Source organism: Giraffa tippelskirchi, chromosome 4, assembly GCF_054371585.1.
Source record: "Giraffa tippelskirchi isolate mGirTip1 chromosome 4, T2T-mGirTip1v1.2.pri, whole genome shotgun sequence".
Lineage (NCBI taxonomy): Eukaryota > Metazoa > Chordata > Mammalia > Artiodactyla > Giraffidae > Giraffa > Giraffa tippelskirchi.
This window is the reverse complement of record NC_137278.1, coordinates 91689204-91804622: the sequence shown is the minus strand read 5'-3', so window position 1 is coordinate 91804622 and position 115419 is coordinate 91689204. Positions and strand designations below refer to the sequence as shown.

Below are 115419 nucleotides of genomic sequence, written 5' to 3'. Positions count from 1 at the left end.
AACCCTCAGAGGACCCTGTGGGCACAAATCTTGGGGTTCCTCAAGGCAACATGTCAACCCTACATGTGGAGTAGAGGTTCAGAGAGTGACCCCAGGGGCAGAAAACAAGGATTGGGCTCACACATGTCACTGTCTAAAGACCGGGGCTGTCATCTGTGCCCAACCTCTGGGTCTACCATGACTAAATGAGTCCTACTGGAAAGAGATCAGATAACCCCATTTATATATTTTCAACTTGTACTGTTGACTAAGCTTCTCTCCAGGGATCCTTATTTTTGTACTAGACTTGATGTTACGTGTGTTCACTTTAAGGACAAGATACAAAATTCCTCATTGCCAAGAATTAATTTTTATAGTCTTTGGAGATACCCAACAATTCATCAGGAAGTTTGTTTTTCCAAAGATGAAGTTGAATCACAGAATTTCCAATCTAGAAGGGATTTGAGATGTTCATAAAATCATAGACATCGAGATATGAAAAAGCTTTAAGGTCGTTTAGATCAGTTCTTTATTTCTGAATTCCCTCTTTCTAAACCTCCTCTCTTGGATTCTGTGACACCCAATACCCTAGTTTCCCACCTTCTCTTTCTAGTCACTCTCTCTCAGTCTCCTTTCTAGGTTGCTTTTCCCAGGGCTAAACCTTCATACTATTTTTCTCACTCTAAGTCCCTAAATGAGCTCATCCAGGCCCATGGCTTTAAATACCATCTATAGGCTAAGGAGTCCCAAATTTATATTTCCAGCCCCACACTCTCCACTGTGTTTCAAGCTTGTGTATCCAGCTATCATTGTTCCTTGCCACTAGTATATCCCTCAGATGTCTCAAACTTGAAATGCTTAAAAATAGACTCTAGATTTTACCTTTCACACATACCAGTGAGTTCCCCCCTCCTAGCATTTCAAACAAATTGTTTTGCTATCCATACTGATGCCAGAGCCTTAAACCCAAGAATCCTTTTTCTTACCTACCTTCTTTTCCTTCAGCCTCACGTTCACTCTGTTAATAAATTCTCTCTATTTTTCTCACCTTTTTTCAAATGCCTCTACTTCTTTTCATCTCCAATGCCAACATTCTTACCCAAATCATCATCATCTCTTCTCTGGACCATTCCAATAGTGTCCTAACTGGTTTTCCCTATTCTAACGTCGGCTCAATCTATGCTCTGTTTAGCAACTGGAGGATTATTCCAAGGTATGAATTTGAATCTTAAATCATTCAATGGCTCCCCTGTAACCAGAATAAATTTCAAACTCATATAATTGCTTCATATGGCTTGGTCACCTCTGATGTCATCTCACATATGCCCTCTTGCTCACCATGCTCCAGCATTGCTGTTCTTTCGTTGCCTTGAACACACCAAGGTTTTCCCACCCTCAGGGCGTTCACATACCAAGACCTTTTCCAGGAATGCTCTCCTACTGATTTCTTCTTTAGGTGATGGTTTTAAACACATCTGCAAATTCTTAGACTTTAATCTCTTAAAAAGTGGAATCTCATTTTCCTTCCTCTTGCTTCCAATGAATAAAATGCTGCAGAAGTAACTCTGTATAACTTGCTACAACTAGCTCAAAAAAGGTGATAAAACTTCCAGCTTCATTCTCCTTCTTGGGAGGCTTATCCTTGGAATCCAGCCATCATTTAGGCAGCCTCGTGGAGAGGCTACAGGAAGGCATTTTTGCTGACTGCCCCAGTTCCGGTCCCTGGCAACAGCCAACATCAATCACTAGACACGTAAATAAGGAAGACTTCAGATAAGTCCAGTCCCCATCCTCCAAGCTGCTCCAGTTGATGCTTAGGTAGAGCAGAGACATGCTTTACCAACCCCCACCTAAATGACAGATATGTAAGCAAAACAACTGCTACCATTGTTTTAAGCCACTAAGTTTTGGGGTGGTTTGTTGCATAGCAGTAGATGTCTGGAATACACTGAAATGTCCCCTTCTCAGAAACGCCTTTCCTGACCATCTTATTTAAGTGTCTACTGGTTCCATCCAGCACTAATACATGATTAATCATTATTATTAATGCCCAGCCTAGTGCTTGATACATAGGAGGTGCTCAGTGAATATTTCTGGAATGATCAATTAGATGAGTGAATCCTCTTGTCACATTTGAAGTTATCAGTCATTAATAAGATAGAAGCTTATTTAATTATTTGCAGTGTGGTGACATCAAACATCCATTCAGATAGAGGAAAGGGGCTTTACAGAGTTGCTCTTCTGGTGCTGCTGCATGAGGAGGATGGGGAGACTTGATGGCCACCTCTCAGGGGCCTAGATAACTGGAAGTCAGTGGGGCCTGGGAAAGTGGAGAGGGAGTCCCAAAGACACTAGCCCTGTTGTCAATGCAGCAGACTGTCTGCCTCATCTGTTATTGAGGAAGAAAGTGACTCCATTTGTTATCTCATGCTTACCAGCACATCTTTCACAGAGGTGGGCATATTCCCAACTTGGGAAACAGAAGTCAGGTGGATTGAGGCAGGAGAATTTCAGGGAATCATTCTTGCAAGAGATGCTGCACTTTGGCCTAGTTGATCATGACAAACGTGCCAGATGATTGAGTTTCAGGCTGGTTCCTGGGGGCCCTGTTTTCACTCTGACTTGTGGTTTCCTTGGTGACAGGACAGCTGCTGGGCAGATGGCAGTTTGGGGGCCACCTGACTAGCTTCGAAGCTAACTGACTCTGGCAGTTTTGATTGAAATGAAAAGACTTAGGGCTCCTACTGGCTTTCTTAAATTAACCTTCCCTCCTGGAGTGAGTTTGTTTATAAATGTTGAATTAGATTAGGGGGTTTTCTGGTGACAAGAGAGTTTCTTTACCAGCGAGGTTGACTTGTTGGTGTTGCTGGCAGAGTTTCTGCAGTTGGGCTTCTCAAAGCAGCCCAGCAAGGCAAGGCTACACCTTCAATCTGTTCCCCAAGTGATGTTTCTCAGGAGTGTCTACATGCCTATCAAGTCTCAATAGGAAAACAGAAACCACACCAGTCATTCTGACAGAAATAATTTAACCTAGGCAGGTACTAGAAGGTGAAAAGACAAACAAGGAATGTCAGGATAAACACAGAGGCAGTAAATGCAGCAGGCAGCTGGGACTGGAGAGCAAAAGAAAGAAACTGGGGTCCTAATCAATTAGAAGTTTGGCAGAGGGGCCCTGCAGAGCTGGAACCCAGACCTCCAACGAGAGGTAACTAACTGCCTTGTATCTCTGAGGCTGATGCTGGGAGTGTAGACAGAAAGACACTGCTTTTCGAAAGAGCTGTCATTGTTGCAGTTATGCTCAGTGAGGAAGGGGAAAGTCCCTGCTCCTTCCTACAGCCTTGCTGACAGAGCCTAACCTGGAGTTAGTTGGCCACAGAGAATTATAGTTTGCAGAGTCGTAGCCCCAGTGCCACAGAGTAGAGTATAAAAGGGTGGGTGTAAGCTGAGAGACGTTGGTTTCATAACCAGCACAGGGGTCTGAACGAAAGGATCAGGGTAGATGACAAGATAGAATAACCAGGCCACAAGTATCCACATCTTCTCTTTCGCTGGTGGATGTCACCCACGTTTACTTAGTTCTTTGCACATCACAGAGACCTTCTTACATTGTCTTATTTAAAGGCAGATGATGATGGTAACACGGAGAAGCTGCCTATGTATTCTGGCCCTGAGGAGAGTGGGAGACTGTCCTGGGCCCAGCATTGGTCTACTTTGCCCCCACTTTGTCCCTGAGCTCCTGTCCTCAGGGCCTAGAACAGCCTGGTGCAGCTTGATCTGTGCTTCTCTCATCTAGCATATTTCTCTAGATCTGGAAGTTTCCAACTTGTTCCTCAGGAGCAGGTGGGGGGGTCACCAAGCAGGACAGTCACCCTGCTCTCCAACCCTGTTTCAGCCAGAATAGCTCCACAGCATTTATTTATCACATTTGGTTTCCAAGTCACTTTACTTTTGAAGAGGAGGTTATACAGGGAATAATAGGTGGTAGACCCTTACCCTAGAGGGAAAGCCTTTCAACTGCCAGCACCAAGATGCCAACAAGGCTGACTTCCAATGATCTTCCCCTCTGAGATGTCCTCTCTCCCTATCAGTCTTAGGCAGTTTATCCCCTTCAGAGGCTAACCCTTCCCCAAACCTCTTAAGGGTGTCCCTTCAAAGGCATGTCGGTGGGTGGTCCATTAAATGGTCAACGTCTGGGTGCGTGGATTGCACTCATTTGCAATGTAGGTATAATCTGAGGTCTTGTTTTTTGTTCATATGTTGGTTGATGTATTTTTCTGCAAGAAGTCTTTTAATCCACCCTAGAGGAAGAGAAAGGGTGGGAAGGAGTGACTCAATACGAAGGAAGGAATAGTATTTTTCCTTTCCCAAAGGGACCCTGGACTCATACCTGCCACTAACTTTGAAAGTATAAACATGGAGACAGTTGGCCCACACTCCCACCTTCTCTTGCCACTCCCAACCCCACCCCGCAGGCACTGAAGCGTACCTCAACCCGCAAGTCTAAATCCTATTCAAAAGCCCTCTGCCTTTGGCTACCCCTAAGACATAGGTGAGCTCACCATAGGCAAGACAGATAGGGGATGAGGCTCATGCAGCTCTGGAAGAGGCTGGAGCATTTAAGCAAGAAATTTTGAGTCCCATGTACCCAAATATGGTCTAAATGGAGGGACTGACCTTGTTTGGCTATATAGGAGTTTTTGCAAAAAGACCAGGTAGTTGGAACATCAAAATATTACTGTTACTTAAAATCAGACCTCTCAGGTTAGGAAATTTAGCACTTTTCTATGTATGGAAAGATGCAAAAGTCTGGGCTCACTGAAATCATTTATTTTTAGATTCCACATATAAGGGATGTCATATGATACTTCTTCTCTGTCTGACTTACTTCACTCAGTATGACACTCTGTAGGTCTATCCAATTGCTGCAAATGGCATAATTTCATTCTTTTTAATGGCTGAGTTAAAAAGGTCAGGTTGTTTGAGATTTTTCTTGTTTCTTGAGGGAAGATTGTATTGCTATAAACTTCCCTCTTAGAACGGCTTCTGCTGCATCTCATAAGTTTTGGACTATTGTGCTTCCATTTTCATTTGTCTCTGTTGTTGTTCAGTCACCAATATATTAATCTTTATATTCGCAGAGATAAAATTTTCATATCTTAGATGGTATTTGGGATATTTATATGATGTATAGTGAAAGTGTCTACACTTATTGACAAGCTTAAATGGTAAAATGTCCTGATTTTAATAATCTTTTAAAAAATAGTCTCACAGCAAAAGAGACACAGATGTATAGAACAGTATTTTGGACTCTATGGGAGAGAGCAAGTGTGGGATGATATAGGAGAATGGCATTGAAGCACATAAATTATCATATGTGAAACAAATCGCCAGTCCAGGTTCGATGCATGATACAGGGCGCTCGGGGCTGGTGCACCAGGATGACCTGGAGGGATGGGATGGGGAGGGAGGTGGGAGCGGGGTTCTGGAAGGGGAACACATGTACACCCATGGCGGATTCATGTCTATGTATGGCAAAACCAATACGATATTGTAAAGTTAAAAAATAGATAAATAAATAAATTTTGAAAAAGGTCTCAACGTCAAAATTTATGCTCTTGTTTTTTATGCTCTTCTTTCCTTAAATAGTACAAATTAATAATAATCTCATTTTCTAATTCTTTTATAATTTTCATTATTTATTTCACTTTTTCTGCCCTAATTTAGTATAAGGATAAATTCAGAATTTTTGTAGTGAGCTACATGAAAGTGGAGCTGCTTGCCCCCTCTTTTCCCTCCAGTGTCTTAGACTCGTTTTGCTTTCGTGTCCATGTGCCTGGGTTTTTTACTTTTATCACCGTTCTATTTACTATTGGGCTGTTATCTATCCTTCATTCTTTCTTGTATCTATTTATATAGTTTTAAAACCATTCCCAAAAAAATAATGCTGAGAGACTTGTGATGATCCTCAGACACAGCATCTCTCTATACCAAAGCTCAACTTGGGCAAATCACTTCTGCTATTATTTGTGGGGGCGAAGTGGAGGCATTGTGGTTGACAAGAATAAATGAAATGGCATATGATAGAAAAGTACCAAACTTCTAGTGATATTCAATTGCTTTTGTATTAATTACCCAAAGGCTCCCCTTATCAGTAACAAACTATCCTCCAGATAATTGAAATTTGCCAAATATTTTTAAAAATCACTGTATTTTGATTTTATATACCAAGAATGATACATCTGAAGAGTCTCACAGCCCCTTACTCAAGGCAAGGAGTAATGCCTGTTGTGTGTGTTTATTTACTCCAGAAAAAAGAGGCAGGGGCTAGAAAGATGATTTCATGAGCTGTTAAATATTATCACAACTACCACAAAACCCATTGTTGTTGTTCAGTGGGTCAGTCATGTGTAAATCTTTGTGACTTCATGGACTGCAGCGCGCCACATTTCCCTGTCCTTCACTATCTCTCAGAGTTTGTTCAAACTCATGCCCATGGAGTTGATGATGCCATCCAACCATCTCATCCACTGTTGCCCGTTCTCCTCCTGCCCTCAAACTTTCCCAGCATCAGGGTCTTTCCAATGAATCAGCTATTCACATCAGGTGACCAAAGTATTGGCGCTTCAACTTTAGCATCAGTCTTTCCCATGAATATTCAGGACTGATTTCCTTTAGGATTGACTGGTTTGATCTCCTTGCTCTCCAAGGGACTCTCAAGAGTCTTCTCCAATATCACAATTCAAAAGCATCAAGTCTTCAGCACTCAGCCTTCTTTATGGTCCAACTCTCACATACGTACATGGCTACCAAAAAAACATAGCTTTGACTAAATGGACCTTTGTTGGAAGAGTGATGTCTCTGCTTTTTAATATGCTGTCTAGTTTTGTCAAAGCTTTTCTTCTAAGGAGCAAGCATCTTTTAATTTTGTGGCTGCAGTCACTGTCCGCAGTGATTTTGGAGCCCAAGAAAATAAAGTGTCACTGTTTCCATCGCTTCCCCATCTGTTTGCCATGAAGTGATGGGACCAGATGCCATGATCTTAGTTTTTCGAATTTTGAGTTTTAAGCTAGATTTTGCACTCTGCTCTTTCACCTTCATCAAGAGGCTCTTTAGTTCCTCTTCACTTTCTGCCATTAGGGTGGTATCATCTGCATATCTGAGGTTATTGATATTTCCCCCAGCAATCTTGATTTCAGCTTGTGCTTCATCCAGCCTGGCATTTCACACAATGTGCTCTGCATAAAAGTTAGACGAGCAGGGTGACAATGTACAGCCTTGATGTACTCCTTTCCCGATTTTGATCCAGTCCATTGTTCCATGTCTGATTCTAAGTGTTCCTTCTTGACTTGCATACAGGTTTCTTAGGAGGCAGGTAAAGTGGTCTGATATTCCCATCTCTTGAAGAATTTTTCACAGTTTGTTGTGATCCACAGAGTCAAAGGCTTTAGCACAGTCAATGAAGCAGAAGTAGATGTTTTTCTGGAATTCTCTTGCTTTTTCTGTGATCCACCGGATGTTGGCAATTTGATTTCTGATTCCTCTGCCTTTTCTAAATTCAGCTTGTATATCTGAAAGTTCTCAGTTCACATACTGTTGAACCCTAGCTTGAAGGATTTTGAGTATTACCTTGCTAGCATGTGAAATGAGCACAATCGTGCAGTAGTTTGAATATTCTTTGGCATTGCCTTTCTTTGGGATTAGAATGAAAACTAACCTTTTCCAGTCCTGTGGCCACTGCTGAGTTTTCTAAATTTGCGGGCATATTGAGAGAAGCACTTAAACAGCATCATCTTTTAGGATTTGAAATAGCTCAACTGGCATTCCATCACCTCTACTAGCTTTGTTCATAGTAATGCTTCCTAAGACCCATTTGACTTTGCACTCCAGGATGTCTGGCTCTAGGTGAGTGATCACACCATCATGATTATCTGGGTCATGAAGATCTTTTTTGTACAGTTCTTCTGTGTATTCTTGCCACCTCTTCTTAATATCTTCTGCTTCTGTTAGGCCCATACTGTTTCTGCCCTTTATTTTATCCATTTTTACATGAAATGTTCCCTTGGTATCTCTAATTTTCTTGAAGAGATCTCTAGTCTTTCCCATTCTATTGTTTTCCTCTATTTCTTTGCATTGTTAGCTTAGGAAGGTTTTTCTTATCTCACCTTGCTCTTCTTTGGAACTCTGCATTCAGATGAGTATATCTTTCCTTTTCTCCTTTGCCATTCACTTCTCTTCTTTTCTCCCCTAATTGTGAGGCTTCCTCAGACAACCACTTGGCCTTTTTGTATTTCTTTTTCTTGGGGACGGTTTTGATCACTGCCTCCTGTAGAATGTTATGAACCTCCAACCATAGATCTTCAGGAACTCTATCAGATCTAATCTCTTGAATCTATTTGCCTCACAAGTAGGGTCAATGGGAGACAATGCAGAAAATTAGAAAGAAGTCAGGTATTTCTTATCACCTCCTACCCCAGCTCTACGGTTCTAGCTTCTGACCCAAGCATTAGGATAGAAGTGGGGTTGTTTGATGTTGCTAATCTCTGGTTGCTCCTCTACACTGTGGAACTTCTTAGCTCTACTATTACCTCTGTAACCAAATCCCTGTGTTAAAATCTGTTTGAATTAATTGTAGTAGATTGTCTTCCTGACCAGATCGTGGTACGAGTTAGGCAGACCCCTATTTTGTTATTTTAAGTCATTCTATCACAAATACCCTTAAAGATAAATCTTGGTCTCCAACTATGTGTATTTCCTCTCACAAATTTCTAGAAAAGTATACAGAACATTGTTTTTTTTTTAATGGATATTGCCTATTCCTCTCTTAAATGACTGTACCTTGCACTTCTACCAATAGTATATAAGTATGCTCCTATAAGCTCACCATGGAGAAGGCGATGGCACCCCACTCCAGTACTCTTGCCTGGAAAATCCCATGGATGGAGGAGCCTGGTAGGCTGCAGCCCATGGGGTCGCTAAGAGTCGGATACGACTGAGCAACTTCACTTTCAATTTTCCCTTTCATGCGCCAGAGAAGGAAACGGCAACCCACTCCAGTGTTCTTGCCTGGAAAATCCCAGGGACGGGGGAGCCTGGTGGGCCGCCGTCTATGAGGTCGCACAGAGTCGGACACGACTGAAGCAACTTAGCAGCAGCAGCAGCATAAGCTCACCAACTTGAAGTCTGAAAAATAGGGTCTAATTTTAATTTTTTTTCCTTCACCACTAGCAAGTTTGAATTTTGTATTCTGCCTATCTCTATCATTCTGTTAGCCTTTATCTGCTCCTCCTTCAGTTATTGTCAAGCAGGGCCACGTCAATATCAATATCAGTGGGTATCACCAAGAACTTGTAAGAAGTTTATTTACCATATTTGTATTTTGCTTATTAAGGAAAGGGTTTTAAAAGATGGTAAGGAGAGGATAGAGGCAAGTGCTTTTTAGATTTCATATAAGTAAGGGCTTTATATATATATATATGCAGATGACATCACCCTTACGGCAGAAAGTGAAGAAGAACTAAAGAGCCTCTTGATGAAAGTGAAAGAGGAGACTGAAAGAGTTGGCTTAAAGCTCAACGTTCAGAAAACTAAGATCATGGCATCTGGTCCCATCACTTCATGGGAAATAGATGGGCAAACAGTGGAAACAGTGTCGGACTTTATTTTTTGGGCTCCAAAATCACTGGTGATGGTGATTGCAGCCATGAAATTATAAGACGCTTACTCCTTGGAAGGAAGGTTATGGCCAACCTAGATAGCATATTTAAAAGCAGAGACATTACTTTGCCAACAAAAAGTTCGTCTAGTCAAGGCTATGGTTTTTCCAGTGGTCGTGTATGGACGTGAGAGTTGGATGGTGAAGAAAGCTAAGCGCCGCAGAATTGATGCTTTTGAACTGTGGTGTTGGAGAAGACTCTTGGGAGTCCCTTGGACTGCAAGGAGATCCAATCAATCCATCCTAAAGGAGATCATCCTGGGTATTCATTGGAAGGACTGATGTTGAAGCTGAAACTCCAATACTTTGGCCACCTCGTGCAAAGAGCTGACTCATTGGAAAAGACCCTAATGCTGGATAGGATTGGGGGCAGGAGGAGAAGGGGACGACAGAGGATGAGATGGTTGGATGTCATCACCGACTCGATGGACATGGGTTTGGGTAGACTCCGCGAGTTGGCGATGGACAGAGAGGCCTGGGGTGCTGCAATTCACGGGGTCGCAAAGAGTCGGACACAACTGAGCAACTGAACTGAACTGAACTGAAGGGCTTTATATCTTGAATGTGAATCATATATACCTACAGAGTTAGCCAGAGTCCCTGAGGGTTCTGCTTCCTCTCAGCCAAACTGCTTAAACAGTAGACTGCTGCACAAGCCATGGTTTCAGCAGTGCTTGAAATCCAGGGGCTCAAACACAGCCTAGGAAAAATCATCTAGCTTCCCATTCCATTGGCACTGTGTTTCTGGAGTGAAAAATATCTGGGGTCAAGGCCAAGTGTTGGCCACATGCCTGTCAAGCACGTATAGTCAAAATCAAAACACTCAGCAATTACCCAGATGGGTTAGGAAATACTAATATGCTTGAAAGATGACTGCACTCTTGAAAAGTCTCAAGAATCACACATGGAATATTTGAAAAATGTTAAAATTTATTAATAATAGTTAACATCACACAGTTAATCCACCTAATTTTTTATTGTACATGACAACATCTTCACTAGACTGAGTGCTCAAGAGTTTGAGATGATCTGCTGAGATGATTGAGCACATTGCAGTCATAGATTGAGAGTCAATATATTTACACAGGCAAAGCAGCATCAGCAAGGAACTATCACTTAACTGTGGGAACACAACCATTCAAAACACATTTTCCAGCGTTCCGTTTTAGAAGCCACACACACAGCTCTACCTTTTAAAAATGTGCAATTTCATAGATGGTGCCTAATTTTTCAAGTTTAAAAGTTAAAGTTCACTTCTATTTCTTGGGCATCCCTTAGTGATACACAAATCTAGATACTGCTCTCACTACAAGTTTGATAAACGTGCAAAACGTGGGTGCTTTGAGTTGTGTCGTTCCATTTTTGTTTTGATCCTTGTATCCTACTCAACATTGTTAAAAGGCCTTCCCCTCTGTATTACGAAGTATTTGGGTTTAATAAAAATATTAAAATGATTTAATATTTTAGGGCAGAAGTGGGCTCTCAGATTCAGGATTAACTGCACTCTAAAAAGTAGGATAAGGAAGGTTTTAAGTCCCTTCCCCTCTCCACCCAAGCAGTTTGAAATAAATACTTCTTGTAAAAACAGCTCAGCCTAGGAAGTCTGTGGACAATACCTCTTATAGAACATTTACAAAACAAACCCAAGGTGAAATTTGCTAGAAGGGTACAAACCCACCAAACGTGTTGTCCCTGAAGTTTTGCATGTTATGCCAATAGTTTTGTTTTGGTTTGCTATCAACAATTAGACCATTTTGCAAATATTTTTGGTGGTTTCCTTTATCTTGTTAGAGAGGTTTAAAATACTATTAGCTGCCCTAAGAATGAAGATTGCTAAGCAGTTTATGTGAAATGATTTCTGTTTCCTTTGTTAACATCTCATGTAATATTGTGCCAGACAAGTTTCTAGACTGAGCAACCAGTTGCTGTGGTTTCTTCAGGCCATAGTCCCAATTTCCTTCACGCTATCCCCAGACACCTTCCAAGTTTCTGAGTCTGCAGGGAAAGGAGGAGCTGCTTGACCATTTGCTCACTTTAATGATGTTTTCCTTCTCTTCCTGCAGATGAATGAGGTATTTCTAGTAATTGATCAGTATCTTCATCTCCCATCCTTTAACTACATTGATCTATTGAGACCCTGTGTATTTATAGACATAGCAAATTAACATATAAATACATTACATACAAAGGATCATACAGTGTCAAGATGAAGGAGCAGATGTACTTCATGAACTAAATACATTTCAAATATAAATTAAAATGAAAATACAGTGTTTCCACTTCTGCAGGAAAAAATTTTAAAACAGATCAAAAAGTCTTCCCGCTCCCAAAGGTCCACTGCTTATTGACGACCTGTGAACCCACTCCCAGGACTCTAGGCTTTGGTTTTGCTTGATCAGACTCAGGATGCTTTGATTCCAGGAACAGCATCCATTGGAACCCATTAGGCAAATGCTTAATAGATGAGGTTGAAGAGGGGCTGCCACATGGCTATCCATGGATTTCCTCTCCATTGCTGCCCCTCCTCCCTGCCTATGGGAGAATCAGGCTCAAGTCAGCGGAGACCTCTCAGCTCTCTGAGAGGAGAAATAGCACCAACTTTCAGGCTGGGGGACGTCTTGCACCTAGAAATGTCATGTTCAGGCTTCAAGGTGAAGCAAACATATTTTTTATTATTGTCCCCATCCTGTAGGATTATACAGGGACATGGAATTTGGACAGGGGGATTACTAAAGATTAAATCTTTTTGTCAAGTTTTAAGAAAATCAGTGGTAACGGTTGTGACAAGTGTGAACAAATCCTTACTTCAAATTGTATTTATCTCAGGAGGGCCAAGGCTTGGGTACCAAACTCTACAATAAGTAGACAGAGACAAAACCTAGTCCAATGAGGTCCTCTCTGCCAAGGAAAAGCCAAGGGGTCTGTTTCTGACACAAGGGAATGGGCGCTTATAATTTAAAGCAGGAAAGAAGGGAAACCAGAGGAAGTCCTTCCAATTGCGGGGCTCTACCGTTGTCCAGCCTCTCGGATGCGGCAGGCCACAGCAGTGATGAGAGCTGCCCCCTTCCCACTGCCATCTTCTGACTCCAAGAAGGATACATCACATTTTGGAGCCAAGTCCTTCACCGTCTCATGCATGACTTTGGCAAAGCTGAAAAAGTTGGGAGGATGACAGAATAAAATATCTTAGTCACGATAGATTTGTGTCCTCAAAGATAGGGCCCTAAGAAGTGATGCTGGAAACCTGGGAATAACTGAGATGGAGAAGAGGATGAGAGCTACCATGTATTAAACACTATGTATTGTGTTTCAGAAAACTGAGGTTTGGAAAGACTAGCAACATGCCTAAATTCTACGTCACAATGGGCAAGAGAAGCTAAGTGAGAAGCTAAGATTCAACTCTAGGACAAAAGCCTGAGATTATGGCCAGCTGCATTCTTAAAAGAGCAGTCATTTATGCATGCCTTGCAGAAGTGCCTGTTCATCAGCTCTAGAGGGGAGGACCAAGTCCCATACATGTGATATTCCATTTTCTAGAGATATTAACTCATATCAGACTCATGTCTAACCCAAAATTTCATTAAAGGCAAAAGGAGCAGACTTAGGAGGGTGTGGTTGGAGATGACAAGAATCAAAGATTCTTCCTGATATGGGACTAGAGAAAGAGACCATTTGTCATTATCTACCCACTAGAGCTGGGTCAAGTTGCTCCTCCCCATTGGCAGAGCTGAGAATAGAGGCTCCTAACATCCAGCCCCAGCGCTAGTGGCTGGACTTCTGTCCCACTCCCAACCCTCACTTGGGACTGAGGTTCCCATTTTCACAATGACACTGAACATCAATAAAAGAAATTTAGAACTTCTCAGGGTCCACTCTTTGCACTAACTGTAGTCTCTGGGCAAGCTTCTCAACTCCTTGAAACAATCATGGTGACATAGGTAACAATTCAATCAATGAGTCTCTCCATCCTACCTTCTGCTGAGCAAGGAGCACAGCTCTGTTCTTTTAAGTTTTAGTTGAAGAGCTTCTAAGGGAAAGGGACTGAGGTATATCCTGATTTTAAAACAATTTATTCAAAATATATGCAAGTGAGAGAAGAAAGGAGAAGAGAAATAGTGATGAGAGGACAAAAGGGGGAAGAGATGGACAAAGACTGGAAAAAGAGTAAAAAGAAAAGGGAATTCAATGTTTCCATACTAGAGATGAGGGTGGCAAACTGCTTCTATAGAGGGCTAGACAGTTGATACTTTGAGCTTTGTGGGTCATATAGTCTGCTGGCAATAGCTGAAAGCAGCCAAAGACAGCACATAAACAAGTGGGCATGGCTATGTTTCAATAAAAGTTAATTTACAAAAACAGTGTGGCTATAATCTGCCAACTCCTACCCGAGACTATAGGTAGAAATGCTCCAGGTTTCCAGCATACATTTACTAGAACATTGGCAGAAGCACTGTTTGTTATAGTCAAAATCTAGAAATAACCCAAATATTCATCATTAGGATAAATTATAGCTTACTCACTCAAAGGTTACAGCCCTGAAAATTAATGAACTATGATTGCAGACTTCAGTGTTGATGCATCTAAAAGCCATACATGAAGTGTGAGAAAAACCAGTCACAAAAGAAAAGATGCCGTATGATTCCCCTTATGGTAAATTCAAAATTGAGTAAAACTGGGACTTCCCTGGTGGTCCTGTGGCTAAGACTGCACTTCCAATGCAGGGGGCTCAGGTTCAATCCCTGGTCCAGGAACTAAGATCCCATATGCTGCTCAGTGCAGCCAAAAACAATTAATAAAAATAAACATTGTAGATGCATACATAAAATATGGGAGGAAAAAAGTGATAGACTTAATCACCTCAGCACTTACTCATGGTGGGGAAAATGAAGAGGAGCAACTGGGAGGAGCTCACAGGGGGCTTCCAAGCTGATGGTAAAACGCAGACCTACTTCTAGTTATTAATTTTTAAACTATAATACATGCATTATATAGACTCTTTAGAATGTCTGATAATTTGCCATAAAAGAAAGAGAGAGAGAGAGAAAGGAAAGCAGGAAAAGAATGAAGAGATGTGGGGAGAAAGATGGGCAGGCAGAGTGGAGATCAGGCACTCACTGAGGATGTAGCTTGTAGAGGGTCCCGTCCACACCCACTGTCACTTTGAGGGTGTCCAGCCCCCGGTTTTCTCGTATTTTGTCCACTACAGCGGCCATGCCTGCACCACAGAGCTGGGCTGCCCGTCGAGCCACCACGGTGCACACCTCCTTGACGATGATGCTGTCATCGCATGTGCTCTCGAGCCCTAAGTGGTGTAGGATGGCACGGACCTGCAGCAGGGCCAGGCAGTCACTGGGGCAAGAGGAGACAGCCAGGGGTCAGTGATGTACCAAGAAGGCCTGACGGCTTGCCACTCCAGGGCCTGGCTCCTTCATCAGAAGCACTTCTGGGGGACCTGGACTTCCAAGGGCTGGGGGTAAAAGCTACCGTCCGTGAGAGGTGGTTCCATTTGTAAACTCAATTCAGGAACTAGCGCTTATTACACTGGCCCACATGGACAGGAACACAAAGAAACAGCTCCTTATGCCAATTTACCCAGGCAAGGTGCACACTGCTGCTACAAAACTGATACTCAAAAGGAAATTCACTGGCCATGATTCCACTTATTTGGAAATAGCAAAGACAGTGATGATGCTAATACAGTTTTCAGTTGCAAAGCCCTTTCCTGTCCAATCTCTCATTGTTCACAGGCCAGCAGGACAAGCATCAACAACCAACATTAGATGCCTGTTCTACTTCTACTCCCCCACTCCAGGTGGTCTGAAATCTACTTGTGCTCTATTTATAGAAGAAGAAAACAGACATGTAAACTAGAACACTATTCTGTTTACTGGTGCAGATAACTTAGGGCCCCCTTTCTGTAGGCTGTCCAGTTCCTGTTTTTCAATATGCCTGAGAGTAATATTAATGACACAGCATTAAATTTCAGAAGGCTCTGAAACTCAGCATTCTAATTTAGAGCAGACTTCTTTTCTCCACCATTAAACTGGAGGAAGAAGGCCTTGCTTTAATGAGCCACCACAGGACACCACTTGATCCTGGTTGCCTTATTGCTGCAGCCAGCAGTTGAGAAGATCCTTCTTGCCAAGCACAGGTGCTTTAGTGAGTAATCTTCTGCCGTGCAGTCCCATCTACATTCTGTGAGCAGCTATCTTTCTTTCTACCTTTGAAATTGGTCTAGAACCAGCAATATTGCTTTGCACAGGCTTATCCAGCTTAGCATGATTTTTCACAAGAATATCATATATTTTCCCTTAAAATGCCAACTGTTCACAAAGTACCTTAAAACAATACTATATAGATATAAACATGTTAGCCACTAAACTGACCTTTATGTAAGCCACACCTTGATCTTACCTGAACTGTGAAAATCCCAGCTTGTCTGTCCATGAAAAGGATATATGGTCCATCCTACTCCAGGCCCTAAATTCTCACCTCTCAATCTGAGACAGGAACTTGGTTTCAAAGATTCCCCTTGTCTTGAGCCGCTCTGAGATGCGGCCACGGAAAAGCAGCCCACGCTTGGTGAAATCGATGAGGATGTTACGAACAATCTCGCCCAAGTACATGCCGCTGATCATCTTCTCAAATCTGCAATGCAGATAATGTTCATGGAGGTTAAAAAATGTAGGATGTGCTGAGACAGACCAGCCTCCAACGCATTAGAAGGTAGAGAGCATACAGATTCCCATTGGTGGAAAAGGAAATGCTATTTGACTCACTTAGGCAGGATTCCTGGCATCCACGCATATTGACTCACAGCGTTCAGTAAAATGTGTCCTGAGGCCCAAGGAGTTCCCTGAATTGACTCCATTTAATGGGTTCATTTTCCTTCCAAGGCTTATTCCTGACTTCTCAAGAAGAAACTCACACCAAACCCCACCCTACTTCCAGAAGAGCAGGATACTGAATCTTAATCCCTGATGTTGCTGAGAATGTAGCATGCTTTCTCTTCAACCTAATCATTTATTGCTTAAGTAACTAGTGCCAGCTGAGAACTAAACTGGCCAAGAGAACTAAATATGATTACTCAATAGCTTGAGGGTCTTCTGGCTCTTTAGTGCCTTTAAAAATATCAACATTCTCAATTTAAACCAAGACTCCATCATCATTTAATCTTGTCTTACTCCAGCCTGTTTTCTTTCATTAATGTTGTCTGGCTGGTTCCTGGAGGCACTTTAGTCTGTGACCTCTACTATAGACAAATGTTTTGCAAAGGATATTCTGCAGAAGTACGGTCCCTGGTTAATCAAATTAGGAAACACTACATTCCACCTCTTCCTGATGGGACCCCACCACACCAAGGGCTTGGTGATGCTGAGGCTGCCCCCTTGTCCAGTATGACAATAGAGGATGCTACACACTGGATGGATGGAGAAAGGCTTGCTCCTGTTCGCTTCCTGGTCTTACCTGCCTCGCCCCAGCAATGCTTCTTCACCCTGATGGCAACAAGTGGTTCAACTGTCTGTTTTTCCTCAAGTCCCACACCTAGGTTTTAACACTTTCTCTCACCTGTCCAGTCCTCACAGTAGGAGCTGCCTCCTACAAGTATACTAACTTCTGTGCTACTCAGCAACCCCCTTTTATCTTTTCATCCCTCTAAAACCTGTGTGACCAACTCCAATTCTCCTTGCAACATAACTGTTGTGACTTTGTTTTCCCAACTGGACTTCAAGACCATCACAGTTCAGCAGGGCAAAAAGGACTTAACCCAGAACTTCCCAGATGTATCTGACAAGAAGCCCTTTCCAAAGAGATCTCTTCTATTAACATCTCAAGAGAATGAGCATCCTGGGATTTGTTGTTGTGGGTGACTCATCACTGTTCAGTTCTGAGATAAACAAACTGGAGCCCACATGCAGCTGGGCACCTACCTCTGTCTGCCAGGGTTGAGGGAAAGTTCATCCACAGCTGCATCAAATTCTGTGCGGAAGTCATCAAGGCATCCGTTGTCCCCGAAGGCCCCCCACTCCATGTTGACACACATCCGCCCCTCTTCCCCTTCCACCAGCTCAACATTCCGCATCTCCTCCATGTAGCAGGCATTGCTGCCTGTGCCTGCCAATCAAGAGACGTCAGTCAGGGCCTCCCTCGGCACTGTCCCCCCGCCCACCCTAGGCTATGTGACCCCACAGGGGAAGGACGGCCCAAGTCCTCACCAACAATGAGGCCGACTTCACAGTGAGGGTCTTCATAGCCACAGGTCATCATAGTCCCAACTGTATCGTTCACCACAGCAACCACGTCCAGGTCAAACTCCTGAGAACAACAGCAGATCCCAGTCCCCAAATGAGCCACAATATTCCCCCTCAGACACTTGCAAGGGAGATTTAGAGGTGTATAAAGCTTATATAGCAGGGCTTATTTGCTCTGCTCAAATGTCACCTCCTCAGAGACCTTCCCTGGTTATACTATTTAAAAGAATGCGCTTCCCCAGCCCCACTCACTCTGTCCTCACCCAACTTCATTTTCCTTCAAAGCACAAGAGCACCGGACATTAGCTCACGGTTTGTTTATAGAACAAGAGCTTGTGGCCATTCCTGAATCCCCAGTTGCCAAGAACAAGGCTTGACATACCATGGACACTCACAAACTGCTGAAGGACTAGAATAATTATCCCTGTGACCAACACAATTGCACTTAACAGTTCTCCCCACTTTTGTACACACAGATCCCTTCAGGCCTCCTGCTATGCCTCACCTACCTCTCGCCGGTGGATGGCTTCCTTCAGCAGCATAACTACGTCCTCACCCTCACAGCCAGACGCCTTGAAGCCTTTAGTCCACTTCAGGAGGATGCTCTAAAAATCACACATGGGCAGGGAGGTGGATATCAGAGAAGGACTCTTGGCTCATTCTCTAGTTGTCAACCTCACAGGTTATCAGAGGCCCTTTGAAAACCAATCATCTCACCCACAAGTTACTCTAAACCTGTTTCACCTACTAGAAGGGCCTACTATGCACCAGGTATTGGGCTAAGCACAACACATGTGTTACACCATTTAATCCTCACAGCAACTGTGTGAATGCTTATCATTATCATGCCCATTTTACAGGTAACTCTGGCCCTGAAGTAAACTGCCCAAGGCCTGCAGCTTGGAAGAGGGGAGGCACTCACCCCCAGGCTCATCAACTCCAATGGACAGGCTCATAAGCACCACACAACTGCCTCTGCCAAGGAACTAACTATATACTCGTTTCCTTCACCAGGAAAAACAGTTTGCCCTGTACATCACACAGAGGGGTCGGTTTGTGTCTCTGAATTTTCAGACTCCACTATGAAGTGAACAAGTACCCTCTGCTGAGTTACAGGGCCTTTCAGGAGCAGATATATGATGGCTTTGAATATGGGGGACTGTTTCATATACTGTTCCCTGGTTCCCTCTGTGCTGCTTCAGCCCATCAGGGAATAGGCATCCAGGACCCCCAGACCACTCTTGAGAGGCCTGAACCCCAAAAAAGGGACATGTGCTCACTATCTACCCACTGGCATGGTTTCCCCAGGACTTGCTTGATTTCCCATGGCCCAGGAGTTTTGTATCACAAGTCCCATTGTGTTCAGAGCCCAGGAAACTCAGAAAAACAAAGTTCAATATCAGCAGTGACCTAGTTTACACACCTATATCCAAATCACTCTGATTTTCTTGTTTACAAATTAGCTTGACATCTCTGATGAAATTTTCTATTTGGCACTTTCAAGCATTCAGAATGTTGAGTAACATTACTGTAAGTGGTCCTTAAATAATACGGCATGCAGAGGCCCCAAGAGCTGGGGAGAACTGCCCGTGGCCACCAGCTAAGCCAGGCAGCTTGAGGCCTCTGGGCTTCAGAACCTGCTGATTTCTCCATCAACAGACTGATCTCAGCAGAGCAGAACCCAACTTACAGACAGGACAACAGACAGAACCCAGCTTCTGCTTCTCTTGTTCTTAACTTTCACAGTTCTAGACTGAATACCTGCTGCTTACAGAAACTTAGAACATACGGCATAAATTCAATATAATGACCTGGAATTTTACAATTCAGGCACTAACAGAAACAGTTGACATGTCTTGGGGGCCACCAGATAAATATATAAGCATATATATATATATATATATATATATATATATATATATATATATATATATATATAAGAATATATATATGTATATATGCATATAAGCATATATATATACACGCTATACTTGAAAAGTCTGTTAAAAATATTTCAGTACAGAAGTCTGGAAGCATATAAACTGGAATTTTTTTTATCTTCCTATTAATCACATTTTGTACATTTCTGTATTATAGAGATCACACTTTTCTTAAAAATATTACCACCAGTGTTTTCCCAAATCATTGAGATTCCTTCCAAAAAACTCGTCGCTAATATGAGGCAGTGAATGACTCATGACTTAACTATTTCCCTACTGTTGAATAACTTAGTTTGTTTCTAATGACTGTTATAATAAGCAGTGTTTCATTAAATATCACATAAATATTTATATACATGTTTGATAACTACTTTTGGTAAACTGATGCAAATGAGAAGGCTTTGAACACCAATGCATTAATACTGAAAAAAATAATATGTTGAGACAAAGACGCTGGAAAAACTAAAAGCAATCCTAGACTAGTTCACACTGGACAAATGTTAACAGATATTGGGAAACACTGGATTAGGCAGGGTTTTTACCAGGACTTCCTAACACCTGACCGGTGCTAGTAGTGCACGTGGTAAATTTAACTCTCAGAAGGGAGAACTAGGAGGTATTTACAGAACTCAACTGAGTGACATAAGGGCTGCTGTGAGAGCATCAGATCTTTATCCCCTGCTTCATTCATCCAAGGCAAGTTGACAGGGAATAAAAAGCAAAGGTGATACTAGGGAAATATCATGACATCCAAACAGGAGATGGAGTGAAATGTCCTGAGCCCAAAACAGGGGCTTCAGGAACAGCTGAGCATAACTGACAGCATGGACTCATGTGTCGGGAAACTGGAATGAAATCATGGCTTAGCCACCAGCAGGCTATATGACCTGTAAGATACTCGGCATCTTTGTAGACTTTGTTTTCCTTTCTGCAAAATGGGCACACAAACATCTACTTTATATGGTTGCTGTGAGGGTTAAATGAGGAAACCTAGTAGAGTACCTTGCATAAAATACTTTTAAAAAATACCAGTTGTTGATATTATTAGCATCGTCATCATTATCCCCAAGATTGTTACCTACTTGACTCTCACCAGCTCTGACTTGCTCATTCCCATCAACAAGCCCTTCCCCATGACTGATCACTAATGCCCTTCTTTTCTTCCTCTTGGGTCAGCTTTCTCCCTTGCTCAAAACTCTGGCTGGTTCAGAGTTAGTACAGCCCATAGGAGAGCCCTCTAGGAAAGCACTGTTACCTCGTCCAGGCTGTTCTGCTGGCAGGGGAAGGAGAAAGTGAAACCTAGAGGCAGGGACACACCCTTCATGCCCATGTACTCCAGGAAGTCCGCAATGCACTGGACGATGTGGTCAAAGAGCTGTAAGGAGAAGTTGGGCTCTGAGTTGGGTTGTGGATGGGGGTGGGAGGGTGGGTTGGCCAGGGCAGGCTGCACCCAGCAGGGCCTGAACACCGGCTCTGGGCCTCTACCCAAGAGAAATGCCAGCTCAGGCACATACTTAAGTAAAGGCCAGCCAGAGCCCTAGCCCACCTACTCCTCCCCAGGACCACGGGTGAAAGCAGAGAAAGCACTGTCCTCCTGGGTGAGAAGGGGGTGTCTCCTGGAGTCCCCTCCCAGAGGTGTCCCCGTCTTACCTCGTCCCCTGTGCCGTGCATGACCTCCTGCGGGATAGAGTAGATCTTGTTGTGCATCTCCACTCCGCGTCGCTTCCCGTTCCGTACACGCACCAGCAGGACCCGGAAATTGGTACCCCCAAGGTCCAAGGCCAGGAAGTCTCCTTTCTCTGGAAAACAAGCCCAGGAAGATAATTTACTGGGGCTAAAGAGAGTGACAGTCACCTTCCCCTAATGGGGAGCTCTCCCAGGAGGCCCTGGACAACCTCAGGATAATAGACAGTGATTTAGTCACTAAGTTGTGTCCGATTCTTGCAACCCCATGAACTGTAGCCTGCCAGGCTCCTCTGTCCATGAGATTTTCCAGGCAAGAATACTGGAGTGGGTTGCCATTTCCTTCTCCATGATAGACAGTAAGCTCCACCTAATGATAAAGAAAATAAGAACCCCAGGATTAGAGATTTCCTGGCTCCTTTGTGGTTCTCAAATGAATTCAAGTTGCGGGATCCCAGGAATTACAATGAGCTCCAGAATACAGGAAAGAAATGGTGATAAGGTACACTCCAAAATATCCAAACATGCCACCTGTACAAAATCAAAGGCCACCTTACATAAGGTTCCAGATTAGAGAAGAGAGAGGAACAACAGAGTCCAACTCTTTGAAGAAAACTGAAGGGAAATTTTTCTAAATGAGAAAATCCTCCTTTTTAGGACAGTCACAATGTACTACATGCCTCAATCACAGTTTCTATGCAACCCTCAGGCAGCTGCAAGAAGGAAGCACTGCATTCCCCTCTATAGAGGAGTGAGACCTAGCTGAACTAGTGTGCCACAATACAACCTGTCCCTGGTAGCACAAAGCAGCCATAAACAATATGTAAGGAAATGGGCATGGCTGTGTACTAATAAAACTTTATTTGTAAAAATAGGCAGTGGGCTAGATTTAGACCACGGATTTTAGTTTGCCAACCCCTGACCTTATAAGAGCTAATCCTGGAACCAAAATTCCTAGATTTGAATCCCAGCTCTACCATCTTCTAGCTGTGTGAAGCTGGGCAGGTTTCTTAATTTCCCTGTGCCTAGGTTTTGTGTAAAACATAATAGCTTGTTAACAAATAAAATTAACTACTAGTCTCTGTTAGCAGTTGAAGATTAAATGAATTAACACGTGTGGACTGCTTAGAGAAGCGTTTGACACATAGTAAGCATTCATTAAGTATTTACTACGATCACTGCTCAGTTTTAGCAAAGGAGTACCTTGGTTGAGCTCATGGAACAGCAGAATTTCCCAGTACTACAGCTGAAGAAACACATTCGACAATCTGACCTGAACACCTGTGCTAAGGCTGAGGGAGTCCTCTTGGAGGATGAGCCCTGTGGTGAACTGGGGGGCAGCCCTGCTGCGTACCTGTGCCATCAGGGGTGGCGCACACGTAGGTGGGCAGCATCTTGACAGGAGCAATGGCGTGAGTCTCCTTGCTCAGACCTCGCTCCATTTCCATCTTCATCCTCCTCTTGACCTCCAGCAGCTGCTCGCGGCTCAGCTTCAGAGACTCCAGGGTCTTCTGGCGGGCCCGGTGCTGATCGGCCAGCCGATAGGCCACCGCCGTCACCATGGCTGCCCCTTTGCCGCTGCCATCCTCAGAGCGGAGGAAGCGCACGTCACAGTCAGGCACCAGGCGCCGCACGGTCTTGTGAAGACGCTTGGCGAAACTGCAGTCACAGAGACGGGGTAAGAGCTGGGTGCCCACAGGTAGGGCCAGTGGTACAAATGTTTGGGGCAGTAGCTCACCACCTCAGCCCAAAATGACACCCTAAACACTCTTTCCCTACTCTTTCCCAGGTTAGGGGTCACTGTATAAAAGCTCAAAATATTTAACCGCAACCACCCTGTGAAGAGGAAAGGAGGCTTCTGGGAAGCCACCATCTCCTGCACACACTCACAGAAGACCCCCCTTCTCACAGGCCCCAGCTCCTCTGCCCAACTTATCAGCCTCAGGTGATTCTGACACCAACTACTATTCATGTTTCATCATTTCAGCAGATGCTGCCTAGGAAAGACCCAAAAACAGAAATGTCAAAATGCTCTTCTAGACTTCGGCCTCTCTTTGGCTGATTTCTGCCAAGAACCTCAGAGGTGTCTGAACAGCTAAGGATTTGTGTGGTGGCTGCTTGGAGCCACGGTCTCCAAGGCGTTACTACTCCAAGTGTGGCCTATGGGCCAGCAGCATCACTGGGTGCTATTAGAGACATAGGATCTCAGGCTGAATCCAGACCTTCTGAACCAGAATCTGCCTCTTAATTAGATCCTCTAGTAATCTGTGCACACTTTAAAGTTTCTGAAGCACTGGATGAGGAGCCTAGGGCATGGAAGGGCTGAGACCCTCCACATTCACCTTCAGTTAATGAAGGGCCATTGACCTGGCGTTTTTATTAGGTGAAAATGATAAGTGGGTACCATAGAAAAACATCTTTCAAGCCCCAACTAAAATTTGAATATTTGAGCACTTATGACCAAGGGATCAAACCATAGACGGCAGGGCAGGATTAATTCAATACCTAGGTGAGCCAGAGAAGCTGGAAGTAAGAAAGTACAGAAAAAGAGCCCCCAGAAGCCAGGAGAGCTCCGAGTAAAGCCTCCGCCCCTGCACACTTCCAGCCCCCACTCGTCCAGCGGGGAGCTTTCATTCCACAAAGAACCTGGACTCTGTGGTCCATCTCCACCACCCCCACAGTGCAACACAGAGCCCCTGCGGAGGCAAGCCTCTCAGCGGCCTCGCGTGCTGACTCACTGGGGGTGCTTCTTGTAAACTGAGCCATCGACCCCGACAGTGGAGCGCAGCCGATCCACGCCCTTGTTCTCCTTGATGCGCCGCAACACGGCTGCCAGCGTGGCAGCGCACAGGCTGGCTGAGCGTGTGGACACGATCTGGCAGACCCGGTGAGTGGCCACACAGTCCTCATGGGTCGGGTCCAGGCCCAGCCGCAACAGGATCTCATGGGCCTTCCGGATGCCATCCTTCTCCCTGGGGAACAGAAACACTGAGTGAGCAGGCGTCTACTCACCTGGCCAGTGGGATGGAGGATGTGTGCCGACAAAGAAAGCCCTCGGCCCCAGCAAATGCCATGTCCCAGTGAAGGCAGACATCCGCCTGACTGCTCTGCCCACCTATGGAGGAGTGGGGTGAACAAGGAGGGGAGGAAAGCACAAGCTGAGGTCTTCTTTCCCCCCACCCCCCACCCACACGCAGTACTTCAGGCGCCCCTGTTTCCCCAGTGAAAACAACCAAGTTTCCTTATGCACACACTATGGGAGGACGAGGCCTTGTTCCTGGGGCTTTACACACCAAGCTGTGTGTGTATGAGTTTGCTCATCTCAAGATGGTGGGACTATTGTCCCTGCCACCAACTATCTCTGACCACAGGAACCCAGCTGTGGAGCCCACCCTATTTTCTCTCTATAAAGCAGTCAGTCTGTTGCACTTCACAACGGAGTTGGCACTGCTTTAACTTGCATCTAAAGATGTTGATCCAGGGTTGATGCTTTGAGATTACCTCTCTTCTTAGGGGAACTGCTGCTAAGTCACTTCAGTCGTGTCCGACTCTGTGTGACCCCATAGACGGCAGCCTACCAGGCTCCTCCGTCCATGGGATTTTCCAGGCAAGAGTACTGGAGCGGGGTGGCATCGCCTTCTCCATTAACTGTCCACAAATATCGAGCACTGTCATTTCCTCCAAGTTTAACAAGGAGGTACAGTTCATTCAAGTATTCCACTAAAAACAAAGTCATTTGGACTGTCTCACTGCTCCTGTTAGCACCAAAATTATCTCCTCTCCACCATCTAGTGCCTGGAACAAGGCCTCCTCAAGTGACAAGTGGAAGTCTCAAGAAGAGGAAACCAGGGCTTCCCTGGTGGCTCAGAGGTAAAGAATCCACCTGCTGATGCAGGAGACACGGGTTCGATCCCTGGTCTGGGTAGATCCCACATGCCACAGAGACTCTAAGCCTGTGTGCCACTACTATTGAACCTGTACTCTAGAGCCCGGGAACTACAACCATTTTGCCCATGTGCTACTGAGGCCCATGAGTCCACGCTCCACAACAAGAGAAGCCACCACAATGAAAAGCCCATGCACAGGAATGAAAAGCAGCCCCTACTCACTAAAACTAGAGCAAAGTCTGCACAGCAATGAAGATACAGGACAGTCAGAAATAAATAAATAAAGCTGCAGTTTAAAAAAAAAACAACCAGGAAACCAAGTCCAACTTTTTGGATATTGTTGATTGAAAAACAAAAATCAGGCCATGCTCACTCCCACTCCCGCTGCTCTGTGAAAATGCAGGCCTCAACTCTAACTTTCGGAACTAATGCCGTCCAAGGACCTCTTTTTCTGTTATGAAGCAGGAGTCAGGATAGAGCCCTTTCTGAAAGTCGCCAGTAGGGAATGATTGTCTGAGGAGGTCTTACAACCTGACAAGTGAAAGACAAAGGAGAAAGGGAAAGATAAACCCAACTAAATCAGTTCCAGCGGATACCAACGAGAGAGAAGAAAGCCTTCTTAAGTGACCAATGCAAAGAAATAGAGAAAAACAATAGACTGGGAAAGACTAGAGATCTCCTCAAGATAACTGGAGATATCAAGGGAACATTCCATGCAAAGATGGGCTCAATAAAGAACAGAGATGGAAAGCACCTAAAAGAAGCAGCAGAGATTTAGAAAGATGGCAAGAATTCACTGAAGAATTTCACAAATGTCTCAATGATCCAGATAACCACGATGGTGTGGTCACTCACCTAGAGCCAGACATCCTAGAGGTGAAGTCAAGTAGGCCTTAGGAAGCATCACTACAAAGTTAGTGATGGTGATGGAATTCCAGCTGAGCTATTTCAAATCCTAAAAGATGATGCTGTGAAAGTGCTGGCCTCAATATGTCAGCAAACCTGGAAAACTCAGCAATGGCCACAGGACTGGAAAAGGTCAGTTTTCATTCCAATCCCAAAGAAGGACAATGCCAAAGAATGTTCAAACTATCACACAATTGTGTTCACTTCACATGCTCGCAAGATAATGCTCAAAATGCTTCAAAACAGGTTCAACAGTATGTGAGCCAAGAACTTCCAGATGTACAATCTGGATTTAGGAGAGACAGAGGAATCAGAGATCAAATTGCCAACATCCACTGAATCATAAAAAACTCAAGGAAATTCCAGAAAAATATGTACTTTTGCTTCATTGACTATGCTAACGCCTTTGTGTAGATCACAACAAACTGTGGAAATTCTTAAAGAGATGGGAATATCAGACCACCTACCTGCCTCCTGAGAAACCTGTATGCAGGTCAAGAAGCAACAGTTAGAACTGGACATAGAACAACAGACTGGTTCAAAACCGGGAAAAGAGTACGTCAAGACCGTATATTGTCACCCTGTTTATTTAACTTCTATGCAGAGTACATTATGTGAAATGCAGGGCTGGATGAATCACAAGCTGGAGTCAAGATTGCCAAGAGAAATATCAGTAACCTCAGATATGCAGATGGTCCCATCCTAATGGCAGAGAGCAAAGAGGAACTAAAGAGCCTCTTGATGAAGGTGATAGAGGAGAGTAGAAAAGCTGGCTTAAAACTCAACGTCCAAAATACAAAGATCATAACATCCGGTCCCATCATTTCATGGCAAATAGATGGGCAAAGAAATGAAAACAGTGGCAGATTTTATTTTCTTGGGCTCCAAAATCACTGCAGATGGTGACTGCAGCCATGAAATTAAAAGACACTTGCTTCTTGGTAGAAAAGCTATGACAAACCTAGACAGCATATTAAAAGCAGAGAGATCACTTTGTAGACAAAGGTCTGTATAATCAAACCTGTGGTTTTTCCAGTAGTCACATACAGATGTGAGAGTTGGATCATAAAGAAGGCTAAGTGCTGAAGAATTGATGCTTTCAAATTGTGGTGCTGGAGAAGACTCTTGAGAGTCCCTTGGATTGCAAGGAGATCAAACCAGTCAATCCTAAAGGAAATCAGTCCTGAATATTCATTGGAAGGACTGATGCTGAAGCTGAATCTCCAATACTTTGACCACCTGATATGAAGAGCCAATTTATTGGAAAAGTTCCTGATTCTGAGAAAGACTGAGGGCAGGAGAGGAAGGGGGCATCAGAGGATGAGATGGTTGGATGACATCACTGAATCAATGGACATGAGTTTGAGCAAACTCCAGGAGATAGTGAAGGACAGGGAAGTCTGCGTGCTGCAGTCCATGGAGTCGCAGAGGCCAGACACCACTTAGCAACTGAACAACAAAAGGGAATGAAATGCCAGGGCTTCAGGAAAAGAGAAGTAGATGAAAATGAATCATTAAAGGGTCCACAGGGAGCCTCTAGCATAAAGCTGAGATCCCTGTGCCGGGCAGGAACACGAGTGCAAAAGTGAAAGTCCTTGTATGGGGGCCAGTTGTCCCCAAGACCATGAGTCACTCTGGTAGTAGGCACGTTCAAAACAGACACAAGTGGAAAATATCTGGCAAGTGACATCAAGCCATAGGCCTGCCATGTGAGGCCAAGGCCTCACGCTGGGTGAGACCCTCCTGGACCCTCCTGCTGTCCATATCTGAAGGGTCAACAGCCTGTGCCTCTTCCTCATTCCCCAGCCATCTGTCCACCCTTCTGAGGTCCCAGTGAACAGAGAAGGACCCAAAGCTTACCCTTCAATATCTGAAACATCTTTGGTCTCAAAATGGCCTGTGGCAAGAAGTTCAGGGCTGAGCTTCCCCCCAAAAAGCAGCTCCTCCTTGGCCATCTTCACTAGGATAAGCCTCACCAGTTCCCCCATGTACATTCCACTGATCATCTTCTCAAATCTGCAGAGAGAGATACAGCAAAAATAATAAGTCTCTGCTGCCAGTAAACTTGACACGTCCTTGTGGAAGCAGTATGCACACATGGCGCCTATGCAGAACAAAGTGCAAACTTGTGTGGCACTGACTAGGCGTGAGATGTGTAGAGAAGTGACAGCTGGGCACAAATGGGGTTGGAGGCACTGGGAGCTTAGGCTGTCTCTGCAGGCAGGTGGGCCTTGACCTATGGAGAAGGAGGGTCCTTTAGCAGCCAAACCAAACATCCAGGGAGTGTGGGACACTCTACCAAAGCTTGAATTTGAGGTGAAGTGGGTTATGTGGTAGGGTAGCAATTTTTAATAAATTTTTTCTCTAGCAAGGAAATGCTCTTTTAAAATGAATTCTTATGCAAAACCTCAGTATTTATCTCAATCAGAAAAAAAAAAAACCAAACAGGTCATTCTAATTAAATTTGGGAGCACAGGGCTAGCAACCTGTCATCTCAAACTTCCTTCCCCTTTCAGGCCATTTGTGGCTTCCTGAGAAAACTGAGAACAATGTGGGATGGAAGGGGGATTGGGCAAGAATAGAAGGGCAGGTTGGGACAGATGAGAAAGAGCTCTAAGTGTCATGTGGTTTGGAGAATCTGGAAGTGAGACATATTGGGCATTTCTGAGCAGGAAAGTGACAAGATAGCTGAGAGGGAAGTTGGGTAATTTATTTTTTCAACACTAGGTGACACTGTTTTCTTTATAGGACAGTCTTTCTGGCTGAGATATATAACAGGAGAAACCAAGCCCTTACAATTCTTTCTAGCAAAAAAAAAAAGGCCCTTTCATGGTATCTTAGAAAGGATCTAGACCCTAGAGAGAAGAGGCAGACAGGGCCTTTGGGTACTAACTACACGGGCCTTCAGAGAAGGCCTAGAGCAGGGTGTGGAAGAAATTCCGAAGTCACCTGGTGCAAACTACAAGAGAGGAAGCCGGGCCCTCAGGAAGTGACTTGCCCAAGACCCAGAAACAGGTATGGCAGAACTAGAGCTAAGTGGAGAGTTGGTAAAACTGCTTGAGCAGGAGGTATGTTTAAAATGTTTAAGCGCCAGCACAGGCACGCTGCCTGAGAGGCAGCCCAGCTTCAGCAGTAAGGAACTCACGTGTCTACTTCTGTACCTTCTCCAAAATAGCTGGTTCTGTGAGAGATAACGGAGGGGGCCAGTGGGGCTCTGAAGTGTGAGTGGTAAAAGTTTTTATTTCAGGCTTTAAAAACACTTTGTTTCAGTCACTGTTTGGAACACATTTATTTAGAAATATAACGAGTGAGAAAAAAGTTCGTATTCAAGCCCAGCAATAACTTCAGGGACAGCTGATGCACTTGTAATATGTCCTCCCAGCCATTTTTGTTTGTTTGTTTGTCTTTTGAGCAGTTTTTTCAGTCCATGAATTTCTCACCAGCCGTGGCAGACACAGCCAGTATTCTATAAATTGACTCACTTTCAACATGTAAGAGAAGCTTGTGACTTAAATAAGCTGTGCTTTGAGGAAGCAAGAACACCCCCCTGTAAAGCAAAAGACTCTTATAAAGCTGGTTCATAAGGTTGGATTTTCCTCTCCAAGCAGGGATAAGTACTAGATTTCCTACAACAGTCACAGCACCAATAAGGCCATAGAGGACCTAGGAATTCCCTCGTGGTACAGTTGTTGGGACTCCGAGCTTTCAGGGCTGAGGGCCCTGGTTCAGTCCCTGGCCAGGGAACTAAGATCCTGCAAGGCTCAAAAAAAAGGCCAGAGAGGACTTGATTGCTCAAAATGTTTTGTAATTGCCTTTAGAGCTTGCGGCAATCCCTGTTTCAAGATCTCTAATAAGGACATTAGGCAAATGTTTGTGGGACTGAATTAATGTTTTGTAAGAGTCAGAAGTAACTAAAAACCTAAGTCTGACCAGGTTGGAGAATATAACATCCAGGGACCAAAAAAAAAGTTAGAGCCCCTCCTCCAGTCCACTCAAGGACCCTGGTTGGACCACAGGTCCAGAAAAGGCGGCCAAAGGGGCTCCTTAAGCAGCTTTTCTACAGGCTTTGGGTCTGCCTACAGCTATAGCAACAGGCCCTGGGACTCTGGCAACTCAGCCTAGCTCATAACAGGCAGCAATTAGGAGCCAACTCGCAGCCTCATGCCCTGGGTAGTGACAGAGGTGGGAGCTATGAAATGAGCTTTCAGATCCCTTATCTTTGCCATCTAAACATGACTTTTCTTATGTGGTGCACAAATTGTTTCTATGGACAACATACAGACTGAAGGCAGAGAGAAAGAGCAGGGCAACAGACTTAGAATACAATCTTCTAAAATGACCACTCTTGAGAGTCAAATTATTAGCCATAATATGGTTTGTCCACTTGCTCTATCTTTTGTAGACAGCTCTCAGCAACTGATAGTCACAATATATGTAATAAGCACATTTCCATAAGCAGTGGGTGCCTTGGCAACTTTAGGGGCCAAATATAAAGCTGTAAAATAAAGATAGGAACCACCCCCTAGCCCTGGCCAGCTCCTGAACCCAACCCTTGAGCCCACTGCACACAGGGGGCTGCTCACAGTTGCTTCCCGGGGTTCAGAGAGCCCATGTCGATCTCCTGATCAAACTCCGTCCGGATGTCATCAAGTGCTCCGTCATCGCCAAAGGCCCCCCACTCCATATTGATACACATTCGGCCCTCATCGCCCTCCACAGTGTCGATGTGGCGCATCTCTTCCATGTAGCAAGCGTTGCTGCCCGTGCCTGGACAAAACAAGAGACTGCTCAGCACCCACTCACACTGTCCTCCCCCAGCCCCCATCTCCCTCTAAAAACTCTCCTCAGACCGCTCAGTGTGACTGGGATTCCTCCCTGCAGACTCCTGGGGCATCTTGACATGGTTCCACCCACTACCACCCACAACTCCTCAAGTCCTGGCTCAGCCCTCAAAAGTGACCACACCATTATCTTCTAGCAGGAAGTACAAAGGAAGATCCAGGCCATGGACTCCTCCTCTCTTTGCAGCCCACGCGCTCAATCTGTTGGCCAGCACTGTGTTCACATACCCACAGTGCTCACATGCAGTGTTCACGTACCCACAATGCTCACACCTAGGGTTCACATACCCACAATGAGACCAATCTCACAGTTCTGGTCATCATAGCCACAGGTCATCATGGTCCCAACGGTATCATTCACCACAGCCACAATATCAATATCAAAGTCCTGCAGGGATAAAAGGGGGACCCTAACTTTCACTGTCACAGAAAGACTACAGATGTGAAGATGAACGGTAATAAGACACACAGCCCAAGTGCAGGGCTAGAGCTGGAAGTTGGGTCCAGATCCAGTCTAATGGCAGCATCTCACTTCCCACCCCACTGGTCTTCATCATAGACGACTTCCCTGGCAGCAGGCCTGCAGTCTAGTTCACAGCCATTACTACGCTAAGAAGAGCCTGTCTTCTGATCATCGTCTTCTCATTCTCTTTCTTCTTTTCTTTCTCTATCTCTCTCTCCCTCCCAGTAAGTCTTGCCCTTCTGTGACTAGACCTTTATCATGTCCTTTCTCTGCCCCATTCCACCCTCATACCAACATAAATCCCAAACTTCTCATTTGAAAATGAGGGTTTTTCTTTCACCAAGGCTAAGATTAGTTGTCCATCATGCTAATCTAAAGACCCCAAAGGCATCTGATCATATATAAGATCACTGGTGTGCTTATTGTCTCTCAATATAGAGGCGTGTCATTATGCAGCACACCTTATACTTTATTGAGAGCTAACTCTCAATAAAATTGGGGAAAAAAACAAAGATTTTTGGGTAACATAACAGAGAAGAAGAAAAGAAAACCTCTCCTTAAGACCCACAAAAAAATTCTCATGCCGATTTGAGGACCGACAAGGCAAGACTACAGAGTGGACTCAAAAGAATATAAAGGGCCTCCAGACCCCAAGCCCCTGCATCTCCCTCTGCTGCCCCTACTCACCCCTCTCTTCTGGATGGCCTTCCGGATCAGAGTAACCACATCTTTCCCTTCCACACCACTGGACTTGAACCCCTTGGTCCACGAGACCAGGAAACTCTGGAAAAGGACCAAGGGATATTGATTTCCCACAAAACTCAGTCCATACTCCTCATCATTAGGAGACCTCTGCCATGGGGCTAAACTAAAATCATGACTGAATTTATATAGGTCTTCCTTATTAGCCTACGAAGGAGAAACTATGTTAGAGACCAAGTAAGGAGGTTAAATGAATGATTTACTGTCCCCAAGAAGCAGGCTGTAGAACTGCCAAAATAAGATTCTTGTGTCCTAATATTGTAAACTTTCAAGGATGTTTATTATGACACTTTAGAACAAAGGGGTCCCTGACTAGTTTCTCACTCCTGTTTCCCTAAGAGGGATATGGATAATGTGCAATGTACATAGGCCTGCATTTAGTCATCTGAGGGGACAGTGATTAAGACTCCCCACTTCTCCAATACCTCTTTACCATCCCTCTCACATACACCTACACACACTCTCCTAGAAGGACAGATCTCCCATACTCAAACATTGTCCATGCAACCCATCAGAGCAAGCTCCATCACCATAGTAGCAAGTGGCTCAGAGTTCTTTCCAGTCCTCCCAGTCCAAAGAATGAAGCAACAAAAATGTCTGAAGGATTCATCTTACCTCATCTAGTTTTGTTTGGATGCAGGGGAATGAGAAGGTAAAACCCAAAGGGAGCTTCTTATCTTTGATTTGTAGCTTATCCATGAAGTTGGCCAGGCATTCAGCAATGTGATCAAACAGCTAAGGGCACACAATACAGGAAGATGAGCAGGGAGGCAGAAAGGCATAGAGACTAAGAGCATGGACTTTGGGCTCAGAAAGGAACTAGCTTGGCTGAGTACATGCAAGATATGTATCCCTTCTGAAGTTTTAATTTGTTTATCTATAAAATAGGGGTGATAACTGGACCCGCTCACAAGTTACCAAAAGGATTAAATGAGTCAACACATATAAGGACTTAACACTCATTAGTGATTATTAAATTCTGTCTTCCACTTAGACCATTTATCCAAACCACAATGCAGTTATCAAAATAACCACATTAGGCAGGGAAAAATCACAGCCAAAGCTAATCAGAAAGTCATCGCAAAACCTAGAAACAGAATACCCTTTAGTGGCTCTGTCAGAACCTCCCTGACATGGATGCACAGCTGATTATCTTACCAGAAAGGGCAACCCATCTGACTGCCAACAAGTATTTTAGCATCCCGGTCTCTTGTGACTGGGGGAGGGGATGGGACATTCTCTGTTGGCATTCTATAAATGAACTTAACAAAAGTAACTTTTAGATCTTTCCTCCATTCTAGAAAACCAATCTTCTGGGGGCAATTCCAAGAAGTTATCTTTGTTTTCTAACTTCAATATGAGAACCTAAGTGAGTCCACAAAGAGCACTGAAAAAGAAATAGGGTTTGTGGATGGGCAGCCTCACAACCTTAACTATTGTAAACAGGATCCGAAGCTCCTAAGAAAAATCCTAAGCCTAAGAAATCATCCACTTTCAATTTGTCCCAAAGCCCATAGCCTCTTAGTTTCCTTTTTCCCCAGTCAATATCCTCAAAGAGAAATTGGTGACCCCTTCAACACAGAGGTGGAGGCTAGGAACGTTCTGGTGCAAAAAGTAAGCAAAGGTCCAAAAGACTGAGAAGATTCAAAGAGCCAGGTTGACCAGATGGCAAAATCTAAAAGCCAAGACAAATGAAAGAAGATAATGTTCCTTTTCCTTTCCAGGCAGAAGCAAGGAAGATTCCACTAGTCCAGGGACCCCCAAAGTGTAGTCCACAGCATCATCATCATCATGTCCAAACCTAAACCTCCTGAATCAGAAGGTGGTAGTAGAGCCTTCAAAGTAACCCTGAAGCAGTGGTTTGAGAACCACTGCACTAAACCACCAAAAGTATTTGCATTTACAAAGGGACTGAGAGGCTTGGGGTGACAGGGTAGGTTAAGAGGTGCACTGGCCCCCCAGATGTCTGGGTTATGCTCAGTCAGTGGAAATAATCTAGGAAGACAAGGCCAGCCCCTTCTAGAAGGGGACTGGCTCTAACTGAACTTCCCAGTGGATCCTGTCTCTGTCTGATCATGTGTAAAATTAACCTCAGGTAATGCTGAAACACTCGATTTCCAAGCCAAAACTTTTTCAAGAGTACATGCTGGGTAATGACAGGGCTCTCTCACTAAGAGGATCCCCAATGCCTAAGTGCCAACTCCCTTGAGCAGAGATCAAGGATTTTAATGTGGAAATAGGGTTTCTGGAGAGATATTCAGCAAGTTCTGTTCTGTTGGCAAGCTGATCAGGGACACAATTTACAATAGGGTTAAACAAATTCCCAGCACCTTCTTCCTGGTACTCTAATCAAAATTATCTTTAGTGCAATAGTTTTACCCAAAAAAAGGAAGTTACAGAAGCTGTGCAAAGAGATAAGGGCAATCATCAGAGATAGGGGGAGGGTTTGAAGAAAGAAAAATGGTTTCCCCTCTCCCAGCCCTGATCATTGCTCTTTCCAATTGCACTACTAACAGGGGTAGGCAGGAAAAAAAGATAGGCAGTGAAGAGGCATTAGATAATGTGTTACACAATACAGTAGCCACTAGCCATCTGTAGCTATTTCAATTAATAAGAATTTTTAAAAATTAAAAAGTCACTTCCTCAGTCACACTAGTCATAAGCAAGTGCTTAATACTGCAAGTAGCTAGTGGTTGCCTCACAGTACAGGGCAGATACCGAACAGTTCTACCACTCTGAAAAGTGCTATTGGACAGTGTTGGGTTAGAAGAACCTGCAGCTCTTTAAAAGAGGGGAGGAGGAGACCATCTGCTTCCTTTAAAGGGAGATTATCTCCTTTTCTGTTAGCTGATGATCTAAGGATAAGATACTGGGAGAAAGGGCTAACACTTTCCTGCCATAAAAAGGCTCAAAGGGCATTATTTTATGAAGGGAGAAAGGCTTCCTTTCCCTTATTGGTCTGAGAATCTGCTCACTCCCCTTCTCACAGGAAACACTAAAAAATCTAAACTGGCTGCTATTACAATTTGCAATTCACTGTTCCCAAGTGGAAGTTCAGGGGCCATGAGACAGACTTTGTCCAGGACTCATACTACCCAGGTTCACAGATCTTCAAAAACCTTTGCAAGTTTTGAGTATGGTGATTTGGTCATGGTATCCAGGTGTACTGGCCCAGCCTCCTGACATCAGACTCCTCAATCACCAGTGCATGCAAGCAGAGCTCAGATGAGACAGAAAATCAAAATCCCTCCCACTAAAGCACATCCAGACCCTGGGGTCTCATGCATATGCTCTCTGGCCACATGTACTTCTCTTGATGGAGGCCCCCACCTAGTCTCCAGGCGTTGAGGGGCATCACCTGGCAAAGAGGGGAGTCAAGGTCTCCTCCCTCCAAGGCCACAGAGAAGGAGCATTATCTGCTTCTGTGGGGCCCAGAGCCCCAGTGGCCACCCCAAGAGAAGGGTCATACCTGGGTGCCACTGCCTCGCATGATGTCCTCGGGGATGGCATAGATTTGGTTCTCCATCTCAACCTTCTGGAGTCCATTGTCTGTTACTCTCACCCAAAGCACACGGAAGTTGGTCCCTCCAAGGTCCAGAGCCAAGAACTCTCCATGTTCTACAGAGAGAAGGGCCAGTATTAGTTCAGGAAAGACAAGGCCTAACTGTTTTACAGAGACCAAAACTTAAAACCCAAGAATCCTGCCATAAACACTGGTCACCTCTGGGTGATGAGATGTGGGTGAAAAAAGTGGGTTTTACTTTTTTCTACACACTTTTATATATTGCCTTATTCTTTTTCTTAATGCTAAGCACTTGTATATTACTTTTAGGATACACATGAAGAATCAGTTTCATATCCAATGACGGGGTGCCCACCCCCTCACAAAAGCTATTTCCCAAGAGCTTTCACCCAAGTCCCCATTGAGCTCACAGGGCCCATCAAGCCCTGCATCAAGAGACCAGGCCTTGGTTTTGTTCTTCATGTCCCCAAGACACCCAACATACTGCTACAAGCTTGTGGCCCCCCTGGGCCTTTTCCCAAATTGTGATCTCTAAACAAAACGTAGTCTTTAATGTTTGTACACAGTGACAGCAAAATCCCTCGCAGGAATGAGAGTCACACAAGGGAGTGGAATGGGATCCAGCTAACTATAAGTTAAGATGCCTTGTAAATAAGTCTAGCAGGTGCCCCCTGCCAAAAAAATTCCCAGGCTTACTCAAGTGTGAGAGAATGCTGACCTGAGTCTATGAGATAAGAGTCAGACCACTCAGACAAGCCACAGGGCAGGGGCAAGAGGGGAGAGAGGGAGACTCTACAGACACAGGTGGGTCAAGAGCTCTAGGAGTCACGGGAAGGCGCAGTCCAGTCCCTCCAGGAAGTAAGCAGAGCAGAACAGCAAACATCCAGACTCTAGACGATAACAGGGGCTGCGGGGACACACACCATTGTAGGGTGCAGAATGGAAGTGCTGAAGAGGCGCGGAGGCCAGAGCCGTGGCTGGGGCTCAGGGGGCAGGCCAGGACTGGGAACAAGGTGGACTTGTCCCCTGAGCAGTCTCCTCAACCAGTCCTGCTCCACCAGTCTTCCAGTGCCCTGCTACACGCCTTCTGAAAGGATACATGATTACTTCTGGGGGGTGGGGGGTGGCGATTCACTTATTGAAATGTTTGTCAATACTCAGCCCCTCTCCTGATGGGAGACTTGCCACTGAAGTAAGGGAGCACGGATCAGAGGGTCCGGGAACCACTCTAACTAAAAGAAACAAGGGTTTATTCTGACCCACATGCTCTCAGCAGCAAGGACTGTTTGGTCCTGAGAAAAGCCAACATCTGCCCAGCTCCTTGAGGGCACTTACCAACACAGCCCCTACCATTCAGAGGGGCAGCCTGAAGTGGACATCATCCCCCCGAGATTACATGGGGCCTTATCTCCACACAACCCTGGTCTACTGTAACAATACATAGAGAGACTGGCTCTGGCACCCGCATTATCCACACCAGAACTCCAGCCACTTTGGAGACATGGCAGATTCCTGAGCCTCTGAGCTTCAGCTGCCTCATCTCCAGAGCAGGAGCTTCCTACCTGACGTGGCTAAGGTGAGGAGAACCAAGTAACACGCCTCAAGTACCCAGCACAATACCAAGAACTCAGAACATACTCAATAAGGACTAGAAACTTTCCATCCAGGCTCTTGGCAAACACAGCCTGACACTCACACTTGAGTCTCCCAGGCCCAGTGTCAGGGCTGCCTCTCAGACTGAAAAAAAGTAAAAACAACCTTCTGAGGGGAGACTGAAAACATTTGTCTAAGAAAAGCCACCAGAATCTTTGCCAGTGACTTCAGCACTCCTCCTCAGGGAGTACTAATTTTCTGTCCCTTTCATGGCATCTAGCGGTCCCCCAGCTCTTTAGCCACCGTTGCTAGATAGCTAGGGCAACCTCAACCCCATCTAGAGAGACTGCTCCCCTTGTGGCCCTGAGTGACTTTTCCAGGCATACCAGTTCTGAGCCTCCCCTGGTAGTGGGATGTCAGCCAGTTTGTAGGGAAAACTATGTGAGGCTCTCATGGGGGATGAAAAGGAAAATCAAAGATGAATTGCCTGCATCAGCATTCTGCAGCCCAGGATACATGAATCTGCTGAATCGGCGACCGTGGGGGATTGAGGCGGCCGAGGCTGCCCCTGGTTGGTCACGATTCAAGGCTAGCCCAGCCGGATTCACTGGAGGGGACAGCTCCATCAAGAATGGTGGTTTTGCAGTATTTCCTGATGGACTGAAGGGAAATCAAAAATAATAAAGTACTGATGATAATTCCATTCCCAAGAAGGAATGTCATTCTTTTCAGACTCCGCCAGATCAGACATTCCTCTTCATCTCTCTTGCCTGATGCCCCTCCACAAACAGGCATAATCACAACTAACACAGCCGAAGACTTTAGTCCTTCCAGAGTCCAATATCTCTGAGACAGGCCCAGCATCATGACTCCTGGAGCTAAATTCTAAGGTGATCCCTTGAGACAGTGAATGGACCCCTTGCCTAGTGCCACCTCCCCACCATGCATGAGCGGTCCTCACACAGAGCAGCACCAGGCTTTGTTTTGAATTCCAGCTCAGCTGCTTCAGGATCTGTATGGGCTCTATGAGCATGTCTCGCCTGCAGAACAGGGCTCATAACGCTGACTTTCCCAGGGTTCATGAGCTTACATAAAATACAGAACACATTATAACTGAATATACAGATACACAGTAAGCCATCAATCAGTAGCTACTGCTGTCACTGTCATTGCTTCTTTGATTACGTAGCTCCTCTCCTAGTTCTCAGCCCTTCTAATTCTTGCCTACTCCTATCCTACTCCTGGCCCAAGTCCTACCACCACTGTTTACCAGGACATCCTAGAAGTCCAGAGCAGAGGGTATGTGACGTGGTATGAAAGCAGATGGTATCTGTGGGTCCAGGACAGTCAGACTGGATGGGCAGGAGCAAGGCTCTGGGGCAGGAGAACCTACAGGAGAAACCTATAGCTGGTTTCTTAAGTACACAGCCACAGGGCATAGGACCCAGTGAGGCCCAGCAAGATTATTCTGCTGAATGATTATATTTGGTGTATGAGGCAATGGATTAAGAAAACATCTTATATTTCACTTGCTCATTGATGGTTCACTTGTTAAACAAAATATTTAAGAAGATCCTAAGACCAGAGGTAAGATTTATTTTATTGTTAAGCAAGTTGTTATGTCTAGAAAATAATTTTAACATCTGGTTTTTAAAATGTTCAACCAGTACAAAAGTGGAAAAAAATGAAAAGCAGACATCTCTTTTCTTCTCCACATCCCCAAAGCAACCATTATTAATGTTTCCTGAGTGTCCTTGGGTGTGCTCAGTCGTTTCAGTCGTGTCTGACTCTTTGAGACCCTATGGACTGGAGCCCACTGGGCTCCTCTGTCCATGGGATTTTCCAGGCAAGAATACTGGAGTGGGGGAGCCCTCCTCCAGGGGATCTTTCCAAGGATTGAACCCGCGTCTCTTATGACTCCTGCATTGCAGGTGGATTCTTTACCCACTGAGTCACCTGGGAAGCCCTGAGTGTCCTTAGATATATTTATACTATAAAAACAGGGAAGACTAGGGACTTCCCTGGTGGTCCAGTGGCTAAGACTTCATGCTCCCAGTGCAGGGGGCCCAGGTTCCATCCTTGGTCAGGGAACTAGATCCCACATGTTGCAGCTAAAGATCTGGCATCCCACAACTGAAAAGATCCCATGTGCCACAGGTAAGAATCAACACAGCCAAATAAATACATAAATACTAAAAATAACAAACAACAACCAAAAAAGCAAACAGGGTTTCCCTGGTAGCTCAGTGGTAAAGAAGCTGACCAGCAATGCAGCAGACACAGGTTTGATCCCTGGTCCGGGAGGATCTCACATACCACGGAGCAACTAAGTCCCTGCACCACAACTACCGAGCCTGTGCCCTCAAGCCTGGGAGCCACACCTACTGAGCCTACACGTTGCAACTACTGAAGCCTTCGTGCCCTAGATCCCGGGTTCCACAACAAGAGAAGCCACCACAATGAGAAGCCCACACACCCCAACTAGAGAGTAGCCCTCGCTCGCAATAACTAGTGAAAAACTCTCGCAGCAACAAAGACCCAGCACAGTCAAAAATAAAGAAATAAATAAAATTATTAAAAAAAAAAACAGAGAAGACTGTTAGCTGACACATTTTATGAAAAGGATTTGAATTGCTGGTTGTAAGGATTTATGTTTTTAACTACCAAGTGTGTTAGTCACGCAGTCGTGTCCGACTCTTAATGACCCCCATGGACAGTAGCCCATTAGGCTCTTCTGTCCGTGGGATTTCCAAGGCATGAATAATAGCATGGGTAGCCATTTCCTTCTCCAGAGGATCTTCCCAACCCAGGGATTGAACCTGGGTCTCCTGAATTGCAGGCAGATTCTTTACCATCTGAGCCACCAGGAAAACCAAAGATATTACCAAATTATCTTCCTAAAAATTCTTTCCAGATAAACCAACAAATGGGTTTCATTGTCACCAGTGTCCTATGTCACATACAATTAATCTTTGCCAACCTCTTGGTCAGAGAAGCACCTCATTTTTTAAACTTCATTTCTTTCCTTTGTGTAGGTTAGACACTTTTAATTACTGACTGGCAGTGTAAATTCTTTTTTCCGTGAATTTTCTACTCACATGTCTTGCCTTTTAAACATACATATTCTTTATTTATTAATAACTTCAAAGAACTAAAAATAATAGTTTTATTGGTTGTATATCTGCAATTTTTTTTCCAGTTGGATGTTTGCATTCACTCTCCTTTATAAGTCTCTTTCTCCAGTTACTTCTAAATGGTGTCACCACTACTACAAAAACTCAAAGAAGGTTTTACTATAGGTTTATTCGAAAGTTCAAATTCATCTTATACTTTCTTATGTGACTTTTTCAAAAAACTGAAGCCCAGAACCTTGCCTTTACCTCTGGTCTCTGGGACACAGCTAAGACTTCCCTACTTGCATCTGAATTATTGTGGTAATAAAACAATGAAAAGACAGAGCCAGGTGTGGAGGAGATTCAGTTAATTTAAGGCCCAACATGTAGATATTTTTAATAGAAGAGAAATTTGTTAAACGATATTTATAAACATAATCTCATTAATCATCAATGACCCCCATTTCCAGATAAGAAAACCAAGGCTCAAGTCAAGTAAAACTAAAACCAAGATTTAAATTCAGGTCTAGTTTTCCAGCAAAATTTTCTACTGTAATGAGCAAGGAGGCTGCTCATGAGAAAATTATAAATTCTCAAATAAGGAATTATTCATTACTGGGGCTCCCCTGACAGCCCAGTAGTTAGGGCTCTGAGTTTTTGCTGCTGAGGGCCTGGGTTCAGTCCCTGGTTGGAGAACTAAGATCCCACCAGCTGCATGGCGTGGCCAAAAAAGCTGGGGGTGGGAAGGGGTGGGAGGGTGAGACTCTTCATTATCAATGCCAAGAGCACAAAACCCAGAGGTTGCCACAGGCTCTAAGCTGGTCTGGGTGGCAAAGGAAGTGAGAGTGTGGCTCAGAAGTTGAGTCACTTGGTTAAGATCGTTTAGGGGTAAAGGCCTGCTAGATGTGACCCCAAGTTCATCTGACCCCAACACCCATGCCTGTCCCTACGCACCTCACCCATATTTCTCATGTTGCTGTTTCCTTGAAGCTGAGGATTACCTGACGCAGAATCTAGGAAGGAAGCAAATAAGCCATGAAGTGTTGAAAAAGAAAGCAAAAACACCCTTATCTCTATCAGTAATGTGGCCCATCCCTCTAGGCCAAATGATCTCAAAATTGAGTGGGAGGTGGCAGACAGACATCCACTGGCAAGAGGTGACACACCCTTGTCCTCACAGGAACCCAGGACCTACTAAAGCTTTCTGAGGCAGGTGCGTTTGCTAGCCGCAAATTGGTGCTGTCTCATACAATTATACCAAACCCCCGTTCCCAACTTATTGGACACTCCCCAAGCCCTCTCCGATGAAGGACCTCCTACTTAAGAACATGCCCCTCCAAAAACAGACAAAAGAAGGGGTGACAACCCTCTATCAAAAGAAAATAACTCACAGTGAAGAGGAACGGGCCAGGCTTCCCTGATCCTGAACTCTGGTGCAGCGGTTAAGAATCTGTCCTGCAATGCAAGGGATGCAGATTCGATCCCTAGTCAGGGAACGAAGATCCCACATGCCATGGGGCAACTAAGCCTGCGCACTGGAGCTAGAGCACCGCAGCTGGGGAGCCTTCCTGCCACAATTACTGAAGACCAAGGGCCACAACTAGTGAGTCCATGAGCCACAGCAAAAGATCCTGCACGATGCAATTGAGACCTGATGCAGACAAATCAATAAAAAAAAAAAAAAGAGCTAGCAATAGAGTATTAGGTCTTGCCACCCTCCATCAAACTGCCCTTTCAAGTTGTTCCCTCTGGCAGAGTTTGTTTGCTGACTCATTTCCCATCCTGACTACCACTGTGCCCACTTTTAGTGAGTGTTAGTCACTCAGTCGTGTTCCACGCTTTGTGACCCCACAGACTATAGCCCGCTAGGCTCTTCTGTCCATTGGATTTCCTAGACAAGAATACTGGAGTGGGTTACCATTTCCTCCTGCAGGGGCTCTTCCTGACTCAGGGATCAAACCCAGGTCTTGTGCATTGCAGACGGATTCTTTACTATCTGAGCCACCAGGGAAGCCCCACTTTCAGTGAGGTTCTTATCAAATACCTAAGGTCAGCAAGATAAAGAGATTTCAATTACTCCTGGGAACTCACCCATCCCAGGGAAAGGCTGAAGAGGACTAAAACAGCATCTGAGTAACTAACGGCCTGAACGTGATACTCACCATCATCTTGGCTGATGGGATATCAGTAATGTGTGTGAGCAGGCCATAAATCCTGCATTGTTCAAGTCACCCACTCCCAATACCCAAGTAATTTGTGAGGGGTGAAAGCCAGGTGAATTTCCCAACAGTTTATTTTCAATCATTAGGTACTTGCCACTAATTAAAATAGATCACCACCTGCCCCTCCCATAGGGAGCTCAGAGCAGTGTGCCAACCCATGCATAAACAGTGACTTACAAATAGAACAGGTCTGGTTTTGTTCTGAATTTTTAAGTAGCAGTACCCTTTTGTCAAAGGCAACTGTGTTCAGAATTGGCAATGCCCTGCCTTGTTAAGGCTGAATACTGGGCCCACCTCCTGACCCTGGGGCTTCCTCAGATGACTAAATGGACTTCTTCAGAACCACAAGCTCCAGAAGCTTTCTTTAAATAAGTAGCTTCGATGCTCCCAGAGCTCTGAGGATCCTAGAAGATGGCATGGTGCCATGACAGACTGCTCTAAGAACGTATGGCATGGACTCCAATTGAGATGACAACTAAAAATCTCCAGGTCTTGGGTATGTAAGCCAGCAAAACTAACTTTGCCAGACAAACGTTTCAAGGCACATATTTCCTACATACTTGGAAACACCACAGTCATTACCACATCTGGCAGTCTCTTTATAAGTTCCAAGATTTCAGATACTTCATTATAGCACACCAACAGGATGCTGAATGCAAAAATGTACAAACAGAGAAACATAAACCTGCTCCAATTAAAGGGGCCTGGAGCACATAACACTTTTTAAGTGCCCCCCAGAACTCCCAAAACACCATCAGAAAGCACCACTCTGGTACTTTTATACTCAGGAAATGTTTCTTAAGAAACTCAGAGCTATTATACTAGTTCCACAGATGCGAAACCACTCTTCAAAGGATTAAAATATGATTGCTACAATACTGTGTAGGTATTGAGTGTGTAAAGGTTTTCAGGCAGGCCAACCTGGGTTCAAATCCCATTTTAACATTTAGCCATATTATTAGCCATATAATTGGGCAAATTATTAGAAATCTGACATTGAGATTTCATCATCTGTTAAAAAGGGATAGTAATAATATCCTATCTAGCCAGCACCTCCCCATCTCTCCCTAGGACACAGGCACAAAGACACACAGACACATATAGTTTTTGGTCAAGGATCAATGCAATGAAGGTGTAAGGTGTTTGGCACAATGCCTGGCACATATAAATGTTTAATAAACTCCAGTTATATGATTACATGACTATATGGAGGCTAATCAACACAATCTTCATTTTATATTGTAGGTACCATATAAATCCACTTATTAAGCTGCATGTATGAAAGCTATTGATCTATGTCTTCACTATGCAGCTGTTGATACAATGCTGAGCAACCAAGATAAGAGCTCCTTACAGGGTTCCATGCCAGCTTCCATGCACCCTATCACCAGTCTAGTCTCTCTTTATCACATCACGTGCTTGCATTATGTGACCCCATATCACTGAATAATCATTTCATCTGTTCAAGCCTTATGTCCCCAGGATAATTTTCACTCTTCAAAGATGGGACACAAGGTAGTTCAGCACACTGCTGCCCCATAGAGGACCAGACTCAGTGGGGACTCTATTAAATGAACTGAATAGCTAGGCCTAAGTTACTAACACAAGAATGAATGCATTGTGCTAGCAATGTTGGGGGTAGATAAGCACAAATGCAGCACTAGCGATATGCCTAACAGCCCAGGCGTTGAAACACAACTGGCTGGGTTCAAATCCCAATGCTTCAATTTGCTCACTATGCAACTTAGATTAGTTGCCTAATATAAGTCTAGTTTCTTCATCATCATCATCATTCTCTGCTCTGGAGGGAATTAAGTCTAGCTAGAGGATGGCTTAGACAGTAAAGAATCTGCCTGCCATGCAGGAGACCTGAGTTTGATCCCTGGGTCAGGAAGACCCCTTGGAAAAGGGAATGGCTATCCACTCCAGTATTCTTGAAGCTTCCCTGGTGGCTCAGACAGTAAAGAATCTGCCTGCAATGCGGGAGACCCAGGTTTGATCCCTGGGTTAGGAAGATCCCCTGGAGAAGGATTCTGTGGACAGAGGAATCTGGAAGGTTATAATCGATGGGTTCGCAAAGATTCAAATACAACTGAGTGACTAACACTTTCACTTTTTCAGAGAGTAGAGATATACTCATCTGTAATAAACAATTCACAATTCAGGTAAAAGGGGAACTATCAAAAGATCAATACAGCCTTCATCTATATTGATGAATCAAATACCTTCATCAATCAAAGGTACTTTCATCAATCAAACACTTTCATCAACCAAGATCAATCAAAACCTTCATCTTACTCTGCCTTGTTGTTGTTCAGTTGCTAAGTCACGTTCGACTCTGTAACTCCATGGATGGCAGCACCCCAGGCCTCCCTGCCCCCTCTATCTCCCAGAGTTTCCCCAAGTTCATGTCCATTGAGTCGGTGATGCTATCCAACCATCTCATCTACTCTGCCTTAAGACATGCTTGTATCTAAACAAACTTGCCAAGACAACAAGGGCAATAAAAACACACTACAAAGATTGCTTGTTTCTAAGTTGGAATGCTGGGGTAAAAAGAACTTGCTAAAAATGTAAATTATTTAACAAATAATTAATTGGAATGCTGGAATATTTGTAGATTTTTAGTTGGGTTCTACTTGAGCTTCTTATTATAACGGTACAAAGCAAATTCATGTTTATGGTCAATTTTAAAAGATAATAATTTGATTTGCTTTAGAAACTTCTGTTCAGCAAAATGAGCCAATGTAAACATGAATCTTATGGCCTTTGAGTCAAGACTACCTACGCTTAAAGTCCAATTCTGTCACTAACTGGACTCAGGTGACTTTGGCAATCTCTTTTAGCCTTAGCTGTCTTATTTTTAAATTGGGAATATCTCTCTTGTAGAGTTTGCATGGAGCATAAAATATATTGTTTACATAAACAGACATCATGGGTGATCATTAAATGGTATCAATTCTTGCATTTCCTCTCAAGATGAAACTGCCCCTGAAAGCCATATCCCTGTGATGCATGTAGTAGGTCCCAATCGGGCTGTATTTGGGGCTAGTACCGCAATCACATGCACAGCCAAACTTAGGTTAGGGCTGCCTACTGCAGCTCAAGATGGTGAGATTTCTGGCAGATACAAATAAACACTTTCTCTATTCAACTCTGCACTGCCAAAAGCAAAACAGGTAGGGGGAGTTACAGACAATAATTATTGGGGCAAGTGGAACTCTCATACAGCATTGGTGGGAGTATAGAATAGCTTAACCACTTTGGAAGAGAAGGCAATGGAACCCCACTCCAGTACTCTTGCCTGGAAAATCCCATGGACGGAGGAGCCGGGTAGGCTACAGCCCATGGGGTCGCTAAGAGTCGGACATGACTGAGCGACTTCACTTTCACTTTTCCCTTTCATGCACTGGAGAAGGAAATGGCAACCCACTCCAGTATTCTTGCCTGGAGAATCTCAGGGACGGCAGAGCCTGGTGGGCTGCTGTCTATGGGGTCGCACAGAGTCGGACACGACTGAAGCGACTTAGCAGCAGTACCACTTTGGAAACCAAAACTCAAACCATTTTGGTCCGGGAGGTTCTTATGAGTTAAACACATCCCAAACCCTATAACCCAGAAATTCCACTCTTAGTTGTTTACTCAAGAGAAGGAAGAAAATGGAAACATATTTCCACACAGAGGCTTGTGCAACAATGTTTATAGTAGCTTTCATCAGTTCAGTTCAGTTGCTCAGTCGTGTTGGATTTGCGACCCTATGAATTGCAGCACGCCAGGCCTCCCTGTCCATCACTAACTCCCTAAGTCCACCCAAACTCATGTCCATCGAGTCGGTGATGCCATCCAACCATCTCATCCTCTGTCATCCCCTTCTCCTCCTGCCCCCAATCCTTCCCAGCATCAGGGTCTTTTCCAATGAGTCAACTCTTCGCATGAGGTGGCCAAAGTATTGGAGTTTCAGCTTCAACATCAGTCCTTCCAATGAACACCCAGGACTGATCTCCTTTAGGATGGACTGGTTGGATCTCCTTGCAGTCCAAGGGACTCTCAAGAGTCTTCTTCAACACCACAGTTCAAAAGCATCAATTCTTCAGTGCTCAGCTTTCTTCACCATCCAACTCTCACATCCATACATGACTAGTGGAGCTTTCATCACCTTAGGGAAAAACTGGAAACAGCCCAGGTGTCCATAGAATTCATATCATACAGGATTCTAATCACACCAGAAAATCAGCAACCAAAAAGGAACTACTGATATACACAACATGGATAAAGCCTGCATTATGATGGGTAAATGAAGCCTTGTATAAAGAGTAACTACTGTATGATTGTATATAACGGAAGTTCTAAAACAAGAAAAACTAGTAATACATGTGGATTTAAAACAGGGGCTGCTTCTGGGGGTTGGGGACAGGAGCTGCCTGGGAAAGTGCACCAGGGAACTTCCGGGCTGATGGTAATGTTTTCTATCCTGATAGATGTTGTATTAAATAGGTGTATGTATTTGTCAGTTCATCAGATGATATTTAAGGTTTGCATCTCATATGAAATTTTACATCAAAAGATAAAAGAGTAACATTGAACTCTAGTTAATAATGAGCATGCTGAAGTTTTAGGGTTGAAATGAACTGATTTCTACAATTTACTTTGCAACGCCTCAAATAAAACAAGCTAGACTGAGAGACAAAAGGATAGAGGAATGTGATAAAACAGATTTGGTTAAAATATAAATGTAGACTCTAGGTAGTCTGTATATGGATGGTCATTATATTATTCTTTCAACTCCCTAAAACTGTCTTAGAGAAAAAAACAAATCAGGAGCATTTTTCATATACATACTCTGCTGACACCAAATTCAGTCACCAAGCAAGATATTTTTGTTATTGTTTAGTCGCTAAGTTGTGTCTGACTCTTTTGTGACCTCATGGACTGTAGCCCGACAGGCTCCTCTGTCCATGGGATTTCCCAGGCAAGAATACTGGAGTGTGTTGCCATTTCTTCCTCCAGGAGATCTTCCCAACCCAGGGATCAAACCCTAATCTCCTGCATTGGCAGACAGATTCTTTACTACTGAGTCACCAGGGGCAGACTACAATCCACAGGGTTCCAAAAGAGTCAGACACAACTTAGCAGCTAAAACAACAACAAAGATATCCTTGGATCATGTATAAATATTTCACTTTTATCTGTCCCAACTATGTTTCTTTGCACTGCATGGTCTACACAACCTATGAAGCACAGATATTTTCGAGTCAGCGGCCATGGGGATCTGGCTGTTGACATTCCCTTCCTTCTCACGGAGAACTCAAATCATAATTTGGAGATTCTTTTTTTCTTGTGTGTAATGGAGGCCTCCATCATAAATGAATGGCCTGAAATTTCCTGAAGTCTCTCCCACATTCTCTTACCAGATCTCTGATTACCATTAGATAGCTGAGACCTGATTTATGAAAGCTGGAACTTGGTCCATGCTCCAAAATGCAGGACCACCAATGATGGGGATGAACCCTCACACCTGCTCCCTGAGCAAGAAAAATCAGTGCTGGGTGTGCATCTTGCTGTCGTGGCTACACATGACTGGGTTCACAACACATTGAGAAAGTTACATAACTGACTCCCCCTTAATTCTGAGAGCCAACCCCCTGATGTTTCTTCTTTTTACAAACGAGAAAATGGAGGATTGGGGCATAAATGAATTACTCGAAAGCATATAACATGAATTCACACTCTTTTAAACCTAGAATTCTCATCTTTGCCCCTTACCACACACTGCCCTGAAACCACCTCTCACCTCTGGCAAGAAATAGCCAATTTTACAAAGGCTTGACCAGGACAAAACTGGGTGAGGAACATTTAAGATAGTGGCTTTCACACTGCAAGCTGAAAAAAATTAGTAAGTCCTGACTACAGACAGTTCTAAAGTATAGAAGATAATAGATCTGTGTCACATTTAAGAATAAACATTAATTCCTGAAACTCGTTTCAGCTGTCTATCAACATTCCTATGTATGAGTTCCTTGCTGTGAGTATGTAGTCCAGAAAAGTTAGAGAGCCACTGACTACATCCCTCTAGATCACAGCTTTAGATTTGAGGTTTAATTTCCCAGATTAGAAAAGTAACACTGGAAAGGGGTGATCAAGGTGCTGAAGAAGGCTAGCCTGGATCAGGCACCACTTGCGCAAGGCCTCTAGCCCTCTGCAGCAGAGAATCACAATCACCAACTGCAGCAACAGTGTCTGGATTGCAGCCTTGACCAGCGAGCGGGTGCACCAGCCAAGCCTCACAGGCTGTGTGACCACGTCCAGAGAAACGCAGCGGTCCTGCATACAATTCTCCCTCATTTCTTCTCTCAGCACTTCACTGGGATGCCAATAACAAAGGAGAATCTTCATTTTGGCAAGTTTTATTGACTGAAGAGTTAGCGGTCCTCACGGCCACGTTCCAGAACTCACAGCCCCCAATTAACAAAACATAAGACTCAAAGCCTTGATGTTGACCACTTTCAGTTATATTCCCTCATGTTCCCCTCCCCAGTTCAATTTTCTTTCTCTCCAGAAGCAACTCTATCATTTATCTGGTACACATTTTCCAGTTTATACCCTAACAATTTTAGGATGTGTACATGAGCAACATATAGCATTGCTTGGAGGGATTTTTTTTAAATTACATTCAACTACTGTGAGGTACATGTCCTGCTGTTTTCATTCATTTTTTTTCAGATGTATCCATATTTATACATTTTTTTTTGAATATGCTGTATAGTATCCCATCACACACCGTCTATAAACGGTTCCCAATACACTGTTATTATAAGCAGCACTGCCACGAACATTCTTAGACATGTCTCCTCGAGTTCATATGGAAATTTGTTTAAGGTATAGTTGGAAGTAGAATTGCTGAGTTGTCATATACACTTATATGTAGTCACTGCCAACTTTATATTCCAGGCAAACCCTACAATAACTTAATACATGTCCTTGAGACTTAACACACCTGTACACACACATATATATATATGATCTTAACATGAATTTAGATAAAACTATTTCATGGTTTATGCGGATTACAGAGGACTGTTTTCTGCATTAATTGACCAGTGCCCAACTGATGGACATTACGGGTTTTTCCTTCATTACAGTGACACACTAGTTCCAGGATGTGTAGAACAGACCAGAACTGCTGGATCTACCTCTTATTTTTACAAAGGAAAAAAGGCTGAGTCTCAGACAGCTGGGGTGAGGAGCTGACTCATGGACTCCTTAGGAAATGAGAAATGATGGGGCTGGGGACCCCATTTCCTACAATCTGGTCTCCAGTACTCTAGGGGGCACCTGTTCTGCTTAAGTGAATAAAACATTCCAATACACAGTTGGGGCTTCCCTTGTGGCTCAGACTGTAAAGAATCTGCCTACAATGCAGGAGATGCAGGTTCAAACCCTGGGTTGGGAAGATTCCCTGGAGTAGGGAATGGCAACCCACTCCAGTATTCTTGCCTGGAGAATTCCATGGTCAGAGGAGCCTGGCAAGTTACAGTCAACTGGGTCACAAAGAGTTGGACATGACTGAGCAACTAACATAACACACAGTATTCCTTTTACATGTTAGGTGCTGTCTCCATTAGCACTGTAGAATCTGTGACCACACAGTATAGCAATGTGTTCAAACTCTAAGAGGCAAGGGGAGATCTCCATGCTCCAATCTCAGGAAAGCAAGAACAGAAAAAGTTGGCCCCATACCTAGTTCTCCCCCATAAGCTTATTCACCTGCCTATAATCCAGGCCAGACATCCACCCCCAACTCCATTTCAAAAAATTTTAACTGAGCATGTGCTGTGTGCTCTGTTGCTGATGCGTGCACGTACACACATAATGCATCAAGCACAGCAGCCTTGATGCCTAGCCTTTGGCATTTATGAGTTTGAATCCTGACTCAGCTTCTCATTAGCTGTGTGACCGTAGACAAATTATCTGACCATTCAGGCTCCCAACTCCTCATCATAAAAAAATATATATATATATATATATATATGTATATATATATATAGGTAAAATTTGTACATATCTTATAGGGTTTTGTGAAAAGTAAATAAATTACTACATTAAGTGCTCAGAAAAATCCCTTAGCCCATAATATATATTTAGAAAATATTTAGGATACTTGCTTAGTGCTAGTGCCTGAAACAAAGACAAGGTCCCTTGACTAAAAGAGCTAGTAAATTTATCAGAAAGTCAAATAAAAACAATAAAAGCGGGTGTGGCTGCCAGTCAGAGGCAGTGGCAGGTAGAGTAAACGTGCCATTCCAGAGGGCACACAAGAGATGCAGGAGAACTGGAGGAGGCTCCTCAACTCAAGGAGCTTTCTGAAAGGCTGAGACATACTCACTCAGAACAATCCTGAACAAGCACACACCCTCAGCGCTGGGACACAAGGCTTTAGCAAACACATACTTCTTTTAGGTACTGTAGAAAGGTAAGCCTCGGGGACACAGACATGAGGGAAATACTGAAAGCACGTCGTGCATGAACAAGCCCAGTCCTGTGCCTTTCCCCACCCCTGGAGCTTCTCTGCAAATACGGATCTTCACCAAGCATCAGCTTCTTGGCCTTGTCTCCTCTCTCGGGTGGCTCAGGCTCTGACTTCCTAGTTCCTCCACTACCCTGGCAGCTGCCTCCAGGCTCTTTCTCTGACCCTCTATATGCAGGTAGCCATCACACATCCTTCACTCCTTATGGCCCCAGAGATACTTTATGTCTAAAATGGAGGGTTGTCATGAAGATTAAATGAAACAAACTGTGTGGCAAGTTTGTCTGCGGAAAGCACTGGCACAACTTAGTTCCATTCCCTTCTCTGAGGATGTTGCCACCCTGGGACAGGTGTGCTCCACACCCTGGTATGATCTTTGAATTCTCTCTGGTCTCTGCCCACTACATTCCACCAGGGCCATGCCCCGTGCTCTACTAACCACCCATCCATCACCCCACACGCACACACTCACTCTACATAAACTGCTGACAATGTGCGTTACCAAGACAGCTCTGCTCACATCTCTCAAAAACTTTCAGCTACTCCCCAATGCGTATTACTGAAGAAAGACTCAGTGTTTCAGGTATGCATGCAAGGTTTCTGAATCTAGCCCGAACCCACCTTCCAACTTCAGTCTCCCCATGACCTTTTTCTCCAGTTTAGTTAAATCACTTTTGGGGAGGTGCATCATGAAATACAGACTGTATCCAAATAAGGGGATAAAACAAAGCTTGACAAGTTCTAATTGCACCCTTTCAGAGATTTTCATACCTTAATATGTACCATGTCTCTTTTACATTATCCCAAGTTTATTTGGATTTCGAGTAGTCTTTATCCATGGAGTTCAAGAAACAATCTAGAACAATCTGTACCGCAATGATTCTCCAGCAAGCCTGTGGAGTGTACCAGTTAGGTGGGCTCAAGAGTGACTGCCATGGCATGTGGCTGTAAGCATCTTAGGCATATTTGCTGTTTATGACCCTCACTGTATGCAGTCTCTGTGAAGGGATGGAATCAAATGGCTAACAGCAGTACCCCAGCGGGAATGACAAAGATTTACTTCTCCATTGACTGCCAAGGCTGCCTCCTTTCCCAGTCTTCCCCTCTATCCCATGCCATAGACTTCCATTCAAATCCCTACATGCTTAAATTAGCCAGCGTTGGCTTCTGAGGCTTAAAACCAAAGAACCGTCATTGACATATATAGTTCTTTGGGTCCCTGAGCAAAGTCATCCAAGACTCCCCCAGGCAAGGGAGCTCCCAGACCCCTCCCCATGGGTACAGTACCTGTCCCGTCTGGTGTAGACCTCACAAAGGTAGGCAGCATCTTTACTGAAGCTGTGGGGTGAGTGGTGGCTCCAAGCCCTTTCTCCATCTCCTTGCGAAACCGCTTAGCAATCTCCAGAAGGGTTTCATCAGAAAGACGCATGTGGTAGAGATACTGGTCAACCTGAAAGATGGGAAAGTGAATAGTGACATATATGCTAAATGAATTATGGTATTCATTTATGTCATGGAACATCATTCAGCTTCTCAAAAGGATAAAATCTATTAGGTACAGAAGGTTATTATTAAAGACCATTGAACCAGAATCTGTGACAGGACTTTGTCTTAAAAAAAAAAAAACAAAACTAAAAATTAAAATTAGAAAAATGGCCTAATTTTATTTCTGGAGAATGGTGAAGACCAGGGGAAAGGCCAGCTAGGGGAGAGGCTCATCTCTTGTCCCCCACACTCAAGGCCAGTTGTGCCAACCCTATCACCCCTCACCACAGGCCAAATAGCCACGCCTCCTCCCTAGACTAATAAGAGTCCCTGATTCTACTTTTACTTCTGCCATCCATTTTCCATCCACAGACAGAGTCTATACTATTCCCATGCTTAAAACCTTTCTGTGACTTCCCATTGGCACCAAATCTGAAATCCTTCCAAGGCCCTACCATACAGCCTGGCCTCTCCCACTCCTCCTCATCTTACTGGGTGCCTCTGCACTCCTTGTGCAGACCAGCCTTGGCTCAGTCCCCCAACACACCAGCTTTGCCCTTCCCTGCCTGTAAGACTGTTCACACAAGCCACACAGCACCTCACTCTGCTCTTCGTCGAAAGATCCCTTACCAATCCTTCAGGTCTCTCTGCACAGAGGCCTTCTCTGATCTTCCTAATTAAACAATCAGGCCTCCCTGTTTTTTCCATGAACTCAGACTTTTCCCTTCATATCACCAACCTCAGTTTGGAAACATATATTCATTAGTGTCCAAATCATAATCACCGAGGGCAAGAACCATGACTATTGTTCACGCTTGCATCCCTGAAGCCTAGCACAGTGTGTGACACATTGACGGAGGCTTGATACACATGGTAAAGCAAAGGTCCTCCCCTATCCTCAGAGGCAGAGGCAGCTCTCCCTAGTCATTTCATTTATCTTGTTTTCAACATAAATTTACGTGAACTGTTTCCAGATTTAACACTAAGAGAAGGAAAAACAACAGGAGTTCCCCTCAGACAGTCTGCTTCTTGAAGGCTCTCATCTGCTCTGGCTGTGGATATTCCCAGTTTTCTTCTATCAGAAAAAGATCTGATAGAAATCCATCCAAGGAGGCACTCAAGTTTCCACAATATCCCAGTTCTCAGCAGCAATGTCCAGGCCAGGTGGGGTTGCTGGCCATGGAGATGGGGGTCGATCAGGACCCTTGGACCAGGCTACAGCTGTGCCCTGAGGTATGAGGGTCATAGGTCTGGTACTCCCAGCCTCATTAGCAAACTGGGGGATGAAGAGGCCCTGTTCTTTCCAGCTCTCAAACTTCAAGATTCCCAGGGGAATCCTGATTGGCTTGGTTTGGCTGATGACCTCTACCACTGTTACTCCTGTGGGAAACACAAGTAAATGCCCACCTGTCCTTTGCCCAACTCTGACCAAGGAGCATAAACATTTATAATTAGCTTTCCCAGACAAATGTGCTCATTAGTATTAATAGACTATTCTATTTTCCAGCACTTTTTTTGGTCAGATCTTCTTAGAACCAAACTTTTTTGGTTCTAAGTTAAAACCAAAGTTTTTTAACCCAATTTTGAAGCTTGGGATTTCCAGAGGAACGGCAAAAGTTGTTTAATACTTTAAGGAAGGAACAGACCCATTGCCCTCTTTTGGGTTGGAGGGTGGGGAGAATCAGACAGAGAGCGAGAGACACAGTCCTCTTACTCACATGTTCTCTCTTCCAGGCCACATCCTAACTCCCTGTGGGGTTTGGGGTCCATCCCTCTCTCCTGAGGAATTATGAGCTTGGCCCTTCTCAGATCATTTCAAACATCCTGACCACTACTAATCTTTCACCATTCTTCTAAAATCCCAAACGTTGAAAGATCAGAGACTGGATAAAATGCTGAAAGAAGCTGTAAGCGAGACAAAGAAGAGACTGTGGTTGATCAGCCCACCCCCCTCTGGGTAACTGCAATGTGGTTAAAATATGACAAAACTGACAGACACAGTCCTCACATGGGATGGAGAAGGAGGACAAAGCAGGGCTAGAGGAGTGAAAGCCCCTCAGCCACTTCTCTACTCCCTCCCCAGCCAGCAGAGGGACTAGGCTTGTCATAGAGAGTTTTAAATTTGCAGAAATGAGGATATCCCCAAGTTCCCTTGCTGCCAGCATTTATTAGAGAGCTACCGTAGACATCTAACTCCTTTGGTCTAAATCAGAAAGACTTCAATCATCCACTCTATTTCCTAATTTCAGGTTCATGGCACCTCAGGTTCATGGCAAACCCCCTGTTTGCCTTAGCCTCCCAGGTCTGTGGGGCACTAGCCTGCTTCCCTGAGCAGGGTCACTGATCTGGGCTTCCTACAATACTGGGGAGCCAGGGTGTTCCTTAGGAGGTTGGCCTCCCCTACAACAACATGTGAGGCTCCCAGGAGGAAAAGGCGTATAGTCTCAGACAAGTCCTCTCTCTCCCTATTGGCACAGTGGGAGACAAAACGTGGGAGACTCTGGGCCCAGAGCAACTATAATCACCACAGAGCCCTCCTGCTTCAGACCCAGTGATGCCTGGCTTGGCCTAGGAACACTACATTATGGCTTAATGCATCTCAGTGCTAATGTACAAGTCCTAGCCACCAGGCCAAACAAAGGCTCTTAAAGCCAAGCCACATCCAAGTACAGCTTCATAGGCAATAGTAATAATAGCAAACCCTTCAGCAAAACCTGTTCTCAAGGTTTTATACCCATTAACTCACTGAATCCTCATAACAACCCTTTGAGGTGTTATTTTCTCTATTCAACTGAAAGGGGAAGGCAACAGGCCCAAAATCACACAGATGCGAAAGATTAAGCCAGGACTGGAGGGGGCAGCCCACTGAGCTCTTGTCCACTCTACTAGATGAATGCCCCTCTCTGCTGAACAGCAAGGTCTATACAGCTCAAACGGCACTACAGTGCATTCAGGCTGGCCACATCCACTAAAAGGCTATCTTCTGAACCAGTCATCCCACCACACAGACCCGCACAGGGCTGCCCTGGCAGGTCAGAGCGCAGCAGACATATCTCTGGACATTATCATGAGTTTGACACGTGACTAAGTTGGAGCTCCTGCATTACTACTTTCCCAAAAAGAAGAGAGGTCCAGAGGCCTCACTGCCACCCACTGCCACCTCCACAGATGCCTCTAGATGTTGCAAAGGCTCCAGATGTTCCTCTGTGGGAAAGCTGAGCCTGTGGTGCTGCCCTGTTAAGGAGCTGCCCTGTCACTTCCTGGAGTGTGAGGTCATGTACACAAAAGACCAAGATAGGATGGCCATAATTCTACTGTGGTCATGCTTAATTTAACTTTGATGTTTAAGCTGCTACAAGGCTTGTTGGAAATCTAGTCAACACTCCTCATCCTTAACTCTCAAAACGACCTAACAAGTTAAAGGGTCAGTCAGGCTCTACTCAAATCATGTTGCCCCTTACCCAAGAGATGATAATCATTCTTCAGTGTTCAGTAACAGATGAAAACGGTCATGATGATTACCATTACAGTAGCTAAACATTTACCAGGCATTTCTTACCTCCCAAAACCCATCCTACAAGTTTACTGACATGAAGTCCATTGTTCTTTTGTAAAACTTCTATATCCCTGTTTTATAGATCACTTGGTGAGGAGCACAGGTGTCTGGCTCTAAAGCTAGGCCCTTAGGACTACCACTCTCACTTTTCCTGTGGACCCTCCTCATCTGAGTGGGGACTCTCTGCTCTGCAGTTTCTTGGATAACCTCAGTACTTTGATTTACTCTCCATCAGATGAGACCAAGAAAAAGGATACGAGACAGCTATGAAAAATGCAACTACAGCACCTTGGCCCAGACTTCCTCTCTTTGGGCCATAATGATGGACATGATGATGTATACACCCTGAGTTTCTTAGGGCCACTCAGGAAGGAATGATTAATCACTTGATGTTAAAACTTCCTAAACACACTACTGAGGCCCACCCAGCCTTGGCCAGCACTATTGCATTGAGTTAAGGGTGGCCAAGGGAAGCAGGAGTCGGAAACAAGAAGCAGCCTCCATACGAAGACCTTTCTCCTGGATTGGGAAGGAAGTAAATGCACTCGGCAGAATCCTGCCAACTTTCACTCACAGTGCAACCAGAGGGAGGGAACACAAGGAAGGCCCAAAGTCATAGGAGAATGTCATTTAGGAGTTACCAAATGTACACAGCACAGTAACACTATGGCTAAAAATTACTAAGTCCTAGAAAGAACCCTGGGGTAATGACAATTCAAAATCCCATTGACCGTAGACAGCATTTGAGTTTATCTCGTTTGTCCCTCTCACCCCAATAGTCATCAGGCCTAGATCTGAATGTTTCCAACCATGACAGGCTCCTCACTTCTCAAAATTGGTTAGCTTCTACTGTTGGTCAGCTCTAGTTGTTAGAAAGCTTTTTCTCTGAGATAAATCTACTTTCTGACAACTTCTGTCTATGTTCTGCCACTTGGGATAAGTTTCTGAACTTGGCTAGACATTAGAATAACCTATTAAGAATCCCAAAGACCCATTCCAGACTAATCAAATTGACACCTCTATTACTGTCTGGGTGCTCAAACATCTTCCCCTCTCCTTGGGCTGGTATCTACCTTACCAATAATGTGATAATAACGGACTGTGTTCTAGTCAACATTGCTCAAGGTCATTTGTTACCACTTTCTGCCTGGGATCTTTGAAAGTTGGTACTTAAGACATTAGGCTAAACTGTGAAATAGTCCTTCATCAATCCTGGGTGTTGAGAGTTGGATAGACAAATCTGAACTTCTTGGAAAAAAGTTTCAATTGTTGGAAGCTATCAAAGTAGAATCATTCAGGTTAGCCCTTATTTAGTAGCTGGTGGTGGGGAACTGTAGGCTGTGGCATCAGAAAAATCAGTGTTCAAATCCTGGCTCTAGCATTTGCACAGGCATCTGAGTCCTAGTTTCCTCCCTATAAAATGGGAGGACTAGTGCTCACAACAGAGTCACTGGCATAAATGAGGTGGCAAATGGAAAGCTATCTACTAATATCTAACCTTTTTGTCTATCCCCTTTCCTCTTTTTCTCCCAGACTCCCCTGTGCCAAGTGGCACCTTCAGAGGATCAAAGACATTTCTTAACCCTACTTAGTCACACTGGGGTTAGCAAAACAGGAGCTGTTTCCCCAAAGTCTTCCCTCTCTTTCTGTGGTGAGTATGTAGCCTATCACCCTGGACTACTTCTCTTTAAATATCTATTAGGAAAAAAGATGGAAAGGAGGGGGCATTCCAGGCTAGGGATAAAGAGGCAGGCCAAAAGCAAAGCTTGGTTGAGGTATGAGAAGGTCACTTGCCTAACCAGAGGCAAGGGTGTGTATTAAAGAGAGATAGTAGTTTTAGACACATCTATTTAGCAATCCCAAGAACAGAAATTCCCCATTGGGCAATTTTGGTCAATTTCTTTTTTCGCATAACACACTAGTCCATGCCTGCCTCCTCTCCAGAACTGTGGGTTCAGGCAAGAGAAGTTCTAAAGAGAAACTGAAAACAAGCCAGATCCTGTGGGGCCTTCCCAGGTACAAAAGCCTTTCCAAGTCCCCATCAACCTCCTAGACTTCCCCAGAGTTCTAAAGGACAGAATCAAACAGTTACTAACCAAGGAAGGGAGGGAATTTGGAAACGAAGGAGGAGCAGCCAAGAAATAACAGCACAGCAATAAAGGAGTGTCCTGGTTCCTCCTCAAGGGATACAATAACAATTAACTCTTGAGTTCTCCTGAGCTTTTCTGCAAGAACTAAGGCCCCCATCTAGGTAGAAAACAGTAACTTCAGGCTCAGCTAAAGATAAGTGAAAGAGGAGAGTGAAAAATTTGGCTTAAAAGTCGACATTCAAAAAACTAAGATCATGGCATCTGGTCCCATCACTGCATGGCAAATAGATGGGGAAACAATGGAAACAGTGAGAGACTTTATTTTGGGGGGCTCCAAAATCACTGCAGATGGTGACTGCCACCATCAAATTAAAAGATGCTTTCTCCTTGGAAGAAAATCTATGACCAACCTAGACAGCATATTAAAAAGCAGAGACATTACTTTGACAACAAAGCTCCGTTTAGTCAAAGTGATGGTTTTTCCAGTGGTCATGTATGGATGTGAGAGTTGGTCTATAAAGAAAGCTGAGCACTGAAGAATTGATGCTTTTGAACTGTGGTGTTGGAGAAGACTCTTGAGAGTCCCTTGGAGAGCAAGGAGATCCAACCAGTCCATCCTAAAGGAACTCGGTCCTGAATATTCATTGGAAGGACTGATGCTGAAGCTGAAGCTCCAATACTTTGGCTACCTGATGCGAAGAGCTGATTCATTAGAAAAGACCCTGATGCTGAGAAAGAATGAAGGTGGGAGGAGAAGGGGACAACAGAGGACAAGATAGTTGGATGGCATCACCAACTCAATGGACATGAGTTTGAGTAAGCTCCAGGAGATGGTGAAGGACAGGGAAACCTGGCGTGCTGCAGTCCATGGGGTCGCAAACAGTCAGACACGACTGAGCAACTGAACAACACAGCCAAATGGAAAGCTCATCTCCTTAAGTGCCCACAGTTTCCTCTAGTCCAGCACTAAAAGGAGAAATTGTGTCATAGCAACAATGCAAGGAATGGAGGGAGCAGAAGATCACTGTTGCAGAGGCTCCACTTCAAAGTGTGAAGTGGCTCAGGTGTGGCAGACACAGCCCCAGTCAGGTATGAGGAAGCCCAGAAAGGAAAGGCCTGGAGGTGAGAGCCAGAAAGGAAACTCACAGAAACTGAGGTCAGGGGAACAGCCTTGACCAAGGTCACAGGGTTAAAACCAGAATCTGGACTGCCCAGATCCCTTACTATAGTGTCAGAAATAGTAAATGACAATCCTACCCCCAAGTGTCCTCAGGAACCTACTGTCATCTTGCAGGCCAATTTCAATTGAATGACTAGTGGCCCTCCCTGAGCCCAACCTAACAGGTCCCAGGGAAGAAATGGCCCTCATCAAGCTACTTACATCCAGAAAAGAACAACATTCCAACTTTGTTACATAAAGTGCCATAAATCCTACCTTGAATACCTTAAGAGGTCTCAAAAGAAAGTATAAAAGAAACCTTAAATTTCAACATCTAAATCTGTAAGATTCCTTTCTATCATTCAATTGCTGAATCCCTGACCCCAGCTTCTCTCATTTTAAGCCTTTGTTGAAAATCAATTACATGCAAAGCACTATAGTATACAAGAATATAATTTTAAAAGAAATCAATTGCAGAGATAGTGGTGATAGTTGTACAACAATGTGATGTACTTAATGCCACTGAATTGTACACTCTAAACATATATACAGTGGGTCTTTGAACTACACACAGGTTAGGGTACTGATCCTCCACAGTTGGCACTCCTTATATATAGTTCACATCCACAGATTCAACCAACTGTGAATAATGCAGTGATATAGTACCATAGCACATTATTATTGAAAAAATCCACACATAAGTGGACCCGTACAGTTCAAACACATATTGTTCAAGGGTCAACTGATGCACACAAATGTTTTTTAAATTTTTTTTAAGAAACCAAGACTCTTGTTCTCTAGGACTTTATAAGATAGCACAGAACTCAACTCACTGTAGACTCAATGTTTCTGAAATGAATGGAAGATGGGTATTAATGTAAAATGGCCCATGGTAAGTGTCACAGGTGTGAGTAAGTGGCCTGTGAGACTAGCATTCAGAGGCAATTGGTTCTGGGCTAAGAACATACATATCCAACATACATGTGTCAATGGATGTATATTGACATCAAGATAGTAGAGAGATCATGTGAAAATGCTCAGAAGGTGTGGACAAGCCCAGGATACTGGAAGGAGGTTATGAACTTTAGGACCAGAAAGCCACTCACCTCACTTCCCTGCATTAGCTGCCTATTGCAGTGCCTTCGTATTAGTATGACTTAATCCTAGTCACCTTTAATCAAGGGGTCACAGGAAGGGAGAATCATAAAGATCGCCCCACTGCATGAATTTGCTGTGTTGGTCACTGGCCAGTCAACTCCCTGTAGGATTTAGTGTCAGGAGAAAGTCTTGCTGCCCAGAGTCACTGTACTTCCTGATACAGGCCAATGAAATTAAAACAACTGACTCAGGAAGAGTCAGTTTTGGTTGTTGTTTTTTTTGCTTTGGCTATTAGGAAGCTCAGGGCTCTGTACTCAACTTTAATGAACTAAGTTTTAATCATTCCCGCCTGTTCCATGACTCTTATTCTAGAAGTCCTTTCAATGAAAGTTAAACCATATCATCTAATCCTTTCAGTAAGTAGGTAGAAAATAAATAATACATGAACAAGCAAATGCTCATCAGTCAATCCCTACAGGATACACCCTCCGGGTAGAAGGGCAAATTCAAGTGACCAAATTGGATAAGAAAGCAACTCCATAAGCATAGTTGGGCCAAGGACACAGGGATACCCTGAGGTACTGCTGTACTGCCAAACTGCTTTCTCCAGTCTTTGGGTATTTCTGATTTAGTACCTAGAACCTTCTCTCCAGGAGCTGCTGAATGAACACTAGCTAATTCCTATGTTTTGGATTCTTCTAGACCCCAAGCAAACCAACTGACTGAATTTCAACTTTCCTGGCACTTTTGTATTTGTCCCAAAGATACAATCAGGTGTATATATATATTAAAGAATGTATTAGGGCAGACTCCAGGGCTCTAGTCTCCTAGGAAGAAAGTTAGCAAGGACCACGCCCCCTCGAAGTGAAGGACTTTGGCTAGTTTCATCTACTTTAACTCAACTACAGTTAAAACAGGGTTTCAGGGGCAGGGGCAGGGTACTATACAGCAATGAGAATGCACCACCTGTCATTACATGCCTATATAGATGAATCTCACAATATAAAGTTTAGTAAAAGAAGCCAGATACAAAAGGGAACAGATCATATGAGTCTATTTATAATAAGTACAGAACAGATCTACACCAGTAGAAGTCAGGATAGTGATTACATTTATTAATTACATTTAGTGGGGATATACTTGCTGTTGGGACTTCCCAGCTGCTGCTAGTGGTAAAGAGCCTGTCTGCCAATGCAGGAGACGTAAGAAACTCCGGTTCAAACCCTGGGTCCAATCCCTAGGTTGGGAAGATCCCCTGGAGGAGGGCATGGCAACCCACTCTAGTATTCTTGCCTGGAGAATCCCACGGACAGAGGAGCCTGGTACAGTCCATAGGGTTGCAAAGAGCCCAACATGACTGAAGTGACGTAGCACACACACACACACACGCACACTTGCTATTGCTGGTAATAATTTGTTACTGGATCTAGGTGGTGGTTACTTAGTGTTTTCAGTTCTCTATCCAAATTCTACTTTACTTTAAAAATAAAGAAAGGAAAAATGACAAGGTACTGACTAGGTCCTAGTCTTTGGCACATGGTAGGGCCAAAGAGGTCAAATCGGAGGGGAAAGCCATAACCTAAATGCAGCCACACAAAGCCTTCCAGTGACTCTACGTGCTAATATATGCTTACAACTTAGTTTCGAAAGAATTTCATATTTTCACATTATTCCTTTGCCAGTGTTTTACTGCAAATCTTTGACAAGGAAACCAAGGTCTGAAGAAGCTTCCCCAAACCATAGGCCAAGTTCCTAACAGGTCCCGTAACATCCAGGCCAGATGAATGCCCTGACCTGGGGCACAGGTGTGCGCTCATCCAGGGAAAGCTAGGTAACTGCTATCTGTGACCTCATTAATACTAATGTCGTCACAGACTCCTCTTTGTACAAAGAGCAGCAGGCTTATCCTGTCAAGTTGCCAAGCCAAGGCCAGATGTTCCCAATAAGATAACAACAACAAAAAAAGGATGAGTTGGGGAGGAAAAGACACAGTAGATTCTGGATTCCTTAAGGCTCCTGTCCTCTGAAATGCAGCTAACCGAAAGCTACTGATCTGCCTTGACACTTTTTTCAGATGGGACAAAGCAGACCCCCACTAGGGTCATGATGCCACCTCAGGGAGATGCCAGCTGACACACTCACAGCCTGGAAGGCAGGGTGAGTGTGGAGCGAGGCTTACAGGCCACTCCTCCAGGATGCTGTTGCTCGTGAGTCACAGGGTTTCCCGTGAGTCACAGGGTTTCCCGTTCTTCCAGTTCTTGCTCTCAGCTGCATCAGGTTACAGCCAGACACACCTCAGGCAATAGCACCTGTCAGGGGTCAGGGAGACAGGCCTTTGGGATACCTGTCCTGGGACCCTCCTATCCTCAGACTGTAGGACATCAGTTCAAAGGAATAATATGTCCCAGGTGTGCATGACCCTGCAACAGTTCTTTCACCCACACATACTGACTGCTGAATTGAGTGTGCCAGGCACTTTGGATACTGGGATAAAGGAGATCCTTCTGCCTGCAAATGCTCAGACTATCAGTAGGAGGCAAAATGTCAACAACTAATTACAAACTGAAGCAGTAAGGACAGAGAGTAAGCAGTTTCTTTCACTACAATAAGATATAGATTCATAATCACTTAAATTGCACACATCAATTCCAAGTTTTGTATTGTTTTTTTCTTGAAAAGATTAGAGATGTGTGTTGACCCTGTACCTAGAATGTTCTCCTACTCTAGCCTAACAAATTCCCAGTTGTTCTTCAGGGGCCCAATACAGAGGGCCTCTCCACAAATATCTTCCCCAAGTTCCCAGCTGGTTATCCTAACACACTTCTGACTAAAAAGTATCTCTTGCTCTCACTGGCCCCAGAGGACTGAAGGCACTGACTACATGTTCCCAACTTCGTATTTGTGATACCAGAGTTATTTCAGTATTGAGATACAGTAGGTGCTCAAGACACACCTGTTATGGTGACATAAAGGGGCAAAGGGAACCCCAAGGGGAGGAGAGAGAGTAACAGAAGTGCTGGCCACTGCAGACTGCCCAGGTGCTCAGACTGGCCTTGCTCTTCAGGATCACTGCATGTGATCCTGGCAGCAGAGTTTCCTCCCCATCTACCTGGCTGCCCTGGCCTGTACCCCAGATCCCTTACTCAGCCTCCTCTGGACAGCCATATGCCAGGGACCAGACAGACTCTGCGCCTAAGCCCAGATTCCCACAGGGGCATCTGAACTTCCCATTCCTGTGTGCTGCCAACTGTCACCTGCTGGATCAAACCCCTTTGGGTCTGTCCCTTTGTACTATGTCCAGCCCCAGACCTTCCCACCCACCCTCGTCACACCCACCATAAGTAGGGCAACCATATATCCCAGTGTGCCCAGGATAATCTGCCTGGCGTGCTAGCAGCATAACTGTTAACAATGTCCCCTTTTACTCCCAAGTGATCCAGTTTGGACAAAAAAAGTACAGGGTTATCATAGGAATAGGCCACAGAGCAAATTCTGCTTGTGGTTCTTGGGAAGCCCACATCTGAATGATGGGAAGAGCTCATGCTATACCAATGGTGCTGAAAGGAAACAGGATAGGCGGGGGTAGAGGGTGGGGGGTGGGGAATGAAAGTGGGTTCCTGGCTGGGCCCTTAGTACAAGACACCTGGTTTCCTCAGATGTAAAATGAAGGGTTTGGACTAGATGAGCTCAAAGGTCCCTTTCAATGGACACTGGTCTCAACCCCATGAAACTGAAAGACAATTGGCCACTCCCAGCTGCCCCAGGCAGCCCCACGCTGGGGCTAAAGGCCAGGGCTCTGGAATCAGACTGCTTGGGTGTGAAGGCTGGCTTGCCCTTGAGCAAGGTACTGTCCCTCTCTGTGTCTTGGTGTCTTCATCTGACTAATAGGCAGTACTAATGGCTACCCTGGAGGGCTGCCGGAGGATGGCCTGAGTTGTGGTCAAGTTCCTAGACAGAGTCCAGCACTTAGTAAGTGGTGCACATGTTTGTTATTTTAAGGCCTTTGGGAATTGAGGGGAAAAGAGAACTGATAGGAAATGGCTGGAAGACTTCATTAGAAGGGGTTGAAACAGGAAAATCTGGGAGGAAAAAGTCCTTCAAATGGCAAAAAGGAAAAGTGACAGCTTCAAATTCCCTTATTTAGCCCAAATTAAAGGTGTTCAATAGCTTATCTGGATTCATTCCTTTATCAGACAATATGGAGATGCCAGAAGGAAGAGGTTGGGAATAAAGCCTTCCAAGGACATAGACCATATCCAAGCCTCCAGGACAGGGCTGCTAAGCTGAGGAGAGGGAAGTAGGCTGGGTGGGTAGGTACCAAGGTTTCCCAGAGCCAGGTCCTCAGACCTGACTCACTCTCTTAACTCTAAGATTACTCTGTCAACAAAGGTCCATATAGTCAAGGCTATAGTCTTCCCAGTGGTCAGGTATGGTTGTGAGAGCTGGACCATTAAGATGGCAGAGTGCCAAAGAACTGATGCCTTTGAACTGTGGTGCTGGAGAAGACACTTGAGAGTCCCCAGGACAGCAAGAAGATCAAACCAGTCAAATAAAATCTTTGATTTTAAAAGGAAATCAACTCTGAATACTCATTGGAAGGACTGATGCTAAAGCTGAAGCTCCAGTATTTTGGTCACCTGATGCAAATAGCCAACTAATTGGAAAAGTCCCTGATGCTGGGAAAGACTGACAGCAGAAGAACAAGGCATCAGAGAGTGAGATGGCTGGATAGCATCACCGAACCAATGGACATGAACTTGGGCAAACTTAGGGAGATGATGAGGAAAGGGAGGCCTGGCGTGCTACAGTCCACGGGGTCCCAAAGAGTTGCACATGACTGGGCGACTGAACAACGACAACAACAATGCTGCTCCAGAGAAGAACTATTAAGGAAGTGATCCTTAGAGATCCACTGACAAAAATGCAAAAAGCATGACACTTCTGGGAAAAAGGAGATTGTCTAGCCATGACAATCTAGACAAGACAAAGGCTGTACAGGAATGAGAGAAGTACAGCGTGGGTCCCACACAGAGGGTCCTCTCTGGCTTTGTCAAGAACCCCAGGCACCCTAATTTCAGAAGAGGTCAAACTGGACAGCCCAGAGTCTGTATATGAAGGGCAAAGAGCTCTCTGCTGAGAACCAAGATGGCCAGGGACTCTACACTCAATGTGCCAAAAAAAAAAAGGAAGAATGGCCATTCAGTTCATTGAAACTCCAGGGTCAGTGGGGCTGAAACCTACTATGACCCAGCCCTATGACTCAATAGCACAAGATACCTCAAGTGGTTCCCCCAGTGGGAAGCCAGAGTCTGTGGCAGATGTGAGGAAGTGTGAGCAAGCATCTCACAAGCCAACTTCAGCATAAGTACCCTCAGCAACTGCCCTTGGAGCCTGTGCAATTCTGCCCTCCAGGGGAGGTGCCAATGGGGAGGGGACCAGGCTTCTACAAGGAAAAGAGGTTGAACTAATGCTACGACTATTCAGTGCAACTGTGTCTCTCATGACTTCCCAAGGATGCTTCAACTAAGGTGCACCAAAACAGCCCAGGCATCCCAAAGACCCACCCACCCAACGGGGTTGCTACCTCCTCCCCAGAGGATCAGGAGGAAAGCAAGTTAGAAGAAGAGTTCAAAAGTGGGTCTCCTCTGCCCAGGAAAAAGAAGGTTTTAGAAGTTGGAGGGAGCAGTGAGGATGCTTCCTTATTCTTCAGCTTTAGGAACTTTCCATCCTTCTATCCTCCCTGTCCTCTGCTCTAGTCTGACATCAGACAGAGAACATAAATGGGCCAGAACCCACCCACCCTGAAAGCTCTTAGGAAAAAAGAAACAGGGCCTCTTTTGCTCCCACCCAGCACAGCTGGGTATCTGAGAATATCTTTATGTACTAATATTTGACAGCTGTCTAGGAAATCCCACAGACAGAGGAACCTGGCAGGGGCTACAGTCCATGGGGTAGGAATAAGTAGGACACAACTTAGTGACTAAACCACCACCATCAATATGTGACACGTTAAGTGTTGACTCTGGCAGGTACAGCTCTAAGAACTTCACATATATTCACTCTCTTAAATCCTTACAAAGAATCTATTAAGGTGCTATCCACTCTCCATTTCACAAGCAGAAGAAACTGAGGCCTAGAGAGGTTAAATAACTGCCCCAAGTTCACACAGCTGGTTTGTGGGGAGCCAGGATTCAACCCCAGGAAGCCTGGCTCTACTTGTCACCACAGAGACCCTCCTAGAGGCTGCTGGACTGTCCCTCAGTGGGTACTGACAGCCCCTTTCCTCTGTTCCCAGCGATAGTAGTTCCACCACCTCACATGCCTGCCTTGCTCAGAAGCCTGGCAATGCCTGGCCTTCAGGGAGACCCCAACAAAAGTCAGGGTGAGATTCTCCTGGGATCAGCTGAGCAAACTTCTCTCCTGTGGCTGCCTGGAGTTCTCACCTTGCCCACATTTCTCTGGTTGAAGACAGAAAAACAGTAACTCAGGTAACCCACACTTCAGCCAAGGGCCATGGACATGTTAATTATTGTGGTCTGCAGACCTCACTGTAAATTCACCTTTTGTAAAAGGCCACTTCCCCCCATGACTATCCCACGACATGGGACACTGAGAGCTAAGAACTATGGTCCTCATCAGAGCTACTACTAAGTAGCTTTATGACCATTTAGCGATGCACTATAATACTAGAATGGGGGATAGACTATTCCATTTGATGCAGCTTCTATTGATATAGCTTCTCAATCCATAGATATTTGAGGTCAGAAATGTCTTTGTTTTGCGGGGGAGGGGAACCTGTCCTGGGCGTTGTACGATGTTTACCATCATCCTTTGCCTCTACTTACTAGATGCAATAACACATCTTCATCCACCTGCTTGTGACAACCAAAAACGTCTCCAGACACCACCAAAGTACACCTGGGGGACAAAATCACTAATAGTTGAAAACCATTGCTCTAAAGGAGTAGTTAAAAACAAATAAAAAAAAACACAGTCTTTGCCCCTGTAAATTGGACTAGGAGAAAAACTCTTGCTCTTTATGATAGGTTAGGTAGCCCCTCACAAGATTATCCAGCCCAAAATGTCAACAGCACTGAGGCTGAGAGAATTGCTTTAAAAGTAAGCAGAAATAGCCACCTGTGATCAATGCTGTGAGATATTAAGTCACAGCCAATGAACTCTGTGATTTGCTTTGCCCCGTCTCCAACCCAACTGCTTTGGAAAGTCAAAGACAGGTAACATGCAGTGTTGGAAAACGAACCAAACTTGCTGACTTCAAAACTTAACAATGATAAAGAGGAACCAGTTATCAGAAGCCATCTTTTAAACCGGAAGTATGTGAACAAAGGAAGCCAGTTTTCTGGGGTTCCTGAGTTCTTTTAATGTACCAGATCTCCTTACCAAGGCTGCTAGTTTTTGAGAAAACTGTTACGGCTTGTGCAGTTTTGAGGCCCCCTGGAAAATGGACCCTGCCTGCCCTCAAACTCTTCAGGGTGATAGAAAAGTTCAACTTTGAAAAGTTCAACGTAAAAATATATGTTGGCTTTGTCTGAGGAGGCTCAGAGAGAATATTAATTCATTCAGGGGTAAAGAAAAAAGTGCTTCTTGGCCACTCTCCAAAATATAAATTTGACAATACAAAACAAATGGATGATGAGTAAAAGCTACAAAATAACACTGTAAAATTTTTTTCCAAAAAATATTTAAATAAATTTAAAAAGCATATTAAAAAAGCTACAAAACACTCTTGTTAGCATCAGTTGTCTTCTGAGCAGGAAAGGGGCTTAGTATTAAGATACTAAGTACTAGGTTAAAGTTGAACAAATGTGCCAAATTGTACCTACCTGTCAATGTCAGTTAACTCAGCCAAAAATAATCTTACGTGTCCCTGTGCTAAGTTGTTTCAGTCGTGTCCGACTCTTAAAGATTCCATGGACTGTAGCCCGCCAGGCTCCTCTGTCCACGGGATTCTCCAGGCAAGAATACTGGAGTGGGTTGCCATTCCCTTCTCCAGGAGATCTTCCCAACCCAGGGATTGAACTCACATCTCCTGTGTCTTCTGCTTTGCAAGCAGATTCTTTAGTGCTGAGCTATTACGGTTTTAATTAATCCTTTTACTCCCACAATTTCATCCCCTATCTGAAGATTAATGACACAGAGTAGGTGCTCAAAAATACCAGTCAACATTCCCTCGAGGCCCTTAACTCCCCATCCCACGGGAATAACTGCCACAACCCTTCAGTGGATGTAAAGTATCTATTCCTGGAGCCTTATCTCACCAGAGAGCTGAAAGGTGTCTTAGTCTCAATTTTCAACATACTATCTAGAGGGCCTTGTACACACAGCAGGTTCTCAAAAAACATTAAACTCTTATCTCCTGGGGGTTCTGTTAAACCTCTCTGCTTCCAAGATATTCCCCCCTCTCATTAAGTTCAGAGTTGAAAGCTACCCCTCATTAATCTAGTGAAGAGCCTAAATTAACGATCTGTATTCCAAGATTGCATGTCACCAGTCTATGCTATTAAAACAACTGGTTAATGACTAAAGCAAGGCATGCATACTTCATTTCACTTCCATGGTAAATCCTGATTCTCATCCTTAGGAGACAAAAAATCCTGTATCTTGTATATTAATTATAGTTCAATTAATTAAAAGAATCCTCTAAGTCTCCAGACAGGACAAAAAGCTTTGACTGGTAGAAGACAGAAAACACCCTCTTTATCCTTCCATCTCTCCCTGCCACTCTTTCTCCTCAGGATCAGCCTCACACCATACCTCAGGACTTGATGAGGGAATAGCTCACAAACCAATGGTCCACCCATCCACTCACCCCTTCAGTCCAGTGCCAGCACTTCCCCCAGCTGCTTCTCACCCTCCTCCACTTCCTGCCGCAGTTACTCAGGTTCTTTTTCCAGAAAGGTCTACTCCTTCATTCTTGCATTCACTGAGCACCTCTCTAGTAGCTACAAACTGGCTATAAAGGTGAACAGCTAGGATTCTCCATTCTCTGAAACTACCAACTCCAGTGTACAATGGGATGATACAAACACCACACAAAAGCACCTAGTGTGAACAGGTGTGACACTTAAGAGGAATGGTGATGCAAGTCTCTGGGGAATGGACGAAAGAGAAGATGAGGCTGATGTGGGAGCTGGGGTCAGAGGGCAATCAGTGCAAAGTCTTTTTTTTTTTTTAAGTATAATTGATTTACAATGTTGTGTTAGTTTCTGGTATACAGCAAAGTAATTCAGATAAATATATTCTTTTTCATATTCTCTTCCTTTATGGTTTATTATAGGATATTATTTAAAGCATTGTTAAAAATTTATTTATTTATTTTTGGCCATGCTGGCTGTTTGATACTGCATAGGTTTTCCTCCAGTTTCAGGGAGCAGGGGTTACTCTCTAGATGCAATATGTGGACTTCTCATCGCTGTGGCTTCTCTTGTGGCGGAGCACAGGCTCTAGGGCGTGAAGGCTTCAGTAGTTGCGGCTCCAGGGCTCTAGAGCACAAGCTCAATAGTTGTGGTGAATGAGCCTAGTTGCTCTGCCGCATGTGGGGTCTTCCGGGATCAGGGATCAAACCCATGTCCTCTACATTGGCAGGTGGATTCTTTACCACTGAGCCACCAGAGAAGCCCTATTACAGAATACTGAATATAGTTCCTATGCTATACAATAGGACTTTGTTTATCTATTTTATATACAGTTTGTATCTGCTAACCACAAACTCCTAATTTACCCTTCCCCACCCCTTTTCCCCTTTGGTAACCATAAGATTGTTTTCTGTCTGTGAGTCTGTTTGTTTCATAAATAAGTTCATTTGTGTCATATTTTAGATTCCACATATAAAGTTATAGTACAAGGTCTTAAAAGGCTTCTGAAATGATCTAGTCCAACTCTAGAAAGAGACTAGAAACAAACTCCATGAGGCCTCTGAAGTAACCCAGAGACCAGCTGACAAAGGTATAGCAATCAGAAAGGAAATTCAATTAAATGAGTCCAGGGATCTCAGCCAGAAAAATCAGAGAGTACTGGTGCCATTAATCTGACCAAGAGGAGAGCTAGCTGCATTCCTGGACATGCTGGATGAAGATGCTGCCAGCATCCAAAAGTGAACACAGACATAGACCAGGATGGAGTTTTCTAATGGTCCCAGAGGCAGGGAGTGTGGTCATGAGCAAGGGCCTCTGGAACCCAACTGGCTTGGCTTCAATTCCCTGCTCTTACAAAAAAGTTAGTGACCTTGAACAAGTCACCTGTGCCTCAATTGCTTACCAGTAAAACAGGGATGCTGATAATAGTATCTACTTCATGGTGTTGCTGTGAACGTTAAAGAGCAGATGTAAAGAGCAAATGCTAATAACAGATGTAAAGAGCTTAAAACTGCCTGGTACACAGTAAATGCTATACGTGTTTGCTCTTGAGTTTCAAACTCTCAAATTAGCAAAAGTGAGCAAATAACCCTTACTCTCCTAACAGCACAAAACACTGGACTTGTCTATCAGGAGACAAGTGATTCTGATGGGGCTAGTTTTGGGCAGATGAACCTAAACTTTCCCTGCCCCAGACTACAACCCAGTATATATAAAATGATAGAGATTTCAGAAGAGTTCAAATCAAGGCCTTTTCAAAAAACTCTAAAATTCAAGCTTCAACCTTCTCTCCTAATTCTTCCTTCAAGGATCAACTTTAAAAGATATTTCCAAAATATTTTCTCTGATTCTCTTCCTATTTCCCAAATGCAGCTGGAATCAAACAGCTTTGCTCACCTAAGTTCAGTTCTGTTCAGTTGCTCAATCGTGTTTGACTCTTTGTGACCCCATGGACTATAGCATGCTAGGCTTCCCTGTCCATCACCAACTCCAAGAGCCTACTCAAACTCATGTCCACTGAGTTGGTGATGCCATCCAACCATCTCATCCTCTGTCATCCCCTTCTCCTCCTGCCTTCAATCTTTCCCAACATCAGGGTCTTTTCCAGTGAGTCAGCTCTTCGCATCAGGTGGCCAAAGTATTGGAGTTTCAGCTTTAGCATCAGTCCTTCCAATGAATATTCAGGACTGATCTCCTTTAGGATGGACTGGCTGGATCTCCTTGCAGTCCAAGGGACTCTCAAGAGTTTTCTCCAATACCACAGTTCAAAAGCATCAATTCTTCAGTGCTCAGCTTTCTTTATAGTCCAACTCTCACATCCATACATGACTACTGGAAAAATCATAGCTTTGACTAGACGGACATTTGTTGGTAAAGTAATGTCTCTGCTTTTTAATATGCTGTCTAGGTTGGTTATAGTTTTTCTTCCAAGGAGCAAGCGTCTTTTAATTTCATGGCTGCAGTCACCATCTGCGGTGATTTTGGAACCCAAGAAAATAAAGTTGCTCACTGTTTGCATTGTTTCCTCATCTATTTGCCATGAAGTGATGGGACTGGATGCCATGATCTTTGTTTTCTGAATGTTGAATTTTAAGCCAACTTTTTCACTCTCATCTTTTTTCTCCAACTTTTTTACTGCTCACCTAAACTGGGAGACAATGGCACTCCACTCCAGTACTCTTGCCTGGAAAATCCCACGGACGGAGAAGCCTGGTAGGCTGCAGTCCATGGGGTCGCTAAGAGTCGGACATGACTGAGCGACTTCACTTTCACTTTTCCCTTTCATGCATTGGAGAAGGAAATGGCAACCCACTCCAGTATTCTTGCCTGGAGAATCCCAGGGACGGCGGAGCCTGGTGGGCTGCCGTCTATGGGGTCGCACAGAGTCGGACACGACTTTAGCGACTTAGCAGCAGCAGCAGCAAACTGGGAGACTAAATTCCAGCTTCCACAACTACTGAGTTAAGGCCTGACTCAATTCTGCCCCCACTGGTAATTTAGAGGAAATACACCCAAGTGTCCCTGAGACTCTTCACCCGCTGAAAGGTAGCTGCAAGTGCAGAGAAACCCACAATAAAGAACTTTTTACATTGTTGTGCTTAATCATCATAATTTCCTAAAGTGGAGAAACTTGAGGTTTATCATCCTTGTTTTCCAAAATAAAAAAAAGTTGGCGGTCCAAAGAAGCACAGTGACTTGCTCAGGGTCCTGTGGTTAATAAACCACAAAACAGAGATTAGAACTCATTTCTACATATCCTGGGTAATTCTCTTTACAATCTGGGACTAAAGGGATGACCACTCCCCATTCCAGGCCAGTAAGGTTCCAGTCCTAGCTTTCATCCTCTGGCTTGGGGAGGGTAAATTTGTGGACCTAGGTTCCATCCTCTGAACAAGGAGTGAGTAAATTTAAAAGTCCTGGGGCAATACTTCACCCAACTGAGAAGACCACCCCTGGCTTAATAACCCTCCAGTTCAAAGGAAATCAACCCTGACTATTCATCCGAAGGTGGGCTGCTGAACCTGAAGCTCCAACACCTTTGGCCACCTGATGCAAAATCAACTCATCAGAAAGACCCTGATGCTGGGAGAGTCTAAAGACGAAAGAAGTGGCGGCAGAGAATGAGATGGTAAGATAGCATCACCAATTAGTGGATGCTTAGTTGTTCAGTCGTGTTCAACTCTGCTACCCCATGGACTGTAGCCCACAAGGTTACAACCAAGCTCCTCAGTCCATGGAATTTTCCAGGCAAGAATACTGGAGCAGGTTGCCATTTCCTCCTCCAAGGGGTCTTCCCGACTCAGATAATTTAGAGGAATTACCTAAATTTAGAGGAATCACACATTTACTGCGTCTCCCGCATTGGCAGGCAGATTCTTTACCACTGAGCCACCTGGGAAGCCCCAGCATCACCAACTTAATGGACATGAATTTGAGCAAACTCCGGGAGACAGTGAAGGACAGAGGAGCCTGACATCCTGAAGTTGTAAAGAGTGGGACACGACTTGGGTGACTGAACAACAGCAAGCTTTGAATTCTAGGACTTGCCAAGAAATGACAGTCTTCCACAAGGGTTAACTCACTTCTTGGTTAGATAAGCCCAAAGCTAAGAGGCTGCCTCTGACAGACAGGTACTTAAACTAAAGTGCTGAGCCTCCTCCCAGGATTGAGTTAGAGAGTAACAGTCACTCACAAGCAGAGTAAAACTCAACTAAACCAGCTGCCGTCTGCTCCCTACTCCAGTTTGAGGCTAGGAAACTTCATGTTATATTGGAATTCATATGCCACGGCTCTGAAAACACTGTGATGGCAACCCACCATTCTCTCCTTCGCTCTCAGGATCAACCAGAAAGAGAGTATGAGCAGGTCGCCCCACAGAAAGATAATGTCAAAACATTTTCCCCCAAATGTGTTCCCACTAAGACAGAAATTTCAAGTATGTAATTGAGCAACGTTTCGTCATTGACTCACAGATCTGGACACCCTCCACTCCCGCCCACCCCTTCCTCTCAAATCCTAGCTGAGGCCCAGGGCAGGAGCCAATCCCGCAATCTCCAGCATTTCAGAAACTCAATTCTCCCCCAGAGAGCGCCTGGGGCCCTGGCTAGCCCCACCCCCACCCCATACCCGGAGGCACAGAGAGCGAGGCTCCAGGGGAGGCAGGAGGCTTCGTCTTACGTAAACGACCTGGCCCGAGCAAGAGCTCCGATTTGGGGGCACTGCTGAGAGAGAAAGTGGGCAGACAGGTCGAGGCCTACAACTGGAAGAAGCTCGTTTCCAGAACGACAAAAATCCCCAGGAAGACGGCAAAGGAACGAGGGGGTTGTGGAGTTGGTCCTCTTGGAGAAACTTTTGGGAACACCAAAAGTTATATATCCAAAGTCCGCCCCCCATTTGGAGGCGGGCCCAGGGGTGGGGTGCTCGAGGCGGGGCGGTCCGGAGACGGGCGCCGGGGATGAGGGGAGGAGGGGGCGTACGTCCCTAGCTGAGCCTCGGTTCCGGGCGCCTCAGTTCCGGAAAAGGGGCGCGGCGGGCGAAGTTCCTCTGCCCGTTTCCCAGCTTTTTCCCGTATGGTCTTTTCCCACGAGGCCGTGAGGAACGCTAGAGGGAATCGCAGGTCCCCGAAATGCCGTCTTTAGCGCGGGAGGAACCCAGGCAGCCCCGCGCGGCGAGTCTTCTCCCCAGCCCAGCCACGATTCTCCCCACGTGCTCTGGCCGGAACACAGGCTGCGAAAGGGGGGTTCCTCCCACGTGGAACCAGCAGTCACAGACTACGTGCTGGGTGGCCCGCCCCCCAGGGGCGGGGGGTGGGGGGAAGCGCGAGCGCGAGCGCGCTCGGGATAGCAGAGAGGGAGAGCCGCGCGGTGCACGAGCCCCAGAGCCTCGCACGCGCGCACACGCCTGCCGGTGCCTAGCGGACGTGGCTCCTCCAGCCCAGGGCTTTTCCCCGCCGTCCTGATACTTTCCGCGTCCGCGGCGCAGAATGGGGAGAAAGCGGGTCCCCGCACGGTTTAAGAGGAGATTCCTAGTCGGCCGGGACCCCGGAGAGAGAGCCGCGAACAAAGTAAGGTTCTCAGAGGCGAGCCAGCCGCCCCTCCCGCGCTTACTTACCTTCTGCACTTGGTCGTGGTTGAGCTCCGTAAAGAAGTAGGCGAGCAGATGTGAGGCAATCATTCTGCCAACTCCCGACAGAACAGAGTTGGGAAACCGAGGCCGGAGCGCGTGCGGGGTAGGAGAGCGGCGCGGTCGGACCGCTTTGTACCTGGACTTGGCGGCCCGGCCGGGATTGGTGAGTCCGGGAGGCACACAAAGAAAGCACACGATGGCGCGCACAGCTGGAGGGTTTCGGGTCGCTAAAAACAGGTTTTGGTAGTCGCAACTGCTGAAAGGAGACCAAGAGTCACTCCCGGCGACGTGTTGGGATGTCCCACTGTCAAAGTACTAACTTCAGCCACAAGATCACTAAGGCTCAACTTGAGAAAGAATCGAAGTCCGGCTTCACTAGGGCGACCGGACTTCTCCGGCTCATACGTGGGCTGCGCTCGCCCGCGGATCTTCTCGGCTAGGTGTCACGGCGGTGCTAGCGGCGTCCTGTGCTGGAGTTTCGTGCAACAATGTGGCTTATTGAGGGATTGCCGGCTCGCGGGCCGCCGGGTCAGTGACGCGCGCACGCCCATTGGCTGCGCGGGGAGGGTGTGTGCGCCTACGGGCCGCCCGCCGCCGCGGCGCAGCCAGTCGGAGCTTACGGCCCGCGGGCGCGGCCGCTCAGACAAGGAGTAGGCAAGCTGAAGAGGCGCGCCTGGGGCGGGGGGCGGGGCCAGGCGCCGAGGATGAGACGTGTGGTCCGTGGCAAGAGGCTGCCGCGGAAAGGCGCATGAGCCAACGCGGCGTCAGGCTCAGCTATGGGTGGGGGGTGCATGATCACAGACCCGGAGTGTGGGGTGACTGGAAAGACGGGTCAGCGGACCTGCACACGCCCTGGGCGGGGAGAGAGACACTGTCTGGCATCTCGGGGTCATGTGAGGGGCCCCTGCTACCGGGTCACATTTCTGAAGCATCTTAGTTCTCACCTACTGGGGCTACAGGCGTCCGCGCAATGCTGACACAAAGTTAGCCGCCACAACTACTGCTTTACTTTATGCCAAGCTTCACAAAACTGAATGGATGTGAGTTTTACTTTGTTTTACAGATGAGGATACAGAGCTCTTAAGAAACTTGCCCAAGATCACCCGGTTAATGAGTGGCAGATAAGGGAAGGAACCCATGTCCCTCTGACTTTGAGGCCCTATTCTTTCCCCTATTAGTTGTCCCATCTTGCCATTCTAAGAGCCGGGAAGTGGAAAGCAGAAAAGAACTTTTGTCTGCTACTGTGGGACTGATGCGTGAGTGAAACTGGGTGAGTGGTAAGTGTGTAACCAAATGACCGTGGCCATGTGTGGAGTGGAGTGGCTTAGGGATTCTGAGACAAATAGGAGCCACAGCTAATGTCTAGCATCAAACTTTTTTTTCCTTTTTCTAGAAATTTTATTGAAATATATCTGATTTACCAAGTTGTGTAGATTTCTGCTGTATGGCAAAGTGATGCTGTTATATATGTATATTCTTTTTCCTATTCTTTTCCATTATGCTTTATCACAAGATATTGAATACAGTTCCCTGTGTTATACAGTTGGACTTTATTATTTATCCATACTACATATAATAGTCTGCATATCCTAATCCTGAACTCCCAATACTTCCCTCCCCTTGCCCTCCTGCTTAGCAACCACAAGTCTATTCTTTGTATCTGTGAGTCTGTTTCATTTGTGTCATAGTTTAGCTTCCACATATAAGTGATATTATATGGTATTTGTGATATTATATGGTATTGGTCTTTCTCTCTCTCTCTCTCTGTCTTTCTCTTTCTGACTTATTTCACTTAGTATGATAATCTCTAGGTCTACCCATGTTACTGCAAATGGCATTATTTCATTCTTTTTATGGCTGAGGAATCCATTATACATACATACCATGTCTTCTTTGTCCATTCATTTGTAGATGGGTGTTTAAGTTGTTTCCATGTTTGGGCTGTTGTAAATAGAGGTGCATGTATCTTTTCGAACCACAGTTTTGTCTGGGTATATGCTCAGGAGTGGGATTGCTGGATCATATGCTGGCACCAGACTTTTATTCATGCTGGAAGCCAGCAAGAGGGACTGCAGCCTATGGGAGATCAGTGATTGTGGAAAACAGCAAGCCTGAGGTTGGAAAGATCACAGAGGAGGGAAGATGCGGGTTTGCAGTGTTCTACTGAGGAGTTTGTCCTTCTCTTATAAGCAAAGGGGTGCCATCTGCAATCTATAATAATAATAAAACAGAAGTATTAAATGTTCATTCTTGGGAAGTAAGAATATACAAACAGAAAAAACAAAAACATCGACGATTTAGCCTCTCAGCAAAACTCAGAAGCTATGTACTCTTGCCAACTACACGTTCTCACTCTTCCCTCCCTATACTCCAGTCAGGCTTAGGTCCAAAACTGTTTTGGTCATAGTCACCACAATGATGTACATGTTGTCAAATCCTCTGTTCCTATCTCTTTTCTATCATTTAAAATGTTTTATTGACATGTATTTGATTTATGGGCTTCCCTGGTGGCTCAGCGGTAAAGAATCTGCCTGCCAATGCAGGAGACATGGGTTCAATCCCTGGGTCAGGAAGATCCTCTGGAGAAGGAAATGGCAACCCTCTCCAGTATTCTTACCTGGGAAATCCCATGGACAGAGGAGCCTGGTGGGCTACAGTCCATGGGGTCACAAAGAGTTGGCTACGACTTAGCAACTAAACAACAACAGCACAATAGTTGATTTACAATGTCATGTTAGTTTCTAATGTACAGCACAGTGGTTCAGTTTTATATATGTTTTATATATATATATATAACTATTGTGTATATATTCAATTCTATATATATATGTATATTTTTCAGATTCTTTGATAGGTTATTCCAAAATATGGAGTATTTGGAATACTGTGCCATACAGTAGGTCCTTGTTGGTTATCCAGTCCTATCTCTTTTAGACCCTTGTCTTACTCCATCTCTCAGGGATGTTGAGCACAGCTGACCAAGTCCCTCATCTGGACACACCTTCCTCTACTGAGCCAGGGAAGCTTTACCTTTCTGGTTTCCCTTGAACCTCACTCCAGGTTCCTTAGCCCCTGTTTTCTCTACTGGTAAATGCTGGCATATTCAAGGGCTGTCCTCCACCCTCTTCTCTGATCTATTTACACTCTCTCCCTGGTATTCCCTGCCAGCCCCATGACTATTATATCATTTACATGCTGATGACTCACAAATGTAGATCTACAGCAAGGACCTCTCCCGGAGTTCCAGACTAATTTCTCCAACTGCCATTTGTCATCTCCCACTGAAGTGACTAGCATCTCTCATTTAACATGTCCAAAGCCGAACTCAACTTGTCTTTTCAAATCTATTCCTTTTCCTGTTGTCTCACCATATTGCATCATCATTCACCCTAAATCATCCTTGATTCCTTCCTACTACTCACCTTCATGTCCAGCCAATCTGTCAGCGAGCAGTCAATCTGACCCATAGCCAAGCCACCAACAACTCAGCCAGAGCCAAAATCATGTTGTCCTGCCTTGCTCCCTGCTTCCATTCACGCCTATCTCCACCCAACCCCTATAGTCAGTTCTTGACTCAGAGGCCAAAGTGACCTATAAAATACAAACCATTCTATGTACTGTGAACTACAAGAAGGCAGGATCTGTACCTATGTTATTTCCTCACATCCACAGGGCCTAGAATGGTGCCTGTCACATGGTAGGCATGTAATAAATATTTGTTTGATAAATGAATACAAAAAAATTAGAGATAACCATTGTCCACATTTTGTATAACAATTCACACACCTAACATCTCTCACTGGACTGCAATAGTCTCATAACTGGGTTTCCCTCTTTAGATATAAAAACGCCACAGATAAATAGGTTTAGCTATCCAACAGAGATTCTTAGAGATGTGATGTGATCTTATTTGCTTTTTTATAGCAATAATTGCCCTCCATGTGGATACAGGGGAAGGAGGTCAGAGACCAGAGGCAGAAAAAGGCTGAAGCTGTAAGATAGCATCAGGACCTGAACCAAGGTAAAGGTAGGTTAGGGAGTCAGGCTATAGGGTTAGGTGTTTTAAAGTCTGAGGTGGTATTGATGGCTTTGGCTAGGAGTGGGAGATGAAGAGGAGGATGCCTGCTGCCTAGAAATACTGTCTAGAGACCCAGTAGTACAGTGTAACAAAACCTTTTGGCCCCAGGCAGGTGGGACCAAATCCAGTCAGTTAGTCAGTCAGTTCAATTGCTCAGTCATGTCTGACTCTTTGCAACCCCATGGACTGCAGCATGCCAGGCTTCCCTGTTCATCACCAACTCCCAGAGCTTGCTCAAACTCATGTCCATAGAGTCAGTGATGCCATCCAACCATCTCATCCTCTGTCGTCCCCTTCTCCTCCTGCCTTCAATCTTTCCCAGCATTGGGGGCTTTTCCAGTGAGTCAGTTCTTCACATCAGGTGGCCAAAGTACTGCAGTTTCAGCTTCAGCATCAGTCCTTCCAATGAATATTCAGGACTGATTTCCTTTAGGATTGCCTGGTTGGATCTCCTTGCAGTCCAAGAGACTCTCAAGAGCCTTCTCCAACACCACAGTTCAAAAGCATCAATTCTTCAGCACTCAGTTTTCTTTATAGTCCAACTCTCACACCCATACTTGACTACTGGAAAAACCATCACTTTGACTAGACGGACCTTTGTTGGTAAAGTAATGTCTCTGCTTTTTAATATGCTGTCTAGGTTGGTCATAGCTTTTCTTCCAAGGAGCAAGTGTCTTTTAATTTCATGGCTGCAGTCACTGTCTGCCCAGTAGATCATGTCATCTATGATTCTTTCTCCACACGGTAATAGAAGAGCCTCTTCCCCACTCCCCTCTTTGGTTCCATTTCTTGTGGACCAGATAACAGTCGCGAGGTACTTCAAGTGCCTGTTATCTCACAAAGCTCCCAATCCTGGGAGGTGGTTGGAGTGGGTATTGTTATAAGCCCCCACACATACACGACAAAGTAAAGAGTATTGCTCACTCAAGGCCAGGACTTACATCTTCAACTTTTCTGGCTCCAAACTCTACAACTGGAATTTATTATTTATTGATCCTCAGATCCCACCCCCACACACAAACACACACAAATGTTGAAGAGTCATGACACCTCCACGTAGTTTACATTCCATAACCCAAAGATAAATCAATCAGCAAATACATATTAAACAAACCCTTGCTGTGTTCAGGACAGTCTGTTCAGTGCTGTGAGAAGTACAAAAGAAACACAAAATGTGTTTCTTACCTCTGAGGAATTAACTGTTCAATCAAAGATATAAAAGCATTATTACAGAATGGAAAAATCTATCACTAAGAGCAAAACGGGCTTCCCTCATAGCTCAGTTGGTAAAGAATCTGCCTGCAATGCAGGAGACCCCGGTTTGATTCCTGGGTTGGGAAGATTACGCTGGAGAAGGGAATAGGCTACCCACTCCAGTATTCTTCGGCTTCCCTTGTGGCTCAGCTGGTAAAGAAACCGCCTGCAATGCAGGAGACCTGGGTTCAATCCTTGTGTGGGGAAGATTACCCTGGAGAAGGGAAAGGCTACCCACTCCAGCATTCTGGCCTGGAGAATTCCATGGACTGTATGGTCCATGGGGTTGCAAAGAGTCGAACATGACTGAGCGACCTTCACTTTCACTTTCAAGAGCAAAACGTGTGTGTTTATATGTGATGGAGTTTTGGAGGAGGAAGAGACAGAGCCACAGGCCAAAGTCAGCCAAGGAGTGTCTGATAGATTTGATGCCAGCTTTTACACAAGGCTGCCTCTTGCCTCATACAGGACTGACCTGAGCCTGACCATTAGGCTTCAAGGAGCTGCCCTGGGAAGAGACCACTTTGGGAAGAGGCCACTTTGGCAAGAGGCCACTCTATTTGCCAAATATTCCTTTTACTAGTTGGGATTTATCAAGTTTGCAACATGTTGTAAGTGATGGGATTACTTAAAGAATTTTAAGACTGAGAGCGGGCCTGCCCTGAATATAAATGTTTAGGACTACTTGCATTGTGTTGTCTTTAATGTTGGGCCCTAATGATATGCATACATTTCTTATGTTTCATAGTTCAATTGTAATGTACGAATTTGAGAGATTGGGGAAAAGAGTCATTTAAAAGCAGTTACAATTTAAAAATTGAAGCCACAGGGTATACAACAATCTAATTTTATCTGTCACAGTTGCAAACTGAACACCGTCAAGCTAATTTAAGCAGAAAAAGAGTTTATTGAAGAATCTGTGGTCCCTTTTAAGATCTTCAGCAGGACCAGAGAATCAAATTCAGAGACTAGCCAGCTAAGCATAATGTGCAAATTATACCATCAAACTCTGCTGGTGAATATGCTATTACTGTGGCTACTGGGCTCAGGCCTTTCTGCCCAACACCTGATGATAAGCATAGGGTTTTACAGCTGGGATATGCCACAGTCACCTTTGATGATTAGGTGTCTATCTGTCAGCATCCTTGCTAGAAGGAATTCTGCATGGCACCCCTTTCTTTATGGTATTTGCCTCTGAACTGACATCTTACAACTGGTTGCCAGAGCCTGAGCCACATGCTAATGCCCTAGATTCAAGGGAAGCTGGGGAAACAGGCCCACAGGGTCAGGAGTCACAACTTGGAGAAGTCCTAAATTAAGAAGGGTGTTCAAAGGGGCTGGGCAGACCCAAAGCTTGGCAACACATTCACCACACCCGTAGTCACTAAATGTGCAGCATTGCAAAGTTTAAAACAATCTACAGATTCAATGCAATCCCTATCAAATACCAATAGCATTTTTCACAGAAATAGAATGAAAAATTCTAAAATTTTCTAAAACTATGGAAACACAAAAGACCTCAAGTAACCAAAATGATCTGAGAAAGAACAAAACTGGAGGTATCCCACTCCCTGATTTCAAACTGTACCACAAGCTACAGCAGTCCTCAAAACAGTATGGTACTGGTACAGGAATAGAACATAGATCAATGGAATAGAATAGAGAGCCCAGACATAAACCCACACTTACATGGCCAATAAATCTATGACAAAGGAAGCAAACATATAATATGGAGGAAAGACCTCTTTAATAAATGATGTTAGGAAAACTAGACCACTACATGCTAAAGAATCAAACTGGGCCACTTTCTCACACCATATACAAAAATAAACTCAAACTGGATTAAAGACTTAAGTATAAGACCATAAAACTCCTAGAATATAACACAGGCAGTGTCAGTCTTAGCAATATTTTCTTGGATATGTCTCTTCACACAAGGGAAACAAAAGGAAAAATAAACGACATTACATCAAACTAAAAAGCTTTTGCACGGTGAATGAAACTATCAACAAAATGAAAAAGCTATCTAGTAAATGGGAGGAGATATTTGCAAACAATATATCTGTGAAGGGATTAATATCCAAAATGCACAAAAATCCATACGACTCAACAAACAATCCATTTTAAAAATGGGCAGAAGACCTGAATAGACATTTTTCCAAAGAAAACATGCAGTTGGCCAACAGACAGAAGAAAAGATGATCAGCATCACTAATCATCAGGGAAATGCAAATCCAAACGACATTAAGGTATCACCTCACACTTGTCAGGATGGCTGTCATTAAAAAGACGACAAATAAATGTTGGTGAAGATGAGAAGAAAAGTGAACACTCATGTACTGTTGGTGGGAATGTTAATTGGTGCAGTCAGTGTGAAAAACTGTATGGATGTTCTTCAAAAAATTAAAAATTAAAAACTATGATAGGATCCACTATTTCCATTTTGGTTCTTTTTTCAAGGAAGACAAAAACATTAATTTGAACAGATATATGCATCCCTATGTTCATTGCAGCATTGTTTACAATAGCTAAGATACAGAAGCAACATAAGCGCCCATCCATAGATGAATGGTTAAGGAAGATGTGTGTACGTGCAATGGAATATTACCCAACCTTTAAAAAAGAATGAAATCTTGCCAGTTGCAACAACATGGATGGGCCTGAAGTGTATTATGCTTAGTGAAATAAGTCAGACCCATATGATTTCACTTATATGTGAAATCTAAAAAAAGCGAACATTAAAAATAGGGCATTTATATTCAATGGGAAGAAGAAGGTGGTCAGTAGGCTAAATGACAGCAGGAAAACCATAAATGAATTGACCTGGCTGGAAGATTCACTCTCTCCACAATACTCTGAAACCCAGTTTCTGTCTACAGATATAGTCAATGTCAACAGTAAATGGGGAAAAGGCCACTATGAAATATTGCCAGGAAGCCCCCCTGCAGTGCCATTCTAAATGTGAGGGCTATTGTGTCTGATCCCCTTATCCCAAAGGCCACAGGGCTTTTATCCCCCAAACAGTTTGCCTTCTAAGAGCATGGCAGCATGCTGAAACTGACATGGGAACACTGTGTGGTCTTAAGCCTTTCTGAGCTCTGCTTTTCTTATCTCCAAAGTGGAGATCATGAGACACAATATGCAAAGACTTTAGTTCAGAGCCTGGTACATGGTGGATCTTGGATCAGTTACCTAAGCATATTACTCATAATATCAAGTTTTCTATCCGATAAGAACTCAGTGATTAAAGAAAATTCCACATGTCAGAAACAGCAAATGCCAAGTCTTGGGGTCATGGAAAGGATTAGTGCGTTCTTTTTTTTTTTTTTTTTTATGGCATGCAGTGCTCTGGTCTAGAGAGCAGATTTCAGTGGGGATTGGCAGGAGGGAAGCTGGGCAGGTAGGCAAGGAAGGCTCAGACAAATGGGAAGGAATAGAATCCCATTAGCACTCAAAAGCATAGTGCTACAGCTGGAAGCAATGTGGACAGATTGGTGGGAAGTGAGACCAGAGTCCTGGAGAAAGATGCTGAATGCCACTACTAGGCTTGTGACAGAAGACAAAGGTGTGAAATTAGTGAGAAAAGCATGAAGTAGCCCAAACAGGACATGATTAATGATTGAATGTGAGGGATGGAGACAGGAAAAACTCTTAAGACAGTGATTCTCACCCTTGGACTGCTCTTTGAAAGAGTGGTGACTATATAAAGAGCGTCTTCAAGTTAATAAGAAAATGAAATCAAGAACTCTTAGGTAAAGGATACAAACAGAAGTTCATAGGAAAGAACAAATGACTATTTGGCAAATGAAAAGATGATTAACATCACTCAGAGTAGTAAAAATGCAAATTTTAAATATATTATTGTACCATTTTTTCACCCATTAGTTCAGTAGAAATCAAATAATGATAACATTCCTTACCACAGGGACAGAGGTACTCTTTCTTTTCGGGGGGGAGGGTAGAGGCACGGACCGCAGCATGTGGGATTGTGGTTCCCCGACCAGGGATCAAACCCAAACCCCGTGCAATGGAAGCGCAGAATCTTAACTACTGGACCAGCAGGGAAGTCTAGGAGGTGCTCTTTCTTCCAGCACATTTGCTGACAGGAGAACACAGCCTCCATGAGGTCAGTTTAACACAGTCCCTCAATTACAAGCACTCCTACCCATTGATCTTGAGATCCCATTTTTCTTACAGACATACCTACATATGCATGTAAGTTTATACACTGGGGTATAATTTGTCATAGTAAGTCTGGGACCAACCTGAGCCCTATCAATTGTGGACTGGTTAGGTAAATTAAACCACATCCGTACAATGGAATTACTTAGTCATCACATAATAAAAAACAAAGACGTTAGGTATTAATATCAAATGATCTATAAGATACAGATAAGTCAAAAACTCAAGATATAGAGCAGTACGCATACAAAATTATCATTAGTGTATAAAAAAGAACCAAAAATAAACATATACCTGTGAAGTACAGTCATAAACTTTCCTCTAGGTAGAGGACCTAGGTAATTGGGAGACAGGCATGGGAAAGAAACTGTATTGTGTAGTCTTTTCGTGTGTCTGTGTAGTTTTTGCACCAGGTGCAAGAATTATCTATTCACACACACACACAAAGATAGAAATAAGAAACGTACCTATGAGTGTAAAGGCAACACAATAGAATGGAAAGCACTTGGGGTTAGACACCTAAATCCACCAACTGTGAAAGTTTCAGGTTTTAAAAAAATGATGTTCAGCCCACACAGCAGTCCAATTATATAAGAAGCTTGCAGGGATGGTGGAGGGAACCCAGGCATCAACATTGTTTAAAGTTCCGTGAGTGATTCCAATATGCAGCCAATGGTGTAAAAAAAAAAAAAAAAAAGCATGGTATAAGCAAACCTGGGTGTTTTGGCTTCAGTGCGGGGGGGATCAGCTGAGCCTGCATCAGTCTTGGCATTGAATCTGACTCCTCCACCCACTAAGCACAGCTTGACCTGTTTGCATTTCTCTGATCTTTGTATCTGTTCCTGGCCCAGCATCATCTAGTCCTTATCTTTGTAGCTGCCTTATCCCTGTCCTCTAGACAGCAGGAGCTCAGTTTATTTATAAACTTGCCAAAAATCCAAGTAAACTTCCTAATGTCCTATCACTTCAATGATGGGAAATGTGGTGGTGGTTTAGTCACTAAGTCGTGTCTGGGCTGTAGCCCGCCAGGCTCCTCTGTCCGTGGGATTTCCCAGGCAAGAATACTGGAGTGGGTTGCCATTATGGGAAATCTGTTACTTTTAATTAAGAAGGCAATTGTCTACAGTATACTAATGCATATATATGGAATTTGAAAGATGGTAACGATAACCCTATATGCGAGACAGAATAAGAGACACAGATGCATGGAACAATTTTTATGGACTCTGAGGGAGAAGGTGAGGGTGGGATGTTCTGGGAGAATAGCATTGAAACATGTATATTATCATATGTGAAACAGAACACCATTCCATGTTCGATGCATGTGACAAGGGCTCAGGGCAGGGGCAATGGGATGATCCAGAGGGATGGGATGGGGAGGGAGGTGGGTGGGGTGTCCAGGAAGGGGAACACATGTAAACCCATGGCTGATTCATGTCAATGTATGGCAAAAACTATTACAATATTGTAAAGTAATTAGCCCCCAACTAAAATAAATAAATTTATAAAAAAAAAAAAAAAGAAGGCAATTGTCCCAGCAGGAATGAGGGAAGGCCCTACCTCTCTCTGTGCCACTCTCCCCTGATGACTTCAGTTCGGATGATTTCAGGTGCAAGGAACAAAACACTCTGGCTCTAACAATAAAAATACTTGTTGTTTCTAATAAAAATCTGCCTGATGGTGGGCTGGGCTCCAGGCTGGGTGTATCAGGGCTCTTGCCCCACTCCTCGGAGAATCTCTTGGTTTTGTCTTTCTCTCTGAGTTTGTTTCATCTTCATGCTGCAACATATCCAGATTTCATCTACAAACTACAAAATCAGAGAAAGAGAAAGGAATTGTCTCCTCCTGGATCTCTTTCTTATATGGGAATAAAACATATCCTGAAACTCCCCAGTAGCCTTCTTTTCCCTTAATTTCATTAGTCAAATTGCCATATGTATGCTTAGTCACTCAGTCGTGTCCGACTCTTGTGACCCCATATACTGTAGCCTGCCAGGTTCCTCTGTCCATGGGATTCTCCAGGCAAGAATACTGGAGTGCGTTGCCATTTTCTTCTCCAGGGGATCTTCCAGACCCAGGAATCGAACCCAGGTCTCCTGCATTGCAGACAGACTCTTTACCAACTGAGCTACGAGGGAAGCCCCAATACCCATTCTAAACTCAGTTATCTTGAAAGAAGAGTAAGATTATCATGGCTGATTTACATCAGTGGTTCTCTACTAGGGGGGTGATTTTGCCTCCTAGGAGACATTTGACAATATCTGAAGACATTTTGGGTTGTTTCAACTAAGGTTGGAAATACTACTAGCAAAGATGCTGCCCAACATCCTATAATCACACAAAAGCCCCCACAACAAAGAATTATCCAGTTCAATACGTCAAGAGTACCAAGACTGAGACACCTGGCTTAGATCAGTCAGGGCCCATCCCTGGAGCTGATGACAAGGTTACCTTCCCCTAGTCATTTGGTGGATCCCAAACAATATCAGATTTTTTAGGGAAAAGAATGGATGTGATAGGCAGGCAACATTGTCTCCTATATGACTGCTTCAAAGGTCTTGGGGTCCAGCATCTGCTTTCTTCAAAGTAATCCAAACAGGAAATTTATAAACTGATGGCCTAATCACAATAGATGATATAGATCTGTAGTCCCAAAACCCAGAGAGGCTAACATTTGTGATTTAATATTTATATTTCTGCAGAACTAGTAGGATGGCACTCAAAATAGCCACAGGACCCTTGCTCATTGGTCAATCCAAGAACATTAAAACTTTGCTTCTCTAAATCATATCAGAGAAGACAGTGTAACATCACTCGACAGGGTTTTAGCCATCAGAGAAAGTGTGTGGTTGGCTGCTTCCACTTGCAATACTGGTTGGAATCTCAAGGAGACATGGGAGTTCAGGGAGTCAAGATTAAAGTATCAGCTAAAACATCCAGAACAATACATCACTGTTCTTTGTTTTATAGCTGAGACAGTTATTTATCCAGTATCTTGGCCTGAAAACAAAACCATTAATTACAAAGACCAACTTTTTAGGACACAGGGTAGGGTTGATACACCATCCTGGAAATTGTGTGTGTCTGTGTAGATTTCTGATTACTAAGCCTCTAGAAATATCTTGAGAACTAACTCATGCCTACAGAATAGGCACAAGCTTCTGGTGTCATCAGGACTCAGCCATCACCAGTGGATGGCAGCTGTTTTCCATGTCAACATGACTCTCTCCCAGAGCTCTGTTCTGCAACTTAATTTCATTAAACCTAAAACTTCATCCACCCCATGGCTCACATCCCCACAAATTATAGTCACTCTCTGTGGTAGTCATTAGTTCTAGTCACAAAATATTTCTAGTTCTCCAAGTTCATGGTAGAATTGCATAACCTCTTTCCTTTAAATTTAGATGTGATCATGTGACTTGCTTTGGTCAATGAAGAATTCAGCAAGTGTACACCAAAAATTGAACTTTGGCTATATCATGGAAACACAGAGACAGCTTCTGTCAACCTGGATCCCAAAGTGAAGATGACATGAAACAGAAGTAATGTCAACCTGTAATGTTGGTGTTAAGGAGTGTAACCCACTTTATCCTTACTGATACTGTTCCCCAAATATTGGCTTCCCTCCAGCCATTTCCTCCTACATCTTTTCCATGGATTACTCCAAGTTTGCTGTCCTCCATCTAATTTTCTACTTCTCTTTTCAAATCTCAGTATCTACAGTGTGCCTTGTGGAACCTCATTTTGTACCAGGAAATTCTCCTGCATCCTCAACTTCCCCACAGAATGTGTCCTTTACCTCTGGACCTTACCTGAATCCTAGCTCTCTAGAGGCTTCTCTTCCCACACACTTCAGACCTGAGGGTGGGTAAGTGACATTGGCATTCCCATGGCCGATGATGGCTCTATCCTTGAGTAAATGTCCCACTCCATTAAGACTCATGGCATCCTGCTGGGTCACCCCCAGTCTTTCATTTTATTGACATCCTTCCCTTTTGGGCTCATGGAATATAGTCTTCTTGTCTTCTCCACATCTTGCAGAATCCTGGTAGTCTTCAACAGCCCTAAGGACAACTACCAAACACCCTGGCCTCATAGCTTCCAGACCTTTCCAAATCCAGTGACTTGTATCCTCTTTGTATTCTGATCACTTTCTCTGAGGCTACATCCTGAACCCTCTCAAACTTGTTTCCCTTCTGCACTAAAAGCTATGAGGACCACCATAGATGGACAATGAAATGGCTCAGTAGGTTGAGTTGTACTGGATCCTAAGCAACATTCCTCTTCCCAAACTATATCCTAGAGCAGAAGTTCTCACATTTTAATGATTTCTGCCCATTACCTGTGTATCTTATTAAAAGGCAGACTCTGATTAAGGAAGTCTGGCATGAGACCTGAGATTCTGCATTTCTAACAAGCTCCCAGGTGATAGCTATGCCTCTGGTTCATGGACTTTACTTTGAGTCACAAGGAGCTAAGTGTCCATGAGACCTGGCTGCCCTGTTCTTTCTATTCTTCCTATAAGAAGAGCTCACCACTGTCTCATTGAGTTCTAATCAATACTTGTATAACCTGCCCCCCAAATGGAGACCTATCTTAAGGAGTCAAGTGAACTGCCTAGAGTTTCACATTTTGACTTTTAATTCATTGTTGTTGTTAATATTTATTTATTTTTAATTGCTGATTGGTTTACAATGTTGGTTTGATTTCTGTCATACATCAGCATGGATTAATCATAGGTGTACATATGTCCCCTCCCTCTTGAATCTCTCTCCTACCTTCCACCCATTCTCCTACCCCTAGGTTATTACAGAGCCCTGGTTTGAGTTCCCTGAGTTATACAGCAAATTCCCACTGGCTACATATGTTCATGTATATGCATCCATGCTACTCTCTCCATTTATCTCACCCTCTCCTTCTCCCCAACCCTTACCCCAATGTTCATTGCAGCAAGCCATGGAAGCAACCTAGATGTCCATCAACAGATGAATGGATAAACAAGCTGTGGTACGTATATACGATGGAATACTACTCAACCATTAAAAGGAATGCATTTGAGTCCGTTCTAATGGGGTGGATGAACCTAGAGCCTAGTATACAGAGTGAAGTAAGTCAGAAAGAGAAAAAGAGGTATCATATATTAACTCATATATATGGAATCTAGAAGGTTGATACTGATGAATTGATGTGCGGAGCAGCAATGGAGATGCAGATATACAGAATAGACTTATAACTTTTAATTTTTAGAAGAATCTCAGATGCAAATGATTCACAATTCTTCAATGCAAAGCATACTCACATCAGCTTATGAAAAGTCCCATTACTTTCAGTTTGTTTCTTTTCATTTTCATTTCTTTAACCCTTCCATCTTGATACTTGCACCTTTTCCCCCCTCAGCTTTTGTCATAGGCCAGCACTCTAGTATGTTTGCTATAGGTCATTAAGTATGCATGCATTGAATCTTGGAAGGTGAGTTGTGTATGTTTATGTTTTTAAACTACATAAATGATGTGCACTTTACAAAGAAAAAGCACGAGATCTTCCTGGGAGATCTTGTTGTGGGCTTTTCCTGATGAGGTGGCTGAGATTCATATCCCCCTTATTTATATAGGAAAAGAATGATCCCCTTATTATTTGAATCAGCTCCAGAGAATCTCTATTTCTTGTGATCAAAATAACTCAAGGAGCACCCTACATCATAGGGTGATTGTGAGCTTAATGGAGAGGAGGATGTGGTGTCTAGACATCCCTAACCCATTGCTCCTTAAGTGTCAGACCCTCTCTTGTTGTAGTTGGCAAAGGTCTAGATGATGAATGATTTAGGCCAGGATTAAGAATTGTCTCCATATGGCCTGGTTAGCTTTGCTATATACTAGCAGCGCCCCTAACACTAGCCTAAAATACTGTTGTAACCCCTTTGACATAATAATAGAAGTTATAGAGTTTAAATCATGATTAGACAGACCAGAGATCCAGAAACAGATCCAGAGAGTTATAGGGGTTTAGTATATGTTAAAGGTGGTTTGTCAAGTCAGTGAGGAAAAGATGGAATAACTAATATATAAATGGTATTAGAACATCAGGGTGATGATCAGTGAAGAAAAATTAATTTGGATTCTTAGGTTAGTGCTTACAACAAAATTAATTCCAGATGAAACAAAGATTTATATGTTAAAAATTATCAGAAAAAATCATGGGAAAATTTTTTGCAGTAACCTCCAATTAAAGCTTTTCTAAGCATCACACAAAACCCAGATGCCTTAAAAGAAAGATGAATTTAGATACATCTAAAAAATTTTAATTGCTCAAGTCAAACCTGCCATAAACAAACTTCTTTAAACATCAGTAATAAGAGCGTTACCCTATTTGAAAAATGGGAAAGAATATGAAGAGTTCATAGAAAAGAAAATATAAATGCTCTAAATATGTGAAAACATACTTGAGATCACTTATAATAAAAAATGTAAATTAGAGTTACAATGTTGATACATTTTTCAGCTCACATCAATTGACAACTTTGAAAGATTTTAGAAACCATACTAACAAAGACATATGGGGACAGGCACTCTTGTAAATTACTGCAGACAGCAATTTGACATTATATCAAATTAAAAATGAACATACCCTTTGAATTCTAGGAAAGTAGTCACAAATATACTTGAATATGTATGAAATTATACATAATTTTATTAATGCAAATTATGATTTGCCTAAATAAGGGAATACTATAAAGAGCTATAAAAAGTTGCAAAGATTTTGGATTATTTACAGAACATGTTCAGAGTAAAGAAAAAGCTGCAGAACAGTGTAAGAGTTGGGGGAGGGGAAGGAGAGTGAAAATACATATATATTTGTAAGTACATAGAAGATCTCCAGAAGGTTGTGCCAGAACCTTACAGAGGGGAAGTGGGGGCAGTGGGGGCAGTGTGGGCAGGAGAGGGAGACTGAACATTTTGTTTACCTTTTCACACCCACTGAATTTTATATCATGCACATCATTATAAAATGCAATTAAATTTTTAAATGATAATAAATTATCAAATGCTACCAGTTTTTTCAGCAGAAACTTTGATGTCCATTGAGTTATGGTTCTAATTTTCTACTGACTGTAGATAAAAAGAAATAGAAAAGGAAGTTTAAAAAGGAAGTAGAAAAAAGAAATAAAAATTAAAAAAAAATTTTTTTTAAGGAAGTAGAGACTATAGAGAGGGTTCTGTTTTTATTCTGGAATTTGGTTTCTCTAGGCATTTAGTGATAAAGTAATGCCTGCTTTTTTAAATCCACAAGAGCATAAGGACTAGCTCTCCCTCCCTGATCAGAGACAGCTACAATGTAGCCTTAGAGAGTGGGTGTCCTGTCACAAAGCTGACATACTGTTGGTGAGAGCAGTGTTGGCCAGTGAGGGCAGGCAAGTGGTGGGGGCTCTCCAGCCAAGACTGTCAGCAAGCCCTGAGGGGAAGGTCTCAGCACAGAGTTGATTCAGCAGTCATCCTCAAGGAAAGGGCCAGAATGTTCCTGCAAGGCAGGGGCCAAAAAGAGAGGGCAGCCTTCTGGGTATGGAGTGCACCAAAAAGATAAATAGTAGTAAAAGTAGAACACAACAGCTTGAAGGGACAAAGATATCAGGGTACAGAATGGAGATGTAAGAGGAGGAGGAAAGGCAGAGATTCCTAATGGCTGAATGATCTGCTGTTGTCATCTTAAAATTCTTAACAATTTTATCTTTGTGTTTAATTCCTGTGTTACAGGTTGATATTACCTCTGTTTCATGTCATCTTCACTTAGGGATCCAGGTTGACAGAAGCTGTCTCTGTGTTTCCATGATATAGCCAAAGTTCAATTTTTGGTGTACACTTGCTGAATTCTTCATTGACCAAAGCAAGTCACATGATCACATCTAAATTTAAAGGAATGAGGTTATGCAATCCTACCATGAATTTGGAGAACTAGAAATATTTTGTGACTAGAACTAATGACTACCACAGAGAGTGACTATAATTTGTGGGGATGTGAGCCATGGGGTGGATGAAGTTTTAGGTTTAATGAAATTAAGTTGCAGAACAGAGCTCTGGGAGAGAGTCATGTTGACATGGAAAACAGCTGCCATCCACTGGTAGTGGCTGAATCCTGATAACACCCGAAGCTTGTGCCTATTCTGTAGGCATGAGTTAGTTCTCAAGATATTTCTAGAGGCTTAGTAATCAGAAATCTACACAGACACACACAATTTCCAGGATGGTATATCAACCCTACTCTGTGTCCTAAAAAGTTGGTCTTTGTAATTAATGGTTTTGTTTTCAGGTCAACAAGATACTGGATAAATAACTGTCTCAGCTTAAAAACAAAAAACGGGGATATACCCATCTCTCTTCATTTGTGTCTGGTGATCATCTCAAGAGACAAGGCCTAGTATTGTACAGGTTGAGTTCACATTCAGCGTAATAATGGTGTGTTAATATTATCCCTATTTAGAGAATGATCAGTACACATTCTAAGAGCATTGACAGATGGGACTCTCAGAGAAGGACCCAGTATGTCACATCCTCATGCTTCAAGTTCTCTCAGTATTGGTGCCATGCTGCCACTTAATTCTTCATTACCCAGACTGTAAGACCCTGTTCCCCTTACCCTGTCAGCTTTCATTTATTCATCCATCCATTCAACCGGAATTTATTGAGTACCTGCTATACCAAGCACTGTATTAAGCCCACAGAGACAGTGGTTAACATGTCAAATATGATTTCTACCTTCATGGAACTTACCCCCTTCTTCAGACAGTTAAAAAGTAAAAACTGAAATACGTGTATAATACAAATTATGATACATGCTATGAGGGAAGAGTGTGGTGCTCTGCAACTGAGAAGCTGACAGCCCATTCTGAATTGTGTGATAATGAAGGAGGGCTGCCTGGGTGCACAGCCTCAGCAGACATTGCATAATGTGCATGGCATCTCAGATGCCACCAGGCAGAGGGGAGCCAAAAAGCCTTCCAGGAGAGGGAACAGCATGCTCAAAGGCAACAGAATAGGAAACAGTTTGGCAAGGACAAGTCCCTGTGGGAAGTACAGAGTAAGGGCAGCATGAAGGAAGGAGTGTGAGATGAGGCTCTGGAGGGCTACGAGAGGAAATTTTGTCCAAGTTCTAAAGGGTACTAAGCAAGTGAGTTACCTGATTCAATGTATGGGGTTGGCCTAAAGGTTTCTTCAGTTTTTAAGTAAAAATGAAAGACAAATTTTTCATTTTCACCAGGAACTTTATTAAACAACAAGTTCACTATTTTGTTCCACTACCTTCTGCCATCTTCAAGCAACTTCATAATTCCATCTTCCCATAACTTTTTCTTTTTGAGCAAAGAACTATTCCAGGTACCTTTTATTCTTCCAGGGAATTGAAGTTTTTCCGTCAAGAGAAATTTGTAAAGACAGAAACAAAGGGAAACCTGAAGGTACAATGGCAGATGAATCAGAACTCCCCAGCCAAACTGCAACAGCTTTTGCATGGTCATCAAAGAAACATGTAGTCTTGCATTATCATGATGGAAGATCGTGCGTTTGCTGCTGACTAATTCTGGATGCAGCCTCCACTTTAGCCCTCTAGCCTCAAAAGAGGCTGAGGATATACCTTTCGTTAGAGCATCGGTCTGGGCTGTTGCTGTAACTCACCCTCATCTGAAGGTGACAGAGTGAGAACCTCCATTCCAGCGAGATTATAAAGTGTCCAGAGCAGTGACTTAGAAAGACATTCCAGGTGTGAAGCTTGCTCTCTCAAACTACATCATAAAATCTTCCATCAGGATGTATTGCTCTGTTTTACAACTCTTTTTCTGCCAAGTTCTATATGCATTTTATTTCTCTTAAACTTGAAAAAAATCTTTAGAAGTGGTTTTTGTTTTTTTTTTTTTATAAATTTATTTATTTTAGTTGGGGGCTAATTACTTTACAATATTGTAGTAGTTTTTGCCATACATTGACATGAATCAGCCATGGGTTTACATGTGTTCCCCTTCCTGGACCCCCCACCCACCTCCCTCCCCATCCCATCCCTCTGGGTCATCCCATTGCCCCGGCCCCGAGCCCTTGTCTCATGCATCGAACACGGAATGGTGTTCTGTTTCACATATGATAATATACATGTTTCAATGCTATTGTCCCAGAATGTCCCACCCTCACCTTCTCCCTCAGAGTCCATAAGACTCTTCTATGCATCTGTGTCTCTTATTCTGTCTCGCATATAGGGTTATCGTTACCATCTTTCAAATTCCATATATATGCATTAGTATACTGTATTGTTGTTTTTCTTTCTGGCTTACTTCACTCTGTATAATGGAGCCCATTATACAGAGTGAAGTAAGCCAGAAAGAAAAACAACTTCATACTTCACTCTGAAACTGGAGCCCATATACTTCACTCTGAAACTGGAGCCCATATACTTCACTCTGAAACTGGAGCCCATATACTTCACTCTGAAACTGGAGCCCATATACTTCACTCTGAAACTGGAGCCCATATACTTCACTCTGAAACTGGAGCCCATTATACAGAGTGAAGTAAGCCAGAAAGAAAAACAACTTCATACTTCACTCTGAAACTGGAGCCCATATACTTCACTCTGAAACTGGAGCCCATATACTTCACTCTGAAACTGGAGCCCATATACTTCACTCTGAAACTGGAGCCCATTATACAGAGTGAAGTAAGCCAGAAAGAAAAACAACAATACAGTATACTAATGCATATATATGCAATTTGAAAGATGGTAACGATAACCCTATATGCGAGACAGAATAGAAGTGGTTTTGAGCATTCCTATGCATCTCTTAATTATAAGCTCAGGATTTGAGTCTAAGTAAATAAAACTGGACTAAGTAAATAAAACCACAGGACTGGAAAAGGTCAGTTTTCATCCCAATCCCAAAGAAAGGCAATGCCAAAGAATGCTCAAACTACTGCACAATTGCACTCATCTTACACACTAATAAAGTAATGCTCAAAATTCTCCAAGCCAGGCTTCAGCAATACATGAACCGTGAACTTCCAGATGTTCAAGCTGGTTTTGGAAAAGGCAGAGGAACCAGAGATCAAATCGCCAACATCCACTGGATCATCGAAAGAGCAAGAGAGTTCCAGAAAAACATCTATTTCTGCTTTATTGACTATGCCAAAGCCTTTGACTGTGTGGATCGCAATAAACTGTGGAAAATTCTGAAAGAGATGGGAATACCAGACCACCTGACCTGCCTCTTGAGAAACCTGTATGCAGGTCAGGAAGCAACAGTTAGAACTGGACATGGAACAACAGACGGTTCCAAATAGGAAAAGGAGTATGTCAGGGCTGTATATTGTCACCCTGCTTATTTAACTTATATGCAGAGTATATCATGAGAAACGCTGGGCTGGAGGAAGCACAAGCTGGAATCAAGATTGCCATGAGAAATATCAATAACCTCAGATATGCAGATGACACCACCCTTATGGCAGAAAGTGAAGAAGAACTAAAAAGCCTATTGATGAAAGTGAGAGAGGAGAGGGGAAAAGTTGGCTTAAAGCTCAACATTCAGAAAACTAAGATCGTGGCCTCTGGTCCCACCACTTCATGGGAAATAGATGGGGAAACAGTGGAAACAGTGTCAGACTTTATTTTTTTGGGCTCCAAAATACTGCAGATGGTGACTGCAGCCATGAAATTAAAAGACACTTACTCCTTGGAAGGAAAGTTATGACCAACCTAGACAGCATATTAAAAAGCAGACACATTACTTTGCCAACAAAGGTCCGCCTAGTCAAGGCTATGGTTTTTCCAGTAGTCATGTATGGATATGAGAGTTGGACTGTGAAGAAAGCTGAGTGCCGAAGAATTGATGCTTTTGAACTGTGGTGTTGGAGAAGACTCTTGAGAGTCCCTTGGACTGCAAGGAGATCCAACCAGTCCATCCTAAAGGAGATCAGCCCTGGGTGTTCATTGGAAGGACTGATGTTGAAGCTGAAACTCCAATACTTTGCCCACCTCGTGCAAAGTGTTGACTCATTGGAAAAGACCCTAATGCTGGGAAGGATTGGGGGCAGGAGGAGAAGGGGAAGACAGAAGATGAGATGGTTGGATGGCATCACCGACTCGATGGACAAGAGTTTCGGTAAACTCCAGGAGTTGGTGATGGAGAGGGAGGCCTAGCATGCTGCGATTCATGGGGTCACAAAGAGTCGGACACGACTGAGCAACTGAACTGAACTGAACTGAACTGAAATAAAACTGATCAAGTTTCACCATATTTCAAGCTAACAAAGCACCTGAGAGCTTTGAAGTAAGACGAATCAAAGTAGCCTAAGGAACTGATCAGTGAAGGATCATTTGAACTTCCCTTTAGGAGACAACTTCAAATACATAGTGATCAAAAGAATGCAGTAATAGAAGAAGGTTTGACCTTTTTAGGTCAACTGGAAAAGTCACCTGTGTATTACGGGTGCAGTGGGAGAAAGAGTAATACAATGGGAGAAAGAGATAGAAAGTGAAGGGAAATTAATCACCCCATTAGCTCATCATTATCAGAGCCTTGTCATGTTAGGGGACAAGTCTACACATTCTCTGGCATTTCTGCATATCTTGGGATCAGAGCTCTACTTGCCTTTATTCCAGATATCATTTCAAGGATGTCTATATAGCAGACAGCCTTGAAAACAGAGATGGTGTCTCCCTCCAGAACATGAGGCAAATTTGTTTATTGTCCAGTATGATCAAGATAGTGTCTCCCTAAAGGGAACATTTGTATGTTGTTGGTAAATAAATGTAGCCACTATGAAAAACAGAGTGGAGTTTCCTTTTTTAAAAAGCTTAAAATAGAGCTGCCGTTTGACCCAGCGATTCCACTACTGGGTATTCATCTGGGAAAAAAAGGAAAACTCTAATTTAAAAAGATATGGGCACCCCAATGTTCATAGCAGCACTATTTATAATAGCCAAGACATAGAAATAACCAAAGTGTCCATTAACAGATGATTGGCTTAAGATGTGATGTATATATACATATAATGGAATATTACTCAGGCTTTAAAAAGAATGAAATATTGTCTTTTGCAGCAACATGGATGGTCCTAGAGAATATCATACTTAGTTGAAGTAAGCCAGACAGACAAATGATATCACTTATATGTGGGATCTGAAAATATACCAATAAATCCACATACACAGAAACAGGTTCATAGACACAGAAAACAACTTACGGTTACCAAAGGGGAGAGGGAGGGAGGGAAAAATAAGAGTATGGGATTCACAGATACAATCACCATACATAAAATAGGTAAGCAACAAGGATATATTGTATGACACAGGGAATTATGTTCAATATCTTGCAATAAAGTACAATGGACCAATTTGAAAAAAAAATTGAATCACTTTGCTGTACACTTGAAACTAACACAATATTGTAAATCAACTATACTTCAATATAAATTTTTTTAATTTAAAAAATAAAAAAGATATTGTCTCCCTTCAGGACAAAGTTCAGGTAAGCTTGCTATTCATTACAATAGATCATCGTGTCTGACTATTTGTAACCCCATGGACTGTAGCCTGCCAAGCTCCTCTGTCCATGCAGTTCTCCTGGCAAGAATACTGAAGTGGGTTGCCATTTCCTCCTCCAGGGGATCTCCTCACCCATGGATTGAACCCACATCTCTTGCATTGTAGGCAGATGCTTTACTGCTGAACCACCGGGAAAGCCCCACACGAGATCCAAGTTCCCCAAACTTGGGGTTCCTCTGTTAAAGTGTACCCACTACATGTGCAGGCATTGCTTTGCAGGCATTGCTTGGCTTTTTCATGTCATCCTGTGGAAATTGGGTTTTGATTAACCAATGCAAAAAGGATGTAATTGTAGCTACTACTATTGCTGTGAGTAATAAGCTGTCCTTTGTTTCTCACCCAGGAATCTTGTGTCTTCTGCCAGCATCCATGAGGCGGTCTTGTAGCTTTCAAGTCAGGTAAAATCTCAAACCCTTAAGTATTCTTGACTACTGGGAACCTGTAAGGGCAATTTTAGCACAGGACTTAACAGCAGTGTTAGCGGTACCAAGAACTATGTTGGGTCTTTCAAATAAAACTTTCCTGACAGCCCAGATGTAGTTCTTTTACTTCTTCAGACTGTCAGACTGCATGAACAAATACATAGTACTGCACTTTTCACGAGACTAAATTCAAAAACTTCTTTTAAAAGTTCTTCCAAAACGTTCCACCACTGAACAAAGTTTTGGGGACAAGAAATAATGAACACCTGTAACAGTGGCCATACAGCTGGACCAGATGTTTTTAAGTTCTCCTCCCTGATAGCAGCCAAGAACCTCAGCCCACCACCACACCAAGGGCTCTCCTTCCTCCCTCCTGAATGAAACTGGACTCTCTCCTCCACCACACCCACGCCCATTGCTTATTCCTCCGACATCCTTCAAATCTACCTGCTCCTTTCATCTCTCCTCCATAGTCCACACTCTCATCTCTTTCTAACCTTCCTCTCAGCTTTCATCCTCTTCCCTTCCAACATGGTCCTATATGGACATCAGAGTTTACAACTCCTCAGATCTTCCTCACCTTCACCAGGGGCTTTCAAACAAGGCAAATGTGATATATTTGATATATTGTATCCATTTGATATATTGACTTCTGTTAAGATTATTTTCAGGGAAAAAAAAGAAGTAGTTCCACTGCTACAAAATTTTTGAAAAGTGCTAGCCTGAAAGATAAACTTCAAACCTTTAGGTTTTCATTCAAAGCCCTTGTCTCCTAATCCACCCTCAGAAGCCCTACACTTTAGTAAATGTGCCTATATCCATATTACCTGAAGTCTTCTTGTTTTAACCACACTGTCACTTTCATCAAGCCTCACTACACATGGGATCAAGTCCAGACTACTTAAGTTTGTATTCATCACTCTCTCTGTTTCACCCTGTCCTAGTCTCCTCCCTGAAACAAACTCTAAGATGCAGTTCAGTCACCACCTTTTTGTCCAGCCCAAGTTCTGTGTCATCCTATACAACAACCTCAACCATGAGGCTGATTCATGCTATGTCTAAATTCAAAGCTTCTTGATCTTATGGTTGACTTAATAGACCCTTACCAAATTTTGTATCCTACAGACAGATGTGTGTGTGTGTGTTAGTCGCTCAGTCGTGTCCAACTCTTTGCAACCCCTGGCTACTCTTTGTAGCCCTCCAGTCCCCTCTGTCCATGGAATTCTCCAGGCAAGAATACTGGACTGGGTTGCCATTCCTTCTCCAGGGAATCTTCCCAACCCAGGGATTGAACCCAGGTCTCCTGCATTATAGGCAAATCCTTTACCAACTGAGCCACCAAGGGAAGCCCAAACAGATAATTCCTCTATAGACCTTTCCATCGTAGCACTTACCACCTCATATTACAAATGTCTTTGCTTCTATATCTACCTCACTCTAAGAGTCAATGAACTCCTTAGGAGGATAGGGAAGATGTCTTTTATCCAGCTTTGTCTTTCCTTTACACAGCATATTCTTCATGCTCAATAAATATTTGCTAAATGAAAATGTGAGATTTTGCAACTGCTCCACTGTGATTGTTAGTTTTATGTGTTAACTTGACTAGGCTATGGTATCCTGATGCTTAGTCAAACTATCTTTTAAATGTAGTTACATTTAAATCAATAGACTTTGAGTAAAGAAGATTACTGTTTATAGTCATTTGATTAATTGACAAGAGAAAAATACCAATATCCCCCAGAGGAATACTAGAAGTGAAGGAGTGAAGGCAGCAGTTGTCTAGGATGATTCAGAGTTAGAGATTGGTAGGGCAGCTATGCTAAAGTCTTTGACTGTGTGGATCACAACAAACTGTGGAAAATTCTTAAAGAGATAAGAATACCAAACCACCTTACCTGCCTCCTGAGAAACCTGTGTACAGGTCAAGAAGTAACAGTTAGAACCAGACATGGAAAAATGGACTAGTTGAAAATTGGGAAAAGAGTACGTGAAGGCTGTGTATTGTCACCCTGCTTATTTAACTTATATGCAGAGTACATCATGTGAAATGCCAGGCTGGATGAAACACAAGCTGGAATCAAGATTGCTGGGGAAAATATCAATAACCTCAGATATGCAGATGACACTACCCTAATGGCAGAAAGCTAAGAGAAACTAAAGAGTCTCTTGATGAAAGTGAAAGAGAAAAGTGAAAACACTGGCTTAAAACTCAACATTCAAAAAACTAAGATCATGGCATCTGATCCCATCACCTCGTGGCAAATAGATGGGGGGGAAATGGAAACAGTGACAGACTTTATTTTCTTGAGCTCCAAAATCACTGCAGATGGTGACTGCAGTCATGAAATTAAAAGACGCTTGCTCCTTGGAAGAAAAGCTATGACCAACCTAGGCAGCATATTAAAAAGCAGACATCACTTTGCCGACAAAGGTCCATAAAGTCAAAGCTATGGCTTTTCCAGCAGTCATGTATGGATGTGAGAGTTGGACCATAAAGAAAACTGAGCACTGAAGAATTGATGCTTTTACTACAGATGGTGACTGCAGCCATGAAATTAAAAGACGCTTACTCCTTGGAAGGAAAGCTATGACCAACCTAGACAGCATATTAAAAAGCAGAGACATTCATGTCAATGTATGGCAAAACAAATACAATATTGTAAAGTTAAAAAAATAGATAAATAAACTAATTAAAAAAAAAAAAGCAGAGACATTACTTTGCCAACAAAAAGTTCCATCTAGTTAAGGCTATGGTTTTTCCAGTAGTCATATATGGATGTGAGAGTTGGACTGTGAAGAAAGCTGAGCGCCGAAGAATTGATGCTTTTGAACTGTGGTGTTGGAGAAGACTCTTGAGAGTCCCTTGGACTGCAAGGAGATCCAACCAGTCCATCCTAAAGGAGATCACTGGTGATGAATGGCATCATCGACTCAATAGACATGAGTTTGTGTAAACTCCGGGAGTTGGTGATGGACAGGGAGGCCTGGCATGCTGCAGTCCATGGGGTCACAAAGAGTTGGACATGACTGAGTGACTGAACAACAACAACAAGGGCAGTTGGAGCAAAAGGGCAAAGGTAAGGGAATTGAAATTTTTAGCATGAGAGTGACTGAAATAATGGGTTGTGGAAGCTTAAGCTAGGTGGGAAGGACAAAGGAGTCAATCAGAATAGGGTAGATGGATGGTGAGAAAATACAAGGATGACAGGACTAGAGATGTCAATGAGACTGATGAAATAGGTGTGTAGACGCAGGTCTATGAGTAAGAGAAGAGTGGCATCTGAGGTGCTGAATGGGTAGGGGGCAATCATGCTGCTTCTGATCATGACGTGGTCTAGATTTAGTTACAGAAATGCACAAGCAAATAAAAGCATAGAAACTTCTGTTAGTAAGGTTTCTCCAGGGAAGCAGAACCAATAGGATGTCTGTGGATAAAGAGAGGAATTTATTTTAAGGAATCGGCTCATGTGATTATTGGGACTGGCAAATTTGAAATCTGTAGGACAGAGACCCAGGGAAGAGTTGATGTTCCATTCCATATACATTATATACCATATACATTGTTTCAAATTTTTACTATAGTAAGAAGTATTGGAATAAACATTGTTATCTAAAATAGGTCAATTTTTCTAACTCTTTCATGAATATACAACTTTATATCTTAAGACAATACACGATCTTTTTCCAAAACATATACCTCTGGACTGTGACTCAATCAAACGAATGTTGAAATTGCAGAGCTTGATGCTAGATGAAGAGGAATCATATGGGCCTTGATCCTAAATTGATAAAGCTATCTTTTCCCCCACGTTCTCTCTTGACTTGCCATGATGTTTTTCATTTGCTATTTAATGTCACTCTAAATACAAAAAATAAAAAATTTAACTTATTAGTATGAAGTTTACTGTTCATCTTTATGTGCAATGCCAATTTAAATGTGAACACAAGAGCATTTAATTCATGTAACGCATATGCAGAATCACTAAAATTACAGAATCTGTATTTTGTAGTTGGTAAATGCTACAGAATGTGTATTTCATCTTATCAGAACAAAACTAACTCACCTGTTTTAACTTCACTTCTTAATGTATACAATTCCACCTACCTTAGGCTTAGCGACAAGTAAGAGAGGACTGTAAGGAGGAACTATGGGTTAACCAATCTTTGCTTTCTATGCCATCATTTTCAGAGTAAGTGGCGGGCAGTAAGAAATGATATGAAAATGTTCCTCAATTGTTTCTGTTTCTTAAAATGCCTTCTTTTCTGCATTTGAAGCAAGTTCTAGTTGAAATGGAAAATATGGCCTCTGGGGCTATAAAATAAAATTATATGCCCATCGGGCATCATGAATGCCATATGAATGGGCAGCAAGGAATGGCAGACACATGTTGTGAGTATCTTCTCTGTTTATGTTCATGCTCCATCATCTCATTGGACATCACTTACTAAACACAAGTTCAAAGATAAAATTATGAAGAATTTCAAGATGACAACAGCAGATCATTAAGCCAAGTATGGGGCCCCTCTGAGCAAGGAGCCCTGTTGTGGCCATCCAGGTCACATGCCCAAATCATCAGTGTCAGTGAAGGGACAAAAAGATGTGGTTCTCAAAAGAGTTGGTTTCTGAAAAACAAAGAAGATAGAAGAGTAATATATTAGGAAAATTTTGGAGAGCAATGATAAGTTTTGCTTCATGTTTAATTAAAAAAAAAACAGGAATTCTGGAAAATACAGTGTATTCTCTGTTTATAGGGTACAAAATTTAACACATTAATAGATCTATTGAATATATCATTAGATCAGGGAACTTTGAATCCAGATATAGGTCTGTCGACTTTACGGTTAAGGTAGTGCAAGATGGCACAGAACTTGAGCTAGGCAGGAACACAATGATCTGGGTCTCTAGAACCTCAAGGACTAGGAATAGGAACCACAGAACACACTGCTAAGACAGACAGGTACTGTTCCTAAGGAGAAAGGGTTTTAGAAGAAGATAAAGAAAAATTTGGGGGCAAGAGCAACAAAATGCTAGAAGACTTCTGACAATGTGCCCCAGCTCCTCAGATGACAGCTGGTGAATGAACAGCCCAGTGCTCTCCGGAGAGAATCAGATTTCCAAAAGGCAGGGGAAGGTTTTGTTGTTTGTTCTTTGTTTATTTTTAAAGAAATCCAGGCTGTAAGGAGGTTTGTTTACCATAACCAGTGGTTCCAGAGACATATTGGAATGGGTCTCGAATTCTGAGTGTGAAAGACATTTCAAACTTGTTGAGACTAGCTAGGCTTGGGTCCAAAAGAAAGTCTAATATTTCTAAAGTTATTATCTTTCTAAAATTCAACTGCCAATAGTTTTGCCTGGCTCACAATGCTCCTCTAAATTGTTCTTATTCAGTTGCTAAGTTGTGTCTGACTCTTTGTGACCTCATGGACTGCAGCACACCAGGCTCCTCTGTCCTTCACTGTCTCCTAGAGTTTTCTCAAATTCATATCCATTGAGTTGGTGATGCCATCCAACCATCTCCTCTGTCGCCCCCTACTCCTCCTGTAGGATGACTTCTCAGCCCTCTGGCTAGGGCTCACATTTTCACTTTGTACTAGGCCTACAAATTATGTAGCTGACCCTGCTATTTCCTCTGACTGGGATGCCCTCCACCTCTTCTCTCCCTGTTTAACACAAAATAATAATGACAATAATTTTAACTATTATTTACTGAACTCTTTACTATATACTAGGCACTTTAGACTGTAAAGAAGATAAGATCCACAGGGATAATTGTATTTCTAGGTAAGAGTTTCAGAGTAAAGTAAGTGCAGGTAAAGCATAGATTGTTTCCAGCGGAGGGATCTGAGAGTCAAAGATGTTGGAGCTGTTGGCCCTGAGGGATTTATAGCAAATTCAATGCACCCCTGGCCTCTTTGTTCTCAGCCAGGAGGCCCAGGTGGGAGGCTCTGTCCTTGGATAATGGGAACAGGTAGGGATCAACAGCAGAAAAACCAGCAAGGAACATATTGTAACACCCTAGAACTAGATGACCCAGTGCCTCTGAGGACCTCCTTTGGGTTCCTTCCAGACATTCCTTAACCCAAAGTGAGAAGCAACTAAATTTGAGCAAGCACTGTAAAGGCTGTCCCTCCCAGACACTTCTCTGACTGTAAATAAAATCCTGGCTAGTTATTAAACAACAAGGCTTCACTTACACTGCCATTATGTCAGAGAAGAGGACCTCTCTAGGGCTTGGAAAAACAATCCATGGGACCCCACACAACAGAGTGGGCTAATAGATGATTGAGGCAACTGACTTTTCTTACCAGTTCACCAAGAGCAAGGAGCACTGGCCCAGTTTTGTTGTTCTTGTTCAGTCATTAAGTTGTGTCCAACTCTTTGTGACCCCATGGACTACTGCACGCCTGGCTTTCCTTCTTTCACTAACTCCCAGAGTTTGCTGAAACTTAGGTCCATTGAGTCGGTGATGCCATCCAACCATCTCATCCTCTCTCACCCTCTTTTCATCCTGCCCTCAATCTTTCCAAGCATCAGTGTCTTTTCCAATGTGTTGGCTCTTCTCAACAGGTGGCCAAAGTATTGGAGCTTCAGCTTTAGCATCAGTCCTTCCAATGAATATTCAGGGTTGGTTTCCTTTAGGATTGACTGGTTTGATCTCTTTACTGTCCAAGGGACTCAAGAGTCTTCTCCAGCACCACAATTTGAAAGCATCAGTTCGGCGCTCAGCCTTCTTTATGGTCCAACTCTCACATCCATACATGACTACTGGAAAAACTATAGCTTTGACTATATAGACCTTTGTCAGCAAAGTGATGTCTCTGCTTTTCAATATGCTGTCTAGGTTTGTCATAGCTTTCCTTCCAAGGAGCAAGCGTCTTTTAATTTCATGGCTGCAGTCACCATCTGCAGTGATTTTGGAGCTCAAGAAAATAAAGTCTGTCACTGTTTCCATTGTTTCCCCATCTATTTGCTATGAGGTGATGGGACCAGATGCCATAATATTTGCCTTTTTGAATGTTGAGTTTTAAGTCAGCTTTTTTCACTTTAAACCAGTGGTTTTCAGGCTTCAACTCGCAGGCTTATTAAAACAGAGCTGGGCTCTAGCCCCAGTGTTTCAGCTGCAATACACCGGGGCTGGGGCCTAAGAATTTGCGTTTCTAATGAGTTCCTAGGCAAGGCAAATGCTGCTGGTCTGGAGATCACATTTTGAGGCCCAGAGCTTTAAACCCAGAGCAGAGTAGACTCAGGGCTTTTGAAAAGAGGACTTCATAAGCACAGTCCCTAGCCTGGCTGTCATCAAGTTCCTGCCCTATCTCCTTCTGCAAATACCCCAACTTCCAGACACACCTGACCTCTTGTAGTTCCCCCAAACCTCCCCACTATTTCAATGTCTATGTCTTTGTTTTCTTAAATGCAGAACCATACAAAAAGTAAAATAAGAATTCCGCTGTAATTCTGCTACCCAAGAGATAACTGACACTGACATCTGGCTGTAGCCTGGTTAGAATCAGTGAGTTGCCAGCAAGTTACTTTGGATCAAAGACCACAAATAAATCTTTCAAGTGCCTGTTTTTAAATGCTCAAGTGTAGAGCAGCAGCACGTTGCCTCAGGAAAGGTGGTACAAGACTCCTTCATTCATTTCTTTCATTTCACAAAGACTGCTCTTCTAATGAAAGTTTGCCAAATTTTGGAATCAAATCTCATTCCTGTGTAGCATTTTATAAAACACATTGGAATATGTCACTTCATTTGTGTTGTTTGCTGAAAGAGGGTCTGTAACTTGTTCAAGGTTTAATAAACATAAGTCCAGGCAGAAATCCCGGTCTCCCAGCTCCATGGTCTTCCTCTTCCCACATGGTGAGGTTTTCTACCAAGGTCTCATATTTGTGACCATCGTGTGCCGTCCGTCCCCTGAGGTGGTCTCCTGACAATTACAGTCACACCGTCTGCCACTTCTAGCAGCTTTTCCTCTTGTATAGATATAACTTCCCCAGCTCTGCCCCTCACAGTCCCCAGCCAAATACCCCAAGGCAGAAACTGCAGGGAGCTCAAAACCTTCCCTTCCATGTCACTCTCTCCTGGTCACCTCTGTGCCCTGTTGCCAGTCCCCCTCACCCCACCACCCTTTTCCCTCCTCACTCTGATTGGTGGTCACAGAGGAAATAGACTCTTAGATGGTGAGGGGTAGTGGGAAATTATGGAAGCCATCTGGCCCAGGAGATGCTGGAGCCGGAGGCCTCAAAGCTACCCACTTACTCACTGGGTAAACTGGGACAAGAATCCTATTTCTTTGTAGGTTCTTGTATCCACTCAAGGTGGATAATAATAGGGTACAACATTGAGGAATTGAGCAGTAGATTTAAGCAACTCTCATTAACAGCCAATGAAAACAGCAAGGTCCCTATAGCCCAAGGTGAAGGGATAAGCCTCTAATGGGGGAGAGGCTTCGGAGTCACAGGGGGAAAAATGGTAGAGAAGATAGTTGAAGCCGAAGGTAACAGTTATCCACAAATTCTAAGCTCTCCCAAAGTTGTTTGGGCCCAGATTATCTAAGGATATTAAAATCTCATAGATTTCCTCCCTGTTCTACTTGCACTTGTCCCCACACCTTCCCCCCCAGCCTCCTTCCTGCAAACAGAAGAGAGACAGACACACACACACACATACACGCACAGAGATAGTGCCTCCTGTGTGCACACACACATTCCTGCTAAAGACCCCTCTTTTAAACCAATGATTTTCAAACTCTTTTATACATTAAAATCACTCCTCTGCTCTTCAGCCACCTCGTGGAAAAAGATCCTGTCACAGCTGCCTGTGAGTGACCCCACTGTTCCCTCCCCTGACAAGGAGAGCTGGGGGCTCAGGGCTCCACCACTGTGGTAGAGTGACCTGCACAGAAGGAGCCATAAGAACTCAAGACACAAGGACCGTGTCTATCCCAAGTCATAGCTTAGTTATCCTCTCCCCATGTCCAGGTATTGTTTTAAAACAGCTTTACTGATTTAAGGTTTAAACATTCTCTCACCATGTGATCCAGAAATCCTGTGTGTGTGCATGCTAAGTCATTTCAGTCTTGTCCAACTTTTTGCGACCCTATGGACCATAGCCCGCCAGTCTCCTCTGTCCATGGGATTCTCCTATTAAGTTAAATTTACTAATTTTAAATGTACAATTTAAAGAATTTTGACAGAAGTATATAGTCATGTAAGGACCACTACAATCACGCAGAATTATATCTCACCCCTCCAAAATTCACCCAGGTAGCTGGGTTGCCCTTAGCAACCACCAGTCTATTTATATCCTTATAGTTTTGCCTTTTCAAAAAGTCATGGGGTATACAGTGTGTAGTTTGTGTTTTTTGGTTTCTTTCACTAGCATAATGCTTTTGAGAGTCATCCATTTTGTTGCATATAATGATAATTCCTTCTCTTTTCTGAGTAGTATTCCACTGAGTGGATATGCCATGGCTTGTTCATCTGCTCACCAACTGAGAGACATTGGGTTGTTTCCAGCTTGAGACAGTATGAATAGAGCTGCTATAAACATCCCTACCCAGGTCCTTCAGTAAAGCATTTTTATTTTTCTTGGCTTAATAGTTAAGAGTAAGATTGCTGGATCATATGCTAAGAGTATGCTTAAACCTTATAAATATCTATCAAACTGTTGTCCCAGGTGGCCATTCCAACCAGCAGTGTATGAGATTTCTATTGCTCTGAATTCCTGCACACACTTGGTATTGTCAGTTTTTTAAAAGCCATTCTAGTAGGTAAGTATATAGTGATAGCTCATTATGGTTTTAATTTGCATTCTTAGTTACTAATGATGTTGAACATTCTTTTGTGTGCTTGTTTGTCATCGGTACCTTGTCTAATGTGAAGTAGCTGTTCAAATCTTTTGCCTATGTGTTACTTAGATGGTTTATGTATTCTGGATACAAGCCTCTATCAGATAAGTGTTTTACAAACTGTTTCTCCAAGTCTTTGGCTTTTGTTTTCCTTTTTTGAACAACGTCTTTTAAATAACAAAGATTGTTTTAAATGTTCACCCTTGATAATATAAGTGGGGTTACTTCAGAAAGGACCTGCCAACTACTTTGCTGACATGATTTCCTTTTCTGACAAGAATCATAAACTGAGGGGTTAGGAGGAGGTCTGTATCTTGGTTTCAGGAAGACAATTTGGATTTGTATGAGTTCACTAGGGCTGCCTCATAAACTGAGGGGTTAGGAGGAGGTCTGTATCTTGGTTTCAGGAAGACAATTTGGATTTGTATGAGTTCACTAGGGCTGCCACAACCAAATACCATAGCCTGGGTGGCTTAACAATGTATTTCTTCAAGTTCTGGAAGCTGGAAGTTCAAGATCATGGTTTTGGCACAGGTGGTTTCTCCTGAGGCCTCTCTGCTTGGGTCAGAGGTGGCCACCTCCTCACTGTGTCCTCACAGGGTCTTTTCTCTGTGCATGTACATCCCTGGTGTCTCTTCATTCAACCAAGCTTCCACTTCTCATAAAGAAACCAGTCACAGGGATTAGGGCCCAGTCTAACAGGCTCATTTTAGCTTAATCATGTTTTTGAAGGCCCTGTATTCAAATATTGCCACATTCTGAGGTATCAGGGATTAGGGCTTCAACACAGAAATTTAAGGGGCCAAAATTCAGCCCATAACAGAATTACATGCTCACTTTTGTGACAACAGACAACAAGGTCCTTAAAAGTTAAACATTGACTCTGACACAATAACTAATTTTCCTGTTCCCATTCTTGCCACCACAAAACTATTTTCAAAACAGCAGCCAGGACTTCCCTGGTGATCCAGTGGTTAAGAGTCCACGTGCCAATGCATTAGACATGGGTTTGATCCCTGTTCAGAAAGATTCCACATGCCACAGAGCAACTAAGCCCGTGCACCACAACTACTGGAAGCCTGCATGCCTAGACCCTATACTTCACAACAAGAGAAGCCACGGTAATGAGAAGCCTGCACACCTCCACTAGAGAGTAGCTCCTCTTCTCTGTAACTAGAGAAAGACTAAACACAGCAATGATGACTCAGAACAGCCAAAAAATTTTAAAAATATTTTTAAAGCAGCAACCATGCTGCTGCTAAGTCGCTTCAGTCGTGTCCTACTCGGTGCGACCCCATAGACGGCAGCCCACCAGGCTCCCCCGTCCCTGGGATTCTCCAGGCAAGAACACTGGAGTGGGTTGCCATTTCCTTCTCCAATGCATGAAAGGGAAAAGTGAAAGTGAAGTCGCTCAGTCGTGTCCGACTCTTCGCGACCCCATGGTCTGCAGCCTACCAGGCTCCTCCGTCCATGGGATTTTCCAGGCAAGAGTACTGGAGTGGGGGCAGCAGCCATAATTACCCTTAAAATGTTTGTCAAGAGCTTCCCTGGTGGTTCGGTGATAAAGAAACACGTTTGATCCCTGGTCTGGGAAGATCCCACATACCAAGGAGCAACTAAGCCCATGTACCACAATTATTGAGCTTGTGATCTAGAGCCTGGGAACCACAACTACTGGAGCCCATGTGCCCTGGAGCCCGTGTTTCACAACAAGAGAAGCAAACACTTGACCCAACTAGAGAAAAGCCTGAGCAGCAATGAAGGCCCAGCACAGCCAAAAAATAAACAAATAAAATTATTTTTTTAATGAGTGTCAAATTGTGTCACTGCTCTAATGGCTTCCTGTAATTGGCTGAATAGTGGGCCCCCCAAAATGTCACATCCTAATTCCCAGAACCTGCAAATAAATTACCTTACATGGTAAAATGGATGTTGTAGATGTGCTTCTGTTCAGAATCTTGAGATGGATAGACTATCTTGGATTATCTGGGTGGACCCAATGTAATCACAAGTGTTCTTAGAGGAAGGAGGCAGGAGTGTCAGATTCAGAGAATGATATGATGACAATAGAAGCAATGTTTAGAGTGATGTAGCCATAAGCTAAGGAATGCCACCCCCAGAATTTCTTTTTCCTTTTCTGGCCATGCTATGTAGCTTGCAGTATCTTAGTTCCCCAATTAGGGATTAAACCAGGCCCCCCTGCAGCAGAAACGTGAAATTCTGATCACTGGATTGCCAGGGAATTCCCACCCCAAAGTTTCTGATTCAGTATGTCTGAGCAGGACTGAGGTTCTGCACTGCTAACAACCTCCGAGTAATACAGATGCTCTCAATCCCAAAATCATACTGTAAATAGCAAGTGTTTGGAATAGGAAGCTAGATGTTACTAAGCACTGGGGTCCTAAATCCCATAGCACAGTTCCTACCTGACACTAGCTTGTTGCCAACTCAGTTCACCTTTCATCTATCTCCCTCCAGAATCTGTTCACTCTGCCTTGCCTTAAATTTCGGCTTGAATTTTCCCTGATAGGCCCTAGGCAGACCAGGAGGCCATCAAGTGGTAATGATGAGGCCTTGCTTTAGTTCTAGCTGAGCTGGGCCCCAGCCCCCTGAGCACTGGATCTCTGCCACCAGTCTCTTCTACACCCTCAGCTAGACTCCAAATTCATCCTTTCCTCCTGTCCTTCTTTTCTTCCTTCCCCTACCACTGCTTTTCAATCACTAAAAAGCCCTCACCACCTTCATGGATTTGCCTATCAGGTTCTCTCTCTGGGTCCATGGTCTAGGTCAAGTCCAAAACACAAGTAAAGTTCACCGGTTTCAAACAGCAGTGGTGAGCTCCACCACAGGCCCACTAAAGAACCAGGAAACTGGAGAAAACCTGATGCTCAATGTGAGCAGAATCTTGAAGGTCTGGGGTAGAAGAAGCAAGGAGAGAACTGAATAGAGTTTGTTGTGGGGACCAGTGGCATGAAAAGTTTATAGGAGAAATGAACAGAATGTATTCAGCAAAGGATTTGAAAGCCAAAGACCAGCAATCTAGATCTGTAAATCTTACAGTTACAAATGATCTTGTGAGGAACACCAAATGTTGAGTGCCAAGGCAAGACATTTCAGACCCATTCCTGGTATCTTCTTATCTTGACCTCTCCAAATGCTTGGCTCAGAGAGCCAGCCCACTCTCAAGAATTCCTGTACTGCTGACATGCACAAGATTCAAGTCTTATTACAGAATTTATGCTGGCTGCCCTTTGACATTTATGGCTCGGTGATTGTAGACTTTAATTTTTCACAATTTTATTTTATATCTATGGTTCATTTTTTCAGGTAGAGGGTAAAGTTTTTCAAGGTCAGACCACCTATCACGTGGAATAAGTTGAATACTAATTTAGAGACTGAGCTGACTTTGAACCTAAACTTATTTTGTTTAATCCTTACAGCAGCAAGTGAATCCTTTAATGAGATTTAAGCTATGAAAATTAATGGTAATATAGAACAGGAAAATTGAAGTGTTTATGGATGAACTATTAATATGCCTGTGAAATGCTTTAAAATACTCCAAGAGAAAGAAAGAGAGAAAGAGAGGAAAGCTAGAGGGCTATATAATTAAGAACAGGAAAAGTTGATGGTTGTTAAAGCTGGGACCCAGATTCAAAGAGGGGTCGTTGTTCAATCCTCTCCACTTTTTACATGTGTTTTAAAATTTTTATAATAAAAAGTTCAATAAGAAAAAGGTCACAATGTAATAAATCCTGCAGACAAGTCAAGAGCTCTTTGAAATTGACTACCCATCCTCCTTTTGGAGGTTAAAGGGAATTATTTAAATGTCCCACATCCACATATAGATTTGCCTTTTATCACATACTCGAGTCCAGTTAAATGGTTCTTTTTGGGAGGAGCAGGAGGTGGTAATATACATATAACATAAAATGTATCATTTTTAAGTGTGCTATTCAGTGGCAGTCATTACATTTCTAAGACTGCACCACCATCATTAGTGGCTCTTAAGTGTTAAATGTCAGTGTACAAATGAATTCCTAAGCAGAGTGAAATATGCCTATCCTGGATGTTGGACTTCACAGGCAGATACAAGCCATTGAAAGGAATTTTTCTCAACATATATATTTTATTGAAGTACAGTTGGCTTACTGTGTTTCAGGTGCACAGCAAGGTGATTCGGTTATACACATACACATGTATTATTTTTGAGATTATTTTCCATTATAAGTTATTACAAGATATTGACTGTAGTTCCCTTTGATACTTGTTGCGTATCTATTGTTTTAATTAGAAGTGTAGCATTCTATTCATACTAAGTCAAACAAGTGGAATCAAATGTCATATTATACATACTATTTGTATATATGTGTACAAAAGCTTGGAGAAGGCAATGGCACCCCACTCCAGTACTCTTGCCTGGAAAATCCCATGGACAGAGGAGCCTGGTAGGCTACAGTCCATGGGGTCGCTAAGAGTCGGACACGACTGAGCGACTTCATTTTCACTTTTCCCATTCATGCACTGGAGAAGGAAATGGCAACCCACTCCAGTATTCTTGCCTGGAGAATCCTAGGGACAGCGAAGCCTGGTAAGCTGCCGTCTATGGGGTCGCACAGAGTCGGACACGACTGAAGCGATTTAGCAGCAGCAGCAGCAGCAGCAGCATACAAAAGCTTTTCCGCTACACTTGATAAAAGCTTGTGAAAGAACAACAAAAAAAGAGATGGAGAAATTGGAAAACATAAACTAAATGAAATGGGAGCACTGAATATGAAATAGAAAAAGTGAAACAAGCTAGATAAAAGTGAAAGATCACCATATATCCCAGTTGTTTTTAAACATGACTGATCATTAGAAACATATCTGGAGCTTTGGAGAAACAAAGCAATACCTGAGCATTTGTATTTTTCAAAAATTCCAAGATAATTCTGAAATGCATCTGGATTTTGAAAAGTAATTACACGTTTTTCTATTAAATGGTAGTTTTGGTGATATAGAATTCTATTATTTTTCTGTTGACCAATCATGATACAATGGTATTAAGTGAGTAATAATTACATAATCAAAAAGTAAAAGATATTTATCAGTTTTCATAATCAATGGCCAGACAAAAAATAAATGGATAATTACAATTGCAAGCCATAATGGGAACATGATTAACCTAACAATATAAAATGGTAGTGGTTTAGTAACTAAGTCATGTCCAGCTCTTTGTGACCCCATGGACGGTAGGCCACCAGGCTACCCTGTCCATGGAATTTTCCAGGCAAGAATAATAGAGTGGGTTACAATTTTCCTTCTCCAGAGGATCTTCCCCTCCAAGAGATTGAACCTGGGTCTTCTGCATTGCAGATGGATTCTTTGCCAACTGAACCACTAGGGAAAACCCCTTCCCAATTCCTACAATATGAATAATTACATACAATATGGGGGGGGGGTCAAGCAGAGTGATGCGGTAAGTGGAGGTGCGTACATGCACATGTTTTCATCTGACAAGCCAGTCTATGTGTTTTTGTTGGTGCATTAAATCTATTTACATTTAAGGTAATTATCAACATGTATGACCCTATTACCATTTTCTTAACTGTTTTGGGTTTACTTTCTGTAAGTCTTTTACTTCCTTATGTTTCCTGCCCAGACAAGTTCCTTCAGCATTTGTTGTAAAGGTTGTTTGGTGGTGGTGAATTCTCTTAACTTCTACTTGTCTGGAAAGCTTTTGATTTCTCCATCAAATCTAAATGAGAGTCTTGCTGGTGATAGCTTACAGTGAACGATGTCGAATTCGTGATCTCCAAAGAAGATTTAGCTTTAGGACCAGGGAACAGTGTGATCACTCAAAAACTTTTGTGTAGCACAGTTTTATTAAAGTGAAAAAGGGACAGAGAAAGCTTCTGACATACACATCAGAAGGGGGACGGAGAGTGCCCCACTCACTAGTCTTATCAAGGCCTTATATATTTTTGATGTCATGTAAGGCCACCCAAGACAAACGGGAGGTCCACTGGAGAAGGAAATAGCAAACCACATCAGTATTCTAGCCTTGAGAACCCCATGAACAGTATTAAAAGGCAAAAAGATAGGACACTGAAAGATGAACTCCCCAAGTCGGTAGGTGCCCAATATGCTACTGGAGATCAGTGGAGAAATAACTCCAGAAAGAATGAAGGGATGGAGTTAAAGCAAAAACAACACCCAGTGGTAGATGGGACTGGTGATAGAAGCAAGGTCTGATGCTGTAAAGAGCAATAATGCATAGGAACCTGGAATGTTAGGTCCATGAATCAAGGCAAATTGGAAGTGGTCAAACAGGAGATGGCAAGAGTGGACGTCGACATTCTAGGAATCAGCGAACTAAGATGGACTGGAATGGGTGAATTTAACTCAGATGACCATTATATCTAATACTGTGGGCAGGAATCCCTTAGAAGAAATGGAGTAGCTGTCGTAGTCAAGAAAAGAGTCCGAAATGCAGTACTTGGATGCAATCTCAAAAACGACAGAATGATCTCTGTTCCTTTCCAAAGCAAACCATTCAATATCGCAGTAATCCAAGTCTATGCCCCGACCAGTAATGCTGAAGAAACTGAAGTTGAACGGTTTTATGAAGACCTACAAGACCTTTCAGAACTAACACCCAAAAAAGATGTCCTTTTCATTATAGGGGACTAGAATGCAAAAGCAGGAAGTCAGGAAACACCTGGAGTAACAGGCAAATTTGGCCTTGGAGTACAGAATGAAGCAGGGCAAGAGCTAATAGAGTTTTGCCAAGA

At 43.6% G+C, this 115419-nt stretch overlaps 1 protein-coding gene and 1 long non-coding RNA gene across 5 annotated transcripts; both read right to left on the bottom strand.

Moving 5' to 3' along the window:
* Positions 1-10603: 10603 nt before the first annotated feature.
* Positions 10604-75758, bottom strand: HK2 (hexokinase 2). Of its 4 annotated transcripts, none has more exons than XM_081595862.1 (18): positions 75275-75758; positions 52688-52850; positions 35895-36043; positions 33041-33160; positions 32351-32446; positions 31489-31588; positions 30943-31126; positions 28220-28375; positions 24305-24538; positions 22921-23225; positions 21534-21682; positions 21139-21258; positions 18453-18548; positions 17908-18007; positions 17623-17806; positions 16184-16339; positions 14807-15040; positions 10604-12842 (listed from the first exon to the last, which is right to left on the bottom strand). In XM_081595862.1, the coding sequence occupies exons 1-18, from the start codon at positions 75335-75337 to the stop codon at positions 12698-12700; spliced, it is 2754 nt and encodes a 917-aa protein (XP_081451988.1). In that variant the 5' UTR covers positions 75338-75758; the 3' UTR covers positions 10604-12697. The 4 variants fall into 4 exon arrangements, with proteins under 4 accessions (XP_081451988.1, XP_081451989.1, XP_081451991.1 ...); XM_081595863.1 differs by lacking the exon at positions 75275-75758 and adding an exon at positions 62423-62584; XM_081595865.1 differs by lacking the exon at positions 14807-15040.
* An 18277-nt stretch (positions 75759-94035) lies between these two features.
* Positions 94036-104143, bottom strand: LOC145547108 (uncharacterized). The gene is made up of 5 exons (XR_014083533.1): positions 103995-104143; positions 102906-103423; positions 102498-102659; positions 98718-98817; positions 94036-94242 (listed from the first exon to the last, which is right to left on the bottom strand). It is a non-coding gene; the product is annotated as an uncharacterized LOC145547108 (long non-coding RNA).
* Positions 104144-115419: the final 11276 nt, after the last annotated feature.

Excerpts from the sequence above, each read along its gene's own strand:
- HK2 (XM_081595862.1), bottom strand. The coding sequence starts at position 75,337 with ATGATTGCCTCACATCTGCTCGCCTACTTCTTTACGGAGCTCAACCAC. Across the intron at positions 33,161-35,894 it reads TGCGAGGCAGTGGCACCCAG|CTGTTTGATCACATTGCTGA; the intron begins GTATGACCCTTC and ends GTGTGCCCTTAG. Across the intron at positions 21,683-22,920 it reads CGCCACCCCTGATGGCACAG|AGAAAGGAGACTTCCTGGCC; the intron begins GTACGCAGCAGG and ends CTTGTTTTCCAG.